Raw genomic sequence first — 140,452 nt, 5'->3', positions numbered from 1 at the left:
GGGAGGGGGAGCCCTCGGCTGGAGACCCTCCCCAAGTCAGAACGGACAGTCGTGGCCTAGATCACTGGTGCACAAACCTTTCGGCCCTGAGGGCGCACCAGGCGGTGCCGGGGGCCGCACACACCAACACCCAAGCCTGGGGTTTCTCTTGCCGGCGCTAGCAAGGGGATCCTTCCTGATCCCCGATCTCTCCTCAGAGATCGGAGAAAAGGGAAGGGCTTCTCTGGGTGGCGCTGGCACAGCAAACCCCAGGCAGTGCCGCCACAGCGGTGCACATGGGGGGGTCTTGTGGGCTGCCAGAAATGGCTGTCCGTGTTGCACCCGTGGGCTAGATGGACTAGTGGTCTGTCCTGGGATGGTTTCCTCTATTTCCCCTGAAGCATCAGAGTGGGGGAAGCAGTGGGGTCTTGCCCGTCCCCAGCCAACCGTTGACTCGGGCCCGGTTCTAAAGACTTGATATGATGTGAAGGTGGGTGTTTTTCTGAAACGCTCTCCCCTTGGTTTCGCCCACTGCAGAATGGCGCTTCAATTCGGATCACCCTCCCCTCCTTCCAGAAGAAGGGGGGAAAGGACTAAAGCGCAGTCGGCTCAGGTAGGAGATTCTCTCTGGAAGGTCCCTGTGGGTTTGGTCAGGAGGGGAGAGAGCAGGACGGTTCCCTAGCTTTCTCCTTATTAAAGGGGGGAAAGCCTCAGCTACTCCTCGTACAGGAATCGCACCAAAAGAAAGATAGCAATGCCCTCTTGAGATCCTCAGAGAGAGAAAAAAGGAATAAAAGTCTTCTATAAAAGCTAAAAGACTCGTGAAGGGATTTCACCTGACACTCTCACCAGCACAAGATCTCTACAAGGACAGATGATATTCTGCTTTTGTCGGGTTCCCCGCTCAATAAGGAATGAGGCTGGAGGGTGAGGCTGAGTTAAACACTCCTTTCTTCGTAGGAAGGCTGATCGCCAACAGGTGGGAACAACAACCTTCTTCTAACAAACACACATTCTTATACCTTAGATAGGAGACAGCCCAAAGGCCAGTCGTCCAATCGTTCTGTAGCCCAATGGCCAATCACAGCACAGCATACTATTAGCCTATGTCATTACTCAAGATTATTCCTCCTCATATGATGACTCCGAAATGAGTACAGACTTTGCAACGCTTACAGAAACCGTTGATTAGCAAGCAGCAACTTCTAACTGCAGGAACAGCAAATTCTAACAGTAAGGGGAAAACAGGAAACATCTGGCACATTGCTCAGACTTTCTGAGCAACCCTACTAAGCTCCTTTCTCCGTTGGCTCTTGGGACCTGGAGACTTTGACCCTTGATTTAGGCCAAAGTGAACCAGGCCAAAATGCCTTTTCTCGGATGATCAAATCCTGTTAATGTCTTGGGATAATCAAAAAATCCTCTCACTTTCAAGAGCCCTGACACCGAGCACACAACAGGCCCTGACTGGCCCAATGACATTCTCCCACCATGCGCCCTCTACGCGACAATCACCGCCGGAGACAACCATCAAACCACACGTAGCTGGAGCATGGATCGCTTGTTGTGACAGGATCGTATTTCATTGGCTAAAATACAGACAACTGCGACACGTCATTTTGAAACCAATGATGCCCCGGGCTGCTGCGTGAACAGAATGCTGGACCAGATGGACCTTGGTGTGATCCAGCAGGGCTCTTCTGTTCTCAGCTCTGGAATATGATGTCAGCCGAGAAACTCCCCAGTCAAGTAGAAATGCTTCGAGGGGAGCAGGAATGGACTCCTCCCGTGGCGCATGGTGCTGCTTTATTGATTACGTCCGAAAGGAGGATAGTGGAAGGGAACCACCAGCCGTGCGTGGAACAGTATAAATTGAGGTCAGAAATGAAATGTGCCACATCTAATGAATTCTCTCTCCTCCACTCATTGTTCGCTTTTGTTGTAAAGGTTTTAATGTAAAAAATTAATGATACAGATACTTTGACATTAGGCTGAGGGTGGGTGACTGGCCCAAGGCAACCCAGGGAGCCTCGTGGGCTGAGCAAGACTTTGAACTGGGGTCTCCCGCCTCCAAGCCCACCTCTCCAGCGTAATCTTTTTCCAGAGTTTTGTCCCCTGAGACACAATTCTCCCCCCCTCCCCCTTCTTTTCTCATGTACTTTTTATTGGGAAGATTCTTCTCCTGTTTCATACAGAGAAAGAGAAGTGGAAAAAGACAAGCCAAGAAGAAGAAGCTGAGTGAACAAGGCCAGGAAAAGCGTCAGGTAAAGTGATGTGGAATAATTTGGCTGACAGCACAAAGCTATGCATGTCTGCTCAGAAGCAAGTCCCACTGCGTTCAGGGGAACCTCCTGTCGGGTAATTGGGTACAGAATTACAGCCTAAAAGTCCCAGGTGCACCATATAAAAATGCTCACGTGCAAAAGCCAGATACATATAGAGAAAAGGAAGCATTCTTTCAGCAGTAAAATCGGGGCCGGCCCTATAACGACGCGAGAGGAAGCCCCCGCGTGAACCTGCGCGGAGTGGGAAGAGCGGCAATTTGTTTTGCTCCCCCCAAAGCTCCCGCCCAGCCAGCCACGCTCCTCCGCCCCCCTCCCGCCATGCCGTGCCGCTGCCGCCTTTTCCTCCCGCACCCACCCGCCACGCTGCTCTGCTCGCGTCTTCCTCCCCAGCCACAGGGGCGAGCAGGGAGGGGAGGATAGGAGCCCCGCCTGCTCACTCGTGCCTCCTTCCCCAGCTGTGGGGGCAGCACAGGGCCTCCTCCTTGTCCTCCGGAGTAGGGCAGCTGCCAGAGGGGCGGAACAGCCGCCTCGGGCCGGGGCGGGTAAAATCGAAGGAGATGGCTTCTGTTCTCTCCTTCGCCTGGCAAAGGGACCTGCCTGCTGTGCTTAATGCTGGAGATGGATCCAGGTCGATGCTGGACTTCTTTATTTTCACCCAAATTGCAAGCAGAGGGCTGCAACTCGAGCCTAACCCGGTTCATACTGCAAGCATCTGCCTGTTTAGTCAGAAGTAGGTTCCACTGAGTTCAGCGGGACCTACTCCGTAGTAAGCGACTTTGGGCTGGCAGCCTGTGTCTGGAATCTTCTACGTTCCGCCTTCAGGCTGTGACTAATGCAGTTTGTGGCTTCAATATCAAGCTAGCTTTTCTCCCTGCCCCCTCGGGCCCCATCGTTTGCTGAACATGCAGCGTGACGAAGCATTCAGCAGAACTCAAAAGCTTGCTCATGACATTCGGCCATTTTGATGTGTCCTGACTGCGGTCCCGAGTCAACCAATTACCTAGGGAGGCAGTGGGCTCTCCCGCACTGGAGGCATTGAAGAGGAGGCTGGACAGCCATCCGTTGGAGATGCTCTGACTTGGATTCCTGCATTGAGCAGGGGATTGGACTCGATGGTTTTTTAGGCCTCTTCCAACGCTTGTTCAGTCGTTAAGTCATGTCCGACTCTTCGTGACCCCATGGACCATAGCATGCCAGGCCTTCCTGTCCTCCGCTCTCTCCCGGAGCGTGCTCAAGTCCATATTCATTGCATCGGTGATATCTAGCCATCTCATCCTCTGCCGTCCCCTTCTCCTTTTGCCTTCACTCTTTCCCAGCATCAGGGTCTTTTCCAGAGAGTTTTCTCTTCGCATTAGGTGGCCAAAATATATCAGCTTCAGCTTCAGTATCTGTCCTTCCAATGAGCACTCAGGGTTGATTTCCTTTAGGATGGACTGATTTGACCTCCTTGCAGTCCAGGGGACTCGTAAGAGTGTTCTCCAGCACCACAGTTCGAAAGCATCAATTCTTCGGCGCTCAGCCTTTCTTATAGTCCAGCTCTCACAGCCATACATTACTACTGGGAAAACCATAGCTTTGATTAGACGGACCTTTGTCGGCAAGGTGATGTCTCTCCTTCTTACAATGCTGTCTAGGTTTGCCATAGCTTTCCTCCCAAGGAGCAAGCGTCTTTTAATTTCATGGCTACAGTCACCGTCTGCGGTGATCTTGGAGCCCAAGAAAGTAAAATCTGTCACTGCTTCCATTTCTTCCCCTTCTATATGCCAGGAAGTGATGGGGCCAGATGCCATGATCTTCGTTTTTTTAATGTTGTGTTTCAAACCAGCTTTTTCACTCTCACCCTCAACAAGAGGCTCTTTAGATCCTCTTCGCTTTCTGCCATTAGGGTGGTATCGTCTGCATATCGGAGGTTGTTGATAATTCTCCCGGCAATCTTAATTCCGACCTGTGATTCATGCAACCCGGCGTTTCTCATGATGTACTCTGCATATAAGTTAAATAAGCAGGGCGACAATATGCAGTCTTTTCGTACTCCTTTCCCAATTTTGAACCAATCGGTTGTTCCATGTCCGGTTCTTACTGTTGCTTCTTGACCCTCGTACAGGTTTCTCAGGAGACAGTAAGGTGGTCTGGTACTCCCATCTCTTTAAGAATTTGCCAGAGTTTGTTGTGATCCACACAATCAAAGTCTTTAGCGTAGTCAATGAAGCAGAAATAGATGTTTTTCTGGAATTCTCTTGCTTTCTCCATGATCCAGCGAACGTTGGCGATTTGATCTCTAGTTCCTCTGCCTCTTCGAAACCCAGCTTGGACTTCCGGTAGTTCTCAGTTCGCATACTGCTGAAGCCTAGCTTGTAGGAATTTGGGCATCACCTTGCTGGCATGTGAAATGAGCGCAATTGTATGGTAGTTTGAACACTCTTTGGCGTTGCCCTTCTTTGGAATTGGAATGTAAACTGACCTTCTCCAGTCTTGTGGCCACTGTTGAGTGTTCCAAATGTGTTGGCATATTGAGTGCAGCACTTTAACAGCATCATCTTTTAGGATTTTAAATAGCTCAGCTGGAATACTGTCATCTCCGCTAGCTTTGTGGTTAGTAATGCTTCCTAAGGCCCACTTGACTTCACTCTCGAGGAAGTCCAGCTCAAGTTCAGTGACCGCACTATCATGGCTATCAGGGACAGATCTTTCAGATCTTTCCTGTATAGTTATTCTGTGTGTTCTTTCCACCTCTTCTTAATCTCATGTGCTTCTGTTAGGTCCCTGCCTTCTTTGTCCTTTATCATGCCCGTCTGCACAAAACTTTCCCTTGAGATCTCAGATTTTCTTGAAGAGATCTCTAGTCTTTCCCATTCTGTTATTTTCCTCGATTTCTTTGCATTGTTCATTTAAGAAGGCCTTCTTGTCTCTCCCTGCTATTCTCTGGAACTCTGCATTCAGTTGGATATATCTTCCCCTTTCTCCCTTGCTTTTCGCTTCCCTTTCCTCAGCTACTTGTAAAGCCTCATCAGACAGGCGCCTCGCCCGCCTCCGCTGCCCCCCTGTCTCCGGAGACGGTCTCCCTGCTCAGGCGCCAGAGCGCAGCATGGGCCCCGAGACGTGATCTGCCCACCGGCCCTCTCCCAGCCCCACCGCCCACCCCCTCAAGCAGGCTCCGACTCCAATCGGGTGGATCTTATTCATTCATTCATTCATTCATTACATTTATATCCTGCCTTTTTTCCTCCAAGGAACTCAAGGCGGCGTACATAATCCTCCTCATCCTCCTTTCCATTTTATCCTCCCAACAACAACCCTGTGAGGTGGGTTGGGCTGAGAGTCTGCAACTGGCCCAAAGTCACCCAGTGAGCTTCCATGGCCGAGTGGGGACTAGAACCCGGCTCTCCCGACTCTCAGTCCAGCACTCTAGCCACTACACCACGCTGGCTGTCTTGGGTATCTCTTCAGGGGCACCCGCTCTGTAGGATGGTCTCTGGTCTGACATGCATCACGCCTCAACGCTGGTATGTTTTAGGCATTTATTGAAAATGTATCTGTTCATTTGGGCTTTTGTACCAGCCTCATGACATTACTGTGAATGTGTGTGTGGATTTGGGGGTGTGTGTGTTTGTTTCGTTGTTGTCCTTGTCTAAACCATTTCAGGATTTGTTTGAAATGAGAAGCGGGCAATAAATATTGTCAATAAATGAATAATATCGGCCTTTGCTTCAGTTCATCCGGCCCACTTTTTCTGTTTTTTAACGTGTTTAAAAATCATGTTAAGGTTTTCTTGCTTTAAATGGACGTGCAGCGCCTTGATGGCTTTTTCGCAGATGAGACCGTATCTTCCTGTCCGGTTCATAGCAAATCAATTCACAGACCCTGACTGCAGCCAGCCTCCCCCCTCCTCGCAAAGCCTCCCCCCTTCGCAGACCCCGACTCACCCACAGGCATCGATCTCCCTGCGGCTGAGCTCCCCGAGCAGGCATGCGCAGGAGCGCCCGGTGGAAGTAGCCTGCCTTTTCCATTTCGTTTCATTTCAAAGTAAAATAAAAAGCCACCTTCCAACACAAAACTCCACTCCAAGAGACCGTTTCGTCAGAGCCCCAGCTTTCAGGACCCAGAGTTCACTTCACGACATGCGCGGGGTGTTATTAGCAGCCGGCAGGGCACAGAGACACACGCAGCCTTCTCAGCGGTGGCCCCCGCCTTCTGGAACGCTCCTGTGGCTTGAGGGGTGGAAACGGCGGCAAACTTCAGACGCCTCTTTACTCAGGCTTTCCCTGGCGTGGAATTGCACTGCTCTGTTTTAGTGTTTCTGGAATGTTTTTGATGCATTTATTCTTTTCTACCGTGTTTCTCTTGGCTTAACACAGTAACAAGGAACAGGTGCAGCAGATACAAACAGCTGAAAGGAAGGGGTTGGTCCAGCCGCAGGAATAAAAGTACCTTAACAAGATGGAAGAAGGCCAGGCAAAGAGAGCCAGTCAGATTTCCTGGCCCCAGCAGGGCGCTCCGCAATCAGGGCGCCGCCACAGAGAAGGCCCTGTTGTCCTGCATCCTGATGAGAAGGTGGAGCAGGAGGCGCAGACGCTGCCACGGCTTCCCTGCTCTCTGCCTGCCAAGCCAGCACGTGGGAGCCATGAGGAGGGGGGAGGAGGAGGATCCATGGGGGGGGCATGGAGGGTGTCCTGCCTGAGGGGCCTCAGAAACCTGCCACTGGCTGTTGCTTGGCCTTGCAGGGCAATGAAGAGCCATTCGCTTTACCACAGTAAACAGCAAGGAACAGGTGCAGGGGATACAAACAGCTTAAAAGACATCCAACTGCAGGAACAAACATACCGTAGTAGGTGGCAGAAGGCCCAGAGAAAGGGAGCCAAACGGACCCCCTGGCCCTGTCAGGGCGCCCCACAATCTGGGTGCCACCATAGAGGAGGTCCTCCCTCGACCACCATCGGGACACAGAGAAGAGCCTCCCCAGTGCAGCAGGCAGGCTGATCCAGGAGGAGGCGATCTTGAAGTATCCTGATCCCAAGCCGTTCAGGGCATTGGTAACAAGTGGGACCGGCCAGGAACTGTACCCGAGGGTGTTGCTCTGTGGTCGTTGGTTTTTTCCTAAGGGTTTTCTACTTTTGCAGGACTTGAAGTTCCCCTCGGCTTGGTGATACCCCCTTTTGTGCATGGACGGTGCCGCTTTGGCTACAGCAGAAACGGGACTCTGAGAATTGGGATTGCTATTACTATATACCAGTGAGAACTGAGGTGATCCTGCTCAGGGTTCCAGTCTGTGCCCATTCCCAGGATATTTTTTAATACACGTATGTGGATATATATGAAGTGCATACAACGTTCTAGCAATTATACACAGGCTTCATCAAAAGTGGACCAAATATCGACAGAACTACCCATTTGAAGGTGTCTATATGCCATCAGTTCAAATACTGAAAGCGTTGTAAGGTCCTCAGTCCGCTGCATTATAGCAGGAGAGTGTTTATCGTCCCAGTGTTTAATACTGGCCTTTCAGCTGTCCAAAGAGTGCAGAGATTCCATTTCCACTGACCAGTTGTTAATGTCCAAGAGGCAGGTAAATAATTTAGAAGACTGTGTAGATGTAGATACTAAAGACAGTTCCAATACAAAATTGATCTGCGCGGTAACTTCCCCCCCACAAAAGAAGGAACTACCGGACATTGCCGAAACAGACCTTTAAAAGAAGCATTAGCTGCACTACACTACCAGCAATTAGCTGAATTAGACAATCACTTAGTAAAGAAATGTTGCGGTGTCCAATAGATACGAAACAAACATTTTTGCTGAATAAGACGCATCCTGATCCCCCTAGACATGACAGCTAGACATGACATGCTCCCCGCCACCAGTTAAGCCTGCCAGGCGGCCCACCAACCCAGGAGGGTCCCCCCAGATGGCACTCTCCGGAGGGCTACTGCATATCTGGAGGTCGGACACATAAAAGCTGTTCGCAAGAGGCTTTTGGGTCTGTGGGCAGAATCACAAAGCCATTCCTCTGCATTTCAGTGGCCGTACTCCCTCGCTCATTTCAAGATGTCTCTGCAGACTTATTCCATTCATATATATTTGGAAACATGCGTTTACGGCAATGAAAGCGTATCGTTCCCAATGACCGTGGTACAGGCCATTCTGTTTGGGGGAAGAAAGCCCATTCACAATGAATCTGGCTTCTGCTTTCCTCCCATGTCAGTGGAGACCTTCATCCCTTTCTCCCCGCTTGGGATGGGCACAAGTGGGGCAGAGGTGGGGGGGCTCCTCCTTCAGCCCACCTCCATTTGTGGATTTCTTTCTAAGCCCACCACCTGTAAGCACCCACCCAGTGGGCAAGGCTGAACTAACAAGACATTCACCAAAAAAGGAAATTCAGTATTTCACCAAAACAGGTCAAAAGTTTTATTGGGTACAATGCGCAATACAAGGACAGCAAAAAAAAATTTAAAAAGTAAGGATAAGAATAATTGAACAAAAGTCTAGCAATTGCTGCCCAGCTCTTTCATATTACATTCCAGCAACGCCCTGAACTCTCTCCAGCCCATCTACTTAAAAGCAAATCATCCTGAGTCGTTGCAAGACCCACAGCATTTGTAGCACAATCGCAGTTCACAGGGACCAGAGCGCAACGAGTCCAGCGGTCCTTTGTCCTGCACCAGCAGAGAGAGAAAAGGAGAGACAGAAAGAAAAGGCGCATTGGCGCGTATGGCAGCGTTATGCTGTCATGACATTCATTAGGGCAGGATGGAAAAGTCCGTGCCACATTCTCCCACGCTTGAAGTCTGAAGTTCTTTCTGTCCTGAATATGAAGGAATTTGCGAACTCGGGTGAATTCCTATCAAAACTGAACTGAAACTAAAGTCTCTGCACTGGCCCAGTGAAATACGTCCAGCTATTCCAAGCATGGAGGGGACCATGTTGTGCCTGCCATGTAGCTGTTGAAAGATGAGCAGCCTGTCAGAAAAAAGAGGTGGGGACCCTAGTTCAGCACTAACATTGGGATAGACTCAGGGATTCAAACCCAGAGCTAAGTGCACCAAACCAAGCTAAGCGCACCATACGATTCTCCAGCACCCCTTTCTCTTTCACCAGAAAAGAGAGAAAAGAAAAAGACTATGTGCTCTATATGGAAGCTTAAGGCTGGGGAGACATTTCCCACATTCCCAGCAATTATGGGTGGGTCTTTTTTGTCCCGTGTGACAAAAGAGCTGGTATTTCTGCTTAATGCATTTCTATTCTTTCTCGCCTCTATGGGCTCTCTCCTGGTGTCCAGTAAGCAGTGATTTCTGAGAAAAACATTTCGCACATGTCAAGCACTTAAAGGGTCGTTCTCCTGTGTGGACCCTCTGATGGATTACAAGGGTTTCCTTCCGAGCAAAAGATTTGCCACACTCCAAGCATTTGTGGGGTTTCTCTCCAGTGTGGACTCTCTGGTGGGCAATGAGGCTTGAGCTTTGAGAAAAACATTTGCCACACTCCAAACATTTATGTGGTTTCTCTCCTGTGTGGATTCTCTGGTGTGTTTGAAGCTGTGAACTCTGCGAAAAACATTTGCCACACTCCAAACATTTATGGGGTTTCTCCCCCGTGTGGACTCTCTGGTGCAACACAAGGCCATCTTTCCGGGAAAAATGTTTCCCACACTCCAAACATTCATGAGGTCTCACTTTTTTGTGGATTCTTCTGTGGCTCCCAAGATCTGATTGATGAGCAAACAATTTCCCACACTCCAAGCATTTATATTGTTTCTCTCCTGTGTGGACCCTCTGATGTTTATCAAGGTTTGATTTCGCTGCAAAACATTTCCCACACTCCACGCATTTGTACGTCCTCGCTCCTGTATGGACACTCCGGTGCGTCACAAGGGCTGTCTCATGACGAAAGCATTCCTCACACTCCCAACATTGATATACTTTCTCTTTTATGTGAACTCTCTGATGTGTTCGAAGGTTTCCCATCTGTGAAAAACATTTCCCACACTCCAAACATTTATGTGGTTTCTCTCCTGTGTGAATAGTTTGGTGTCTAAGAAGGTGGGATTTCTCCTGAAAACATCTGCCACACTCCAAACATTTATGGGGTTTATCTCCTCTGTGGAATCTCTGGTGCGTAACAAGGCTTGAGCTGTGAGAAAAACATTTGCCACACTCCAAACATGTATGGGGCTTCTCCCCTGTGTGGACTCTCTGGTGCGACACAAGACTGTCTTTCCGGGAAAAACGTTTCCCACACTCCAAGCATTCATGAGGTCTCTCTCCTGTATGGATTCGTTGGTGTCCCTTATAACTTGACAGATGAGCAAATGATCTTCCACAGTCCAAACATTTATATGGTTTTTCTCTTGTGTGGATTTTCTTATGTGTAATAAGGTGTGATGAGACAGTAAACGATTTCCCACAATCTGTACATTCATATGGCCTCACTCCTGTATGTATTCTCTGGTGTATAGTAAGGTCTGATTTGCTGGCAAAAGATTTCCCACAATCCAAACACTTGTATGGCTTTTCTCCTGTGTGGACTCTATGGTGACGCCGAAGGTGCTGCTTCTGGGAAAAGCATTTCTCACAATCCATGCATTGGTAGGGTTTCTCTCCTGTGTGGATTCTCTGATGGATTGCAAGATATGATTGTCCTACAAATGATTTCCCACACTCCAGACATTTATAGGGTCTCTCACCACTGTGCAACGTCTGATGCAACACAAGTTGTGAACGTTCACCAAAATATTTCCCGCATTCCGAGCATTCATAGGGTTTCTCCCCTGTATGGATTCTCTGATGTCGCACAAGCCTTGTTTTTGCAGGGAAACATTTCCCACACTCCAAGCACTTGTGGGGCTTTTCTCCCACATGGGTCCTCTGATGGTACATCAGTCCTGAACGCTGACGGAAACATTTTCCACACTCCAAGCATTTGTAGGCTTTTACTCCCATGTGAACTTTCCCATGGCTCCAAAGCTGTGCATTTTGAGCAAAGCATCTCCCACACTCCCAGCATTTATATGGTTTCTCTCCTGTGTGAAGTCTCTGATGGATTACGAGGCCAGATTTTTGAGCAAATGATTTGTCACACTCCAAACATTGATAAGGCCTTTCTCCAGTATGGGTTTGTTGATGCTGCATCAGTTGTGGTCGTCGGGAAAAGCATTTTCCACACTCACTGCATTTGTAGGGTCTCTCTTCTGTGTGGACTCTCTGGTGTACACGAAGGTGTGAATTCCGGGCAAAGGTTTTCCCACATTCATCATATTTGTAGGGTTTCTCTCCTGTATGGATTCTCCGACGGATTGCAAGGTGTGATCCAGAAGCAAAACCTTTCTCGGACACAAGACATTTATAGGGGGCCTTTCCCCTGTGGCCCCTGCAATGGATCACGAAGACGGAATGCTGAGCAAACATTTTCCCACAGTCTGAACATTTATAGGGACTCTCCCCCTTATGAGTTCGCTGATGGCTGACAAGGTGAGACCTTTGAGAAAAACATCCCTTGCACTTCAAGCATTTGTAGGGTCTGTCTCCTGTGTGGACTCTCTGGTGTTCGCACAGCTCTGATCTCTGAGGAAAACTTTTCCTGCACTCCAAGCATTTGAAGGGTTTCTCTCCTGTGTGGATTCTCTGATGAATTACAAGTTGTGATCCCTTACCAAAACGTTTTCCACACTCCCAACATCTGTAGGGTCTAAGTGTTGAGTGGACTCTTAGGTGTTTCACAAAATCTGATACTAGAGGAAAACATTTCCCACACTCCAAGCATGTGTATGATTTATGTCCTGCATGGAGCTTCCGGTGGATCAAAAGGACAGATCGATGAGCAAACGATTTCCCGCACTCTGAGCAATCATGGCGTCTTTGTCGCCCACGTGTTTGGCTGCTGCTGCCAAGTTCTGAACTTTGACCACAACTTTCCCCACACTCTGAGCTTTCCTGGGGCTCCTCTCTTGCGTGGATTCTCTGGTGCGCAGCAAGAGACAATTTGAGGGCAAAACATCGGCCGCACTCTGGGCAGAAGTGTGTTTTCCAGAAATGACCTGTTGGGAGGAAAAAACGGGTGAGGGGGAAACAAGATTTGCTCCTGAATCTGGCAGAGGAGGAACCTCGGAAAATACACGGAATGACGGCTTGATTAGAAGCTACACAAGATAAGGAGCTGTTGCTGTGCCGATCTCTTTCCCCCTCCACCCCGTGAAACATGTCGGCTCCAGCTTTGGGGGTCTCTTGGGCAAGAGGCCCTAAGGGGGTCTCTTCCTCCTCCCTACAGTCACACTCTTCCTCCCCCTCTGACCCCCCCCCCCGCTGCTCAGAGAGAAAGGGCAGGTGAGAAAGCACCTGGTGTTCCTTCTGCTCACACCATCCCTAGCTTCCTCACGCTCCGCCTGTGGACCAGGAGCACAGAGTACCAAAGAATCGTTGGAAGAGGAGTCAGAAGTTGTCGCCACATCTCGTGACGGGCAATTCCGCGCCTGGCGTGAAAGAATGCTTCCCTTCTTCTGTCTGCCAATCCGGTTGCCAGAGTCACCCCGTCCTAACACTGGCTGTAGATGGCTTAGGGCCCAGGGAGCTGAAGGGCCGTCTTTCCCAATGTGCGTCTGCCACGGACTGGGACCTGGGGGAGCAGGATCTCCTCTGCATACTGGTGGCAACGTACCCCAGGACTAGAGACCCAGGGATGTGAACGGGATGTTAAACGTCACGGGGGACAGAGTCCAGCCTTGACGGACACTGCAGCACTGGCTGAGCGTCACACAGGACTCCCCCGACATCGTCTGAAACGGGTGTCGAAGCCAGCAAGCAAGGGAGCCACTGAAAGACGGCGCCGCTCGAGCCCCTCCCCAGCAGGCGGTCCAGAAGGACTCCACGGTCGACAGTACGGAATGGCGCTGAGAGGTCCAGCACAAACAACAGGGACATATCCTCCCTGTGTGTTTAACTGATTGATTAATACTTTTACATCCCGCCTTTTTCCTCCAAGGAACACAGGGGGGCTGACTCGGTCCTCCTCCTCTCCATTTTACCCGCACAACAGCCCTATGAGGTAGGCTGGGCCGAGAGTCAGTGACTGGCCCAAAGTCCCCCAGTGAGCTTCATGGTCAAGTGGGGACTAGAACCCGCATCTCCCGAGTCCCAGTCCAGCGCTCCAACCACTACACCACACTGCTTCTCCGGGCGTACATCACCTATCAGGCAAACAAATCTCTGTCATTCCCAAACCGGGGCCTGAAGCTGGCCTGAAAAGGGTCTAGATCACCTTCTCCAGCCGGTTGCCCTCCAGGCCTGTCGGAGGTATAGTGCAGCACCACTGAGGAAGGCCGGTCTAGACCACCTCCTTCATGCAGAAACCCCCCTGGAGCTGAGATGCCATCAGACGCTCAAGTGCCTCTCCCAAAAATGGGGAATGGGGGACTGGTCAGAAACTACCCAACACGGTGCCACCCAAACAGGCTTTCCTCATTCAAGGTTTCACAACAGCCCTCTTCAGGCTGGGTGACGTTCTGCCTTCCTCCAAGGACACGTTTCCCACGCTCTGTAGCCCCCCAACCAGCCTCCCACGAACTGCATTCGTCAGCCAGGAAGGGCAAGGATGAAGCCTACGTGTGGACGGCCTTATTACCAAGGATCTTGTCCACATTCCCGGGCTGTACAGACTGAAACGGATCCATTCCAAAGGGACAAGCAGGAGCGCCAAAGTTACATCGTTCGGATCTGCTAGCCGTGTGGCATCTAAGTCTGAACAGATGCGAGCGACATCTAGCAAAGCCACACAGCGGACAACTGGGTCCCCTTCCTCAGCTCTCCCCGCTCCCTGATGTAGCGGAGCTTTCAATGGTTGGAGTGGCTCTGTGCAGTGGCAGAAAAGTACAAGCTCTTTGCTAAGAAAGGAAATAGTGATGTGAGAAATGGGCCTGATGATCGAAAGGGCTGAATCGTCGTCAGGGAAGAACTTAATGTTCCTGGACCTGTTAGAGACGCCACCCCCTCTTCAATCATCCTAGAGATGATCAGAAGGAACCAAAGATCCAGGGGGCAGGATGGCTGAGCCGGGGGGAGGGAAGGCTTAGCAGGGTAGGAACCTAAGAGGAGCCCTACTGGATCAGCCCAAAACACCATCTTATCCGCCATCCTCTTTCCAAAAGGGCAGAAGGAAGGTTCCGGGAGATAAGGTGGTTGAGTTAGCAGGGGAAGCGCCCTTCGGGATGAAATGACTGGGAATGTTGCTTTGCCGATTCTCAGCAGGAGGTGAGAGAAGCCCGATGGATTCTTTGCTACACCTCGAGCTCTTTACCTGAGCTGCTGTCGGACTCGGTGAACTCTGTTCCCTCCGAGCCCTGCAGACTGGGCAGACTTGGCTCTTCCTCTCGCTCTAGCCGGGAGACAAGGTCAGGCTTGGGCACTGCTGATCCCACGTGGGAAAGAGGAGAGAACAAGGAAGCGTCAGGAGGAATTCAGTCTGAAGGCCCAAACCATCCCTGGCAGACACTCCTCCAAAGCCCTCTCAGACCGTTTTGGAGGAGAAGGGAGATCTGTAACTAATGTTCCTGGGGCGGCGAGAGCAGACGGAGCGGGGGAATGGCCCTGACTTTACAGGTCCTCCTCCCCCTTGGCCCCATACCAGAGGGATCCCGGAAGCAGGCCGGAGGGCAGGGGCAGCACAAGACCTCCTGCCAGCCCTGGCAGGAGGACATATGCTGCCCCCTCCCATCCCAGCTGCCTCGCTCCCCGCCTGAGATTTCCTGCCTTTTGTTTTTATCTGCTGCCTTTCTAACAGGAGGCTGCAGTGCCAAGTCATTCCCATCAGACATCCCCCACACTCTCCCAGCTCATCGCCCCAGTGAGGAAGGAAGCTCCTTACCCAGCAACGAGGCCACAATCCCATAATTCTCCAGCGTGACCTCCTTGTACAGGGCTCTTTGGTCTGCATCCAGCAGGGCCCACTCCTCCTCGGAGAAACGCACAGCCACCTCCTCGAAGGCCACCGGCCCCTGGAAGGACACAAGAGCCCTCTCTCAGTCTCCGCTACCCAGAAACCCTCTCCACAGTTCGTTCACACAGCCTAACGGGGGGGGGAGGGAGTGAGCTGCGAAAGATGGACTTGCAAGAACACAAGAAGAGCCCTGCTGGGCCAGGTAAGGGCCCGTCTGTTCCATTTTCCTGATTCCCACAGCGGCCGGCCAGAGGCCTCCGGGAAGCCCAGAAGGAGGACACGGGCGCCACAGACCTTTCCCACTGTTGCTCCCCGATAATTGTGCCCAGGCAACACTCATCTGTCAGGGTGGAAACTGAGCCCATAGAGCCATAGAGCAGTTCTGATCCTGAGGAGGAACAGCAATCCGTGGGAGAGGAGCGCGCTCATCCCTCACAGGCACAGCAGCTGGCAGAGATTCCTCCTGCCAGCATACCTGGGATAGATAGTGACCCTGGCAGTGAGAGAGCGCTGGAGGGGGGCTTGCTGGACACTCGACGCAGAGAGCGTCGAGCAATGGAGGGCACGGAAAGCAGGCGTAGCGCTCGTTTGGCGCGCAAGCAACGGTCGCGTCCCAAGGACCCAGGGGAAAGAGGGAGGATCTCTCCCTAGCCCTACATTCAGGGTCTTCCCGTGATTCTCCTTCAAACGGGGACCAACTTCCTAACCTGGAGCATAGGCCACTCTGCTATCTTTCCCCAGTGCTGTTCCTTGCTTAGTCGCTGGTGATTAGCATCTGAAACGGTCATTAAGTTGTAAAAGGAATAAAGCCTTGAAAAGAATCCTTTTTGTCTGCGTCTTGAGTTGGCTATTGGAGGGGAGCATAAGAGGCAGCTAGGGTGCTCCTGACATCATCCAGGTTCTCGAAACACAGATATTAAAAAAATCTAATATTTATTTAGCACCGAACCACATACTTATTAGATTTGTATACTGCCCAGCTGGGAAATGCCCAACTGGCATATTAAGCTAGCCTTACAGGACTCATAGAATTATAGAATAGTAGGGTTGGAAGGGGCCTACAAGACCATCGAGTCCAATTCCCTGCTCAATGCAGGAATCCAATTCAGAGCATCCCCAGCGGATGGCTGTCCAGGCTCCTCTTCAATGCCTCCAGTGCGGGAGAGCCCACTGCCTCCCTAGGTAATTGGTTGACTCGGGACCACAGTCAGGACCCACCAAAATGGCAGAATGTCATGAGCAAGCTTTTGAGTTCTGCAGAATGCTTCGTCACGCTACATGTTAATCAAACGATGGGGCCCGGGGGGGCAGGAAGCTGGCTTGATATTGAAGCCACAAACTGTGCATTTAGTCACAGCCTGAAGGTGGAACGTAGAATATTCCAGACACAGGCTGCCAGCCCAAAGTCACATACTACGGAGTAGGTCCCATTGAACTCAGAACCTACTTCTGACTAAACAGGCAGACGCTTGCAGTATGAACCAGGTTAGGCTCGAGTTGCAGCCCTCCGCTTGCAACTAGGGCTGCTGGGACGAAGACGCAAATCGTGTCCGATTCCGCACCGTTGAAAATAAAGAAGTCCAGCATCGACCAGGATCCGTGTCCAGCATTAAGCAAAGCAGGCAGGTCCCTTTGCCAGGCAAAGGAGAGAACAGAAGCCATCTCCTTCGATTTTACCCGGCCCCGGCCCGAGGCAGCTGTTCTGCCCCTCTGCCAGCTGCCCTACTCCAAAGGACAAGGAGGAGGCCCTGTGCTGCCCCCGCAGCTGGGGAAGGAGGCGCGAGCGAGCAGCCGGCAGCCAGGGCTCCTACTCCTCCCTTCCCTGCTCACCCCTGTGGCTGGGGAGGAAGACGCGAGCAGAGCAGCGTGGCAGGTGGGTGCAGGAGGAAGAGGCGGCAGTGGCACGGCGGGAGGGTGGGAGGCAGAGGAGTGTGACTGGCTGGGCGGGGACGCTGGGGGGAGCAAAACAAATCGCCGCTCTTCCCAGTCTATGCAGGTTCACGCGGTAGCTTCCTCTCACTTCGTTATAGGGCCGGCCCTGATTTTACTGCTGAAAGAATGCTTTCTTTTCTCTATATGTATCTGGCTTTTGCACGTGAGCATTTTATATGGTGCACCTGGGACTTTTAGGCTGTAATTCTGTACCCAATTACCCGACAGGAGGTTCCACTGAACGCAGTGGGATTTGCTTCTGAGCAGACATGCATAGCTTTGTGCTGTCAGCCAAATTATTCCACATCACTTTACCTGACGCTTTTCCTGGCCTTGTTCACTCGGCTTCTTCTTCTTGGCATGTCTTTTTCCACTTCTCTTTCTCTGTATGAAACAGGAGAAGAATCTTCTCAATAAAAAGTACATGAGGAAAGGAGGGGGGGGGAATTTTGTCTCAGGGGCCAAAACTCTGGAAAAAGATTACGCTGGAGAGCCTGGCTTGGAGGCGGGAGACCCCAGTTTAAATTCTTGCTCAGCCCACGAGGCTCCCTGGGTTGCCTTGGGCCAGTCACCCACCCTCAGCCTAATGTCAAAGTATCTGTATCATTAATTTTTTACATTAAAACCTTTACAACAAAAGCGAACAATGAGTGGAGGAGAGAGAATTCATTAGAGATGGCACATTTCATTTTTGACCTCAATTTATACTGTTCCACACACGGCCAGTGGTTCCCTTCCACTATCCTCCTTTCGGACGTAATCAATGAAGCAGCACCATGCGCCATGGGAGGAGTCCATTCCTGCTCCCCTTGAAGCATTTTATTTATTTATTTATTCATTTCATTTCTATACCGCCCAATAGCCGAAGCTCTCTGGGCGGTTCACAAAAATTAAATCCAAGCAACACACAATAAAACAATTATTTTACTTCACTTCCTTTGGCAGGGGCTCACGGAGAAGGGCCGCTGATGATGATCTTAAGGTCCGGGCAGGCACATATGGGAGGAGGCGATCCTTCAGGTAACCTGGCCCCAAGCCGTTAAGGGCTTTGAATGTTAACACCAGCACTTTGAATCGGGCCCGGAAATGGACTGGCAGCCAGTGCAGCTGGAAAAGTACTGGCGTAATATGAGCTCGCAGGCCAGTCCCTGTTAACAATCTTGCTGCCCTATTTTGGACCAGCTGAAGTTTCCGGACCGTTTTCAAAGGCAGCCCCACGTATAACGCATTGCAGTAATCCAGACAAGAAGTTATCAGAGCATGGATAACTGTAGCTAGGCTATCTCTGTCCAGATAAGGGAGTAGTTGGTATACCAGCCTAAGCTGATAAAAAGTGCTCCGTGCCACTGAGTTCACCTGTGCCTCAAGTGACAGTTCGGGATCCAAGAGCACCCCCAAACTACGAACCTGATCCTTTAGGGGGAGTGCAACTCTCTCCAGAACAGGTTGAATATCACCTAGCCGGGCAGACGAACCACCCACTAGCAGTACCTCCGTCTTGTCTGGATTGAGTTTCAGTTTATTGGCCCTCATCCAGTCCATTACTGTGCCCAGGCACTGATTCAGAACAGCCACTGCCTCACCTGGTTTTAATGAGAAAGAGAGGTAGAGCTGGGTGTCATCTGCATATTGATGGCACCTCAGCCCACACCTCCGGATAACCTCCCCCAGCGGTTTCATGTAGATGTTAAACAGCATGGGGGATAAAATAGAGCCCTGTGGAACCCCATGGCACAAATGCCATGGCACAGAGCAGTAATCCCCCAGCACCACCTTCTGGAATCGGCCATCCAAGTAGGAGCGGAACCACTGTAGTGCAGTGCCTCCTACTCCCAACCCAGACAACCTATCCAGAAGGATACCATGGTCGATGGTATCGAAAGCCGCCGAGAGGTCCAGGAGAATCAACAGGGTCGCACTCCCCCTGTCCCTCTCCCGGCAGAGGTCATCCCACAGGGCGACCAAGGCAGTTTCCGTTCCAAAACCAGGCCTGAAGCCCGATTGAAATGGATCTAGATAATCCGTTTCATTCAAGAGTGCCTGGAGCTGTCCTACAACCACCCGCTCAAGCACCTTGCCCAGGAAGGGGATGTGGGCCACTGGCCTATAATTGTTAACATCCTCTGGGTCCAGGTTAGGCTTTTTCAGGAGTGGTCTAATTACTGCCTCTTTTAAAGCGGCAGGCACCACTCCCTCTCTCAAGGAGGAATTTACAACCTCCTGGACCCAGCCGGACATCCCTTCCTTGTTTGATTTAATAAGCCATGAAGGGCAAGGGTCAAGCACACAAGTGGTCGATTGGACTTGGCCACGATCGGACTTGGTCACGTAGCATTTCTACGTGACTGGGGAGTTTCTCAGCTGACATCATATTCCAGAGCTGAGAACAGTGTGGTGTAGTGGCTAGAGCGTTGGACTGGGAGCTGGGAGATCCGGGTTCTAGTCCCCACTCGGCCATGGAAGCTCACTGGGTGACTTTGGGCCAGTCACAGACTCTCAGCCCAACCTACCTCACAGGGTTGTTGTTGTGAGGATAAAATGGAGAGGAGGAGTATCATGTAAGCCGCCTTGAGTGCCTTGCAAGAGGAAAAAAGGCGGGATATAAATGCAATAATAAATAAATAAATAAATAACAGAAGAGCCCTGCTGGATCATACCAAGGCCCATCTGGTCCAGCATTCTGTTCACGCAGCGGCCTGGGGCATCACTGGTTTCAAAATGACGTGTCGCAGTTGTCTGTATTTTAGCCAATGAAATACGATCCTGTCACAACAAGCGATCCATGCTCCAGCTACGTGTGGTTTGAAGGTTGTCTCCGGCGGTGATTGTCGCGTAGAGGGCGCATGGTGGGAGAATGTCATTAGGCCAGTCAGGGGCGGTTGTGTGCTCGGTGTCAGGGCTCTTGAAAGTGAGAGGTTTTTTGATTATCCCAAGACATTAACAGGATTTGATCATCCGAGGAAAGGCATTTTGGCCTGGTTCACTTTGGCCTAAATCAAGGGTCAAAGTCTCCAGGTCCCAAGAGCCTACGGAGAAAGGAGCTTAGTAGGGTTGCTCAGAAAGTCTGAGCAATGTGCCAGATGTTTCCTGTTTTTCCCTTACTGTTAGAAGTTGCTGTTCCTGCAGTTAGAAGTTGCTGCTTGCTAATCAACCGTTTCTGTAAGCGTTGCAAAGTCTGTACTCATTTCGGAGTCATCATATGAGGAGGAATAATCTTGAGTAATGACATAGGCTAATAGTATGCTGTGCTGTGATTGGCCATTGGGCTACAGAACGATTGGACGACTGGCCTTTGGGCTGTCTCCTATCTAAGGTATAAGAATGTGTGTTTGTTAGAAGAAGGTTGTTGTTCCCACCTGTTGGCGATCAGCCTTCGTGCACGAAGAAAGGAGTGTTTAACTCAGCCTCACCCTCCAGCCTCATTCCTTATTGAGCGGGGAACCCGACAAAAGCAGAATATCATCCGTCCTTGTAGAGATCTTGTGCTGATGAGAGTGTCGGGTGAAATCCCTTCACAAGTCTATTAGCTTTTATAATAGACGTTCATTGCTTTTTTCCATTTACAAGGATCTCCAAAGAGCATTGTTATCTTTCTTTTGGTGCAATTATTGTAGGAGCACCAGTTGAGGCTTTTTGTTGTTTTATAAGGAGAAAGCTAGGGAACCGTCCTGCTCTCTCCCCTCCTGACCAAACCCACAGGGACCTTCCAGAGAGAATCTCCTACCTGAGCCGACTGCACTTTAGTCCTTTCCCCCCTTCTTCCGGAAGGAGGGGAGGGTGATCCGAATTGAAGCACCATTCTGCGGTGGGCGAAACCAAGGGGAGAGCGTTTCAGAAAAACACCCACCTTCACATCATATCAAGTCTTTAGAACCGGGCCCGAGTCAACGGTTGGCTGGGGACGGGCAAGACCCCACTGCTTCCCCCACTCTGATGCTTCAGGGGAAATAGAGGAAACCATCCCAGGACAGACCAGTAGTCCATCTAGCCCAGGGGTGCAACACAGCCAGCCATTTCTGGCAGCCCACAAGACCCCCCCCCCCCCGTGTACACTGCTGTGGCGGCACTGCCTGGGGTTTGCCGTGCCAGCGCTACCCAGAGAAGCCCTTCCCTTTTCTCCGATTTCTGAGGAGAGATCGGGGATCAGGAAGGATCCCCTTGCTAGCGCCGGCAAGAGAAACCCCAGGCTTGGGTGTTGGTGTGTGCAGCCCCCGGCACCGCCTGTTGTGCCCTCAGGGCCAAATGGTTTGTGCACCAATGATCTAGGCCATGACTGTCCGTTCTGACTTGGGGAGGGTCTCCAGCCGAGGGCCCCCCCTCCCATCACCTGATCCTTTGGCCTGGAGATGTGCAGAAAACTGAAGAGCCACTCGCAGATCCCAGTGGGCACAAAAGAAAATGACGGGAGGACAGCAGTGCAACGATCCCCTCCCTGGGGCCCTAGAAGACGCCGGGGAAGTTCCCTCTGCCCTTTTGGCTGCAGAGATGGGAGAATCGCCCTCACCCGCACAGCCACCCCACTCCCCCGTTGTGTGTGGAGCACGTTCCCTTTAGAGCCAAGCCACAAGGGACTCCCCAGCTCAAACAGTCATGGCGAGGCACAACGTCACACCAAGGTGCATTTCAAAAATACAACCCAGTGCCGGCAGAGAGAGGCGCAGTCGCTCAGCAGCGGTTGCTCAGCGGCGGTGGTGGCAGGATGGGAGCTGGGAGGGCGCTCTCGTCTTGGTTCCCATCCAGCCACCCCCCCCACCCGCACAGCCGCGTCTCTCCCTGCGAGGCCGCGCAGCAGCCCCTCCTTCCTTGCAAGGAGAGCGTGAGGGCTGAGAGCAGCCAAGCACCATGAGACCATATGTGGGTCTTCGTGCAGTATTTATTTATTCATTTCATCTCTATACCGCCCATTAGCCGAAGCTCTCTGGGCGGTACAAAAAATTGGAACCAATGCTGATGCTATACTAACAGCTGTGTGAAGTATTATTAGCTGCATTAACTGAGCCAACTAAGGCGCCGTTACATCTGCTTGTTTTAGCACGACAACAGACCCTGTTGCTACGAGGGGTGGGCGACAGATGCTTTAAGCAACTATGTGTTGCCTGATATAGGCAGTCCGGTATGAGATATGTTAACCAATTAAAAATACGTTCTTTGTCTACAGAATCTATATCTGCGTTGCCTCGGGCGTTGCCTGGGGCCAGCCTTGCTTTGAGCAACAGCTCCTTTGCTGACCTGTTTTGCAAAACAATAAAACGGAGTTGGATCGAGCCTGCAGTGTGACTCTCCTCTTTGGGGCAAACTGAACTAGCCTCCAGGGGGCGACACTAGCCATTTGTGCAACATTACTCAGTAACAATGAGGAAATGCTGGGATCAAGGACACAGGAAATTACATCTCTCCCCCAAACCTACCTTTATGCTGAAGTCTTACACTCGGCTCCCTGATCCCGGACTCTTCTGCAACTCAAGTCTGTAATAACCAAGCCTAGGGATGGGTTCGTGAAAAAACCACCCATATATATATATTTTTTTAACTCTGCCACCTCCACTTCCCTCCCTGTCTTCTGAAGATGATCTCAGCTTCTCCCGCTCTTCTTCCCACCAAATGTGCAAGGTCACAGAATGCGGAAGCTGCTATGTGCTTCCACTTCACAGCTGCCACGGTTACACTGTGGCCGACAAGGGCCCAAACCTAACTGGTGGTAGGAAATGGGGGCCCAGTAGATATGCTCTGCCCACCAGTTTCTCTCCCCCCACCCCCCACCCGAGTCAGGCCACTATCCACCCTCCTCTGCAAACGCAAAGCAGAAAGCAAACAGCACCAGCACAGTTGGTTTTATTGCAGAGTCACCTGCCCTCTGCGCTAAGTTGCCCACCTTTTGCTCACTTCCCAGCGACAGCAAAGAACATCTTTTCTAGCACTCCAGGTGAGCACTGCCCTACAGAGAGACCCAAATCCACCCAGCCACTCCACACACAGGCACGGCAAACAGGGGAGGCCCTGAAATTTCAGTTGCAGAGTTTTGATCTGCACGTGCCGGTCACCAGGTTCGATCTGGGGCAATCTGGGGGAAAGCTCAATAAATATTTCCCAATGGCACAAGAAAAGCCTCACCTGGAAGCACCGCTAATCTACAACAGGCTGGAGGCTTGAAATAAAAAGGTTTCGCTTTCTGCATGAATCTACCCGACTCTGAAGCGGGGGAGATAAATAATCAAAACAGATGCTGACGCCGATTGTCTTGGCCTTTGTGCATTTTACAAGAGCCATTCACAGATCCCAGAGGGCACAAAAGAAAATGATGGGAGGACAGCAGTGCAACGATGCCCTCCCTGAGGCCCTAGAAGACGCCGGGGAAGTTCCCTCTGCCCTTTTGGCTGCAGAGACGGGAGAATCACCCTCACCCACACAGCCTCCCCAGTCCCCCGTTGTGTGTGGCGCACGTTCCCTTTAGAGCCAAGCCACAAGGGACTCCCCAGCTCAAACAGTCATGGCGAGGCACAACGTCACACCGAGGTGCATTTCAAAAATATACAACCCGGTGCCGGCAGAGAGAGGCGCGGTCGCTCAGCAGCGGTTGCTCAGCAGCGGTGGTGGCAGGATGGGAGCCGACAGGGCGCTCTCGTCTTGGTTCCCGTCCTGCCACCCCCCCACCTGCATCTCTCCCTGCAAGGCCGTGCAGCAGCCCCCCGTGCGCGCCTTCCTTGCAAGGAGAGCGCAAGGGTTGAGAACAACCGCGCACAGTGAGACCACACGTGGCCCTTCGTGTAGTATTTATTTATTTCATTTCTATACCTCCAATAGCCCAAGCTCTCAGGGCGGTTCACTGCAAACAGGGGAGGCCCTGAAATTTCAGTTGCAGAGTTTTGATCTGCACGTGCCGGTCACCAGCAACAGGTTCGATCTGGGGGAAAGCTCAATAAATATTTCCCGATGGCACAAGAAAAGCCTCACCTGGAAGCACCGCTAATCTACAACAGGCCGGAGGCTTGAAATAAAAAGGTTTCGCTTTCTGCATGAATCTACCCGACTCTGAAGCGGGGGAGATAAATAATCGAAACAGACTGAGCAGGGGGTTGGGCGCGATGGCCTCGTAGGTCCCTCCCAACCCTTCTATTCTAGATGCTGACGCCGACTGTCTCGGCCTTTGTGCATTTCACAACTCCGGTCCGCGGCAGGGAGCAAAGCGGGTCCGCACCCAGCTCCGAGGCTGCGCTCCTGTCCCGGGGGCTCTCTGGTGGGGCTTTCCGCCCTCACACGCCGCCCCCCTTTTCAGACGTGGAGCATACTGGGGCGCTGACACGCAGCTTGTAGGGGCGCTGCCATGGTCACCCGCGGCTGCCCCGCCCCCTCTGGGCGCAACCTAGCGCGCGGGTGGACGGGGGAAAGCCTGCGGCCCCCGCGCTCCCCGCGGGAGCGGAGCTGCAGGGCTCCGTTCGGCCTAACCAGGCACCGCGTCGCGCCCCCCCGCAGACCCCCGGCTCACCCGTCGCGCACCGGCCTCCGCGCCGCGCGCTCCGGCTCTCGCGACTGGGAGGAGCGCCCGGCCCCGGCCCCGCCCCCGCCGCAGCCCCTCCTTCGCCGGGCTCCCGGGCTTCCTGGAGCAGGAGAGACGGTGCCGGCTCCCAACTGCAGGGGCGCCGCGCGCAGCGGGCCAGGACCTGCGGGGAGGAGCGGGGCCGGCGGCGCCGCAGGGCTCCGGGCAGCGCGTCCGAGCCAGGCCGGGGGAGCCACGCCGGGGGCCCCGCATCCCGAGCAGGGCCGCACGCCTGCGTTCCCGGAGGAGCGACGCGGCGGCCGCGAGGCCCGCGGAGAGCGGCCGGAAGTGGGACCCGGAGCGAGGGTCGGGCACGGCCTTCCTCTTCCCTGCGCGGCGGCTCCTGGAGTCGAAGCCCCATTGCCCAGCAGCCAGCCCCGCGGCTCCCCGCGGGCGTGCTCCTCTCGGCCCCGCTGCTCCCCGCTGCTCCCCGCGGGCGTGCTCCTCTCGGCCCCGCTGCTCCCCGCGGGCGTGCTCCTCTCGGCCCCGCTGCTCCCCGCGGGCGTGCTCCTCTCGGCCCCGCTGCTCCCCGCTGCTCCCCGCGGGCGTGCTCCTCTCGGCCCCGCTGCTCCCCGCTGCTCCCCGCGGGCGTGCTCCTCTCGGCCCCGCTGCTCCCCGCTGCTCCCCGCGGGCGTGCTCCTCTCGGCCCCGCTGCTCCCCGCGGGCGTGCTCCTCTCAGCCCCGCTGCTCCCCGCTGCTCCCCGCGGGCGTGCTCCTCTCGGCCCCGCTGCTCCCCGCTGCTCCCCGCGGGCGTGCTCCTCTCGGCCCCGCTGCTCCCCGCGGGCGTGCTCCTCTCGGCCCCGCTGCTCCCCGCGGGCGTGCTCCTCTCGGCCCCGCTGCTCCCCGCGGGCGTGCTCCTCTCGGCCCCGCTGCTCCCCGCTGCTCCCCGCGGGCGTGCTCCTCTCGGCCCCGCTGCTCCCCGCGGGCGTGCTCCTCTCAGCCCCGCTGCTCCCCGCTGCTCCCCGCGGGCGTGCTCCTCTCGGCCCCGCTGCTCCCCGCTGCTCCCCGCGGGCGTGCTCCTCTCGGCCCCGCTGCTCCCCGCTGCTCCCCGCGGGCGTGCTCCTCTCGGCCCCGCTGCTCCCCGCTGCTCCCCGCGGGCGTGCTCCTCTCGGCCCCGCTGCTCCCCGCTGCTCCCCGCGGGCGTGCTCCTCTCGGCCCCGCTGCTCCCCGCTGCTCCCCGCGGGCGTGCTCCTCTCGGCCCCGCTGCTCCCCGCTGCTCCCCGCGGGCGTGCTCCTCTCGGCCCCGCTGCTCCCCGCTGCTCCCCGCGGGCGTGCTCCTCTCGGCCCCGCTGCTCCCCGCTGCTCCCCGCGGGCGTGCTCCTCTCGGCCCCGCTGCTCCCCGCTGCTCCCCGCGGGCGTGCTCCTCTCGGCCCCGCTGCTCCCCGCGGGCGTGCTCCTCTCGGCCCCGCTGCTCCCCGCGGGCGTGCTCCTCTCGGCCCCGCTGCTCCCCGCGGGCGTGCTCCTCTCGGCCCCGCTGCTCCCCGCGGGCGTGCTCCTCTCGGCCCCGCTGCTCCCCGCGGGCGTGCTCCTCTCGGCCCCGCTGCTCCCCGCTGCTCCCCGCGGGCGTGCTCCTCTCGGCCCCGCTGCTCCCCGCTGCTCCCCGCGGGCGTGCTCCTCTCGGCCCCGCTGCTCCCCGCTGCTCCCCGCGGGCGTGCTCCTCTCGGCCCCGCTGCTCCCCGCTGCTCCCCGCGGGCGTGCTCCTCTCGGCCCCGCTGCTCCCCGCTGCTCCCCGCGGGCGTGCTCCTCTCGGCCCCGCTGCTCCCCGCTGCTCCCCGCGGGCGTGCTCCTCTCGGCCCCGCTGCTCCCCGCTGCTCCCCGCGGGCGTGCTCCTCTCGGCCCCGCTGCTCCCCGCTGCTCCCCGCGGGCGTGCTCCTCTCGGCCCCGCTGCTCCCCGCGGGCGTGCTCCTCTCGGCCCCGCTGCTCCCCGCTGCTCCCCGCGGGCGTGCTCCTCTCGGCCCCGCTGCTCCCCGCGGGCGTGCTCCTCTCGGCCCCGCTGCTCCCCGCTGCTCCCCGCGGGCGTGCTCCTCTCGGCCCCGCTGCTCCCCGCTGCTCCCCGCGGGCGTGCTCCTCTCGGCCCCGCTGCTCCCCGCTGCTCCCCGCGGGCTTGCTCCTCTCGGCCCCGCTGCTCCCCGCGGGCGTGCTCCTCTCGGCCCCGCTGCTCCCCGCTGCTCCCCGCGGGCGTGCTCCTCTCGGCCCCGCTGCTCCCCGCTGCTCCCCGCGGGCGTGCTCCTCTCGGCCCCGCTGCTCCCCGCGGGCGTGCTCCTCTCGGCCCCGCTGCTCCCCGCTGCTCCCCGCGGGCGTGCTCCTCTCGGCCCCGCTGCTCCCCGCGGGCGTGCTCCTCTCGGCCCCGCTGCTCCCCGCTGCTCCCCGCGGGCGTGCTCCTCTCGGCCCCGCTGCTCCCCGCTGCTCCCCGCGGGCGTGCTCCTCTCGGCCCCGCTGCTCCCCGCGGGCGTGCTCCTCTCGGCCCCGCTGCTCCCCGCTGCTCCCCGCGGGCGTGCTCCTCTCGGCCCCGCTGCTCCCCGCTGCTCCCCGCGGGCGTGCTCCTCTCGGCCCCGCTGCTCCCCGCGGGCGTGCTCCTCTCAGCCCCGCTGCTCCCCGCTGCTCCCCGCGGGCGTGCTCCTCTCGGCCCCGCTGCTCCCCGCTGCTCCCCGCGGGCGTGCTCCTCTCGGCCCCGCTGCTCCCCGCGGGCGTGCTCCTCTCGGCCCCGCTGCTCCCCGCTGCTCCCCGCGGGCGTGCTCCTCTCGGCCCCGCTGCTCCCCGCGGGCGTGCTCCTCTCGGCCCCGCTGCTCCCCGCTGCTCCCCGCGGGCGTGCTCCTCTCGGCCCCGCTGCTCCCCGCGGGCGTGCTCCTCTCGGCCCCGCTGCTCCCCGCTGCTCCCCGCGGGCGTGCTCCTCTCGGCCCCGCTGCTCCCCGCTGCTCCCCGCGGGCGTGCTCCTCTCGGCCCCGCTGCTCCCCGCTGCTCCCCGCGGGCGTGCTCCTCTCGGCCCCGCTGCTCCCCGCTGCTCCCCGCGGGCGTGCTCCTCTCGGCCCCGCTGCTCCCCGCTGCTCCCCGCGGGCGTGCTCCTCTCGGCCCCGCTGCTCCCCGCTGCTCCCCGCGGGCGTGCTCCTCTCGGCCCCGCTCCTCCCCGCGGGCGTGCTCCTCTCGGCCCCGCTGCTCCCCGCGGGCGTGCTCCTCTCGGCCCCGCTGCTCCCCGCGGGCGTGCTTCTCTCGGCCCCGCTGCTCCCCGCTGCTCCCCGCGGGCGTGCTCCTCTCGGCCCCGCTGCTCCCCGCTGCTCCCCGCGGGCGTGCTCCTCTCGGCCCCGCTGCTCCCCGCTGCTCCCCGCGGGCGTGCTCCTCTCGGCCCCGCTGCTCCCCGCTGCTCCCCGCGGGCGTGCTCCTCTCGGCCCCGCTGCTCCCCGCTGCTCCCCGCGGGCGTGCTCCTCTCGGCCCCGCTGCTCCCCGCTGCTCCCCGCGGGCGTGCTCCTCTCGGCCCCGCTGCTCCCGCGGGCGTGCTCCTCTCAGCGCCGCGCCGCGAGCGTGACGGTCTGGCTGCCGCGTTATGTGGCCTCCTTCCTTTTCAGGGCCTGAATCTTCAGCGGCATCTCAAAGTAAAATAGGTCGCATTTCAAAACAAAACTCCCAGGCGCTGCTTCAGCGCGCCAGCCCTCAGGACCCAGAGTCCACTTCACGGGATGCAGCGGGTGTTATTAGCAGCTGACAGGGCACAGAGACGCACGCAGCCTGCTCTGCAGCGGCCCCGCCTTCTGGAACGCTCCTGTGGCCGGAGAGGCGGACACCGGCAACCTGCAGATGCCTCTGGAAGATGCACCTCTTAGGCTTTCCCTGACCTGTAACTGCCCGGCTCGGTTTTACTGTTTCTGCAGTGTGCTGAATGTATTTATTATGTCGCAGTTTGTATATGGGCGTTTATACTGTGTTTTATGCATTCTTTATATAAATCATATTAAGCAGTATATAAGTAGTTTAACCCCTTCATGGATCACTGCCTTGTTGTGGCGAAGGGGCTTGCGTAACTCAGTGAAGCCATAAGCTATGCCGTGCAGGGCCACCCAAGACGGACAGGTCATGGCAGAGAGTTCTGACAAAATGTGGTCCACTGGAGAAGGAAATGGCAACCCACTCCAGTATTCTTGCCAAGAAAACCCCATGGAACGTATCACAAGGCTAAAAGAGATGACGCCGAAAGATGAGCCCCTCAGGTCGGAAGGTGTCCAATATGCTACTGGGGAAGAGCAGAGGGTATTTCCAAGTAGCGCCAGAAAGAGTGAAGCGGCTGGGCCAAAGCCGAAAGGACACTCAGCTGTGGATGTGTCTGGCGGTGAAAAGAAAATCCGATGCTGTAAAGAACAATATTGTTTAGGAACCTGGAATGTAAGATCAATGAATCAAGGTAAGCTGGAGGTGGTCAAACATGAGATGGCAAGATTGAACATCGACATCTTGGGAATCAGCGAACTAAAATGGACAGGCATCGGCGAATTTAATTCAGGTGACCATCATATCTACTATTGTGGGCAAGAATCCCTTAGAAGAAATGGAGTAGCACTCATAGTCAACAAAAGGGTGGGAAAAGCAGTACTGGGGTACAATCTTAAAAATGATAGAATGATCTCAGTACGAATCCAAGGCAAACCATTCAACATCACAGTAATTCAAGTCTATGCCCCAACCACTGAGGCCGAAGAAGCTGAGGTTGATTGGTTCTATGAAGACCTACAACACCTTCTAGAACTAACACCAAAAAAAGATGTCCTCTTCATCATAGGGGATTGGAATGCTAAAGTAGGAAGTCAAGAAATCACCGGGATAACAGGCAGGCATGGCCTTGGTGTACAAAATGAAGCAGGACAAAAGCTAATAGAGTTTTGCCAAGAGAACATGCTGATCATAGCAAACACTCTTTTCCAACAGCACAAGAGGCGACTCTACACATGGACCTCACCAGATGGTCAGTATCGAAATCAGATTGATTATGTCCTTTGCAGCCAAAGATGGAGAAGCTCCATACAGTCAGTAAAAACAAGACCTGGAGCAGACTGTGGCTCAGGTCATGAGCTGCTTCTTGCAAAATTTCGGCTTAAATTGAAGAACGTCGGGAAAACCACTAAACCGTTCAGGTATGACCTCAATCATATCCCTGATGAATATACAGTGGAGGTGAGGAATAGATTTCAGGGATTAGACCTGATAGACAGAGTGCCTGAGGAACTATGGACGGAGGTCCGTAACATTGTTCAGGAGGCAGCAACGAAATCCGTCCCAAAGAAAAAGAAATGCAAGAAAGCCAAGTGGCTGTCTGATGAGGCTTTACAAGTAGCTGAGGAAAGAAGGGAAGTGAAAAGCAAGGGAGAAAGGGGAAGATATACCCAACTGAATGCAGAGTTCCAGAGAATAGCAAGGAGAGACAAGAAGGCCTTCTTAAATGAACAATGCAAAGAAATTGAGGAAAACAACAGAATGGGAAAGACTAGAGATCTCTTCAAGAAAATTGGAGATCTCAAGGGAACGTTTTGTGCAAAGATGGGCATGATAAAGGACAAAGAAGGCAGGGACCTAACAGAAGCAGATGAGATTAAGAAGAGGTGGCAAGAATACACAGAAGAACTATACAGGAAAGATCTGAATGTCCCTGATAGCCATGATAGTGCGGTCACTGAACTTGAGCCGGACATCCTAGAGAGTGAAGTCAAGTGGGCCTTAGGAAGCATTAGTAACAACAAAGCTAGCGGAGATGACAGTATTCCAGCTGAGCTATTTAAAATCCTAAAAGATGATGCTGTTAAAGTGCTGCATTCAATATGCCAACAAATCTGGAACACTCAACAGTGGCCACAAGACTGGAAAAGGTCAGTTTACATTCCAATTCCAAAGAAGGGCAACGCCAAAGAGTGTTCAAACTACCGCACAATTGCGCTCATTTCACATGCCAGCAAGGTGATGCTCAAAATCCTACAAGCTAGGCTTCAGCAGTATGCGAACCGAGAACTACCAGAAGTACAAGCTGGGTTTAGAAGAGGCAGAGGAACTAGAGATCAAATCGCCAACATTCGCTGCATCATGGAGAAAGCAAGAGAATTCCAGAAAAACGTCTATTTCTGCTTCATTGACTACGCTAAAGCCTTTGATTGTGTGGATCACAACAAACTGTGGCAAATTCTTAAAGAGATGGGAGTACCAGACCACCTTACCTGTCTCCTGAGAAACCTGTACGAGGATCAAGAAGCAACAGTAAGAACCAGAGATGGAACAACCGATTGGTTCAAAATTGGGAAAGGAGTACGACAAGGCTGCATATTGTCACCCTGCTTATTTAACTTATATGCAGAGTACATCATGAGAAATGCCGGGTTGGATGAATCACAGGTCGGAATTAAGATTGCCGGGAGAATTATCAACAACCTCCGATATGCAGACGATACCACCCTAATGGCAGAAAGCGAAGAGGATCTCAGGAGCCTCTTGTTGAGGGTGAAAGAGGAGAGTGCAAAAGCTGGTTTGAAACTCAACATTAAAAAAACGAAGATCATGTCATCTGGCCCTATCACCTCCTGGCATATAGAAGGGGAAGAAATGGAAGCAGTGACAGATTTTACTTTCTTGGGCTCCAAGATCACCGCAGACGGTGACTGTAGCCATGAAATTAAAAGACGCTTGCTCCTTGGGAGGAAAGCTATGGCAAACCTAGACAGCATAGTAAGAAGCAGAGACATCACCTTGCTGACAAAGGTCCGTCTAATCAAAGCTATGGTTTTCCCAGTAGTAATGTATGGCTGTGAGAGCTGGACTATAAGGAAGGCTGAGCGCCGAAGAATTGATGCTTTCGAACTGTGGTGCTGGAGAAGACTCTTACGAGTCCCCTGGACTGCAAGGAGGTCAAATCAGTCCATCCTAAAGGAAATCAACCCTGAGTGCTCATTGGAAGGACAGATAATGAAGCTGAAGCTCCAATATTTTGGCCACCTAATGCGAAGAGAAAACTCCCTGGAAAAGACCTTGATGCTGGGAAAGACTGAAGGCAAAAGGAGAAGGGGACGGCAGAGGATGAGATGGCTAGATAGCATCACGGATGCAATGAATATGAACTTGAGCACGCTCCGGGAGAGAGCGCAGGACAGGAAGGCCTGGCGTGCTATGGTCCATGGGGTCACGAAGAGTCGGACACGACTGAACGACTGAACAACAACAACAACAAGTAGTTTAAATAGTACATAATTATAATGCAGATGATAAGAGAAAAAGAAACAAGATGTAAACAGCGATTCTAAAAGGCCATGAAACAGAAGCACTGGGGTCCGTGCAACTGTTTTCTGCTGAGTGTATAAAGGATAAGAATACATCCGCCCTGTTCCCAACAATAAACCGTTAGTGATTATATGACCTTTCTAGCCACATCATGCCAATATAAGGCCTGCAGTGGGAGAATGCAGAAAATGTCTCACAGCACCTTAAAGCAGCCTCCCTCAACCTGCCCCCACACTGCTACAATTCCCACCATCCCAGCATTGCGCGTTCGTTTCGCTCCTGTGTGGACCCTCTGATGTTTATCATGGTTTGATTTCTCTGCAAAACATTTCCCACACTCCATGCATTTGTACATCCTTGATCCTATATGAACACTCCAGTGTGTCACAAGGGCTGTCTCATGACTAAAACATTCCTCACACTCCCAGCATTGATATACTTTCTCTTTTAGGTGACCTCTCTGATGTGTTCAAAGGCTTTCCATCAGTGAAAAACATTTGCCACACTCGAAACATTTATATGGTTTCTCTCCTGTGTGGACTCTCTGGTGTTTATGAAGTGAGGATTTTTCAGTAAAACATTTGCCACACTCCAAACATTTATGTCATTTTTCTCCTGTGTGGACTCTCTGGTGTTTATGAAAGTTTCCAATCTGTGAAAACATTTCCCACACTCCAAACATTTATGTGGTTTCTCTCCTGTGTGGACTCTCTGGTGTTTACGAAGTGAGGATGTTTCAGTAAAACATTTGCCACACTTGAAACATTGATGTGGTTTTTCTCCTGTGTGGATTCTGTGGTGTTTCAAAAGAGTGTCTTTCCTGGAAAAGCATTTCCCACAGTCCAAACATTCATGAGATTTGGCACACTCCAAGGATTTGTGTTGTCACCCTCTTGTGTGAATAGTTTGGTGTCTAAGAAGGCAGGATTTCTCCTGAAAACCTTTGCCACACTCCAAACATTTATGGGGCTTCTCTCCTGTGTGGACTCTCTGGTGGGTAACAAAGCTTGAGACAGATTCATTGTGAATGGGGCTTTCTTCCCACAAACAGAATGGCCTGTACCACGGTCATTGGGAACGATACACTTTCATTGCCGTAAACGCATGTTTCCAAATATATATGAATGGAATAAGTCTGCAGAGACATCTTGAAATGAGCGAGGGAGTATGGCCACTGAAATGCAGAGGAATGGCTTTGTGATTCTGCCCACAGACCCAAAAGCCTCTTGCGAACAGCTTTTATGTGTCTGACCTCCAGGTATGCGGTAGCCCTCCAGAGAGTGCCATCTGGGGGGACCCTCCTGGGTCGGTGGGCCGCCTGGCAGGCTTAGCTGGTGGCGGGGAGCAACAGCACTGGTACTCTGGTATGCCCTGGGTGGCTGGGCCTGGAAACCACCATTTAAGCCGCTCACAAGGCCCCTGATGGAGCACAGGTGCACCGGTGCACTGTGGGTAATTAACAGGGTCGCCCGCAGGCTGAGAGAAAGCCTCTTTCAAAGGGGAGCCCGGGCAAGGCATCCGTAGCGGCCCTGGCGGGCAGTCCGGGGCCCTGGCAGCTGCTGGAGGGTGCTGAGTGCTGACCCCAGGCCTGCAACCACCCTTGAAATGCCTCGGAGCGGGTTGCAGTTCTGCTCTGGGACTAGGAAGCTTCCGGAGGCTGCAGAGGCCTTTGCTACACCCAGCTTGGATTACTGCAACATGCTGTCCGTGGGGCTGCCTTTGAAGGGTCCCTGGAAACCTCGGCTGACCAGAATGCAGCACCGTCCTTGGGAGCGCAGAAGGCCTCGTTTGCAACAGCCGCATTGGCTTCCAGGTGGCTTTTGGGCACAATTCAAAGTGCTGGTTATCATCCCCCCCCCCCCGCCTTTATTTCCAATCTTCAGAGATGAGTGCCGTTGCGTACGTAGCCGAAACAGCACCATCCAGAGACCAGAGGGAGGTACTGGCAGGCTCAGGGCAATCCCACCCTTCGCAGGAGGTTCACAACATATTTGGGGAAAAGCCCCCCGGCCCAATCTTGACAAGGACTGGGTGTGCTCAGTGAGCAGGGAACGCTGACTGAATGTGTGAGGGGAGGGGGAGAGTCAGGCGAAGGGGCGAGGGAATGCCATGGAGTATCCTGGAGGAGGGCATGGCTGTCTGACTGGAACCCTGACCAGGAGCTCTCCACACTCTAGTGAATTGTATATTGTACGTCAGGGGTTCCCAACCTTCTTTGGATCTGTGGGCACATTTTGGAATTTGAGAAACTGCTGTGGGCACCACCACAAAATGCCTAAACAGTGGATTTGGCATTTACCTGTCATGTCTAGGGATATCAGGATGCGTCTTATTCAACAAAAAAAATTGTTTCGTGTCTATTGGACACCGCAACATTTCTTTACTAAGTGATTGTCTAATTCAGCTAATTGCTGGTGGTGCAATGCAGCTAATGCTTCTTTTAGAGGTCTGTTTTGGCAATGTCCAATAGTTCCTTCTTTTGTGGGGGGAAGTTACTGCGCAGATCAATTTTGTATTGGAACTGTCTTTAGTATCTACATCTACGCACTCTTCTAAATTATTTACCTGCCTTTTGGACATTAACAACTGGTCAGCGGAAATGGAATCTCTGCACTCTTTGGACAGCTGAAAGGCCAATATTAAAACACTGGAACGATAAACACTCACCTCCTATAATGCAGCAGACTGAGGACCTTACAACGCTTTCAGTATTTGAACTGATGGCATATAGACACCTTCAAATGGGTCGTTCTGTCGATATTTGGTCCACTTTTGATGAAGCCGTGTATAATTGCTAGAACGTTGTATGCACTTCATATATATCCACGTACGTGTATTAAATATCCTGGGAATGGGCACAGACTGGAACCCTGAACAGGATCACCTCAGTTCTCACTGGTATATAGTAATAGCAATCCCAATTCTCAGAGTCCCATTTCTACTGTAACCAAAGCAGCACTGTCCATGTACAAAAGGGGGTATCAGCAAGCTGAGGGGAACTCCAAGTCCTGCAAAAGTAGAAAAACCCTTAGGAAAAAACCAATGACCACAGAGCAACACCCTCGAATATGTTTCCTTGCCAGTCCCACTTGTTACCAAAGCCCTGAACGGCTTGGGATCAGGATACTTCAAGATCGCCTCCTCCTGGATCAGCCTGCCTGCTGCACTGGGGAGGCTCTTCTCTGTGTCCAGATGGTGGCCGAGGGAGGACCGGTCAGGATGCAGGACAAGAGGGCCTTCTCTGTGGCGGCACCCTGATTGCGGAGCACCCTGCTGGGGCCAGGAAATCTGATTGGCTCTCTTTGCCTGGGCTTTCTTCCATCTTGTTAAGGTACGTTTATGCCTGCAGCTGGACCAGCCCCTTCCTTTCAGCCGTTTGTATCTGCTGCACCTGTTCCTTGTTACTGTGTTAAGCCAAGAGAAACACAATAGAAAAGAATAAATGCATCAAAAACATTCCAGAAACACTAAAACAGAGCAGTGCAATTCCACGTCAGGGAAAGCCTGAGTAAAGAGGCGTCTGAAGTTTGCCGCCGTTTCCACCCCTCAGGCCACTGGAGCGTTTAAGAAGGCGGGCAGGGGCCACCGCTGAGAAGGCTGCGTGTCTCTCTGTGCCCTGCCGGCTGCTAATAACACCCCACGCCTGTCGTGAAGTGAACTCTGGGTCCTGAAAGCTGGTGCTCTGACGAAAGGACTTGGTCTCTTGGAGTGGAGTTTTGTGTTGGAAGGTGGCTTTTTCTTTTACTTTGAAATTAAACGAAATGGAAAAGGCAGGCTACTTCCACTGGGCGCTCCTGCGCAGGCCTGCTCAGGGAGCTCAGCCGCAGAGAGAACAGCGAGACGCGCTGCCAGGAAATGGGGCTTCGAAACGAAACGCGCCGGGGCGAGGCCTCGCAGAGATAGAGGGAGGCAGTGCGCACAACCCTCACTTCGGGTTCCCAATGCAGGTCGCCCTATGCAAGCCCTTGTGGCATGGCGGGGGGGTGTCCTGCGATAATAGAGGCGCACGGCCCAACTCTGGCATTTGGGTTCTCCCCGCAGCCTTTGTTTGGCTTGCACGTGCTCCATCCCAGAGCTCTGTGGTGCCCCGGTCCTGTTGCTTTGCCCACGGGGCCCTTTGCCCCTCCTGCTGCGTGTGCCCCCACCGCCCTTCAGTTGGGAGCCGGAACTGTCTGTCCAGCATCAGGAAGCCCTGGAGCCCCTGGTGAAAGAGGGATTTGGGGAGGGAGCATGCAAGGGTGGATGTTGCAGCAGCTTCTCCCAGTTGCAGGAGCCAGAGCCGTGGGGCTGGGGAGATCGATGCCTACGGGTGAGTCGAGGGTCTGCGAAGGGGGGGAGGTTTTGCGAGGAGGGGAGAGGCTGGCTGCAGTCAGGGTTTGTGAATTGATTTGCTATGAACCGGACAGTGTTAGAAAAAGAGATGCCATAAGTGGCTGGCGAGCCAGTTACGTAGGCATAATCAGTAATAAACATATTGACACACTCATGACTAATGAGTCAGCTAACGGCTCAGTCAGTTGACATGTCTTGTGGCTAACGGAAAGGTTGTAGAGGGGAGGGAGGGTATAAAAGACTTGGGCCCGCTTATCTCTGGGTCCAGACTGCTCTGCACCCGTTTTGCAAAACAACTAATAAAATCGTGTTGGATCCACTGCTGCCTGCCTGGCATCCTTTCTTTCAACCAGAAGCAAGAACTTTTGTCTAACAATTTGGTGCCGTGACTCAGATCCTGCTTCGGGATGTGTCCCCTTCGCGCTGAGCCAAGGGGCTGTGGAGGAGTGGCCACAGGAGGTTGTTTTACACTGCCTTCTCCTCTCGTCGTCGTCGGCGAAGGTGCTTGGGGACCAACGCCAGAGGGAGAGGGAGACATGATCACTCCTTTTAGGCACCGGTAGTGGATCAATAAGCAGCTGGACGCAGTTGCGGGTGGGACAGAAGAGGCCTTTGCGGTAAGTGAAACAGCTTACATTAGGGGATAAACGCGGGACGGTGGTGTGTTTGTGATTGTGTGAGACGCCTACGGGCGAAGCGAGTGAGGAGCCCCGATCTGCATTTCCCTACCCTGGAGACGGGCTGGGCCAGAGGAGGGTGAAGCACGAGACTTGTTGATTGAAATTGCCACCGTCATGGGCAGGTCCCAATCCAGGCCTGACGAAGAGTCCCCTACGCCCTTAGGATGTTGTTTGCGCAATTGGTCACGTTTTAAGCAAGATTATGGAACTAAGATGACGAAGAATCGACTTGTCCTTCTTTGTGCCCGGGAATGGCCAGTATTAGAACCCAAATGGCCACCCAAGGGGTCTTTTGACCCAACCCTGCTATCTGCTGTGCATATAATAGTAACACAGAGGGGAAGTTGGGACCAGTTCCCCTATATCGATTCATGGGCGACCTGCGTACCCCTTGGCGGCAAGCCCGCTCCGTGGGTTGTCAAATGCATGTCTCTGGCCCTTCCCGTGGTGGTCAATAAGAAACTAACAAAGAGAGGGCCGCCTAGGGTCGTGGCCACGGCACCGGAAGACCCACTGCTTCCTCCACCCTATGGGACGGCCGTCGCCAGACAACTGCGCCCATTACATGCACCACCATCTCCTGAGGAGCCCACCTGGCGGCCAAATGCCCCCGAGGAGGACACCTCTCGCGAAGTGGTGCCAGAGGACCCCATCCCTCTAGTTGAGTTCCAGGACACTTTGCAAGATCATCTGGATTCCCTTGAAATAAAGTTGGAAATACTAGAGGACACATGGGGACCCTCGTCACAGGAAAGGGCCCCCGAAAAGGACGGGGAGACAAAAGGGGGCCTAGCTACAATTTGCAAAATGATCCCCAGCCACCGGTGAAATTAGCCTTCCCCATCAGAGAGGTCCCTGACCCTTCCGCCCAACATCCTCAAGGGACAATGTTTGTCTATGTCCCATTCACGACGTCTGACTTGTACAATTGGAAACAATTTAACCCTCCTTTTGAGGAGGATCCCGGCCCACTCCTATCCCTGATGGAGAATGTGAGGCTCACACACAACCCCACATGGGATGATACACAGATGCTGTTAAACACCTGTTTCCTTAGTCAAAAACCAACCATCCTTGCGGGGGCACGGACCAGGTTTAGAGAGGAACACCCCCAGGCAACTGAGGATGAGACGGCAGCAGCTCTGGCCACAGGACGGCCCAATTGGGGGATGGCCACGGCAGCACAGAGACAGCTACATGCTGAGTATTTCCGGTTCGTTTTAGCGGGCATGAAGCAAGCCGCGCGGAGGGCCCCCAATTTGCAAAAAGTCCTGACCAGACAAAAACGAACCTCCTGCCATGTTCCTCCAAAGGCTAAGGGAAGCCTTCGCCAAGTATACTGACATTGACTTGAATGACCCAAATAATTTAAGGATTCTCACGACTCAGTTCGTGGGAAATAGTTGCTAAGACATCAGAAAGAAGTTGCAGAAGGTTGAGGGAGGATTGGCAGCTGACCTAGGTGTTTTAGTAGAAGTAGCGCAGAAAGTTTATGAAAGACGAGAAGAAGAAAAAGAGAAAGACGAGAGGCAAGCAAAGCTCCTCGCTGCGGTTCTCAGACCCAACAAAGGAGGAGCTAAGAAGGGAGGAAAAGGAGGGAGGAAGGGGTCCTCCCTGGGAAGAGACCAGTGTGCCTTCTGTAAGAAAATTGGGCACTGGAAGTGTGACTGTGAAGCCTTGAAGCAAAAGGAGAGAGAGGAGGGTGCAGGGGGGGGGCAGAAAGGATTTTGCATGAACAAGAAAGAGACTAGGACAGACCGGGGCCCGGCCCCCTCTTAGCTGTCTCTGAGGCAAGACGGGACCCCATGGTCAAAATTAAAGTTGGGGGCCGCTCTTACAATGCCCTTGTGGATACAGGGGCCGCCCTGTCCATCCCCCCCTTAGCCAACCACCAGTGGGAAGTGGGGGATCCACCACAATGGGGGTCGAGGGAAGGGCAACCCGAGTGCTCACCAAGGTTGGGAAAATACACCTGGAACACGCATTTGTCTGTACCCCCTCCTGTCCGGTAGCATTGTTAGGAAGGGACTTATTGACTAAGCTCCAAATTGAGATTGCTTTCACTTCTGACGGAAGGATGGAAGTATGGCTCCCCAAACAACAGAGCAGTAACTATCAAATGGCCCTTTTAAAGGTCACAGAGGAGCCCGCCTCAGAGGCAGACGAAAAGTGGTGCTTAATAGAAAACAGAGTCAATCCCCTAGTTTGGGCCGGGGTCGGAGGGACCTCTCGTGCCAAGTCGGCAGCACCGTACAAAATTCCTCACAAGAAGGGAGCCAAACCAGTTCATGTGAAGCAGTATCGCCTCTCCCGCCAAGGGAAGCTGGGCCTACAGCCAGTAATAGCGAAGCTCCGAGAGGAGGGCCGACTCACCGAGACAATGCCCCCCTACAACACACCCATTCTCACTGTGTCCAAAGGGGAAGGAAAGGGGTTTCGCCTGGTGCAAGACCTCCGGCTCATTAACCAGCAGATCGAGGCCCCCCACCCTGTAGTCCCTAATCCACACACCCTCCTTGTAAGAATTCCAGAAGACCACTCATGGTTCACTGTTATAGACCTAAAAGACGCCTTCTTCAGCATCCCACTCCACCCCGATTCAAGGCCCTTGTTCGCCTTCGAGTGGGAGAGCCCAGAGGGTGAATCAAAGGTTCAATTAACATGGACAGTAATCCCTCAGGGGCTCAATCTTTCACCAGTCATTTTTGGTCAGCAACCCCAAAAGGACCTGGAGCCTTGGGTCCATCAACACCCTGAGGTGCATCTCCTCCAGTACTGTGACAACCTCCTGATTTCAGCCAAGACCAAAAGCATGTGCCTAAATGGAAGTCTCCTTAACCATTTAGCGGGGGGGGGGGGGGCTATAAAGTGTCAAGGGAAAAGGTGCAGCTGGCTCAACCGACTGTAAAATTCCTGGGCTATCACCTAACCAAGGGGACCCGGAGCCTGGGGCGGGAAAGAGTCGAAGTCATCCGTGACACCCCTGTCCCTGCGTCCCCCCGCGAATTAAGGGCCTATCTGGGGTTGACTGGATTCTGCCGGCTATGGATAGCAAACTATGGGGAGACGGCACGGCCGCTATATGAGGCGCTGCAAAAAGATAAATTAGATAAATGGAAATGGACTAAAGAAATTAATAAGTCTTTCCTCAGTCTCAAAGCTGCCCTTGTGTCACCACCTGCCCTAGCCATACCAAATTCCAGTCGACCATTTAGATTCTATGTGCATGAGAATAAAGGCGTAGCCTCGGGAGTACTTTGCCAGTGAAAGGGCCCCTCCTGGAGGCCGGTGGGATATTATTCCAAGGTACTTGATGTCGTGGCAAGAGGCTGGCCAAGTTGCTTAAGGGCGGTAGTGGCTACAGCTTTAATCTTCACTGAGGCCGAAAATATGACAATGGGAGGACCCACCAAAGTCTGGGTGTTGCATGGGGTGCCACAGACTTTAGGGTCGGGAGGAGGAAGCAAATTTCTCAACCCGGCCCGGCATTCCCGGTATGAGATAGGCCTGTTGACAAATGAGAATCTCACTTTTAAGGCCTGCTCTAGCTTTAATATCGCCACACTGCTGCCAACACTACAGGGCACAAGCGGACCAGGGCTCCCTGATCATGATTGCCTCGAGGTGCTAGACCTAGATACCAAAGGCCGACCAGATCTCGAGGATGAACCAATAGAGGGAGCCAAAGATCTGTTTGTAGACGGGTCTAGTTACATGTTAAATAGAAAGTGTTACACAGGAGCAGCCATTGTCACCCAAGACGAGAGTGTGCATGAAGAATGACTGCCTCCTCATTTCTCCGCCCAATCCGCTGAGTTGGTGGCCTTAACAAGAGCACTGCAGGCAGGCAAAGGAAAGAGAGTAAATATTTACACCGATAGCAAGAACGCCTTCGCCGTTGTGCATGCTCACGGGCAACTATGGAAAGAGAGGGGATTCCTCACGGCAAATGGGTCTCCGGGGGCCAATGGAGGCCTAATAATGGATCTTCTAGATGCTCTCCAACTGCCCTTGCAAGTAGCTGTTGTCCATGTCCGAGCCCATGGAAAGGAGAAAGAAGAAAAGTGGAGGCAGGGAAACCAAAGGGCAGATGAGGCCGCAAAGAGGGCAGCCAAGGAAGGAATCCAAGGGACATTTCTCGTCTTACCCAGAAGAGAGGAACCCCCCACATACTCCCCTTCCGAATTACAAATGGCACAAGAACACAAAGTAAGTCCCCGCGGCGACGGATGGATCCAGATGACAGATGGGAGACTGCTCCTACGGCAGACCCTGCAGGGAGCTATCTTAGAACAAGTGCATCACTCTCTTGGACATCCTGGGGCATCAGCTATGATTGACTATTGCAAGAGGCTGTTCGTCTTTCCTGGTCTAACTGTACGCGCCCATCGATTAGCAGCAACATGTGAGGTTTGCCAGATGATTAATTCCCCCAGGGCACCCCCTCCACCAAGGGGAGGGCGACCGTGGGCGTATTATCCCTTCCAGAGGGTGCAGATTGATTTTGCTGAAATGCCACCATGTAGGGGTTACAGATACTTGCTTGTAATAGTGTGTCAAATGACGGGGTGGGTAGAAGCATTCCCATGCAGAAACTGTCAAGCAAAAACTGTAGTTGCTAAGTTGTTACAGGAGGTGGTGCCCCGGTTCTCCCTGCCTGAGGTTGTAGAGTCTGACCAGGGCTCACATTTCACCTCAGCTGTTACGCAGGGACTGGCATGAGCCCCGGGGGTAGAATGGCACTTTCATTGCCCCTGGAGACCCCAGGCGGGTGGACAGGTTGAAAGAACTAATCGGAGTCTCAAGGAGACCCTAACCAAGCTCCAGCAAGGGGTAAAGCTTACTTGGGTTGAGGCTTTGCCAATAGCTTTAACAAAGCTTCGAAGGATGCCAAGAAAAGGCATAAAGTTGTCCCCCTTTGAGCTAATGTTTGGGTTCCCACCCAGGGTACACTGCGGAAGGAGGGAGGAGGTCAAGTGGGAAATGGGGGATCAGATGTTGAGGGGCCAATTGACTTCTCTACAGTCCGTTCTTTCACAGCTACGAGCTTACTCCGTCCCGTTTCAGAGGTTGCCGCTAGATGCACCCATCCATCTCTTCCAGCCGGGAGACGAAGTGTTGTTGAAAAAGTGGAATAAAGAAGCTCTAAAAGAAGGGTGGGAAGGGACCAACCAGCCATTCATGCGTGAAACTTGTAGGTTCTAGCAAATGGACACATTGCAGCCGGTTGAAGCCATTTAGACGGCCCTGCCTCCTCCTGTCACCTGGAAAGAACAGGAGGACATGGGCAACAGCCCTCTGCTCCCTGGCACCCCCCTGGAAGCTGCCAGGGACACAGGCGAAGAAACCATCCAGGAGCCACAATCACCTCTTGTTTATAAATCCCAGCACCTAGGAAAGGCCAAGATCCGACTCAACCGGGCTTGAGAAAAGGGCCACTTTTGCTAAAATGAAGTGGCTGTGGGTCCTAATGTTGCTTTCTAACATATCAACAAAGGCAGCGAGGCGATCCTGTTGTCAAGAGAATGGCCAGACAGTTTTCAGAACCTCTTTGAGGGCAGAATACTATAAGTCCATGAAATCCACCACCTGCAAAAAAAGAAAGGTTTATGAGGTACAACTGATTAAACCTTATACCTACTACATTGGCAAGCAGAAAGGCCACCTACTATCAGGTGCCACGGTCTGCCTTATCGGGGGGGGGGGGAGCAATGGGAGCTAGGTGAAAAAAGCTTCCTCAATGGGGGTTAGATGAATGGAGTCCACCACGGGTCCACTAGACCATCAAACAAGTAATACAACAAGTACCTACGTCTATGCACTCTTCTAAATTATTTACCTGCCTCTTGGACTTTTGTCTAACACCAGGCAGAAAAAGGTCCTGTAAGTCCGCTCTCGCAGGGGAATGCTGGGAGTTGCAGGACTCCCATTGAGCCCCAAAGGGGGGGGCAATCACAGGTTGCCAATGGAAGTCGCCCCACCAAGTCTGCATGTGGTCGCCCCACTGTGCTCCAAGCCTGAGAAGGGAAGGAGACGATGCGTGAAGGCGGGGCGTGCCAGGAGGAGCCGCACGCGGGTGCCTCGCCGACCCTCCTCGGAAGAGCCGGGGGCGGGGCGGGGGTGTCGCGTAAAGGGGGTTGGGGGGGTTAGCGGCCCGTGGCCTTGATCCCAGCACTTCCTCGCCGCTAGGGAATAACAAACGCGCCACTCTCGCTCTTGGGCCGACGGTGACGATGAGGAGCCGTCCAGACTCCCGCCCCCCCATCGCGACGTGTGCTGAACTGGAGCTGCAAACACGCGGACCGCTTGGACTCTCCCCCCCGCGCCTCCCGGTCTGGGATCGCGCCAGGCGGCTTCCTTGCCCTCATCCCCCCGCTGTTCACTTGCACTCCTGCCCTGGGACTCCGAGCTGGGTGTGAGCGGGATTCAGGCTCCGGAAAAGGTGGCAGCAGCATTGGTTTTCAAGGCCCAGATGCGCGTGGAAGAGCTGCGCAAGGAGCCGGTTGCTGGAAGGCGGGCATGCGGGCTGCCCGTCGGGGCTTCTGGATGTGCAGTGCGGGCAAAGAGCCCTGGACTGGGTGGACCCTTGCTGTGCTCCAGCGGGCTCCTGCCCTTCGTCCCTGGCCACGCATGGGCTGGTCCCTCTGCCCAAGGCACGCCGTGGTTGGCATTATGGCTGGCAAACGATCTCCCACCTTTCGCGGGTCAGCTCAGCCGGAAGTCCCGAGCCCAAGTGGGTTTTGCCTCTGGCATCACAGGTGCTGTGAGGAAAGCTTTTAAGGTGAGCCGTCGGAGCCCCTCCTGCCTCCCCACGAGTCTTGCAGCAGGAGGTACGAGCACAGAGGGCTGTGGAGACCGGTGCTCATCCACACTGGAGTGGTAAGAGGGTTCCCCGCATTTAGGGACCTTCTCCATGTCACGTGTCACCTGGAGTGTACAGCGGCAGGCTAAAAGCCTGGGGGAGGAGACATGGGCACGGGGTGGTCAGAAGACTCTGGTGGGCAGGAGTGGACCATGGCAGCTGGGCATGAGGAGCCCCCGGCTTCCCAGCACTTTCCAGTGTCTGGCTACCAGCACGCCGGACATGGCAGGAGGACGCATCTGCTGTGGCCCCCCCTGCACTCCCCGCCACCAGCCACAGCGCAGGCGGCCGCAGAAGCCTCAGGTCTGGGAGCAGGGAGGTTGGGCACACGTGGCGGCCAAAGAAGGCGGCCTCCGACGGGCAGGCGAAGACCCTTCAGAAGCCTGTCTGCAACTAGCGTGCTTTCCAGTGTCATCATACTGACTGAAACCTGCCTGGCCGCTCTTCCCGTCTGCTCTCCATGCAAAGCACCATGCAACGGCCATCCATTGCTTCTCAGCCAGCAACAGAGGGTGCGCGTCCCTCAAACGTGGCAGCAGTCGCCTGTGTACAGACAGGAGGGTGTCATTGCACACTGGCTGGCACCCATCTGCTTGCCAGCAGCAGGTGACATAGTGCCAAGGCCCATCTAGTCCAGCATCCTGTTGACACAGTGGCCAACCAGCTGTCGACCAGGAACCCACAAGCAGGACAGGAGCCCCACAGCACCCTCCCACCCATGTTCCCCAGCAACCGGTGCCTCTGGTACTGGAGGCAGCACATAGCCATCAAGACTAGTAGCCACTGACAGCCTTTTCCTCCAGGAATTTGTCCAGCCCCCTTTTAACGCCATCGAAATTGGTGGCCATCACAACATCTTGCTGTACTGAATGCCATCGTTTAGCTCTGCGCTGTGTAAAGAAGTCCTTCCTTTGATCTGTCCTGAAACTCCCACCAACCAGCTTCATGGGGTGACCCCCTTTGGGTTCCAGTATTTTGAGAGCGGGAGAAAAATGTCTCCCCATCCACATTCTCCACGCCAGGCGTAACGTTGTACACCTCTATCATGTCTCCCCTTGCCCTCCTTTTTTCAGCTTACTTGGAAATACCACTGCCAGTGTGGTCAATAATGTGCCGCCAATGAAGACAGGCCTGCCCAGAGTTTCTGAGCAGGCCTGACTGTTCTTCTCGCAGGCTTTGTGCCAGCTAAATTTGCAGCACGGAAAGTTCTACATAAAGGCCCATGTGTGGTGTCACTGTGCTCAACTGTTCTCAATCCTCGCGCTCTCCTTGCAAGGAAGGAGCGCACGAGGGCTGCTGCGCTGCCTCGCAGGGAGAGACGCAGCTGTGTGGGTGGGGGGTGGCAGGACAGGAAACAAGATGAGAGCGCCCTCTAGGCTCCCATCCCGCCACCGCTGCCGAGCAACCGCTGCCGAGCAACCGCGCCTCTCTCTGCCGGCACCGGGTTGTATATTTTTGAAATGCACCTTGGTGTGACGTTGTGCCTCGCCATGACTGTTTGAGCTGGGGAGTCCCTCGTGGCTTGGCTCTAAAGGGAACGTGCGCCACACACAATGGGGGAGTGGGGCGGCTGTGCGGGTGAGGGCGATTCTCCTGTCTCTGCAGCCAAAAGGGCAGAGGGAAACTTCCCCGGCATCTTCTAGGGCCTCAGGGAGGGCATTGTTGCGCTGCTATCCTCCCATCATTTTATTTTGTGCCCTTTGGGATCTGTGAATGGCTCTTCAGCTTTCTCCACATCTCCGGGCCAAAGGATCAGGTGACGGGAGGGGGGGCCCTCGGCTGGAGAACCTCCCCAAGTCAGAACGGACAGTCGTGGCCTAGATCACTGGTGCACAAACCTTTTGGCCCTGAGGGTGCACCAAGCGGTGCTGGGGGCCGCACACACCAACACCCAAGCCTGGGGTTTCTCTTGCTGGCGCTAGCAAGGGGATCCTTCCTGATCCCCGATCTCTCCTCAGAGATCGGAGAAAAGGGAAGGGCTTCTCTGGGTGGCGCTGGCACAGCAAACCCCAGGCAGTGCCACCACAGCGGTGCACACGGGTGAGTCTTTTAGGCCGCCAGAAATGGCTGCCCGTGTTGCACCCCTGGCCTAGATGGACTACTGGTCTGTCCTGGGATGGTTTCCTCTATTTCCCCTGAAGCATCAGAGTGGGGGAAGCAGTGGCGTCTTGCCCGTCCCCAGCCAACCGTTGACTCGGGCCCGGTTCTAAAGACTTGATATGATGTGAAGGTGGGTGTTTTTCTGAAACGCTCTCCCCTTGGTTTCGCCCACCGCAGAATGGTGCTTCAATTCGGATCACCCTCCCCTCCTTCCGGAAGAAGGGGGGAAAGGACTAAAGCGCAGTCGGCTCAGGTAGGAGATTCTCTCTGGAAGGTCCCTGTGGGTTTGGTCAGGAGGGGAGAGAGCAGGACGGTTCCCTAGCTTTCTCCTTATTAAAGGGGGGAAAGCCTCAGCTACTCCTCGTACAGGAATCTCACCAAAAGAAAGATAGCAATGCCCTCTTGAGATCCTCAGAGAGAGAAAATGCTATATAGCTCACGGAAACTGAAAGGCGAGAGGAGCAGCTATCTTGGTGGCTTAAATTTTCGATCTGATTGTACAAGATGTGCTAAGGAAACCCAATGGACCATATGTCGAGAAAGAAGTTTCTTAAACTCTAGATGAATCTAAGCAGGGGGAAATGATTCTGTGGCCAGGGATGATATTAGGTATATAGTTCATTGGCATTTGGACAGGAAGAGGCCACAGGTAATTAAATCAAACAGTGAAGATAATGACTGGGTTCGCATGACTTGACAACCCATCGTGGAAAACTCACCGTGGTGGGTTGTCATGTCCTCTGCACCCAGACCGCTTTCTGCAGGGTGGCTTATTTGGGGGCAATGAGCCACCCTGACAACCCATGGCTTGTTCTAGGGGTTGTTCAACACGTGGTGGGTTGTGGCAATCGGGTCCAGAGCTGCCCAGCAGGAGGGGCAAAATGCCATGTTCACAGTCAATCTGGTCTGCGTCGCGGTGTCCTGTGGCTGAAAAGATAAAATAAAGCATAAATAAATTTTAAAATGAATAAATGAAATAGAAATGTAAACCCCGGGGAACACAAGGGGGGCAGAGTCAGAGCAGGGAGGGGGGCGGGCAGGGAGATAAGATGGGTTCTGCTGCGAAGGACACTGGGATCCCAGCTGGAGGACCAGAGAGGACGGCGGGGGAGAACAAACCATGGTGAGCCCAATTGTCTGCCGGGCGCACTGTGGGTTGTCCTGGAAACAATCTCGCTGCGTAGCTTATTCGCAGGGCGGGGTGTCGTGTCGTGTGAACGCAGCCGATGAATTTGCCCTGCTACTAGAAGGATACAATCCAACAGGCTCATGAAGAATTTTGCGGCCCAGAAGAAGGGATTTCAGCCGACACTCTCATCAGCACAAGATGTCTGCAAGAATAGATGATATTCTGCTTTCAAGAGCCCCGACACAGGGCACAACAGGCCCTGACTGGCCCAATGACATTCTCCCGCCATGCGCCCTCTACGCGACAATCGCTGCCGGAGACAACCGTCAAACCACACGTAGCTGGAGCGTAGATTGCTTGTTATGACAGAATCATATTAAAATACAGACAACTGCGACATGTCATTTTGAAACCAGTGATGCCCCGGGCCGCTGTGTGAACAGAATGCTGGACCAGATGGACCTTGGTGTGATCCAGCAGGGCTCTTCTGTTCTCAGCTCTGGAATATGATGTCAGCTGAGAAACGTCTCAGTCAAACTGCAGTGCTTGGAGGATGGCAGAAATCGGATTCCTCCTCTGGCACATGGTGCTGCTTCACTGATTACGTCCGAAAGGAGGATAGTGGAAGAGAACCACTGGCCACGCGTGGAACACTGTACACGAAGGCCCAAAATGAAATGTGCCACATCTAATGAATTCTCGCTCCTCCGCTCACTGTTAGTTCTTGTACCGTTTTTAATGAATTCATTTTTTTGTTTAGAGTAGGCAAGGGTGGGTGACTGGCCCAAGGCAACCCAGGGAGCGTCATGGGCTGAGCAAAGATTTAAACCGGGGTCTTCCGCCCCCAAGCCCACCACTCCGGCGCAGTCTGTTCCAGAGTTGTGACACCTGAGGCAGTTCTGACACCTCTCTCTCTCCGCCTCTATTTTTTCCGTGCATACTTTTAATCGAGAATATTATTTTCCTGTTTCGCACAGAGAAAGAGAAGTGGAAAAACACATGCCAAGAATACGAAGCTGAGTGAACGAGGCCAGGAAAAGCATCAGGTAAAGCGATGTGTAATAATTTGGCTGACAACTTACTCGTATGCACGTCTACTCAGAAGTAAGTCCCACTGAGTTCAAGGGAACCTACTCTGAGGTAATTGGGTATAGAATTACAACCTAAAAGTCCCATATAAAAATAATCAGAAGTAAAAGCCAAATATTCAGAGAGAAAAGAAAGGATTCTTTACGCAGTGCATCGGGTGCCTCCTGACTAGGTGAGGCTGTGTGTGAAGTTAGGTCCGGATCCTGCAAACTTAGGGTGTTTCCAGTTGGCATCTCCCCCGTAGACGCTACTGAAGCAGCCCACGTAGGCTCTTTCCTTAACACGGAAGTGCCAGCCGCAGGAGCACAGCGGCAGGGATCTCAGTGCTCTTGCAGCCCAGCTCTGCAGGCGACCAAAAGAACCCAGGGTGCCCGCCAGACGACACGACGACCCACGGTGGGTGAAATGACCCGTACTGCAGACTGTGGGTCGTTTGGGGCAAATAAGCCATCATGGATTTAAAAATTCCCGACAGACGACATGACAACCCAGGATAGGTTAAATAAACATGTTGTCCAAACCCAGTCCATGCATCACATTGTAGGTGAATGGGTTCCGCTGGCATGAGTGTTGGTGGGTTTGAGCAAGGCCCTGAGCTATGCAGTGCTGGGGGGGTTGAGAGATCAGGCCAGAAGGCCAGGAATTTGGCCACCCATTATAGCGAGTGGTGAGTTTTGGATAGGGACAAAATGTAATGTCTGTATGACACCGCTTGCGATTCAAAATGCAAATACTCTGTGCTCTCTTGGTACACCAGTCACTCGACTCAGGAGGAGAAGGGCTCTTGGGCGCAGCCTCATGACTCCACCGCCTCGGAGGCGCCTGTCCTGATCGGGGCTGGTCAGCCTGTGCCAGGCCGTTCTGGTCACACAGGCATCCGCCTTGCAGAGCTGGGAGGCAGAGTCCTGAGACCGTCAGGGGAGCCCTGCTGGACCAGACCAAGGCTCCATGCAGGCCAGCATTCCGTTCACCCAGGGGCCAACCGGCTGCCCACGGGAAACCCACAAGCAGGATACGAGTGCAACAGCACCCTCCCACCCATGTTCCCCGCAACTGGTGTACACAGGCCTACTGCCCCTGACAGTGGAGGGAGCACAGAGCCAGTCAATACTGCCTTTCACTGCTGTGCACCCTGCTCTTGGCCCAGTCTCTCGGGGATGGGAGTCTGCTTTCAGAGCAGTGAAATGGGGATTCTTCTGGGATCCCACAAAGCCTGTCAGCTGTAGCACCGGGAATCCCCTGGGATCCTTACGCCTTTGTTTGGGATGATGGCATGTATGGGCGCGTTGGAGGGGATCCACCCTGGTTGGTGCCTTGACTGGCCCAGCGGGTCATCTTGTGTTTTTGGGAGAGCGTCTTTCACAGCTCACTTTCCCCCCTGTTAGGCTGTGTGAATGACCTACGCCGTGAAGGGTTTCTGGGTAGCGAAGACTGAGCGAGGGGCTCTTGTGTCCTTCCAGGGGCTGGTGAGCTTCGAGGAGGTGGCTGTGCGATTCACCGAGGAGGACTGGGCCCTGCTGGATGCAGACCAAAGAGCCTTGTACAGGGAGGTCACACTGAATTTTTCCACCCACTTGGTGAAGGATGCAAGATTGGTCAGGAAATATTCGTCTCTCATTTCCTCCCCGTTGCCAGCAGTGTACGTCTGAGGTCTCCGGAGTGGCTGGCCTGATGCCTCACTCGGAGGGGTCCTTAGAGCAGGCTGTTGGCCTGGCTGCTGCCCTGGAGGGTGGCCATTGCAGCCCACCCCGTGCCTTGCTCTGAGGACCCCTCGGAGTGAGGCGGCAAGTGGGACGGCTCCTTGGAGGGCTCTGCTGAAAGCCTGCCAGGTCCAGATGGCCAATTCTGAGGGTGTCCTTCCACAAAGCCAGGCACTGTGGGTGAGGTGGCCCTGAAGACCGCCTGTGCCGGGGAGAATTACGGGATCGTGGCCTTGCTGGGTAAAGAGCCTCCTTCCTCATTGGCGCCTCATTGAACCTGGAGGGTTTGGAGAATATTAAGGCCCTGGATAAGTCATTCCCTTTCCCCAGCCTACTTTCCGGAGGTTTATTAAACAAGCCTGATTTATATTCCGAAACTTTGAATTTTTCTGCCCCCTTTTGTGAAGGATGCAAGATGGGTCAGGAAATATCCGTCTCTCATTTCCTCCTTGTTGCCAGCAGTGTATGCTGCCCTCTTTGGCAGGGCCAGCTCTCCCATGAGCAGGGCGAACCCCTCCCCTCAGGTTCAGGAGGGGCGGCACATTGCGCACCCACCCACCTGCTACCAGGAGGGCCATCCGTCCCGCTGTGCCGCCGTCCGAGGTCTCCGGAGTGGCTGGCCTGATGCCTCACTCGGAGGGGTCCTTAGAGCAGGCTGTTGGCCTGGCTGCTGCCCTGGAGGGTGGCCATTGCAGCCCACCCCATGCCTTGCTCTGAGGACCCCTCAGAGTGAGGCGGCAAGTGGGACGGCTCTTTGGAGGGCTCTGCCTGAAAGCCTGCCAGGTCCAGATGGCTCATTCTGAGGGTGTCCTTCCACAAAGCCAGGCACTGTGGGTGAGGTGGCCCTGGAGACCGCCTGTGCCGGGGAGGCCCCTGGGATGGAGAGGGGGCAGCGTGTGTCCTTTTTCCAGGAGCAGCAAGGATGTCTTCACCCATCCTCTGACACGGAGCCAAGGGGCAGGAGGACTTGTCAAGTCAGGGCCATTTTCCCTCTTCCTCTGCTCACACCGCCCCAGGAACATTCATTACAGATCTCCCTTCTCCTCCAAAAAGGTCTGAGAGGGCTTCGGAGGAGTGTCTGTCAGGGATGGTTTCGGCCTTCAGACTGAATTCCTCCTGACGTTTCCTTGTTCTCTCCTCTTTCCCACGTGGGATCAGCAGTGCCCAAGCCTGACCTTGTCTCCAGGCTGGAGCGAGAGGAAGAGCCGTGTCTGCCTAGTCTGCAGGGCTCAGAGGGAACAGAGGTCACCGAGTCCGACAGCAGCTCAGGCAAAGAGCTCGAGGTGTAGCAAAGAATCGATCAGGCTTCTCTCAACTCCTGCTGAGAAATGGCAAAGCAACGTTCTTGGTCATTTCATCCGGAAGGGCGCTTCTCCCACTAACTCAACCACCCTATCTCCCGGAACCTTCTTTCCGCCCTTTTGGAAAGAGGATGGTGGATAAGACGGGTTTTTGGTCTGATCCGGTAGGGCTCCTCTTATGTGCCTACCCTGCTAAGCCTCCCCTCCCCCCAGGTCAGCCATCCTGCCACCTGGAAGGCTCCTTCTTTGCTTTGGACCATCTGAGTGATAACTGAAGAGGGGATGACATTTCTAATAGCTCAGGGAATAGAAACGTCTTCCCTGATGATGAAACTCCCCTTTCTGAATTCAGCTCTCTTTCTCATATTACTATTTGCTTTATTGGTAAAGAAATTGTACTTTTCTGCCACCATTGCCACTGCATGGAGCTACTCCGAGTTGTGAAAGCTCCATGACAGGAAGGACCAGCGAGAGTTGAGGAAGCAGACTCAATTGTCCGCTGTGTCATTTTGGCTGGATGTTTTGTGGACAGAGTTGCTCGCATCTGTTCAGACTTAGGTGCCACAATAGCGCATCCGAATGATGTGCCTTTGGTGCTCCTGCTTGTCCTTTTGTAATGGATCCATTTCCTTATGTACAGCCTGGGAACGTGGACAAGGTTCTTGGTACCGTGAGGCTGACCACATGCAGGCTTCGTCCTTGCCGTCCTGGCTGACGAAAGCAGTTTGTGGGGGCTGGTTGGGGGTCTACAGAGAGTGGGAAATGTGTCCTTAGAGGGAGGCTGAATGCCTCCCAGACTCAAGGAGGCTGTTGTGAAACCTTGATTGAGAAACCCTGTCTGGATCCCACCACGTTGGATAATTTATGACCAGTCTCCCATTTGCCATTTTTGAGTGTCTGGTGGCATCTCAGTTCCAGGGGTGGTTTTTGGATGAAATGGATCCTCTAGACCAGCTTTCCCCAACCTGGTCCCTCCAGCAGTGGGAGACTGCATCTCCCACACACCCTGAGGGCAACCGGTTGGAGAAGGGTGATCTGGACCATTCCAGTCCAGCTTCAGGCCTGGGTCACACCAGTAGGAAACGTACAAGGAAACTGACACGGGGAGACCCACACAGCTTTGCTTGCCTGGTGGGTGATGTACACTTGGAGAGGCAGTGCAGTGCAGTGGTTAGAGCGTTGCACTGGGACTCGGGAGATCCGGGTTCTAGTCCCTACTCGACTATGAAACACTCTGGGTGACTTGGGGCCAGTCACTGACTCTCAGCCTAACCTACCTCACAGGGCTGTTGTTGTGAGGATAAAAATGGAGGAGGAGGAGGACCATGCAAGCCACCTTGGGTTCCGTGGAGGAAAGGCACTCTTTTGAAACACCAGGCAGTCCACACAGGAGAGAAACCACATAAATGTTTGGAGTGTGGCAAATGTTTTTCACAGATGGGAAACCTTCAAAACCACCAGAGAGTCCACACAGGAGAAAAGCCATACAAGTGTTTGGATTGTGGGAAATCTTTTGCCAGCAAATCAGAGCTTACTGTACACCAGAGTATACATACAGGAGTGAGGCCATATGAATGTGCGGATTGTGGGAAATCGTTTACTGTCTCATCACACCTTATTAGTCATAAGAAAATCCACACAAGAGAGAAACCATATAAATGTTTGGACTGTGGAAGATCGTTTGCTCATCAATCAAGCCTTAAGGGACACCAAAGAATCCATACAGAAGAGAGACCTCATGAATGCTTGGAGCGTGGGAAATGTTTTTCCCGGAAAGACAGTCTGGTGTTGCACCAGAGAGTCCACACAGGAGAGAAACCCCATATGTTTGGAGAGTGGCAAACGTTTTCAGGAGAAATCCCGCCGCCTTAGACACCCAACTATTCACATGGGAGAGAGACAACAGAAATGCTTGCAGTGTGGCAAATCTATTGCTCGGAAGGAAACTCTTCTAACCCATCAGAGGGTCCACACAGGAGAAAGACCCTTTAAAAGCTTGACGTGTGCACATTTTTTTTCTCCAAAATCATACCTTACTAGACACCAGAGGAGAGCCCATAGAGGCGAGAAAGAATAGAAATGTGTTAAGCAGAAATACCGGCTGTTTTGTCACACAGGACAAAAAAGACCCACCATAATTGCTTGGAATGTGGGAAATGTCTCCCCAGCCTTACGCTTCCATATACAGCAGATAGTCGTTTTCTTTTCTCTCTTTGCTGATGGAGGAGAAAGGGGCACTGGAAAATCCTTTGAACTGCTATACTGCTATGATTGCCTGGGATGGCTGAGCATTTCGTTTCAGGTCAGTATTCATCAGAATTTTCCACAATTCACAAGTTTCTTCATATTTGGATGGAAAGAAGTTGAGACTTAAAAAAGTCAAATGTTGGAGAAACGGAGAGTGTGACAGATTCCTCCATCCATGCCCAGGCTTGGCACGCTTAGCTCTTAGAAGTCTGGGCTTGATGTTAGTGCTGAACTAGGGTCCCCACCTCTTTTTTCTGACAGGCTGCTCATCTTTAAACAGCTACATGGCAGGCACAACATGGTCCCCTCCATGCTTGGAATAGCTGGACGTATTTCATTGGGCCAGTGCAGAGACTTTAATTTCAGTTTTGATAGGAATTCACCCTAGTTTGCAAATTCCTTCATATTCAGGACAGAAAGAACCTCAGAATTCATGGGTGGAAGAATGTGGCACAGACGTTTCCATCCAGCCCTAATGAATGTCATGACAGCATAATGCTGCCATACGTGCCAACGCGCCTTTTCTTTCTGTCTCTCCTTTTCTCTCTCTGCTGGTGTAGGAGAAAGGACCGCTGGAGTCGTTGCACTCTGGTTCCTGTGAACTGCGATCGTGCGTGAATGCTGTGGGTCTTGCAACGACTCAGGATGATTTGCTTTTAAGCAGATGGGCTGGAGGGAGTTCAGGGCGTTGCTGGAATGTAATATGAAAGGGGGCTGGGCAGCAATTGCTAGACTTTTGTTCAGTTCTTCTTATCCTCGTTCGCTTTATTATTTTTTCTGCTGTCCTTGTATTGGGCATTGTCCCCAATAAACCTTTTGATTTATTTTGGTGAAATATTGAATTTCCTTTTTTGGTGAATTTCCTGTTAGTTCAGCCTTGCCCACTGGGTGGGTGCTTACAGGTGGTGGGCTTAGAAAGAAATCCACGAATGGAGTGGGCTGAAGGAGGAGGCCCCCCCCCCCCGTAAGTCCCCAGACTGTAAGCAAGCTAACAGTAGTTGAGAAAGGCTTAGAGATCGATAATGCTCTCTGCTTTGGCTCATTAGTAAGTGCAATTTCCTTGCAAGTGGGCTCCTTGGCTGGTGAGATGAGTCAAAGGTCGATACAGCCGCCTCAGCACCTTCCGTGCTCTGGTACCCTGTATCTTATCAGAGTCTTGGATGTGCCCGGGAAGTGGAGCTCTGTTTGTCGTAAAGCTACAGGTGTCTGTGCTGGGAACTAGGCCCTGTTAGGCTGTACTGGGAAAGCTGCAGATGAACTCTAAGTAATGCTTGCACCTGTCATATTACCTCACTGCTATGCCTGAATAACATACAGTCAGGGCCAGAAATACTGGAACAAGGATAACTGTTTTGGCAGTTGGCCTCCGTACACCACCACATTGAAGTTGAAAGGGAACACACCCAGTTGGGAGCGAAGTCAGGCCTTTCAGCTGTAATGCAAGGGGCTTGACAAAAGTGGGGCACTAATCATTCAGGAAGGGCAGCCAGTGGCATACACACACCCCTGTCATTGGTGGCTCATAAGTAATGGAACGAATGGCTGACAAGCAGCTGCATGGCCAGGTGGTTCTGAGTGTTACATATGCATTTGGTAGCTGTTCACTGGAACCCCCAACATGAGGTCCAAAGAGGTGTCCATGCGAGTGAAGGAGGCCATCATTAGCCTGAGGAAACAAGAGAAACCCATCAGAGAGGGAGCAAAAACAGTGGGAGTGGCCAACGCAACAGTTTGGAACATCCTGAAAAAGAAGGAATTAACTGGCAAGCTCAGCAACAGCAAAAGGCCTGGCAGACCACGGAAGACAACTCAAGTGGATGACTGCAGAATTCTGCTCATGGTGAAGAGTAACCCTTTCACAACATCTAGCCAGGGCAAGAACGCTCTTGTGGAGGTAGGCATGTCATTGTCGACATCTACAGTCAAGAGACGGCTTTATGAATGTAAATATAGAGACTCCATAACAAGGTGCAAACAAGCAAACAAGGTAACACTCAAGAACAGACAGGCCAGATTAGCCTTTGCCAGCAAACACCTAAAAAGCCTGCCCAGTTCTGCAATAAGATTATTTGGTCTGATGAAACCAAGATTAACTTGTACCAGAATGATGGGAAAAGTATGGCGAAGGAAAGGAACAGCTCATGATCCAAAGCGTACATCATCTGTCCAACATGGTGGAAGCAGTGTTATGGCATGGGCATGTATGGCTGCCAATGGAGCCGGGTCACTGGTGTCTATTGATGACCTGACTGCTGAGAAAAGCAGCCGGACGAATTCTGAAGTGTATAGGGCGATACTTTCTGCTCAGATTCAGCCAAATGCTGCCAAACTGATAGGACGCCGCTTCATATTGCAGATGGATAATGCCCCAAAACATACAGCAAAAGCTACTCAAGAGTTTCTACAGGCAAAGAAGTGGGATGTTCTTCAATGGCCAAGTCAGTCGCCTGATCTCAACCCAACAGAGCATGCTTCTCACTTCCTGAAGACAAGACTGAAGGCAGAAAGACCCACAAACAAGCAGCAGCCGAAGGCAGCTGCAGTAAAGGCCTGGCCAAGCATCTCGAAGGAGGAGACTCCGCATTTGGTCATGTCCATGGGTTCCAGGCTTCAGGCAGTCATTGACTGCAAAGGATTTTCATCCAGGTATTAAAGGCGACACTTAAGTTTGAAATGATGTTGGTTTGTTCCATTACTTATGAGCCACCAATGACAGGGGTGTGTGTATGCCACTGGCTGTCCTTCCTGGATGGTTGGTGCCCCACTTTTGTCAAAGCCCTTGAATTACAGCTGAAAGTCCTGACTTCGCTCCCATCTGGGTGTGTTTCCTTTCAACTTCAATGTGGTGGTGTACAGAGGCCAACTGCCAAAACTGTTACCCTTGTTCCAATATTTCTGGCCCTGACTGTATATGATATAAAAGTCTTCTAGGAGCAGAGCTCTTTGTTCAGAGAAGCCGTCTGATCCAGCCACTGTGTACGCCTGTGTGCTGTAAGTACTCAATAAAGTCTCCTTGTAAGTAAACCTGGATCTGGCTTACCACTTTCGCAGCACCTCCAAACCTTAGCAGCCCATGGCTGGGGCAAACACCCCCCTGCCCCACCTCTGCCCATCCCAAGGAGGGAGAAAGGGACGAAGGTCTCCACTTACATGGAAGGAGAGCAGAAGCCAGATTCAACGTGAATGTGTCTTTCTTCCCCCAAACAGAATGGCCTGTACCGTGGTCATTGGGAACGATGCGCTTTCATTGCCGTAAACGCATATTTCCAAATATATATGAATGGAATAAGTCTGCAGAGACATCTTGAAATGAGCGAGGGGGTACGGCCACTGAAATGCGACGGGATAGCTTTGTATTCTGAGCCTGGACACAGAAGCCTCTTGCGAATGGCTTTTAGCTGTGCGCGCTCCAGGTGTGTGGAAGCCCTCCACGGAGTGCCATCTCGGGGGGCCTGCCTGGGTCGGGGGGCCCTCCTGGCAGGCTTAGCTGGTGGCGGGGAGCGACAGCACCAGTGCTCTGGTAAGCTCTTGGTGGCTGGGCCTGGAAGCCACCATTTAAGCTTCTCACAAGGCTGCGATGGAGCACTGCGCTGGGGCCTTGTGGGTAATTAACAGGGCTGCCTGCAGGCTGAGAGGAACATCTTTCAAGAGGAGCCCAGGCAAGGCCTCTGTAGTGGGCATCCCTGGTGGGCAGTCTGGGGTCTGGCAACTGCCGGGGGGTGCTGCGCCCCAGCCAGCCCTGGCTCTCCTACAGTACTGGTTGAGGGATTAAGGTTAGGGGACAACTGCTGTGGGGGAGGTGGGTCTTTGCCAGGGGGATGTGCCCTGGAGCCCTTTGCGGGGGCAGGAGGGATTTTGCTTGATGGCCATGCTGTCCCTTGGGAGCTGTTCCTGCACGAGACGGGGCAGAACGACTGAACCCTGCAGGGTGCAATTGCTGAGAAATGCGTGAGGGAGAGGCTTGTCCCAAATTCCTGATGGTGGGGGCGGCTCCTCCCCTGACAGGCGAGGCAGGAACTGAGATTTCAGAAATGATGCCATTGCCATAGCCTAAAAGTAGGTGAAGGGAATAGCAGTGCTTTGGTGAAACGTGTCAACTCCTGCGAACAATTATTATAAAGATAAACAGTTGGAATTACAGCTTATCAGGAAGTTCAGTTCTATCACCTCTTGCCTGAACAAAGATCATGGTTTCCTATCCCCCTAGAGGTGTTACTGAATGCAAACATCCCAGTATTGGTTAGCTATCACCAAAACAGCTTTGTGAAACATCACTCTACTTATATTACGTACATTTCAGCTTTTGCACAACTGTCACAGGCTCTGTTTTTTGCATTTCATTCCCCCTGACCTCAGTCCTTACATTTTCATCCCCCTACCTTCTCTGTACCCCCATGTGTGTACAGGTACTTGCCAACCAAAGATCACACGTCGTGCATTTGGTCCATGAAAGCTGACACAATCATACACTTGTTAGTCTTTATGGTAGCTTCCCCCAACCTGGCATTCCCCAGATGTCTTGGGATACTACAACTCCCATCATCCCGAGCAATGCTGACTGGGATGGTGGGAATTGTAGCAGTGTGGGGGCAGGTTGAGGGAGGCTGCTTTAAGGTGCCGTGAGACATTTTCTGCATTCTCCCACTGCAGGCCTTATATTAGCATTATGTGGCTAGAAAGGTCATATAATCACTAATGGTTTATTGGGAACAGGGTGGCTGTATTCTTATCCTTTATACACTCAGCAGAAAACAGTTGGACGGACCCCACTGCTTCTGTTTCATGGCCTTTTAGAATCGCTGTTTACATCTTGTTTCTCTTTCTCTTACCACCTGCATTATAATTATGTACTATTTAAACTACTTATATACTGCTTAATATGATTTATATAAAGAATGCATAAAACACAGTATAAACGCCCATATACAAACTGCGACATAATAAATACATTCAGCACACTGCAGAAACAGTAAAACCGAGCCGGGCAGTTACAGGTCAGGGAAAGCCTAAGAGGTGCATCTTCCAGAGGCATCTGCAGGTTGCCGGTGTCCGCCTCTCCGGCCACAGGAGCGTTCCAGAAGGCGGGGCCGCTGCAGAGCAGGCTGCGTGCGTCTCTGTGCCCTGTCAGCTGCTAATAACACCCGCTGCATCCCGTGAAGTGGACTCTGGGTCCTGAGGGCTGGCGCGCTGAAGCAGCGCCTGGGAGTTTTGTTCTGAAATGCGACCTATTTTACTTTGAGATGCCGCTGAAGATTCAGGCCCTGAAAAGGAAGGAGGCCACATAACGCGGCAGCCAGGCCGTCACGCTCGCGGCGCGGCGCTGAGAGGAGCACGCCCGCGGGAGCAGCGGGGCCGAGAGGAGCACGCCCGCGGGGAGCAGCGGGGAGCAGCGGGGCCGAGAGGAGCACGCCCGCGGGGAGCAGCGGGGAGCAGCGGGGCCGAGAGGAGCACGCCCGCGGGGAGCAGCGGGGAGCAGCGGGGCCGAGAGGAGCACGCCCGCGGGGAGCAGCGGGGAGCAGCGGGGCCGAGAGGAGCACGCCCGCGGGGAGCAGCGGGGAGCAGCGGGGCCGAGAGGAGCACGCCCGCGGGGAGCAGCGGGGAGCAGCGGGGCCGAGAGGAGCACGCCCGCGGGGAGCAGCGGGGAGCAGCGGGGCCGAGAGGAGCACGCCCGCGGGGAGCAGCGGGGAGCAGCGGGGCCGAGAGGAGCACGCCCGCGGGGAGCAGCGGGGAGCAGCGGGGCCGAGAGGAGCACGCCCGCGGGGAGCAGCGGGGAGCAGCGGGGCCGAGAGGAGCACGCCCGCGGGGAGCAGCGGGGCCGAGAGGAGCACGCCCGCGGGGAGCAGCGGGGAGCAGCGGGGCCGAGAGGAGCACGCCCGCGGGGAGCAGCGGGGCCGAGAGGAGCACGCCCGCGGGGAGCAGCGGGGCCGAGAGGAGCACGCCCGCGGGGAGCAGCGGGGAGCAGCGGGGCCGAGAGGAGCACGCCCGCGGGGAGCAGCGGGGCCGAGAGGAGCACGCCCGCGGGGAGCAGCGGGGCCGAGAGGAGCACGCCCGCGGGGAGCAGCGGGGAGCAGCGGGGCCGAGAGGAGCACGCCCGCGGGGAGCAGCGGGGAGCAGCGGGGCCGAGAGGAGCACGCCCGCGGGGAGCAGCGGGGAGCAGCGGGGCTGAGAGGAGCACGCCCGCGGGGAGCAGCGGGGCCGAGAGGAGCACGCCCGCGGGGAGCAGCGGGGAGCAGCGGGGCCGAGAGGAGCACGCCCGCGGGGAGCAGCGGGGAGCAGCGGGGCCGAGAGGAGCACGCCCGCGGGGAGCAGCGGGGCCGAGAGGAGCACGCCCGCGGGGAGCAGCGGGGCCGAGAGGAGCACGCCCGCGGGGAGCAGCGGGGCCGAGAGGAGCACGCCCGCGGGGAGCAGCGGGGAGCAGCGGGGCCGAGAGGAGCACGCCCGCGGGGAGCAGCGGGGCCGAGAGGAGCACGCCCGCGGGGAGCAGCGGGGAGCAGCGGGGCCGAGAGGAGCACGCCCGCGGGGAGCAGCGGGGCCGAGAGGAGCACGCCCGCGGGGAGCAGCGGGGCCGAGAGGAGCACGCCCGCGGGGAGCAGCGGGGCCGAGAGGAGCACGCCCGCGGGGAGCAGCGGGGAGCAGCGGGGCCGAGAGGAGCACGCCCGCGGGGAGCAGCGGGGCCGAGAGGAGCACGCCCGCGGGGAGCAGCGGGGCCGAGAGGAGCACGCCCGCGGGGAGCAGCGGGGAGCAGCGGGGCCGAGAGGAGCACGCCCGCGGGGAGCCGCGGGGCTGGCTGCTGGGCAATGGGGCTTCGACTCCAGGAGCCGCCGCGCAGGGAAGAGGAAGGCCGTGCCCGACCCTCGCTCCGGGTCCCACTTCCGGCCGCTCTCCGCGGGCCTCGCGGCCGCCGCGTCGCTCCTCCGGGAACGCAGGCGTGCGGCCCTGCTCGGGATGCGGGGCCCTCGGCGTGGCTCCCCCGGCCTGGCTCGGACGCGCTGCCCGGAGCCCTGCGGCGCCGCCGGCCCCGCTCCTCCCCGCAGGTCCTGGCCCGCTGCGCGCGGCGCCCCTGCAGTTGGGAGCCGGCACCGTCTCTCCTGCTCCAGGAAGCCCGGGAGCCCGGCGAAGGAGGGGCTGCGGCGGGGGCGGGGCCGGGGGCGGGGCCGGGCGCTCCTCCCAGTCGCGAGAGCCGGAGCGCGCGGCGCGGAGGCCGGTGCGCGACGGGTGAGCCGGGGGTCTGCGGGGGGGCGCGACGCGGTGCCTGGTTAGGCCGAACGGAGCCCTGCAGCTCCGCTCCCGCGGGGAGCGCGGGGGCCGCAGGCTTTCCCCCGTCCACCCGCGCGCTAGGTTGCGCCCAGAGGGGGCGGGGCAGCCGCGGGTGACCATGGCAGCGCCCCTACAAGCTGCGTGTCAGCGCCCCAGTATGCTCCACGTCTGAAAAGGGGGGCGGCGTGTGAGGGCGGAAAGCCCCACCAGAGAGCCCCCGGGACAGGAGCGCAGCCTCGGAGCTGGGTGCGGACCCGCTTTGCTCCCTGCCGCGGACCGGAGTTGTGAAATGCACAAAGGCCGAGACAGTCGGCGTCAGCATCTAGAATAGAAGGGTTGGGAGGGACCTACGAGGCCATCGCGCCCAACCCCCTGCTCAGTCTGTTTCGATTATTTATCTCCCCCGCTTCAGAGTCGGGTAGATTCATGCAGAAAGCGAAACCTTTTTATTTCAAGCCTCCAGCCTGTTGTAGATTAGCGGTGCTTCCAGGTGAGGCTTTTCTTGTGCATCAGGAAATATTTATTGAGCTTTCCCCCAGATCGAACCTGTTGCTGGTGACCGGCACGTGCAGATCAAAACTCTGCAACTGAAATTTCAGGGCCTCCGCTGTTTGCAGTGAACCGCCCTGAGAGCTTGGGCTATTGGAGGTATAGAAATGAAATAAATAAATACTACACGAAGGGCCACGTGTGGTCTCACTGTGCGCGGTTGTTCTCAACCCTTGCGCTCTCCTTGCAAGGAAGGCGCACACGGGGGGCTGCTGCACGGCCTTGCAGGGAGAGACACGGCGGGTGTGGGGGTGGCAGGACGGGAACCAAGACGAGAGCGCCCTCTCGGCTCCCATCCTGCCACCACCGCCGCTGAGCAACCCCTGCTGAGCGACCGCGCCTCCTTCTGCCGGCACCGGGTTGTATATTTTTGAAATGCACCTCGGTGTGACGTTGTGCCTCGCCATGACTGTTTGAGCTGGGGAGTCCCTTGTGGCTTGGCTCTAAAGGGAAAGTGCGCCACACACAACGGGGGAGTGGGGCGGCTGTGCGGGTGAGGGCGATTCTCCCGTCTCTGCAGCCAAAAGGGCAGAGGGAAACTTCCCCGGCGTCTTCTAGGGCCCCAGGGAAGTCGTCGTTGCACTGCTGTCCTCCCATCATTTTCTTTTGTGCCCTCTGGGTCCTGTGAATGGCTCTTTCTCCAGGTTTCTGCACATCTCCAGGCCAAAGGATCAGGTGACGGGAGGGGGGGCCCTCGGCTGGAGACCCTCCCCAAGTCAGACCGGACAGTCGTGGCCTAGATCACTGGTGCACAAACCTTTCGGCCCTGAGGGCGCACCAGGCGGTGCCGGGGGCCGCACACGCCAACACCCAAGCCTGGGGTTTCTCTTGCCGGCGCTAGCAAGGGGATCCTTCCTGATCCCCGATCTCTCCTCAGAGATCGGAGAAAAGGGAAGGGCTTCTCTGCGTAGCGCTGGCACGGCAAACCCCAGGCAGTGCCGCCACAGCGGTGCACACGGGGGGGAGGTCTCGTGGGCTGCCAGAAATGGTTGCCCGTGTTGCACCCCTGGGATAGATGGACTACTGGTCTGTCCTGGGATGGTTTCCTCTATTTCCCCTGAAGCATCAGAGTGGGGGAAGCAGTGGCGTCTTGCCCGTCCCCAGCCAACCGTTGACTCGGGCCTGGTTCTAAAGACTTGATATGATGTGAAGGTGGGTGTTTTTCTGAAACGCTCTCCCCTTGATTTCGCCCACCGCAGAATGGCGCTTCAATTCAGATCACCCTCCCCTCCTTCCAGAAGAAGGGGGGAAAGGACTAAAGCGCAGTCGGCTCAGGTAGGAGATTCTCTCTGGAAGGTCCCTGTGGGTTTGGTCAGGAGGGGAGAGAGCAGGACGGTTCCCTAGCTTTCTCCTTATTAAAGGGGGGAAAGCCTCAACTGGTCCTCGTACAGGAATCGCACCAAAAGAAAGATAGCAACACCCTCTTGAGATCCTCAGAGATAGAAAAAAGCTATTATAAAAGCTAATAGACTCGTGAAGGGTTCCCCGCTCAATAAGGAATGAGGCTGGAGGTTGAGGTTGAGTTAAGCACTCCTGTCTTCATGCACGAAGGCTGATCGCCAACAGGTGGGAACAACAACCCAGTCTTCTAACAAACACACATTCTTATACCTTAGATAGGAGACAGCCCAAAGGCCAGTCGTCCAATCGTTCTGTAGCCCAATGGCCAATCACAGCACAGCATACTATTAGCCTATGTCATTACTCAAGATTATTCCTCCTCATATGATGACTCCGAAATGAGTACAGACTTTGCAACGCTTACAGAAACCGTTGATTAGCAAGCAGCAACTACTAACTGCAGGAACAGCAATTTCTAACAGTAAGGGAAAAACAGGAAACATCTGGCACATTGCTCAGACTTTCTGAGCAGCCCTTCTAAGCTCCTTTCTCCGTTGGCTCTTGGGACCTGGAGACTTTGACCCTTGATTTAGGCCAAAGTGAACCAGGCCAAAATGCCTTTCCTCGGATGATCAAATCCTGTTAATGTCTTGGGATAATCAAAAAACCCTCTCACTTTCAAGAGCCCTGACACCGAGCACACAACAGCCTCTGACTGGCCCAATGACATTCTCCCACCATGCGCCCTCTACGCGACAATCACCGCCGGAGACAACCGTCAAACCACACGTAGCTGGAGCATGGATCGCTTGTTGTGACAGGATCATATTTCACTGGCTAAAATACAGACAACTGCGACACGTCATTTTGAAACCAGTGATGCCCCGGGCCGCTGCGTGAACAGAATGCTGGACCAGATGGGCCTTGGTATGATCCAGCAGGGCTCTTCTGTTCTCAGCTCTGGAATATGTCAGCCGAGAAACTCCCCAGTCAAGTAGAAATGCTTCGAGGGGAGCAGGAATGGACTCCTCCCATGGCGCATGGTGCTGCTTTATTGATTACGTCGGAAAGAAGGATAGTGGAAGGGAACCACCAGCCATGTGTGGAACAGTATAAATTGAGGTCAGAAATGAAATGTGCCACATCTAATGAATTCTCTCTCCTCCACTCATTGTTCGCTTTTGTTGTAAAGGTTTTAATGTAAAAAATTAATGATACAGATACTTTGACATTAGGCTGAGGGTGAGTGACTGGCCCAAGGCAACCCAGGGAGCCTCGTGGGCTGAGCAAGACTTTGAACTGGGGTCTCCCGCCTCCAAGCCCACCTCTCCAGCGTAATCTTTTTCCAGAGTTCTGTCCCCTGAGACACAATTCTCCCCCCCTCCCCCTCCTTTCCTCATGTACTTTTTATTGGGAAGATTCTTCTCCTGTTTCATACAGAGAAAGAGAAGTGGGAAAAGACACGCCAAGAAGAAGAAGCCGAGTGAACAAGGCCAGGAAAAGCGTCAGGTAAAGTGATGTGGAATAATTTGGCTGACAGCACAATGCTATGCAAGTCCCACTGCGTTCAGTGGAACCTCCTGTCGGGTAATTGGGTACAGAATTACAGCCTAAAAGTCCCAGGTGCACCATATAAAAATGCTCACGTGCAAAAGCCAGATATATAGAGAGAAAAGGAAGCATTCTTTCAGCAGTAAAATCGGGGCCGGCCCTATAACAACGCGAGGAAGCCTCCGCATGAACCTGCGCGGAGTGGGAAGACGGGCGATATGTTTTGCTCCCCCCAAAGCTCCCGCCCAGCCAGCCACGCTCCTCCGCCCCCCTTCCTGCCACGCCGTGCCGCTGCCGCCTCTTCCTCCCACACCCACCCACCACGCTGCTCTGCTCGCGTCTTCCTCCCCAGCCACAGGGGTGAGCAGGGAGGGGAGGACAGGAGCCCCGCCTGCTCACTCGTGCCTCCTTCCTTGTCCTCCGGAGTGGGGCAGCTGCCAGAGGGGCGGAACAGCCACCTCGGGCCGGGTAAAATCGAAGGAGATGGCTTCTGTTCTCTCGTTCGCCTGGCAAAGGGACCTGCCTGCTTTGCTTCATGCTGGACACGGATCCAGGTCGATGCCGGACTTCTTTATTTTCACCCTAGTTGCAAGCAGAGGGCTGCAACACAAGCCTAACCCGGTTCATACTGCAAGCGTCTGCCTGTTTAGTCAGAAGTAGGTTCCACTGAGTTCAACAGGACCTACTCCGTAGTAAGCGACTTCGGGCTGGCAGCCTGTGTCTGGAATCTTCTACGTTCCACCTTCAGGCTGTGACTCAATGCACAGTTTGTGGCTTCAATATCAAGCCAGCTTTTCTCCCCACCCCTCGGGCCCCATCATTTGCTTAACATGCAGCGTGACAAAGCGTTCTGCAGAACTCAAAAGCTTGCTCATGACATTCGGCCATTTTGATGTGTCCTGACTGCGGTCCCGAGTCAACCAATTACCTAGGGAGGCAGTGGGCTCTCCCGCACTGGAGGCATTGAAGAGGAGGATGGACAGCCATCCGTCGGGGATGCTCTGACTTGGATTCCTGCATTGAGTAGGGGATTGGACTCGATGGTTTTGTAGGCCCCTTCCAACCCTATTATTCTATAATTCTATGAGTCCTGTAAGGCTAGCTTCATATGCCAGTTGGGCATTTCCTAGCTGGGCAGTATACAAATCTAATAAGTATGTGCTTTGGTGCTAATTAAATATTAGAATTTTTTAATGTCCGTGTTTCAAGAGCATGGATGAGTGTCACCTGGGCACAGTCGTCGTGGAGCAACAGTGGGAAAGGTCTGTGGCGCCCGTGTCCTGCTCCTGGGCTTCCTGGAGGCCTCTGCCGGTCACTGTGGGAATCAGGAAACTGGACCAAACGGGCCCTTGACTGGCTGGACAAAAGATTTTTTTAATATCCGTGTTTCAAGAGCATGGATGATGTCAGGAGCGCCCTAGCTGCCTCTTACACTCCCCTCCAATAGCCAACTCAAGACGCAGACAAAAAGGATTCTTTTCAAGGCTTTATTCCTTTTACAACTTAATGACTCTTTCAGATGCTAATCCCCAGCGACTAAGCAAGGAACAGCACTGGGGAAAGATAGCAGAGTGGCCTATGCTCCAGGTTAGGTAGTTGGTCCCCGTTTGAAGGAGAATCACGGGAAGACCCTGAACTTATGGGCTAGGGAGAGATCCTCCCTCTTTCCCTTGGGTCCTCGGGACGCGACCGTTGCTTGCACGCCAAATGAGTGCTACGCCTCCTTTCCGTGCCCTCCATCGCTCGTCGCTCCCTGAGTCTGCGTCAAGCGTCCAGCAAGCCCCCCTCCAGTGCTCTCTCGCTGCCAGGGTCGCTATCTATCCCAGAAATGCTGGCAGGAGGAATCTCTGCCAGCTGCTGTGTCTGTGAGGGATGAGCGTGCTCCTCTCCCACGGATCGCTGTTCCTCCTCAGTATCAGAACTGCTCTGGGGCTCTATGGGCTCAGTTTCCACCCTGACAGATGAGTGTCGCCTGGGCACAGTCGTCGGGGAGCAACAGTGGGAAAGGTCTGTGGCGCCCGTGTCCTGCTCCTGGGCTTCCCGGAGGCCTCTGGCCGGCCGCTGTGGGAATCAGGAAACTGGACCAAGTGGGCCCTTGACTGGCCCAGCGGGGCTCCTCTTGCATTCTTGCAAGTCCATGACTCCCCCCCCCCCCCCGGTTAGGCTGTGTGAACGAACTGTGGAGAGGGTTTCTGCGTAGCGGAGACTGAGAGAGCGCTCTTATGTCCTTGCAGGGGCTGGTGGCCTTTGAGGAGGTGGCTGTGCGTTTCACTGAGGGGGAGTGGGCCCTGCTGGATTTAGACCAAAGAGCCCTGTACAAGGAGGTCACGCTGGAGAATTACAGGATCGTGGCCTCGTTGCTGGGTAAGGAGCTTCCTTCCTCACTGGGGCGATGAGCCGGGAGAGTGTGGAGGATGTCTGACGGGAATGACTTGGCACTGCGGCTTCCTGTTAGAAAGGCAGCAGATAAAAACAAAAGGCAGGAGGTCTCAGGCGGGGAGGTGCCCTGGAGGGTCAAGGCGCCTCCCTCCAGGAGTGAGGCAGCTGGGGTGGGAGGGGGCAGTGTGTGTCCTCCTGCCAGGACTGGCAGGAGGTCTTGTGCTGCCCCTGCCCTCCGGCCTGCTTCCGGGATCTCTCTGGTATGGGGCCAAGGGGGAGGAGGACCTGTCAAGTCAGGGCCATTCTCCCGCTCCGTCTGCTCACACCGCCCCAGGAGCATTAGTTAAAGTTCTCCCTTCTCCTCCAAAACGGTCTGAGAGGGCTTCGGAGGAGTGTCTGCCAGGGATGGTTTGGGCCTTCAGACTGAATTCCTCCTGATGTTTCCTTGTTCTCTCCTCTTTCCCACGTGGGATCAGCAGTGCCCAAGCCTGACCTTGTCTCCCGGCTAGAGCGAGAGGAAGAGCCGTGCCTGCCTAGTCTGCAGGGCTCAGAGGGAACAGAGGTCACTGAGTCTAACAGCAGCTCAGGTAAAGAGCTCGAGGTGTAGCAAAGAATCCATCGGGCTTCTCTCACCTCCCACTGAGAAACTGCAAAGCAACGTTCCCGGTCATTTCATCCCGAAGGGAGCTTCTCCTGCTAACTCAACCACCCTATCTCCCGGAACCTTCCTTCTGCCCTTTTGGAAAGAGGACGGTGGATAAGATGGGGTTTTGGTCTGATCCAGTAGGGCTCCTCTTCGGTTCCTACCCTGCTAAGCCTTCCCTCCCCCCGGCTCAGCCATCCTGCCTCCTAGACCTTTGGTTCCTTCTGATCATCTCTAGGATGATTGAAGAGGGGGTGGCGTCTCTAACAGGTCCGGGAACATTAGGTTCTTCCCTGACGACGATTCAGCCCTTTCGATCGTCAGGCCCATTTCTCAGAAATGGGGCCGACATGTTTCATGGGGTGGAGGGGGAAAGAGTTCGGGCACAGCAACAGGTACTCATCTTGAGTAGTTCCTAATCAAGCCGTCATTCCGTGTATTTTCCGAGGTTCCTCCTCTGCCAGATTCAGGAGCAAATCTTGTTTCCCCCTCACCCGTTTTTTCCTCCCAACAGGTCATTTCTGGAAAACACACTTCTGCCCAGAGTGCGGCCGATGTTTTGCCCTCAAATTGTCTCTTGCTGCGCACCAGAGAATCCACGCAAGAGAGGAGCCCCAGGAAAGCTCAGAGTGTGGGGAAAGTTGTGGTCAAAGTTCAGAGTGTGGGAGCAACAGCCAAACACGTGGGCGACAAAGACGCCATGATTGCTCAGAGTGTGGGAAATCGTTCGCTCATCGATCTGTCCTTTTGATCCACTGGAAGCTCCACGCAGGAGATAAATCATACACATGCTTGGAGTGTGGGAAATGTTTTCCTCTAGTTTCAGATTTTGTGAAACACCTAAGAGTCCACACAACACTTAGACCCTACAGATGTTGGGAGTGTGGAAAACGTTTTGGTAAGGGATCACAACTTGTAATTCATCAGAGAATCCACACGGGAGAGAAACCCTTCAAATGCTTGGAGTGCAGGAAATGTTTTCCTCAGAGATCAGAGCTTTGCGAACACCAGAGAGTCCACACAGGAGAGAGACCCTACAAATGCTTGAAGTGCAAGGGATGTTTTTCTCAAAGGTCTCACCTTGTCAGCCATCAGCAAACTTATAAGGGGGAGAGTCCCTATAAATGTTCAGACTGTGAGAAAATGTTTGCTCAGCATTCCGTCTTCATGATCCATTGTAGGGGCCACAAGGGAAAGACCCCCTATAAATATCTTGTGTCTGGGAAACGTTTTGCTTCTGGATCACACCTTGCAATCCGTCGGAGAATCCATACAGGAGAGAAACCCTACAAATATGATGAATGTGGGAAAACCTTTTCCCAGAATTCACACCTTCGTGTACACCAGAGAGTCCACACAGAAGAGAGACCCTACAAATGCGGTGAGTGTGGAAAATGCTTTTCCCGACGACCACAACTGATGCAGCATCAACAAACCCATACTGGAGAAAGGCCTTATCAATGTTTGGAATGTGACAAATCATTTGCTCAAAAATCTGGCCTCGTAATCCATCAGAGGCTTCACACAGGAGAGAAACCATATAAATGCTGGGAGTGTGGGAAATGCTTTGCTCAAAATGCACAGCTTTGGAGCCATGGGAAAGTTCACATGGGAGTAAAAGCCTACAAATGCTTGGAGTGTGGAAAATGTTTCCGTCAGCGTTCAGGACTGATGTGCCATCAGAGGACTCATGTGGGAGAAAAGCCCCACAAGTGCTTGGAGTGTGGGAAATGTTTTCCCTGGAAAAAAAGCCTTGAGCGACATCAGAGAATCCACACGGGAGAAAAGCCCTATGAATGCTTGGAATGTGGGAAATGTTTTGGTGAACGTTCACACCTTGTGTTGCATCAGACGTTGCACAGTGGGGAGAGACCCTATAAATGTCTGGAATGTGGGAAATCATTTGTAGGACAATCATACCTTGCAATCCATCAGAGAATCCACACAGGAGAGAAACCCTACCAATGCATGGATTGTGAGAAATGCTTTTCCCAGAAGCAGAACCTTCGGCGTCACCATAGAGTCCACACAGGAGAAAAGCCATACAAGTGTTCGGATTGTGGGAAATCTTTTGCCAGCAAATCAGACCTTACTAAACACCAGAGAATACATACAGGAGTGAGGCCGTATGAATGTGCAGATTGTGGGAAATCGTTTACTGTCTCATCATACCTTATTACACATAAGAAAATCCACACAAGAGAGAAACCATATAAATGTTTGGACTGTGGAAAATCATTTGCTCATCTGTCAAGTTATAAGGGACACCAAAGAATCCATACAGGAGAGAGACCTCATGAATGCTTGGAGTGTGGGAAACGTTTTCCCCGGAAAGACAGTCTTGTGTTGCACCAGAGAGTCCACACAGGGGAGAAGCCCCATACATGTTTGGAGTGTGGCAAATGTTTTTCTCGCAGCTCAAGCCTTGTTACCCACCAGAAAATCCACAGAGAAGATAAACCCCATAAATGTTTGGACTGTGGGAAATGCTTTTCCAGGAAAGACACTCTTTTGAAACACCAGAGAAACTACACAGGAGAGAAACCGCATAAATATTTGGACTGTTGGAAAAGTTTTTCCCAGAGTTCACAGCTCCAAACACACCAGAGAGTCCACACGGGAGAGAAACGACATAAATGTTTCGAGTGTGGCAAATGTTTTCAGGAGAAATCCCACCTTCTTAGACACCAAACTATTCACACAGGAGAGAAACCACATAAATGTTTGGAGTGTGGGAAACGTTTTTCATGGATGGGAAAGCTTCAAACACATCAGAGAGTTCACATAAAAGAGAAAGTATATCAATGCTGGGAGTGTGAGGAATGCTTTAGTCATGAGACAGCCCTAGTGACGCACCGGAGTGTCCATACAGGAGCGAGGACGTACAAATGCGTGGAGTGTGGGAAATGTTTTGCAGAGAAAACAAACCTTGATAAACATCAGAGGGTCCACACAGGAGAGAAACAATATAAATGCTTGGAGTGTGGGAAATTGTTTGCTCATCAATCAGATCTTGGGAGCCACAGAAGAATCCACAAAAAAGTGAGACCTCATGAATGTTTGGAGTGTGGGAAACGTTTTTCCCGGAAAGATGGCCTTGTGTTGCACCAGAGAGTCCACACAGGGGAAAAACCCCATAAATGTTTGGGGTGTGGCAAATGTTTTTCGCAGAATTCACAGCTTAAAAGGCACCAGAGAGTCCACACAGGAGAGAAACCCCATAAATGTTTGGAGTGTGGCAAATGTTTTTCTCAAAGCTCAAGCCTCATTGCCCACCAGAGAGTCCACACTGGAGAGAAACCCCACAAATGCTTGGAATGTGGCAAATCTTTTGCTCGGAAGGAAACTTTTGTAATCCATCAGAGGGTCCACACAGGAGAAAGACCCTTTAAGTGCTTGGCATGTGTGAAATGTTTTTCTCAGAAATCACTCCTTAATAGACACCAGAAGAGAGCCCATAGAGGCGAGAAAGAATAGAAATGTGTTAAGCAGAAATACCGGCGGTTTTGTCACACAGGACAAAAAAGACCTACTGGTAATTGCCGGGAATGTGGGAAATGTCTCCCCAGCCTTACACTTCCATATACAGCAGATAGTCTTTTTCTTTTCTCTCTTTGCTGATGAAGGAGGAAGGGGCACTGGAAAATCCTTTGAACTGCTATACTGCTATGATTGCCTGGGATGGCTGAGCATTTCGTTTCAGGTCAGTATTCATCAGAATTTTCCACAATTCATACGTTCCTTCATATGTGGAACGAAAAGAAGTTGTGATCTTAAAAAAAACATCCGAATGTGGGAGAAACGGAGAGTGTGACGTATTCCTCCATCCATGCCAGGCTTGGCACGCTTAGCTCTGGGTTTGAATCCCTGAGTCTATCCCAATGTTAGTGCTGAACTAGGGTCCCCACCTCTTTTTTCTGACAGGCTGCTCATCTTTCAACAGCTACATGGCAGGCACAAGTGGCCCCCTCCATGCTTGGAATAGCTGGACGTATTTCATTGGGCCAGTGCAGAGACTTTAATTTCAGTTCAGTTTTGATAGGAATTCACCCTAGTTTGCAAATTCCTTCATATTCAGGACAGAAAGAACTTCAGAATTCAAGCGTGGGAGAACGTGGCATGGACGTTTCCATCCAGCCGTAATGAATGTCATGAGAGCATAACACTGCCATACATGCCAACGCGTCTTTTCTTTCTCTCCTTTTCTCTCTCTGCTGGTGCAGGACAAAGGACCGCTGGACTCATTGTGCTCTGGTCCCAGTGAACTGCGATTGTGCTACAAATGCTGTGGGTCTTGCAACGACTCAGGATGATTTGCTTTTAAGTAGATGGGCTGGAGGGAGTTCAGGGCATTGCTGGAATGTAATATGAAAGAGAGCTGGGCAGCAATTGCTAGACTTTTGTTCAGTTGTTCTTATTCTTGTTTGGTTTACTATTATTTTTTCTGCTGTCCTTGTATCGCGCATTGTACCCAATAAAACCTTTGACCTCTTTTGGTGAAATACTGAATTTCCTATTTTGATGAATTTCCTGTTAGTTCAGCCTTGCCCACTGGGTGGGTGCTTACAGGTGGTGGGCTTAGAAAGAAATCCACGAATGGAGGTGGGCTGAAGGAGGAGGGGCCCCCCACCTGTGCCCATCCCAAGCGGGGAGAAAGGGACAAAGGTCTCCGCTGACGTGGAAGGAAAGCAGAAGCCAGATTCATTGTGAATGAGCTTTCTTCCCCCAAACAGAACGGCCTGTACCACGGTCATTGGGAACAATACGCTTTCATTGCCGTAAACGCATGTTTCCAAATATATATGAATGGAATAAGTCTGCAGAGACATCTTGAAATGAGCGAGGGCGTACGGCCACTGAAATGCAGCGGAATGGCTTTGTGATTCTGCCCACAGACCCAAAAGCCTCTTGCGAACAGCTTTTATGTGTCTGACCTCCAGGTATGCGGTAGCCCTCCGGAGAGTGCCATCTGGGGGGACCCTCCTGGGTCGGTGGGCTGCCTGGCAGGCTTAGCTGGTGGCGGGGAGCAACAGCACGGATACCCTGGTGTGCTCTGGGTAGCTGGGCCTGGAAACTACCATTTAAGCCGCTTACAAGGCCCCTGATGGAGCACAGGTGCACCGGTACATTGTGGGTAATTAACAGGGTCGCCCGCAGGCTGAGAGAAAGCCTCTTTCAAAGGGGAGCCTGGGCAAGGCATCCATAGGGGCCCTGGCGGGCAGTCCTGGGCCCTGGCAGCTGCCGGAGGGTGCCAAGCGCTGACGCCAGGCCTGGAACCTCCCTTGAAATGCCTTGGAGCAGGCTGCAGTTCTGCTCCGGGACTAGGAAGCCTCCAAAGGCCGCAGAGGCCTTTGCTACACCCAGCTTGGATTACTGCAACACGCTCTCCGTGGGGCTGCCTTTGAAGGGTCCCTGGAAACCTCGGCTGTCCAGAATGCAGCACCGTCCTTGGGAGCGCAGAATGCCTCGTTTGCAACAGCCGCATTGGCTTCCAGGTGGCTTTTGGGCACAATTCAAAGTGCTGGTTATCATCCCCCCCCGCCTTTATTTCCAATCTTCAGAGATGAGTGCCGTTGCGTACGTAGCCGAAACAGCACCATCCAGAGACCAGAGGGAGGTACTGGCAGGCTCAGGGCAATCCCACCCTTCGCAGGAGGTTCACAACATATTTGGGGAAAAGCCCCCCGGCCCAATCTTGACAAGGACTGGGTGTGCTCAGTGAGCAGGGAACGCTGACTGAATGTGTGAGGGGAGGGGGAGAGTCAGGCGAAGGGGCGAGGGAATGCCATGGAGTATCCTGGAGGAGGGCATGGCTGTCTGACTGGAACCCTGACCAGGAGCTCTCCACACTCGAGCGAATTGTATATTGTACGTCAGGGGTTCCCAACCTTCTTTGGATCTGTGGGCACATTTTGGAATTAGAGAAACTGCTGTGGGCACCACCACAAAATGCCTAATCAGTGGATTAGGCATTTAGCTGTCATGTCTAGGGAGATCAGGATGCGTCTTATTCTTAAAAGCCTCAGCTGGTCCTAATACAGGAATCACACCAAAAGAAAGATAGCAATGCCCTCTTGAGATCCTCAGAGAGAGAAAATGCTATATAGCTCAGGGAAACGGAAAGGCGAGAGGAGCAGCTATGTTGGTAGCTTAAATTTTCGATCTGATTGTACAAGATGTGCTAAGGAAACCCAATGGACCATGTGTCGAAAAAGAAGTTTCCTGAACTCTAGATGAATTTAAGCAGGGGGAAATGATTCTGTGGCCAGGGATGATATTAGGTATATAGTTCATTGGCATTTGGACTGGAAGGGGCTGCAGGTAATTAAATCAAATGTGAAGATAACGACTGAGTTCGTATGGCTTGACAACCCATCGTGGAAAACTCGCCGCGATGGGTTTTCGTGTCCTCCGCACCTGGACTGCTTTCCGCAGGGTGGCTTATTTTGGGGCAACAAGCCAGCATGAAAACCCATGGCTTGTTCTAGGGGTTGTTCAACACGTGGTGGGTTGCGGCAATCGGGTCCAGAGCTGCCCAGCAGGAGGGGCAAAATGCCATGTTCCCAGTCAATCCCGTCGGAATCGCGGTGTGCTGTGGCTGAAAAGATAAAACAAATAAAGCATAAATAATTTTTAAAATGAATAAATTAAATAAAAATGTAAACCCCGGGGAACAAAAAGGGGGCAGAGTCAGAGCAGGGAGCGGGGCGGGCAGGGAGATAAGATGGGTTCTGCTGCGAAGGACATTGGGATCCCAGCTGGAGGACTAGAGAGGACGGAGGGGGAGAACAAACCACGGTGAGCCCAATCATCTGCCGGGCGCACTGTGGGTTGTCTGGAAACTACCCTCGCTGCGTAGCATATTCACAGGGCGGGGTGTTGTGTCGTGTGAACACAGCCGATGAATTTGCCCTGCTACTAGAAGGATACAATCCAACAGGCTCATGAAGAATTTTGCGGCCCAGAAGAAGGGATTTCAGCCGACACTCTCATCAGCACAAGATGTCTGCAGGAATAGATGATATTCTGCTTTCAAGAGCCCCGACACAGGGCACAACAGGCCCTGACTGGCCCAATGACATTCTCCCGCCATGCGCCCTCTACGCGACAATCGCTGCCGGAGACAACCGTCAAACCACACGTAGCTGGAGCGTAGATTGCTTGTTATGACAGGATCATATTAAAATACAGACAACTGCGACACGTCATTTTGAAACCAGTGATGCCCCGGGCCGCTGTGTGAACAGAATGCTGGACCAGATGGACCTTGGTGTGATCCAGCAGGGCTCTTCTGTTCTCAGCTCTGGAATATGATGTCAGCCGAGAAACGTCTCAGTCAAACTGCAGTGCTTGGAGGATGGCAGAAATCGGATTCCTCCTCTGGCACATGGTGCTGCTTCACTGATTACGTCCGAAAGGAGGATAGTGGAAGAGAACCACTGGCCACGCGTGGAACACTGTACACGAAGGCCCAAAATGAAATGTGCCACATCTAATGAATTCTCGCTCCTCTGCTCACTGTTAGTTCTTGTACCGTTTTTAATGAATTCATTTTTTTGTTTAGAGTAGGCAAGGGTGGGTGACTGGCCCAAGGCAACCCAGGGAGCGTCATGGGCTGAGCAAAGATTTAAACCGGGGTCTTCCGCCCCCAAGCCCACCACTCCGGCGCAGTCTGTTCCAGAGTTGTGACACCTGAGGCAGTTCTGACACCTCTCTCTCTCCGCCTCTATTTTTTCCGTGCATACTTTTAATCGAGAATATTATTTTCCTGTTTCGCACAGAGAAAGAGAAGTGGAAAAACACATGCCAAGAATACGAAGCTGAGTGAACAAGGCCAGGAAAAGCATCAGGTAAAGCGATGTGTAATAATTTGGCTGACAACTTACTCGTATGCACGTCTACTCAGAAGTAAGTCCCACTGAGTTCAAGGGAACCTACTCTGAGGTAATTGGGTATAGAATTACAGCCTAAAAGTCCCATATAAAAATAATCAGAAGTAAAAGCCAAATATTCAGAGAGAAAAGAAAGGATTCTTTACGCAGTGCATCGGGTGCCTCCTGACTAGGTGAGGCTGTGTGTGAAGTTAGGTCCGGATCCTGCAAACTTAGGGTGTTTCCAGTTGGCATCTCCCCCGTAGATGCTACTGAAGCAGCCCACGTAGGCTCTTTCCTTAACACGGAAGTGCCCGCAGGAGCACAGCGGCAGCGATCTCAGTGCTCTTGCAGCCCAGCTCTGCAGGCGACCAAAAGAACCCAGGGTGCCCGCCAGACGACATGACGACCCACGGTGGGTGAAATGACCCGTACTGCAGACTGTGGGTCGTTTGGGGCAAATAAGCCATCATGGATTTAAAAATTCCCGACAGACGACACGACAACCCAGGATAGGTTAAATAAACATGTCCAAACCCAGTCTGTGCATCACATTTTAGGTGAATGGGTTCCGCTGGCGTGGGTGTTGGTGGGTTTGAGCAAGGCCCTGAGCTATGCAGTGCTGGGGGGTTTGAGAGATCAGGCCAGAAGGCCAGGAATTTGGCCACCCATTATAGCGAGCGGTGAGTTTTGGATAAGGACAAAATGTAATGCAAGAGGACATAAGCTGGCCCTGGCAGGAGGACACACACTGCCCCCTCCCATCCCAGCTGCCTCGCTCCTGGACGGAGCAGCACCATGCGCCACAGGAGGAGTCCATTCCTGCTCCCCTCGAAGCATTTCTACTTGACTGGGGAGTTTCTCAGCTGACATCATATTCCAGAGCTGAGAACAGAAGAGCCCTGCTGGATCACACCAAGGTCCATCTGGTCCAGCATTCTGTTCATGCAGCGGCCCGGGGCATCATCGGTTTCAAAATGACGTGTCGCAGTTGTCTGTATTTTAGCCAATGAAATAGGATCCTGTCACAACAAGTGATACATGCTCCAGCTACGTGTGGTTTGACGGTTGTCTCCGGCAGTGTTGTCGCGTAGAAGGCGCATGGTGGGAGAATGTCATTGGGCCAGTCAGGGGCTGTTGTGTGCTCGGTGTCAGGGCTCTTGAAAGTGAGAGGATTTTTGATTATCCCAAGACATTAACAGGATTTGATCATCTGAGGAAACACATTTTGGCCTGGTTCACTTCAGCCTAAATCAAGGGTCAAAGTCTCCAGGTCCCAAGAGCCAACGGAGAAAAGAGCTTAGTAGGGTTGCTCAGAAAGTCTGAGCAATGTGCCAGATGTTTCCTGTTTTTCCCTTACTGTTAGAATTTGCTGTTCCTGCAGTTAGAAGTTGCTGCTTGCTAATCAACGGTTTCTGTAAGCGTTGCAAAGTCTGTACTCATTTCGGAGTCATCATATGAGGAGGAATAATCTTGAGTAATGACATAGGCTAATAGTATGCTGTGTTGTGATTGGCCATTAGGCTACAGAACGATTGGACGACTAGCCTTTGGGCTGTCTCCTATCTAAGGTATAAGAATGTGTGTTTGTTAGAAGAAGGTTGTTGTTCCCACCTGTTGGCGATCAGCCTTCGTGCACGAAAACAGGAGTGCTTAACTCAGCCTCACCCTCCAGCCTCATTCCTTATTGAGCGGGGAACCCGACCAAAGCAGAGTATCATCCATCCTTGCAGACATCTTGTGCTGATGAGAATGTCGGGGGAAATCCCTTCACGAATCTATTAGCTTTTATAATAGACTTTCATTGCTTTTTTCCATTTATTGTTGTTCAGTCGTTCAGTCGTGTCCGACTCTTCGTGACCCCATGGACCATAGCACGCCAGGCCTTCCTGTCCCACGCTCTCTCCAGGAGTGTGCTCAAGTTCATATTCATTGCATCGGTGATGCTATCTAGCCATCTCATCCTCTGTCGTCCCCTTCTCCTTTTGCCTTCAGTCTTTCCCAGCATCAGGGTCTTTTCCAGAGAGTTTTCTCTTCACATTAGGTGGCCAAAATATTTGAGCTTCAGCTTCAGTATCTGTCCTTCCAATGAGCACTCAGGGTTGATTTCCTTTAGGATGGACTGATTTGACCTCCTTGCAGTCCAGGGGACTCGTAAGAGTCTTCTCCAGCACCGCAGTTCGAAAGCGTCAATTCTTCGGCGCTCAGCCTTCCTTATAGTCCAGCTCTCACAGCCATACGTTACTACTGGGAAAACCATAGCTTTGATTAGACGGATCTTTGTCGGCAAGGCGATGTCTCTGCTTCTTACTATGCTGTCTAGGTTTGCCATAGCTTTCCTCCCAAGGAGCAAGCGTCTTTTAATTTCATGGCTACAGTCACTGTCTGCGGTGATCTTGGAGCCCAAGAAAGTAAAATCTGTCACTGCTTCCATTTCTTCCCCTTCTATATGCCAGGAAGTGATGGGGCCAGATGCCATGATCTTAGTTTTTTTAATGTTGAGTTTCAAACCAGCTTTTGCACTCTCCTCTTTCACCCTCAACAAGAGGCTCTTTAGATCCTATTCGCTTTCTGCCATTAGGGTGGTATCGTCTGCATATCTGAGGCTGTTGATAATTCTCCCAGCAATCTTAATTCCGACCTGTGATTCATGCAACCCGGCGTTTCTCATTATGTACTCTGCATATAAGTTAAATAAGCAGGGTGACAATATGCAGCCTTGTCGTACTCCTTTCCCAATTTTGAACCACTTGGTTGTTCCTTGTCTGGTTCTTACTGTTGCTTCTTGACCCTCGTACAGGTTTCTCAAGAGACAGGTAAGGTGGTCTGGTACTCCCATCTCTTTAAGAATTTGCCACATTTTTATTGTGACCTTGCTGGCATGTGAAATGAGCGCAATTGTGCGATAGTTTGAACACTCTTTGGCGTTGCCCTTCTTTGGAATTGGAATGTAAACTGACCTTTTCCAGTCTTGCGGCCATTGTTGAGTGTTCCAAATTTGTTGGCATATTGAATGCAGCACTTTAACAGCATCATCTTTTAGGATTTTAAATAGCTCAGCTGGAATACTGGATCTCCAAAGAGCATCGTTATCTTTCTTTTGGTGCAATTATTGTACGAGCACCACTTGAGGCTTTTTGTTGTTTTATAAGGGAACCCTATAAACCTATGGGAACCATCCTGCTCTTTCCCCTCCTGACCAAACCCACAGGGACCTTCCAGAGAGAATCTCTTACCTGAGCCGACTGCGCTTTAGTCCTTTCCCCCCTTCTTCCGGAAGGAGGGGAGGGTGATCCGAATTGAAGCACCATTCTGCAGTGGGCGAAATCAAGGGGAGAGCGTTTCAGAAAAACACCCACCTTCACATCATATCAAGTCTTTAGAACCGGGACAGAGTCAATAGTTCGCTAGGGACGGGCAAGATTTCATTGCTTCCCCCACTCTGATGCTTCAGGGGAAATAGAGGAAACCATCCCAGGACAGTCCAGTAGTCCATCTAGCCCAGGGGTGCAAAAAGGGCAGCCATTTCTGGCTGCCCACAAGACCCCCCCCATGTGCCCCGCTGTGGCGGCATTGCCTGGGGTTTGCTGTGCCAGCGCTACCCAGAGAAGCCCTTCCCTTTTCTCCGATTTCTGAAGAGAGATCGGGGATCAGGAAGGATCCCTTTGCTACCGCCGGCAAGAGAAACCCCAGGCTTGGGTGTTGGTGTGTGTGGCCCCCGGCTCTGCCTGGTGCGCCCTCAGGGCCGAAAGGTTCGTGCACCAATGATCTAGGCCATGACTGTCCATTCTGACTTGGGGAGGGTCTCCAGCCAAGGGCCCCCCCTCCCTTCACCTGATCCTTTGGCCTGGAGATGTGCAGAAAACTGAAGAGCCACTCGCAGATCCCAAAGGGCACAAAAGAAAATGACGGGAGGACAGCAGTGCAACAATGCCCTCCCTGGGGCCCTAGAAGATGCCAGGGAAGTTTCCCTCTGCCCTTTTGGCTGTCGCCCTCACCCACACAGCCGCCCCACTCCCCCGTTGTGCGTGGCGCACATTCCCTTTAGAGCCAAGCCACGAGGGACTCCCCAGCTCAAACAGTCATGGCGAGGCACAACGTCACACCCAGGTGCATTTCAAAAATATACAACCCGGTGCCGGCAGAGAGAGACGCGGTCGCTCAGCAGCGGTTGCTCAGCGGCAGTGCTGGCAGGATGGGAGCTGAGAGGGTGCTCTCGTCTTGATTCCCGTCCTGCCACCCCCCCACCTGCACAGCCACGTCTCTCCCTGCGAGGCAGCGCAGCAGCCCCTCCTTCCTTGCAAGGAGAGCGTGAGGGCTGAGAGCAGCCAAGCACCATGAGACCATATGTGGGTCTTCATGCAGTATTTATTTATTCATTTCATCTCTATACCGCCCAGTAGCCGAAGCTCTTTGGGCGGTACAAAAAATTAGAACCAATGCTGATGCTATACCAACAGCTGTGTGAAGTATTATTAGCTGACACTGCATTAACTGAGCCAACTAAGGCGCTGTTACATCCGCTTGTTTTAGCACGACCACAGACCCTGTTGCTACGAGGGGTGGGCGACAGATGCTTTAAGCAACTATGTGTTGCCTGATATAGGCAGTCCGGTATGAGATATGTTAACCAATTAAAAATACGTTCTTTGTCTACAGAACCTATATATGCGTTGCCTGGGGCCAGCCTTGCTTTGAGCAACAGCTCCTTTGCTGACCTGTTTTGCAAAACAATAAAACTGAGTTGGTTAACATATGGTTAACAAGAAGAAGGCACTGGGGTCGCTGGAGGAGTATTTGTGTTGTCGAAAGTCTTGGGGATTGTGGGTTTGAGTCCCACTATAATCACCAAGGGAGGCTTGGCACGAGAAGGGCTAGCCTCGGCACATAGGTCCGAGGAGGGACATAGAACATGATGGGCTTGGGTAGCTCCCGAATCGAAAACTCTCCAACCCCATTGTTGCTCGAAAAGGGGAAAAAGAACCCCCTGACGGAGAGGTGGGAAGGACCCTACGAGGTGCTGCTAATAACCCATACTGCCCTCAAGGTGGTCGATGTCGACAAGTGGATCCACTGCTCCGGAGTGAAGAGGTACAACTCGGCGGAGAACATCAACTCCCAGAGAGCGGTTACTCCGGACGCTGACGCTCCCTCGGAGCAAGAAGCCATCCACTGGCATAGCAAGCCTACCACAGGGCTAAAGTTAAAACTGTACAAAACACACACCAAAAGTTAAAGATAATGCCTTCTGTAATAACTACCCTGGTGTGGCTAATGATAATAGTGCTAGGGATTCCCGCTACTCCAGTCCTCGAGTTAATAATGAATCATACTAGTCAAAATGTAATGATCTCATTAGTCCAAGGAATAGCCACTTATTTCTGTTTAACTGATTGCTGGGTTTCTGTCCGAGCCGATGAGCGGGGAGGAGGGGCAGGGTTGTGGATTCCATATCCCCTAAATGTAACCGAGCTAATACACACCGACTATCGAATCCCCGGAAACAGCACCACTTGGGAGGAGGATGGAATTAAGTCAAAGGGGGAGTACCGGGAAGTGTACCCGAAAGTAGGAGAGTGGTGCTTTATGCAAAATGAATGTAGCTCGCATCAAGAGTTCGTGGGGACGAGCACTTGTAAAAATTACGTAGTAAGGAAAGGGGTCTGGCACAACAATCACCCTTCAAAAAAGATCTTTTGTGCAGGATATGCAGACTTTATCACTCTCAAGCCTAAGACTGCAAGGTATTTAGGCAAGCACCAATGTGAACTATGGTCAATCCCCCATGATAACTCACTGCCCCTATACCATTGTATCTGACACCTGACAAAAGACATAAACACGAGAGCTTGTTTTATAAATGGGACCTTTAGCCCATGCGGGGACTCAACCTTGTGCTTTGAATGTTATACTCAATATCTTGACCCCCCAGAATTTGGGGGCTTGGCTTGCTCTAACAGGGCACTATTGGGCATGCGGGAGCAGAGCCTATACTAAGCTCCCTGCTAACTGCGCTGGAATATGCTATCCGGCTACCCTTAGGCCACCCTTTATCCTCCTGCCCAAAAGTACTCCTCTCCTCCACTGGGTATACTTGCAAGAGAAAAGGACCCTCTTGGCAACCCAATGGTGGGGAAATGAAGAATGGCCAGCAGAGAGAATAATTAGATATTATGGGCCTGCAATGTGGGAACCAACTGTAGTAGGAAGAGAACCCACATATTTAACTAACCACATTATTCACTTACAAGCTATAGTAGAAGTAGGGACAAACCAATCATCGTCTGCCCTCAAGTTGGGAGCAGCCGAGTTAAAGCGGCTTCTGCAAAATGTCCTCCAAAATAGGGCCGCCCTGGCCTACCTGTTAGCCACCAAGGGTGGCCTTTGCCAAAAATTTAATTGGACTGATTGTTGCATGGAAATTGATGACAACAGCCAAGCCATTATTGATCTGGCAGATAACATGGTCCGAGTCGCCCATGTCCCAGTGCAAACCTGGAGAGGGTGGGACGTGAGCGACTGGTTTACCTCTTGGCTTCCCAACTTTGGCTGGCTGAAAAGAGGATTCAGGATACTTTGTGTCATAGAATCATAGAATAGTAGGGTCGGAAGGGGCCTACAAGGCCATCGAGTCCACCCCCCTGCTCAATGCAGGAATCCAAGTCAGACCATCCCTGACAGATGGCTGTCCAGCCTCGCCTTGAACGCCTCCAGTGTGGGAGAGCCCACCACCTCCCTAGGTCATTGGTTCCACTGTCGTATTGCTCTAACAGTCAGGAAGTGTTTCCTGATGTTCATCCGGAATCTGGCTTCCTGTAACTTGAGCCCATTATTCCGTGTCCTGCACTCTGGGATGATCGAGAAGAGATCCTGGCCTTCCTCTCTGGGACAACCTTTCAAGTACTTGAAGAGCGCTATCATATCTCCCCTCAGTCTTCTCTTCTCAAGGCTAAACATGCCCAGTTCTTCAGTCTCTCTTCATAGGGCTTTGTTTCCAGTCCCCTGATCATCTTTGTTGCCCTCCTCTGAACCTTCTCCAGTTTGTCTGCATCGTTCTTAAAGTGTGGTGCCCAGAACTGGACACAGTACTCCAGATGAGGCCTAACCAGTGCTGAGTAGAGGGGAACTACTACTTCCCGGGATTTGGAAGCGATGCTTCTATGAATGCAGCCCAAAAGAGCATTTGCCTTTTTTGCAGCCACATCACATGTTGGCTCATATTCAGCTTGTGATCGACAACAATTCCAAGATCCTTCTCGCTTGTAGTGTGGTTGAGCCACGTATCCCCCATCTTGTAACTGTGCATTTGGTTTCTTTTTCCTAGGTGCAGAACTTGGCATTTATCCCTATTAAATGTCATTCTGTTGTTTTCTGCCCAGTGCTCCAGTCTATCAAGATCACTTTGAATTTTGTTTCGGTCTTCCAATGTATTAGCTATCCCACCCAATTTTGTATCATCTGCAAATTTGATCAGCATTCCCTGCACCTCCTCCTCCAAGTCATTCATAAAATTGTTGAAGAGCACTGGGCCCAGGACTGAGCCCTGCGGTACCCCGCTCGTTACCTCTCCCCAGTTTGAGAAGGTCCCATTGATAAGCACTCTTTGAGTCCAATTCTGTAGCCAACTGTGGATCCACCGGATCGTTGTTTCATCTAGCCCACTTTGAGCTAGTTTGCTCATCAGGATATCATGGGGCATTTTGTTGAAAGCTTTGCTGAAGTCGAGGTATATGATGTCCACAGCATTCCCACCGTCCACAAGGGAGGTTACTTGATCCAAAAATGAGATCAGATTCGTTGGTCCGGATTTGTTCTTGAAAAATCCATGTTGGCTTTGAGTAACCATTGCATTGTTTTCAAGGTGCTTACAGATGGATTGCTTTATAATCTCCTCCAGAATTTTCCCAGGGATTGATGTCAGACTGACTCGTCTGTAGTTCCCAGGTTCCTCCTTTTTACCCTTTTTGAAGATAGGAACAACATTAGCCCTCCTCCAGTCACCTGGCACTTCCCCTGTCCTCCATGATTTCTCAAAGAGAATAGACAGCGGTTCTGAGTTCTTCTGCCAGTTCCTTTATTACTCTAGGATGCAGTTCATCTGGCCCTGGAGATCTGAACTCATTCAAAGTAATGAGGTGTTCCTTGACCATATGCCTATCGATCTCAAGCTGCAATCCTGCCCCTTCAGCCTGTACTTCGCCTTTGCCAGGGGGGGGTCATAGACCCTCTTTCAGGAGAAGACTGAATTGAGCACTTCTGCCTTTTCTTTGTCATCTGTTATCATTTTGCCATCCTTGTTTAATAGCTGAACCACCATTTCTTTCCTCTGCCTTTTACTATGCATGTAGCTGAAGAAAGCCCTTTTGTCCCTTTTGGCATCCCTCGCTAACCTCAGCTCGTTCTCAGCTTTAGCCTTCCTGACGACATCCCTGCAATTCTGTGCTACCTCCCTGTACTCTTCCTTTGTTGTTTGGCCTTCTTCCACTTCCTATATGTGTCCTTTTTTGTTTTCAGGTCATCGCAAAGCTTTTTGTGAAGCCACATTGGCTTCTTCTGTTGTCTTCCACCTTTTCTTCTTGTTGGAATTGTTTGTAATTGTGCCTTGAGAATTTCCTTTTTTACAAGCTCCCACCCATCTTGGACTCCTTTTCTCGTTAGAGTCGCTTGCCATGGGACCTTACTGATCATTGTTCTGAGTTTATTAAAATCAGCTTTCCTAAAATCCAAGGTACGCGTTTGACTACACTCAGCTTTTGCTTCTCTTAGAACCAAGAACTCAAGTACATCATGGTCGCTTTCCCCCAGAGTTCCTGTAACTGCTACTTGATCCACTAAGTCATCTCTGTTGGTTAGGATCAAGTCAAGGATAGCCAACCCTTTAGTTCCTTCCCCTACTTTCTGTAGGAGGAAGTTATCCGCCACACAAGTCAGGAATTTCCTGAAGGGGCCATGTTTTGCAGAATTTGTCTCCCAACAAATATCGGGGAAATTGAAGTCCCCCATTACTACTGCATCCTGCTTCCTTGAAACACTGGCTATTTGCTTTTCAAAGTTTCATCCTCATCTTCTCCTTGATTGGGTGGCCGGTAGTGTCATTATCCTCATTTTCTGCCTGCTGTCATGCCTGTTGCCATGTGTCATGGCTTTGTCAGGCAGGTGGCACAGTCAGCAGTCAACCGAGAGATGCTGGTCCACTACCAAAATTTAGCTCTAATTGAGCAAGAATGAGTAAGAAAGCATCTTGAGGGGGGAGACTGATGCATTGGCTGACACTGTGCTAACAGTTGTGCAAGGTATTATTAGCTGATGCTATACTAACAGCTGTGTGAAGTATTATTAGCTGACACTGCATTAACTGAGCCAACTAAGGCGCCATTATATCCGCTTGTTTTAGCACGACCACAGACCCTGTTGCTATGAGGGGTGGGCGACAGATGCTTTAAGCAACTATGTGTTGCCTGATATAGGCAGTCCGGTATCAGATATGTTAACCAATTAAAAATACGTTCTTTGTCTACAGAACCTATATATGCGTTGCCTTGGGCAGCCTTGCTTTGAGCAACAGCTCCTTTGCTGACCTGTTTTGCAAAACAATAAAACGGAGTTGGATCGAGCCTGCAGTGTGACTCTCCTCTTTGGGGCAAACTGAACTAGCCTCCAGGGGGCGACACTAGCCATTTGTGCAACATTACTCAGTAAAAATGAGGAAATGCTGGGATCAAGGACACAGGAAATTAAATCTCTCCCCCAAACCTGCCTTTATGCTGAAGTCTTACACTCGGCTCCCTGATCCTGGACTCTTCTGCAACTCAAGTCTGTAATAACCAAGCCTAGGGATGGGTTCGTGAAAAAACCACCCATATATATATATTTTTAACTCTGCCACCTCCACTTCCCTCCCTGTCTTCTGAAGATGATCTCAGCTTCTCCCGCTCTTCCTGCCACCAAATGTGCAAGGTCACAGAATGCGGAAGCTGCTATGTGCTTCCACTTCACAGTTGCCACGGTTACACTGTGGCTGACAAGGGCCCAAACCTAACTGGTGGTAGGAAATGGGGGCCCAGTAGATATGCTCTGCCCACCAGTTTCTCTCCCCCCACCCCCCACCCGAGTCAGGCCACTATCCACCCTCCTCTGCAAACTCAAAGCAGAAAGCAAACAGCACCAGCACAGTTGGTTTTATTGCAGAGTCACCTGCCCTCTGCGCTAAGTTGCCCACCTTTTGCTCACTTCCCAGCGACAGCAAAGAACATCTTTTCTAGCACTCCAGGTGAGCACTGCCCTACAGAGGGACCCAAATCCACCCAGCCACTCCACACACAGGCACGGCAAACAGGGGAGGCCCTGAAATTTCAGTTGCAGAGTTTTGATCTGCACGTGCCGGTCACCAGGTTCGATCTGGGGCAATCTGGGGGAAAGCTCAATAAATATTTCCCGATGGCACAAGAAAAGCCTCACCTGGAAGCACCGCTAATCTACAACAGGCTGGAGGCTTGAAATAAAAAGGTTTCGCTTTCTGCATGAATCTACCTGACTCTGAAGCGGGGGAGATAAATAATCAAAACAGACTGAGCAGGGGGTTGGGCGCGATGGCCTCGTAGGTCCCTTCCAACCCTTCTATTCTAGGAAGCTGACGCTGACTGTCTCGGCCTTTGTGCATTTCACAACTCCGGTCCGCGGCAGAGAGCAAAGCGGGTCCGCACCCAGCTCTGAGGCTGCACTCCTGTCCTGGGGGCTCTCTGGTGGGGGCTTTCCGCCCTCACACGTCGCCCCCCTTTTCAGACGTGGAGCATACTGGGGCGCTGACACGCAGCTTGTAGGGGCCGCTGCCATGGTCACCCGCGGCTGCCCCGCCCCCTCTGGGCGCAACCTAGCGCGCGGGTGGACAGGGGAAAGCCTGCGGCCCCCCGCGCTCCCCGCGAGGATGAGATGACTAGATAGCATCACCGATGCAATGAATATGAACTTGAGCACGCTCCAGGAGAGACTGCAGGACGGGAAGGCCTGGCGTGCTATGGTCCATGGGGTCACGAAGAGTCGGACACGACTGAACGACTGCAACAACAAACCAATACTGGGCTGTTTGCGTTCAGTGACACCTCTAGGGGGATAGGAAACCATGATCTCTGTTCAGGCAAGAGGTGACAGAACTGAACTTTCTGATAAGCTGTAATTCCAACTGTTTATAATAATTGTTCGCAGGAGTTGACACGTTTTACCAAAGCACCTCTATTCCCTTTACCGACTTTTTGTTGTTCAGTCGTTCAGTCGTGTCCGACTCTTTGTGACCCCATGTACCATAGCATGCCAGGTCTTCCTGTCCTGCGTTCTCTCCTGGAGCGTGCTCAACTTCATATTCATTGCATCGGTGATGCTATCTAGCCATCTCATCCTCTGTCGTCCCCTTCTCCTTTTGCCTTCAGTCTTTCCCAGCATCAAGGTCTTTTCCAGAGAGTTTTCTCTTCGCATTAGGTGGCCAAAGTATTTCAGCTTCAGTATCTGTCCTTCCAATGAGCACTCAGGGTTGATTTCCTTTAGGATGGACTGATTTGACCTCCTTGCAGTCCAGGGGACTCGTAAGAGTCTTCTCCAGCACCACAGTTCGAAAGCATCCATTCTTCGGCGCTCAGCCTTCGTTACAGTCCAGCTCTCACAGCCATACGTTACTACTGGGAAAACCATAGGTTTGATTAGACGGACCTTTGTCGGCAAGGTGATGTCTCTGCTTCTTACTATGCTGTCTAGGTTTGCCATGGCTTTCCTCCCAAGGAACAAGCATCTTTTAATTTCATGGCTACAGTCACCGTCTGCCGTGATCTTGGAGCCCAAGAAAATAAAATCTGTCACTTCTTCCATTTTTTCCCCTTCCATATGCCAGGAAGTGATGGGGCCAGATGCTATGATCTTCGTTTTTGTAATGTTGAGTTTCAAACCAGCTTTTGCACTCTCCTCTTTCACCCTCAACAAGAGGCTCTTTAGATCCTCTTCGCTTTCTGCCATTAGGGTGGTATCATCTGCATATCTGAGGTTGTTGATAATTCTCCCGGCAATCTTAATTCCGACCTGTGATTCATCCAACCTGGCGTTTCTCATGATGTACTCTGCGTATAAGTTAAATAAGCAGGGCAACAATAAGCAGCCTTGTCATACTCCTTTCCCAATTTGAAACCAATCGGTTGTTCCATGTCAGTTGTTTTCTTGGCAAGAATACTGGAGTGGGTTGCCATTTCCTTTTCCAGTGGACCACATTTTGTCACAACTCTCCGCCATGACCTGTCCGTCTTGGGTGGCCCTGCATGGCATAGCTTATGGCTTCACTGAGTTACGCAAGCCCCTTCACCACAACAAGGCAGTGATCCATGAAGGGGTTACCGACTTTTAGGCTATGGCAATGGCATCATCCCCTTCATGGATCACTGCCTTGTTGTGGTGAAGGGACTTGTGTAACTCAGAGACTTACCTGGGGCGGATGTTCCGGGCAGCGGCGGCTTTGGCGGCTGGTCTTCCGACCAGCTGCCGCCGCCACCATTTGCAGTCTTGTCGTTTTTTTGTTTTGTTTTTTTACAGAGACGTGATAGGCTATGTAAAGACTTATGTAGCCTATCACATCCCGGTTAAAAAAAAAAACAAACGCGTACGCAAATGGCGACAGCTACAGCTGCCGCCATTTGCGTTCCTTATTTTTCGCCGTCTTAGTCTATGTAAATATTTACGTAGACTATTATGGCGAAAATAAAGGGGAATGCAAATAGCGTAGTGGGCGCCATTTGCGTCCCTTTTTGATTCGCCGTTTTAGCCTACGTAAATATTTGCTATTTGCGTTCCCCTTTATTTTTGCCGTAATAGTCTACGTAAATATTTACATAGACTAAGACAGCGAAAAATAAGGAACACAAATGGCGGCAGCCATAGCCGCCGCCATTTGCATACGCCGTTTTTTGTTTTGTTTTTACCCAGCAGCCGCCGCGGCTGGAAATCCAGCTGCGGATGGCCCTGGCTTGGCTGGCTGCTCCGCGGAGCCGCCGCGGAGCAGAGCCGGCTGTCGAGGATTCCAGGAGGGGAGGACCGGATCACCTCCCCCCCGTCGAGGATTCCGGGGGGAGGGATGGAACGCCTCCCCCCACACCATGAACAGAATCTGCAAAAAGGCAAATCACTTTTGTACATCCCTATTCAGGAGTGAAGCAGCTGCAAGGGGGTCTCCCAGGGCAGGGCGTGCCTCCACGATCCCCGATGATCTGTCACACCCAGCAACATTGCTTCATTCCCTGTGGCAATTGCCCCCCCCCCCCCGTGTCTGGCTGTTGACCTGGGCTGGGAGGAGAGTTTTCTTGGCCAGGTTAGGAGAGGCTCAAAGCCAGCACAGACCTGGTGGAGGGGGAGGAGGAAGACGGGGGGCGAGGAAGAAGACTGCAACCACCCCCGTAAACAGCTGACAGCAACGGAGCCCCCCACATACACACAGAAAGCATGCTGCTTTGCAGAGTAAATTGTGAAATAGCCTCGTGCGATGAGGTTCTCATACATAGAGCATAGCGGGGCAATTATATGTATCGCTGGTCGGTGCTACTTCCATTGACAGCCTATGATTCCCCCCCCCCCCCCGCTTTTGGGTGCAATCTTATGCATGTTTAGACTCCCCAGCAGGACCTGGGAGTTGTAGGACTTGTTTTCTGTCTAAACATGCATAGGATTGCACCCATAATGTATTACTTTTTTAACGTGTTTTTTAAAATCGTCTTAAGCTTTTCTTTTTTTGAATGGTCGTGCACCGCCTTGGTGGCTTTTTAGCAAATAAGACGGTATCTTCCTGTTCAAATAAATATATGACTCATCTGCCATGCATCGATCTCTCCAGACACGCTGCTTCTTTTTAGGCTGGACTTGTGGTTTTAATTTTTGTGAACACGGCTTCAGCTATTGGGCAGTATAGAAATGTAATAAACACATACAGGAGGACAACCCTCCTCCCAAAATCGTTCTTTATCACCAAGAGCTCCAAGCCTTCATGATGCTCAACAGACAATTCCGGTTCCCAATTGGAGGGAAGTGCGGTCGCGTGCAAAGGACCCTGTGGGCAAAGAAACAGGACCGGGGCCACCACGGAGCTTTGTAGCAGAGCACATAAAAGCAAAACAAAGGTAGCCATGCTGGTCTATGGGGCCGGGGAGGTGGGGAGAGAACCCAAAATCCAGAGTTGGGCTGTATGCCTTTAGTATAGGAGGACCCATCCAAATGCCGCAAGGGTTCGCATAGGGCATCCTGAATTGGGAACCCGAAGAGAGGGCTGTTCGCGCTGCCTCCTATCTTTGCGAGGCCTCACTGCGGCGCGCGTTTCGTTTCAAAGTTCCATTTCCTGGCACCGACTTTCATTGCTCTTACTGTGGCTAAGCCCCCTGAGCAGGCTTGTGTAAGACTGCACGGTGGAAGTAGTTGTCTTGTTGCAGTAATGTCATCATCTTTATTCTTGTTAATAGTAATTACATTTCTATACTGCCCCATACCCAAAGCTTACTGGGCAGTTTACAAAGATTAAAAACATTAAAAATACGGTATACAGAGGTTAAAAGCCATTTACATTAAAAAGAAAAGAAAAGAACAGACAACATACACAAATACTATATAATATATATATACACGTAAAAACAATATGAAGCAATCAACCATAACCATAAGACAAACGTGGCGTTCTTCCTTTTCACTCCTTCTATTTTCTTTCAAAATAGAATAAGGGCACAATCCTATGCATGTTTAGATAGAAAAGACGCCTACAACTCCCAGCATTCCCCCAGCCAGCATGGTTGGCTGGGGAATGCTGGGAGTTGTAGGCTTTTTCTCTGTCTAAACATGCATACGATTGCGCCCTTAGTCACACTTCAAAACAAAACTCCAATACAGTTTCATTAGAGCGCCAGCTTTCAGGAACCAGAGTCCACTTCACAAGATGCATGAGGTGTTATTTGCACCTGACAATACATGAATACAAACACACACGCACAGACATAGAGGCCTTGCTCATCCTCCCACACCAACAGTGTGTCATCAAGTAATGGCTCATAAGAGGGCCCCTCACCTTCTGGAATACACATGTGGTCTGAGAGGCGGAAACTGTGGCAAACTTCAGGCTCCTCTCCAAGATGCACCTGTTTACAAGATGCACCTGTCCTCTCGAAGACGCACCTGTTAATTGTGGTGCTCCATTTTACTGTTTCTGTAATGTTTTTAAGGTATTTATTATTTTGTATTGTTTTTATATTGGCTTTTACATTGTATTTTCTGTATTCCTTCTGTAATATGCTTAGAGTTCTAATGATATACAAGTAGTTTAAATAAGCCCCTTCATGGATCACTGCCTTGTTGTGGCGAAGGGGCTTGCGTAACTCAGTGAAGCCATAAGCTATGCCGTGCAGGGCCACCCAAGATGGACAGGTCATGGCAGAGAGTTCTGACAAAATGTGGTCCACTGGAGAAGGAAATGGCAACCCACTCCAGTATTCTTGCCAAGAAAACCCCATGGAACGTCTCATAAGGCTAAAAGATATGATGCCGGAAGATGAGCCCCTCAGGTCGGAAGGTATCCAATATACTACTGGGGAAGAGCAGAGGGTATTTCCAAGTAGCGCCGGAAAGAGTGAAGCAGCTGGGCCAAAGCTGAAAGGACACTCAGCTGTGGATGTGTCTGGTGGTGAAAAGAAAATCCGATGCTGTAAAGAACAATATTGTTTAGGAACCTGGAATGTCAGATCAATGAATCAAGGTAAGATGGAGGTGGTCAAACATGAGATGGCAAGATTGAACATCGACATCTTGGGAATCAGCAAACTAAAATGGACAAGCATGGGCAAATTTAATTCAGGTGACCATCATATCTACTACTGTGGGCAAGAATCCCTGAGAAGAAATGGAGTAGCACTCATAGTCAATAAAAGGGTGGGAAAAGCAGTACTGGGGTACAATCTCAAAAACAATAGAATGATCTCAGTATGAATCCAAGGCAAACCATTCAACATCACAGTAATTCAACTCTATGCCCCAACCACTGAGGCCGAAGAAGCTGAGGTTGATCGGTTCTATGAAGACCTACAACACCTTCTAGAACTAACACCAAAAAAAGATGTCCTCTTCATCATAGGGGATTGGAATGCTAAAGTAGGAAGTCAAGAAATCACTGGGATAACAGGCAAGCATGGCCTTGGTGTACAAAATGAAGCATGACAAAGGCTAATAGAGTTTTGCCAAGAGAACACGCTGATCATAGCAAACACGCTTTTCCAACAGCACAAGATGCGACTCTACACATGGACATCACCAGATGGTCAATATCGAAATCAGATTGATTATGTCCTTTGCAGCCAAAGATGGAGAAGCTCTATACAGTCAGTAAAAACAAGACCTGGAGCTGACTGTGGCTCAGTTCATGAGCTTCTTATTGCAAAATTTCGGCTTAAATTGAAGAACGTAGGGAAAACCACTAAACCATTCAGGTATGACCTAAATCATATCCCTTATGAATATACAGTGGAGGTGAGGAATAGATTTCAGGGATTAGACCTGATAAAGTGCCTGAGGAACTATGGGCGGAGGTCTGTAACATTGTTCAGGAGGCAGCAACTCAATCCATCCCAAAGAAAAACAAAAGCAAGAAAGCAAAGTGGCTGTCTGATGAGGCTTTACAAGTAGCTGAGGAAAGAAGGGAAGCGAAAAGCAAGGGAGAAAGGGGAAGATATATCCAACTGAATGCAGAGTTCCAGAGAATAGCCAGGAGAGACAAAAAGGCCTTCTTAAATGAACAATGCAAAGAAATCAAGGAAAACAATAGAATGGGCAAGCCTAGAGATCTCTTCAAGAAAATCGGAGATATCAAGGGAACATTTTGTGCAAAGACGGGCATGATAAAGGACAAAGAAGGCAGGGACCTAACAGAAGCAGATGAGATTAAGAAGAGGTGGAAAGAATACACAGAAGAGCTATACAGGAAAGATCTGAATGTCCCTGATAGCCATGATAGTGCGGCCACTGAACTTGAGCCGGACGTCCTAGAGAGTGAAGTCAAGTGGGCCTTAGGAAGCATTAGTAACAACAAAGCTAGCAGAGATGACGGTATTCCAGCTGAGCTATTTAAAATCCTAAAAGATGATGCTGTTAAAGTGCTGCATTCAATATGCCAACAACTTTTTCGCCATAAAAGCCCACGTAAATATTTACGTAGGATAAAACGGCGGGGGGGGGGGGGAAGAACGCAAATAGCGGCCACTATGCTATTTACAGTTCCTTTTTTTTCTGCCGTAATTGCCTATGTAAATATTTACGTAGGCTAGAATGGTGAAAAATAGGGAATGCAAATGGCGGCCGCCATAGCTGCCGCCATTTGCGTACACCGTTTTTTTTGTGTTTGTTTTGGGCATGCCATGATAGGCTACGTAAATACTTACGTAGCCTATCACGGCAGCCTGGAAGGATGCAAATCCTGCCATTTGCATACGCTGGTTTGTTTGTGTTTTTTTTAGGGGTTAGCCGTGATAGGCTACGTAAATTCTTACGTAGCCTATCACAGCTCAAAGGACGGCAGTGGCAGCCACAGCAGCCCGGTCACGGCCAGCCAGGAGACCAGCTGCCGCTGCCACCACCAGCAGAACCGCCGCTGCCGAATCCGCCGCATCCGCCCCAGGTAAGTTCCATCCTGGGGGATTCCGCGGGGGGGGGCAGGAGGCCATTCCACCACGGATTCGGGGGATTCTGATTCTAAAGCATCCGGCCTCACTGGAATCTGTGGCGGAATTCTCTGCCATCCCTAGTTATATGACACCGGTTCCTCTCACAGTAAGACCCCCAGCTGATGAACAGAACATAATGATATCCCTAGCAGAAACAATTGCCCAGAAGCTAAATGTTTCAAACTGCTGCGTTTGTATTAAGGCTGATATTGCAGGGGGGGGGGGGGGCTGAGCAGTGGCTGCCCAGGCCTCTAAACCTAATGGAGCTAATGGATACCAATTATTGCATCCATAATTATACTTCTACTACCTGGAAGAAGGACGAGGTAAACCCAAGGGAATATTGGGAAGTAGTTCCTCGAATGGGAGAATGGTGTTTCATGCAGGACAGGTCCAACACACACACACACACACACTTTGTTGGAAATAGTAGTTGCAAAAATTATGTTGTAAAGGGAAGTGCATGGCATAATAACCACACCTCAAGGACAACCTTTTGTGTCAAATATGCAGATTTTATCACCCTCAAACCAGAGATAGCAAATATGTTAGGTGGCCACAAGTGCGTGTTGTGGTCAATCCCCCCCAGGAGCTCACAATCGTTCTATTGTGTCCGAAATCAGACAAAAGACCAGAACACTAGAGCTTGCTATATGAATGGAACTCTCAGCCCACGTGGGGATTAGACTTTATATCTAGGATATTATACCCAGTACTTAGATCCCTTAGAATTTGAGATAGTAGATAAGGCTTGGCCCGCCTTAGCTGGCCACCAGTGGGTGTGTGGCTCTCGAGCCTACACGCAGCTCCCTGCAAAATGGACAGGAGTTTGTTACCCTGCATCCCTGAGACCACCCTTTGTCCTTTATCCCAAGCAGGAGACACCTGCCCCTTGAATGTATAATAGAGAGAAACGTAGCTTGTCCACAAAAGACCTGTTATCTACCCAGAGATGGGGAGAGGAGGAATGGCCAGCCGAGCGCATAATCCGGTATTATGGCCCAGCTACCTGGGAGCCCAATGTCGTGGGTTGGGAGCCCACTTATCTTACCAATTGCATAATTCGATTGCAGGCAATAGTAGAAATAATGGCAAACGACACCTCCAACGCCTTGAAGCTGGGAGCAGGTCATTTGAAGCAACTTCGCCAAAAGGTTTTACAAAATAGAGCATCTTTGGATTACATCTTGGCAGCAGGAGGAGGGTTTTATCAAAAATTCAACTGGACAGATTGCTGCATGGAAATCGATGATAACAGCCAGGCAATTGTCGACCTGGCGGATCACATGGTAAAGATAGCCCATGTTCCGGTGCAAAAATGGTCAGGATGGGATGTGAGTAGCTGGTTCACTTCCTGGCTCCCTAACTTCCGCTGGCTGAAAGGTGGTTTTATGATTTTATGCCTTGTAATCTCGATTCTCTGTCTGCTTCCATGCTTACTCCCTTGCATTATGACCTTGATAAGAAATATAACAGAGGGGGTGGTGCACCGCGAGATGTGCACCCAATATCAGTTGTTGGAGCAGGTTAAGGATACTGAGGAAATTGAGTAAGAAAGCATCTTGAGGGGGGAATTGAGGCATTAGCTGAGCTGAGAATTAATACATCAAATGAGCTGGTTAACAAGAACTGCTTATCCTAGCACATTCTTAGACCCTGTTGCTAAGGGGAAGGGGCAAAGTTTCGACTGAGTTACTTATTGCCTTATATGTACATAAGAGAAGCAATACACCATGAAGTGCATGGTCACTTCAGAGAAAGGGGCTTTGTCTGTGTAGCCTATATATGCATTGCCTTGGGCGTTGCCCAGGGCCAGCTTTGTTTTCGGTATTGCCGCTTGCTGGACTGTTTGCAAACAATGAAACTGTGTTGGACCCAGCCTGAGCGTGACTCGTTTTCTTGGGGAAATTGACTGCCTCCAAGGGAAGTCGAACTGCCCTTTGTGCGACAATAGGAGAAACCAAGAAAAAGTTGTTCATTTTTGGTGGCAACCAACACGCCCTTTTATTTTGAGGTACTATTTTAATCAAAGAGGCCCAACAGGACACATTTGTGTCTCAACCCACCCACCCCTCCAAGACACAGGCCAGAACAAGCCACGCCAAATCTATATAGGTGAAGTGGTATGCTTGAATATTTGGACACTTTTAAATCAAGATCGGTTAATCCAATCCTAACCTAAAGTTCAGGGCAGATGCAGCTTACGCCAAGGGAAGTTTCTGACCCAGAATTCCATGCAGTGTCTCTGTGTGTGTTTTGAAATGGGAGGGATGCCTCTGCCTACCATCACAGGAAAACCAGCTGGTTAATAAGTCCTACATCAATCCTGGCAAGTGAAACCTGCAAGTTTGGTCCTGCTGTCCGTCTAAGAGCATAATTTAGAGACCAATCCTATGTTCCCTGGGCGAGTGTCCCAGGGAACATAGGACTATTCGGATTCCCCTTCCGAGGTCAGGGATAGCACTCCCCTCCCTCCCCTCGCAGCCTGCATGGAAAGAACCGTGCCAGCCACCCTCCAAGGGTGGAAAAGTGACCTCGGAGAGGGGGAAAGGGGGCAGTTCTGGGGGGAGGGCAGGGGAGGAGACAGGAGAGGCCAGGAGACAGGAGAGGCCTCCTTCAGCTTCCTTCCCTTCCCTGGAGAGCTCCCCTTCTACTCCAGCTTCCTTCCCTTTCCTGGCAAGGCCTCCTCCAGCCCTCTTCATTAGAAGGGCTGAAAAGAATCAGACTTGAGAATTGAGAATGCTTTTAGAACAGACACATGAGACCTGCAACAAACTGTTGGAGTGTGGGAAGCTCCTGGTCAGGGTTCCAGTCAGCCAGCCATGCCCGCTTCTGTGCTCGAATAGAAATATTATTTCCATCAGCTGCACATGCAGCCATGTGCCATACTGCGTTCCCCGCTCCCACCCACCTTGCAGCCCCCTCCCAATTCACTCTAACCACCACGCTGTACTTTACAAAGTGGGAAAAGTAGCTCACCAACAAAGATTATGGGGAAAACAACACGTCTTTTATTTTCTCACAAATGTTTATGGAAAGAAGGGGGTTTGAGTAGCGTACAGTTTAAGGAAAAAGAGATGGACAAGAGGGCGCTCAGCCAGCCAACACCCCACTCCTTCCCATGCAATAAACAGGAGCCTTTTCTCTGTCTAAACATGCATAAGATTGCGCCCTTAGAGAGATTTTTGGAGAAAGAGGAAGAAATAGTGTCAAAGTGGGTATATTTGCTTGTTTTAAAATAAGGGAGACACAAAAGATCCCACTTCCTCACTGGGCACAGATCTTGTATGTTTATTTATTTATGGAATGTATTGCCTGTTTTTCATTATAAAATAATCCCAAAGTGGGGTACATGCAATAAAACTATACAGTGTCGATCCCCAAAACAAACAGGGGAGTACTGTAACACAAGTAAGTAACAGTTTAGACCAGGCCTGTAGAGTGGAGCCATGATACAGGGAAGTGGGTGGGTGTGGGTGGGAAAAGGGGTGCTTAACTCTTATTCCACTGGCTGTTTCTCCGCTCCAAATTGCCCCCCCCCCAGCATTCCAAAAAGCAGTGCATTTAGCCCCAAAGAGACCATCAAGAGCTGCAAGTCTCAAAAATGGGGGCCCTGTGATTCTTGCTCCCTGTACCATGGGACTACTGATTGGAGGACAGACCCACAGGTGTTTCCCACAGCAGGTATTTGCCACAGCAGTCCATGATCCTCCTGGCCTGGGAAGTCAGGTGATGCTGGAGGACCAATCAGGTGCTACAGAGAGATATAAAGGCCTGCTGACGTCCCTCAGTTGGGGCAGCTTGTTGCTGCTTCGTAAGGAAGTCACAGTCACCTTCTCCTTCCTTGGAATTGCCGAACTCCTGGCTTCCAGCCATCCCACCCACCTGTCTGTTTCTGGCCCCACAACCTGACAAAGATAGATACTTCAGCCTGACAAAGGTAAGGCACATGAGAGGAGTGGGTGGAAAAGGAAAAGAGATCCATTTGGCAAAGCCAGAATGAAGTGATGTGTTTTTAAACAAGCATTAAAATCCAAGTTGGGACAGGCTGGTCTTGCTGGGATGAAGATGGTGTGATTACCCAGCAGCCTTTGGCAGCCCAGCTGTTGATGAAGGCAAGAGTGTCCTTCCCCTCTGTTCTGCAGCCATGGGACAATGGACAACAGCATCAGATTTTTTTCAGGGAATGAGGGGAAAGCAAGCTCTGTCACTGTCAGTTCTAGAAGCGAGAGATGACCCCAGGCTTGTAGTCCCCTTACTGTAGTGTTCTGCCTGGGACAGAGGGCATGTGACTTCCCAGCATTCCCTGCTCTAATGGCTAGGACTGTCCCTCCTTTTATCTCTACAACCACAGAACAGCTAAAAAATATTTTGATATCTTAAGCTAAATATTTTAGGGTAAAATATTTAGTCTAGTGTAGGACTTAATTCCTTGGTTTCTAAGCAAAACACTAAGAAATAAAACGGTGTGTTGTCTGTTCGTATCCACCAATTGTAGTCTATGGTAGTTTGGACTGTCCCAGCCAAAATGGATTTGCCAACACTGAAAGAACATCTCTCTAGGGTGGAAAATATGAACCTTCCAATACCACAAGAGTAGGGAACAGGCCTCAGGACCAAACCTGGCCCTTCTGGGATCCCAATCTTGCCTTCTGGGGCACCCATGATGGTAACGCCCCTTTTCCCCCAACCATCAATTGTCTGGTGGTTTCCCATTCTAAAAGGTTGAAATGCCTCTCCCAAGGGTTAGTTACTGATAATCACTCAGAGCTTTAAGCTAAAATATATTGGTCTTTTGGTCCTGCCCCTTTTTTGCCTTTGGCACCACACACCACTAAAATGCAGCCCCTAAGAGCTTCTCTGAAACTGAATTTGGCCCTTGGGCTGAAAGAGGTCCCCCTCCGCCCCGCAATATGACAGTATATGTCACAAACAAGATTCTATGCCAAATGGACTCTCTGATGCATCAGAAGGTTTGATTTTTGAGCGAAACGTTTCCCACACTCCACGCAGTGATGTGGTTTCTCTCCCGTGTGGACCTTCTGGTGCCTCACCAGGTGTGATTTTTGGCCAAAACATTTCCCACACTCAGTGCAATGATAGGGCTTCTCTCCCGTGTGGATTCTCTGGTGATTCACAAGGTTCGATTTGTCAGCAAAACTTTTCCCACACTCCCCACAGCTGTAAGGTTTCTCACCCGAGTGGATTCTCTGGTGCCCACTGAGGTGTGCTTGTTGAAGGAAACATTTCCCACACTCCAAGCACGTATAGGGTTTCTCTCCCGTGTGGGTCCTCCAGTGTTTCACAAGCTCCGACTGCTGCGGAAAACCCTTCCCACACTCGACGCACATATAGGGTTTCTCCCCAATGTGGACCCTATGGTGTATGACGAGAGCTGAACACTGCGCAAAAGATTTCCCACACTCCAAACAATTATAGGGTTTTTCTCCTGTGTGGACCCTCCGATGGTTCACAAGGTCAGACAGTTGAGGAAAACATTTCCAACACTCGGTGCATTTGTAGGGCTTCTCCCCTGTGTGGATTCTCTGGTGTATCACAAAAGCGGACTGCTGAGCAAAACATTTGCCACACTCCAGACACTCATAGGGCTTCTCTCCAGTGTGGAGTCTCTGATGACTCACGAGGCACGATTTGTAAGCGAAGCATTTCTCACACTCCCGGCACTTGTAGGGTTTCTCTCCAGTGTGAGCTCTCTGATGCACAATGAGTTTGGATTTGTAAACGAAACATTTCCCGCATTCACGGCATTTGTACGGTTTCTCTTCCCCATGGACTCTCTGGTGGCTTGCGAGTTCAGGCTCTTCAGAAAAATGCTTCCCACACTCCAGGCAGTTATACGGTTTTTCTCCCATGTGGATTCTCTGGTGTCGGGTGAGAGATGATTTTCGAGTGAAAGACTGACCACACTTTTGGCACAAATGTTTCTTCCTGGAGTCACCTGCCAGGAGAAAGAGCAAACACTGAAAGGATTCACTCCGGTGTCTGGGGAGGAGCAGCCTCAAAAAACAGACTAAGAGAATAGGAGAGGCGAAAAACTAACAAATGGTTAAGAGCCCTCCAAACCTGAATCATCAAGGGAAACTGGGCTGCGTTGCTGTGTTCAAATTTCCCTCGGTTCATTCCATTATTCCCAACCTTTACTGTGATTCTTTCAGGACATTTTAGCAGGCTGAATGGAGAGCCTTTTGTGAAACGGTTCAACCCACAGGCAGACGTCAACATGGCTTTGTCTTCAGCTTTTAATTAAAAAAGCTTTTTGAATGACCAGCCATGGTTTTATTGGTATAACTTGATTTTAAATGTTTTTATTCTTTTGTGTGTTGATTATTTTTTCCCTTTACTGTCCATTACACGGGAATCCTTTTTAGATATACAGTGGTTTATAAATTTCATAAAATAAATACATAAAGGGAGACAAACAACCCGCCAGCCCCACGTACACTGTGTGTGTAATTTTCAGTCCCCTCCAGCTTTCTCAGTGAGCATATGTGTATGAGAGAGAAACATATAGGTGCCATTCACATGTAACAGTGATAAAGTGTGGGTTAGTTAATTAAGGGCCCAATCCTATGGGGATGGCTGTAAGCCTCTGAACTCGGAGGCTTACAGCCATTCAAAGCAGAGGAGGAGGCATGGTGGACGCGACTGGTGGGGGAGGCAGCTGGCCTGTGTAGCTGAGGTGTCGGGGAGTTGGTTGGGGAGGCCTGGGGATACGGCGTAACCTGTTCCTTCCCCTCCCTGCCCACTGACACCCCCCCTGTCCCTTTCCTCTGAGGTCGCCTTTGCTGTGAGGAGAGAGGAGCTCAGACTCCTGGGCCCGAGGTTGGAGCACTGTCTCTGACCTTGGTCCAGGAATCTGAATTATCCTATGGCCCCCCAGACTCTGTCAAGGGCCCACAGGATTGCTCTCTAACCCACAATTTGCCGCTGTATGCCTGGCTCGTGCTGCTCCTGCTTTGTACCATCAACCTCCAATCAGTGTGCTCAGAGCTCGATTCGTGAGGTGTGAACCCAGACACTACGACCTGGTTCACACATAACAACAACCCAAAGTACAGGTCAAGGGTGTCCTGGTCTGCAAGTAATGACCACCCAGGATTCAATGACAACCCATACTCAACTTGTACTCTTGGTTGTCATCATGTGCAAACCAGGTTAGTGGGTTGAGTATGGGTTGTCATTGAATTGTGGGTTGTCATTACATACGAACACTGCACTATGGTTTAACTATGGTTTGTTAACCATGAGCAACCCAGAGTTCATAAACAACACACCATGAATTCTCTTCCTCGGTTGTTCATGGTTAACAACCCTTATTTCTTTATTAGTAATACTTATATACTGCTTAATATAATACAATCCCTAAGTAGTCAACATATAATGCACATAACAACAACCCACGCTTCAATGATAACCTATACTCAGGGTTGTCATTATGTGCAAACCAAGTTATTGTAGGTTAACTGTGCATTATTTAACCCATGATTAACCCACAGCATCTGGGTTTGCATGTCACAAATCAACCTCCAAACAGGCTGATCAGAGGTTGACTAAGCAAAGCAGAAGCAACACACAAACCGGGTCATAGTTTCAAGCAATTGCTAATTATTATCTGGGGCAGGTAGGGTCCATTATCTTACCCCGACTCTCTTACCTGAGCGTTTATTGGCGATTACTGTTTCATCCAAGCCTCGAGAATCAGGCATCCACAGATCTTCCCCTAGTTCCAAACGGGAGATGAGGTCAGGTTTGGGGACCAGAGGTCCTTCTTGGGAAAGAGAAGAGAACAAGGAAGTCTCACAGCGATAGCTGGTTGAACCACTGATCTGTCACTGACACACACTCAAGGGTCCATAAATGTTGGCTGGGCTCAGTGAAACCACATCCAGCTTTCAATTCTGTCTGCCTCCCTGTGGCATTTTCAAACACAGGCTACTTCTGAATACTGAAGCTCTCCTTGCTGGTTGTCAGAATTAAATTTCAGAATTAATATTTGCTTGTTTAGCCAACGTTTTGGTCATCACAAGCCAAAATAAAATAAGATATATATAGTGTTTTAACCCCACGCAAAAGGGTTCTCATCAGAGCAGCTTACAAAGATCAGAAACAAGACTGTCCCTGCCTTTGGGATTGCAACACAGAAAGACACAACACAAAAGGAAAAGAGACTCAAAGGGGAGAGGAAAAAAACAACACAGACACTAGTTCCTAGTAACAAAAACATGAAATATACAGCCCATGGTTCTTTTGATCCTATATATAACAGTGATGAACTCAGTTCTTCAAGTGTGGATTTTCAGTAACCATGAGAGTGAGATATCAGCAAAGTTTTCAAGTACAAAAAACATTGATAAAAGATTTAGAAAAAAGTCCTATGAGGCAGAAATCCTGCCCCCAAACAGACCAATGAGGACTGAGAATGTTCAGTGCCCACAAAATGCTGACTGACTGTTGGGGCGGCGGGGGGGGCGACGCAAAACTGGGCTGCGGAATGGATTGTTGATGGTGTGGAGATAGGCTTGACTAGGCCTTGTAAGTAGTTTGGTTCAGGCAATACTCAAGGTGCCTGATGGGACTGAGAGAAGTTGTAGGTGTCTGACCATGAGAATTTGATCGTAAAGCTGTTGTTGTAGCAGGAAATTCCTGAATTCATGCTAGCTCATGCTTGACAATGAAGATGGAGCTGTGCTGATAAGACTGTTCCTGAACAGACTAGCCTTTGGGCATGTGTAGTGTATTTCTTTGTTCTTCATCTATCAGTACGTATAAATATATCTTGTTTCTTGCATTTGGAGAGACTCAGTTCCAACTGAGTCTCCCGCAGCTGTGTGTTGTGTTTTAATCAATACCTGACTGTTTGACCAAACCATGGGCAAAGGGCTGGATGCGCCTGATCTCGGCTGATCTCGTAAGCTAAGCAGGGTCAGCCCTGGTTAGTACTTGGATGGGAGACCGCCTGGGAATCAGGCTTCCTGCACTGAGCAGGGGGTTGGACTCGTGGTCTTGTAGGCCCCTTCCAACCCTATGAGTTTATGTCTATGTCTATGCCTTGGATTCATTTCCTTAACATCATCGTCATATCCTGCCCTTTTTCCTCCAAGGAATACAAAGTGGTTTAGAAGATCCTCCTCTCCATTTTATCATCATAACAACGCTGTGAAGTAGGTTAGGATGAGAGTGAGTGCCTGGCTCAAAGTCACCCATTGAGCTTCATGGCCTAAAGGGGATTTGAACCCGGGTCTCCACAGTCCTAGTCCAACACTCTAACCACTACACCACACTGGCTCTCAGAATGGAGTATTCTGGAAGAGGGAATGGCTGGCTGGAACCCTGAACAGGAGCACACTACACTGCTACATTTTGTTGTAGTTTCCACTTGTTATTATACATGCAGAGATTAAATCTCTGTGGTGGCCCCCACTCTGTGGAACTCCCTCCCTAGGGAACTCTGCCATGCCCCCTCTTTAATGAGGTTCCGCCACGCGTTGCAAACTTGGTTGTTTAGGCAGGCATTTGGGGTGGGTTAGTGAAATTTTAGAAAATGACGTTTTAATGTGTAATTTTATTGTTTTTAAACTGTTTCTATTATTGTACATTGCCCAGAGTGGCTGGGTGACTGGCCAGATGGGCGATTAAGAAATTTAATAAACAAACAAACAAATAAATCAAAATAAATCAAAAATCCAGAACAAGAAACATTAAGATCCAATTCCAATAGGTAAACCATCACTACATAACCCTAAAGAAAGAGCGCACACAGGTCACATTTAGGAGGAATCCTATACTAGTAGGGTTGGGAGGGGCCTACAAGGTCATCGAGTCCAACCCCTTGCTCAATGCAGGAATCCAAGTCAGAGCATCCCTGACAGATGGCTGCCCGGCCTCGTCTTGAATGCCTGCAGTGTGGGAGAGCCCACCGCCTCCCTGGGTCATGGGTTCCGTTACATACCCAGCGAGGCCACATTCCCATAATTCTCCAGCATGACCACTCTGTACAAGGCCCTTTGGTCTGGATCCAGTAGAGCAGCCTGCCCTTCTGTGAAATACACGGCTACGTCTTCGAAGGCCACCGGCTCCTGCGAAAACGAAGAGGAAAATCCCCTTTCTCTCACTGGCTCAGCCACAGACTGTGAACGGAACTCTACATGCCAGTTTGCTCGTTCATGCTACACGGGCAACTGAATCAGGGGGCTCCAGCCCTGACTGTATTTACCAGGGCCCAGATCTTTTACCCAGAACCCCTGAGTATCGATCGGTGCCAGTGGAAGGTTTTCCCCTCAACTCAATTGACACGCAAGGAGTTTTCAATGGGGATCGCAGCTGGGGAGGGAAGGGTTAAACCTCCTTGCCCCACATGCTGCAACACACACACATACACCCTACACACCCCACACACACTGGCATGGCAGTCAAGGTTAGGAAAAACCATCCATTGATACCAATGGAAACTTTTTTTTTCTAATTCTAATTGTATGGGCGTTCATGAAAAAACTTACCAGCCACTATTTTTTGTGCTTAGGGGAGACAAATAGAGAGCCACAAATCACAAATGGAGATTCACAAATCTAGATGCCCCCCTCAGTCGGGGGTGGCGAACCTGAGGACCCCGGACTTCAACCTAGTTTCAAACCCCGCCCGCTTGGGAAACTCTGCCTGCATTGGGCCTGCCTTCTTTTGCCTCGGGCCCTGCCCACTTTAACGCTGGCCCTGCCCACTTTTGCCTCGGGCCCCGCCCACTGCTGGAATGCAGATCCTGGCAGTTCCCAACCGAGGTCATGCAGACCTAGACAGGAAACAGGCTCCCTACCCTTGAACTGAGGGACAGCGGCAGCGGTAAGTAAGGACGAAGTGGTGTGCTGGTCTGGCCCGCCCTGCAGGGCAGGCAGGAGCTTTTCTTCACACAGATCACCAGCAGCTTCCAGAGAACCTCCTACCTGAACTGGCTCCACTGTAGCACTCCCCCTCCTCTTGGAAGGAGGGGACGATCCAGACTTTACTGAGGATGGCATTCCGCTCCAGGTGGGGACTAAAAGAAGGGCAAAGCAGAAGAGGACGCTTTAGAGACAGGGCAACAAAATTGTGTTGTGTCTTAAGAGCCAAGAGTATTGTTGTAGATCGCCCAGAGTGGCTGGGTGACCGGCCAGATGGGCGATTAAGAAATTTAATTAATAAATAAATAAAATAAATTTATAGGAACTCCTGGAGTTAAAGGCTGGATGATGAAATGTCATATCTATTCTATCTGCTGTTATTTTATATTGTTCTATATTTTATAGTGTTCTGTGATTATTTTGGTGTTTTAATAATTTGTAATTGGTGTTGGGTATTATAAGCTGCTCTGTGAGGGTAAACACCCTATTTATTTATCTGATACATTTCTATTCTGCCGAATAGCCAAAGCTCTCTGGGCGGTTAACAAAACTTAAAACCTAAAGGCGGTGGGGTATGTATTAATGATGATGATGAATCCAGATTTAAGCTGGATTGACTGCACTAGCAAAAGTGACTTCCCCAAGCCCTCCTTCCATTGCTGCTCCTCCAGTCCTCTGAAAATGCTACACAGAGGCCTGGTTCACCTGTAAGAACAACCCAGAGTACGGGTTGAGTGGTGGGTTGTCACTGAATGGTGGTTTGTTGTTATGTATGAACACTGCACTATGGTTTAACTATGATTTTTTAACCATGAACAACCTGAACTTCACAACCTACCAACAAACCATGGGTTCTCTTCCTGGGTTGTTTGTGGTTAACAAGCCATAGTTAAACTACATAGTTAAACAACCCACGATTCCACGACAACCCACACTTCCACGACAACCCACGAGTCAACGTCAACCCATACTTAACCCATACTCTGGGTTGCTGTTACATGTGAACCAGGCCAGAAACTCAGGAGACCCACTGAATGAGGTGAGCTGTGGTGTGTGGAGGAAAGAGGGGCTTCCCCAAAATCAGGCAGAAAGCAGACTCTGGATCCAACCCCAAAATAAGATATTTTAAGTGAAAACAATAAAGAGTTGTGGGACCTTGAAGACTAACACATTTATTCTGGTGTAAGTGATCATGGCCTGCTGACTTCATCTGATGCATGAAGTGTTAACCTCAAATCTGCTGATCTATATACACATACGGATATGTGTGTGTGTGCATGTGTTGGGGGGAGAGAGATGTAAACTCTGTTGTCACTGGGAATTGAAATGTGGTTCATCTCAGCATCTTCCCCTTCTTTGAAAAAGGAAACCGGAGGAGGGGGAATGCAAAATACAGCCCCCCTCAATTGCTCTCGCCCCTCCAGCTCCATCATGCAATACATTTTTGTATTGTTTTTAAAGAGATTGCAGCACCTTAAAAACGAACAGATTTAGGGCACAATCCTATGCATGATTAGACAGAAAAAAGCCTATAGCTGGGCGTTGTAGGCCTTTTTTCCTGTCTAAACATGCATAGGATTGTGCCCTTATTGTCTATAAACTGCCAAAAGACAACCACACCTTTTGTTGCTGTTGCTGGAATAGGTGAAGACGTCCCCACTCGTGACATTTAAGGCACAGCCAGCCAGATTGGAGAAGAGGTAGCCCCCCCTCCTCTAAAGGCTAGGGCAAAGTTGCCAACTGACCAGGGGAGGGGAAAAAGCCTAGCTTTTGCTCTTGTGCCTTTAACTGCGGCTCGATCTTCAGAAACCAGCCAGGGAAACCACAACAGGGAAAATAATAATAATCATAATCATAATAATAATAATAATAATAATAATACCACCTTCTAACAGGTCAACGGTCTGCTGCTAAAGGCGTGGGAGCAGTGGCTGGTAAAAGAAGTTGTCAACCGCAGACCCTCCCCAAAATACACACACAGCCAACCCTCCCTTGGGCTTAGCGTAGAGAGCTGCAGCTTGAGTTCACACCGGTGACCCATCGCTACCAGCACCCAACCCAGCAAACAGGGCCCCTTTTGCACGTGCAGGGGGCCAATCCTTACCCAAGACCTGCCTTTGTGTCCCAACCCTCTGGACAGCAAGGAATCAGCCGGACAGCCGGAAAAGCCACGAGCTGCTGGGATTTGTAGTGCTGGCTGCTCCTCGCTCCCGTTCTTCCTCTTTGACTGCAGGGGTTTCTGGGAATTGTAGTGCTTAGTCTGCCTTCATCACTCCTCTCCCCCCGCCCCCCATGACTTTCTGGACAGGAATCCTGAGGCCTGGATCTTCAGAGGTTGTGTGCATGGCCGAGGCTATGCAGCAAAGCAGCCTTCGTGTGTGCATTGTAAAGATTTGTATATTTTGTTTGTCAGACAAGACATCATTTGCACATCAGTGGTGCAGCTAGGGCTGGGTTATAGGATCCTAGAAGAGTAGGGTTGGAAGGGGCCCATAAGACCATCGAGTCCAACCCCCTGCCCAGTGCAGGAATCCCAAGTCAGAGCATCCCTGACAGATGGCTGTCCATCCTCGTCCTGAATGCCTCCAGTGTGGGAGAGCCCACCACCTCCCTGGGTCATTGGTTCCATTGTTGTACTGCTCTAACGGTCAGGAAGTTTTTCCTGATGTTCAGCCGGGATCTGGCTTCCTGCAACTTGAGCCCATTATTCCAGGTCTGTAGCCAGAGGTGGGCTTGTTGTTCAGTCGTTCAGTCGTGTCCGACTCTTCGTGACCCCATGGACCATAGCACGCCAGGCCTTCCTGTCCTGCGCTCTCTCCCGGAGCGTGCTCAAGTTCATATTCATTGCATCCGTGATGCTATCTAGCCATCTCATCCTCTGCCGTCCCCTTCTCCTTTTGCCTTCAGTCTTTCCCAGCATCAGAGGTGGGCTAGGCCCCTCTAAATTTTCACGCTCCCCCCCTTTTTTTTACAAACAATTAAAAAGCAGTTTACAATTTTGTCTTTAGAAGGCCAGCAAACCAGATGAACTGCCACCCCTTACTTTTTGGGTGTCCCTCACCCCAGAACATTTAGGTTGGCTATGGGCCCGGCTAGGGCTGGATCTTGCACCCCAACGACCACTTAGAAAATGGCATGAGATGAGGACGGCAGAAGCAAACAGCCATTTTCTTCCTGCAGTCATGTGGCGCTATGACTTAAGTGACTTTAAAAGGCAAGACTGCACATGCCCACAGTATTTTTATTTATTTTTCAACCAGGGTTGGCAAACTGTTTTCTTCTTCCTACAGGAATGTAGAAGCAGTTTTAAAGAACAGAATGGCAGTTGGAGGAGAGGGGGAGAGAAATGTCAGTTGTGTGCCATGGCAATCTTAACCCCCTCCACCCCCCCCCCCCACAAGACCATTAAGTCCAGGATAAGGAAGGCCAAAGACATTTTGCTGCCTGAGGCACAGCAGCAAATGGTGCCACTGCACACCCCGAACCCCAAATCATGCATGCTACCCAAAGTCAGCCGAGTTATTTTGGCATATGAGGTGAGACCCCCCCAAAGCACCTCTCCCCATCCCCGGCAGTTAAAGTACAATAATAACAAATTATTAATAACAGCTAACAAATTAATAACAAATACAATAACACTTTGCTGCCCTTTCATAGCACCCAAAATCGGCTGCTCCTTAATGGCAGGGCATTTTAGACCCTGGTCCAGGGTCTAAAATTACCTAGTTGCACCACCAACATCACCAGTGAGGCTCCCTCAGTACTTTTTTATTAGCAGTGACGCTGACATTATCTGGCACCCGCTTCAGACTTCCCTGTTCCCTCTGAGCTCAGCTGGAATCCTCACAGTAGCTGGAGGGAAATGAATATATTGTTTCCTGTTACGATGTAAAGTATTTTGGGGTGACCTGGTCTTGAATGGACAATGATGCACTTTTCTACATGAGGCTTTTAACTTGCCACTTTACCGAGACTTCTGCTTCCAGATTCTTTGTGGGATTAAGATCATCTCTTTCTCTGCCTTTCTACACAACCACTAGGTGGCGCTGTGGTATAGCAGAATTGCACAACTACTCCAAGGTTTTATGCTGCCATTCACAGATATACCAGACTTTCCTCATTAGAAACACACACACACCACTAAAATGGTTACACAGCACGGGAGAAGTCCCGGAAGATAACGATGTCGTGTAAAGCACCCGCAAACTACTGTGAGTAAAGAATCACCAGCGCACAACAAATGCCTTGTGTGGAAAGGGTCTAAGACCCATGAGCTTTAAGAGCTTAAAAGAGCTTTAAGAGCTTTAAGACTCATGGGCTTTAAGAGCTTTTTAGAGCCTTAAGAGCTTTAAGACACATGGACTTTAAGAGTTTAGAGCTTAAAGGCCCTAAGACCCATGACCCAAATATTTATTTATTTACAATATTTATATACCGCTCCTCATCAGAAGATTTCGGAGCGGTGAACAACATGATAAGAATAAAACAATGGTTAAAAGAGTTTAAAAAGTTAAAACATTTTTAAAAAGACAAATCCCAACGAAATGGGATGCCTGCTCCTTGCAGATGAAATGCCTGCTCCTTGCAAATGCCTGCTCCTTGCAGATGAAAACTTCTAGAACTGGTTTGTTGATATGGATCAACCCAGCTGCCATTTTTATATATTAATTTTTTATTGTAAATTCCAACAGAACAAAGAAAAACAAAACTATGAAAGAAAGAAAGAAAGAAAGAAAGAGAAAGAAAGAAAGAAAGAAAGATTATCACAGTTAGTAAAATTTCCCACACACATGTATAGGGTTTTCCTCCTGCACGGATTCTCTGGTGTCCAACAAGATTTGCTTTATGAACAAATCTGCACTCCAAGCATGCATGAGGTTTTCTTTCTGTACGGGTTCTCTGATGACTTACAAGTTTTGAATGTTGACCAAAAGAGTTGCCAGATTCTGAACATTTGTAGGGCCTCACTCCTTTGTGGAGACTCTTCCTTTGTAGAAAAAAAGATTTCCCAACCACCAAGCATTTATGAGGTTTCTTCCTTGTGTGGACTTTCTGGTGTCTACAAAGTTTTTATTTATTGTAAAAATATATACCACACTTCAAGCAGTTACGAGGTTTCTCTCCTGTATGGACCCACTAGTGGTCTGTAAGTTGTTGTTTCTGGGCAAAACCTTTGCTGCATATCAAGCATATATATGGTTTTTCTCTTGTGGGAATTCTCTGTGTATATGAAGGTGTGATTTATACAAAAAACATTTCCCACAATCTAAACGTGTACAAATTTCTTTCCTGTGTGGGTCTTCTTTCCTTTGGATACTTTCTGACATTTGTCACAAGGCCATTCTAGAACAAAACATTGACTTCTCTCCAGGCAGGAGTATTTTTTCCTGGTGTCACCTGCTGGGAAAGAAAAATAGCAAACAGGTTTCACTCCTGAGTCCAGTAAGAAGGAACCTCAGAAAGCAGATTAGGAGAGAACAGGGAATCAGAAGAATGGTGGGCTGTGTTGCCATGTCCACGTTTCTCTCAAATTACAAGAAAGGGAACTTTGGCAGAACATTAGGAAGAACTTCCTGGAGATGCAAGCTGTCTGAGAGTGGAAACAGATAGACTGCCTTGGGAGGCGATGGGCGACATTAGATATTTTTGAGCAGAGCCTAGATGGCCACCTATATGGGATGGAATAGTTACCGATTTCCTGCATCAGCATGGGTTGGTGGACCAGATGATATTTGAGGTCCCCTTCTAACTCTATAAGGGCACAATCCTATGTGACCTACAGTTTCTTGCATGCCCCAGCCAGCCATGCTGGCTGGGGCATGCTGGGAATTTTAGGATTTTTTTGTGTAAACATGTATAGGATTGCACCCTGAGTCGATGAGTCCCAAACCTTACTTTTATTCTTTCAGGGGTGACCTGGAATTGTATGAAGGGGGCATTTTTTGTAAACCAGTTGGCTTCCTGCTAAATGTCCCTTTGGTGACCTCCGATGCCCGATCTTATGCACAATATGGAATCTACTGCTGCTATTCTGCATCCCTTTCACAACTCTCACTGCATTTCCTTGCAATCTCTAGTTTAAGACATTGCGCAGCATGATGTCATCATGCTGTACCAATGACGGGAGGCAGGGGTGCAGCAACACGCACCTCACAATGGCATAACCTTGCCTGTGTTGTGCTGAATGAGATCCATCCAAATAGCTAAGAGTCCTAAGGGCCTAGATAGAACTCCATGTTCAGAGGCAATCATCCCCTCCATTTCTGGTGTTCCGAGGTGAGTGCCGATGCTTTATGTAGCTGAAAGGGCACCATCCACACACAAAAGGTAGGAATCAGCAGGCCTCGGGGAACTGATTTGCAGAAGTACCCCCAAATCCCCTCCCCAAAGAGGAGAAAAACAAACCCTAAACAGCTCAGAGTGTACTGAGCTGGAATTCTGACTACTGGATGGATTAGTGGGGGGATGAACGGACTGGCTGGAATCCTGAACTCACCTCTGAAATGTTTGTCGCAGGTCCCACTTGTAGGCCTCAAACAGCAGTTGCTGCGAAGCAGGTTTTGGAGGGCCCTTGGGCAAGACACCATCCATGTGCTGCTCCCGCAGTGAGTCCACGTTCTCCCCTCTATTGTCAGCACCTGCTGTTCCTCCTCCTCCCAGCTGTGGTTGGAGAAGACTGTGCTAGAGTGTCAGCTATGACGCTTCCTGGGTGACTGTCTCTTTCAGTCTAACCTTCCTCACACGGTTGTTGTGAAAATAACAGAGGGGGGAGAACCACACACATCTCCCTGCCCCGCCCCGAGCTCCGTGGAGGAAAGGTGGTAAATGGAATGCCAAATGAGAGCCAGTGTGGTGTAGTGGTCACAGTGTTGGACTGGGACGCGGGAGATCCGGGCTCTAGTCCCCCCTCGGCCATGGAAGCTCACTGGGTGACTTGGGGCCACTCACAGACTCTCAGCCCAACCCACCTCACAGGGTTGTTGTTGTGAGGATAAAATGGAGAGGAGGAGGATAATGTACGCCGCCTTGGGTTCCTTGGAGGAAAAAAGGCGGGGCAGAAATGTAATTTTAAAAATGTAACAGCATCTGGGATTATTTTAGAAAAAGCATGAGTGAGGGGAGACACAATAGAGGTGTACAAATTATGTACGGATGGGGAGACATTTTCTCCCTCTGTCATAATGCTAGAGCCCAAAGGGGCCACCCCATGAAGCTAATTGGTGGGAGATTCAGGGCAGATCAAAGGACGGACTTCTTCACACAGCACGGAGTTAAACTCTGGAATTCCACAAGATATAGTAGAGATGGCCACCAATTTGGGGACTGGGCAAATTCATGGAGGGTTAGGCTATCAATGGCTACTAGTCCCGCTGCCTATATGCCCCCTCCAGTATTGGAGGCACTGTGCCTGTGTACGCCAGTTGCTGGGGAACGTGGGCGGGAGGGCGCTGTGGCACTCCTCTCCTGCTTGTGTGCTTCCTGTGGGCAGCTGGTCGGCCACTGTGCGAACAGAATGCTGGACTGGACGGACCCTTGGTCTGATCCAACATGGCTCTTTTTGTGTTCTTATGTTCTTAACGTAAATCAGTGAGGTTATTTTCATCTAGCTTGCCCTGACCCCTTACCCAATTGGTGTTAGCGGCTTCAATTTCAGCTGATCCTAGGGGATCTGGCACCCATGGGTCCTCCCAGCGCTCCAGCCAGGAGATGAGATCAGGCTTGTGGGCCGGAGATTCTTCTTAGGATAAGAGGAGAAGACAAGGAAATGGTCAGAAGAAATTCAGTCCCTGACAGACACCCATCCGAGGCCCTCTCGAAAAACCTGAAGGAGAATTCACCAGCTTTACCCACCCCTGTCTGTTGAGGAAGGAAGATCCTGATCCAAAGACACCACATTCCCATAATTCTCCAGCATGACTTTCCTGTACATAAAACTTTGCTCCGGATGCAGCAGGGCCCATTCGGACCTGGTGAAATAGACAGCCACATCTTCAAAGGTCACTGGACCCTGCAAGAACAACATCTCTTTATTTGTACCTCCTTTACCCCCCAGCCCTTACTGCCAAAGCCTCAAAGCAGGCCGTGATAATGTTGGGAAAAGAATAACATACCAAAGAGCAGAAATAAAAGAGCAAAGGAAGTAGCAGATGAAATAGTTAGGACTAGCTGCTAATATTCTGATATTTTTCATATTTTTGCCCCTGCCTTTTGCGTTTGGCCCCGCTCACCACTGGAATGTGCCCCCCTCTTCCCCCATGGGTTTCTCTGAAATTGAATTCAGCTCTCAGACTAAAAGAGTCAGTGGAGGCCGGTGGCTCTGGTGTCAGTGGGGCAGTGAATCTGCTCCAGGTTTCATTCAGAACCAGTCAGAACTCTAAAGGAACATTCCAAGCTCTAAAGGAGCTATCCAAGGTGCTTGGATAGCTCCTTTAGAGCTTGGAATGTTCCTTTAGAGTTCTGACTGGTTCTGAATGAAACCTGGAGCAGATTCACTGCCCCACTGACACCAGAGTGACCAGCCTCCATCTGAAAGAGGTACCCCACTCCACAGTAGGGCAATGACTGTGGGAACGGGGCCTGGATCAGATCCCCATGTGGCCATGACACTCATACTAGCCACTCGGGCTGGTAACTTTCCCTCAGTCTTACATACCTCACAGGGTTGTTATGAGGATATAGGGGGAAGGAAAAACTGTGTTTGCTGCCCTCACCTTCTTGGAAGAAAGGCAGGATAAAAATGTAATTAAAACCCACCAAAAATACAGTCGAGAGGGTTTGAGACATTACAAGCCACAAGGGTAACTGTAACAACACACTGTGGTCTGGAGTGCTCTTGTCTAGTGCTCCAGTCAGTGAACCTTGCCTCTTCCACATTATCCCTCCTCATACCCAGTGCCAGCTCAAGGTTTTGGAGGCTCTTGGACAAGACATCCTCAGAGGGTGTAAGGTCCAGCTCCAGGAAGAGGGCCTCTGAGGGTGACTTTCTGAGATGCAAAAGCCAATGAGCTATTATACTGATGGATATTTTCTTGGAAATTCTTTGCAACATCAGTGGATCCCATGTAAAGTCATTCCAGTTGCAAGGGAAACAGCTTCGACTTGCGTGGTCCATCTAGTATTACTTTCCCTTTTTGGCAGGACTCCAAGAATCCATCTCCAACTTTTTTACTGGTGAAGTGGAGGGCACCACAGTACTGACATACCTGTTTCATCTCGCCCACAGAATATACAGGAGTGTCATCTTCGATTGGGTAGTTCCTGCCAGCAAACAACAATCGTAATCGCGTTAGTGTCCGGTGACGTCTGGTCCGCTCCCGCTGCTGCTTGCGTTCAGTTCGGTAACTGATGGGTCCTCGGGATCCTCTGGGCCTTCCTCTTCCTCTGGTGCTCATGTTTTTTCACAGGTGAAAACTGGGGGGGAAATTGAGCAAATTGAGCAAAATTGGTGTGGTACACAAAACCAGCTCTGAACGTGTGTTTTTTTCCCCTCCAAAAGTGAAAACAAAACAAAAATGAGCCAAATCAGTCTGGTACACAAATGAACCAGCTGGAGCAATGGGAGGAAACAAAACAAAAATTAGCTTAATCAGTCTGATACACAAAACCAGCACTGAATTCTGTTTTTTCAGTGGTACTTGATGACAAATCAGGCACTGTTTGATATGTTCTTTTTAAAAAGATCATTTAGCATTTCTTTAAGTTTCACATGATGTCAGATCAGGAACTGTTTGTTGCAGAGCAAATAAACCGGCACTGAAGCATAGAGCAATAGGAGACTGTTTGTTGTGGAGCAAATAAACATACTGTATTGCTATTAAAGCTCAAGCTTTGAACTTTTTCAAAGTTTCTAAATTTTCTGCATGTCTATACTGCTCAAGCTTCAGGTTTGTTTTTTTAAAAAGAGCAAAATCAGTCTGGCAGATCTCTAGTCATAAGCATTACACTAATATATTCTTATATAGATTATTTATTTTATTTCTTGCATTTCTAAAATGCCCAATAGCCAAAGCTCTCTGGGAGGTTCACAGCCATTAAAACCATGAAATACAAGACAATAAAATACAGGATAAAAAATTAAGTTTAAAACTACAGTATAAAAATGAAAATTATAACCAAATAGAACCTAGCCACAGTACAAAGATTACAGTATACAGTACAAAAAATACAATACCAGATTAAAACAGAAACTGAAAAACTAAAATGCCTGGGAAAATAAAAAGGTCTTCACCTGGCACCAAAGTGACATACATGCACGCGCACGCATATATATGTCAGTGGTAAAACCTACTGTGGTTAATGAGTTATGGTTGAACTGAACACAGAAAAGCTGGGAAATCATTTTTCCAACCAAAACACCAGCCCCCTTCCAAACCACAACATGCCTTGGGCAAAGGGACCAAAAAAAGTAAAAAAAAAAAAAAGTTCAAAGCTTGAGCTTTAATAGCAATACAGTATGTTTTGCACATGTGTGGCAAGTGACAAAGGGCAGGGGCTCATCGGGATGTACACAGGACTGTTGGACCACAGGGCTCTGGAACCTATCAGTCAACAGCCTGCGTATTCAGACCTGTGAAATATTATGCATGCCAAGTCAGAGCTGCCCCCTCATTTCATGTGGATTAAGCATCTCTGGGTGTCTGCTTCTGCCGCCTTCTCTGCACTTGAAGATCAAGCTGCCTATAGCCCTATAGCAGTGAAGGGGTTATCAGCCTGAGTACTGGCTGGCAGAGAGGAAGTTGGGATAGAGAGAAAGCCAGCCACCAGCAGTACAAGGGTTAACAGTTTGACACACACACACACACACACACACACACCCCCCGCCCACTGGGCACTACCACCACTGCAAGGGTCAATAAGCCCTACAGCCTATACCTCTTGTCCCTGTCCCTGTCTCTTCCCCCAGTTCTCCCAATCATGTGCCATCAGCAGAAGCTGCGAGCAGCATGCGGGATTGCAGGGGCAGTACTCCTTGTAGTAGCTAAGAGGCTTCAGCAACCGGTTGATACATCATAGCTGAAAATTCATCCCCAGCTAATTACAAGCCACTGCAAATGTATCCTCAGCCACTGATTGCCTATTAACATCAAGGAGCCGATACCATTTGTAGCTAGTGACTGGAGGTGCCTGAAATAAACTCCTGCACTCCTGTAGGCAGGTAGAAATGGGGTGGAGGCTGGGGGGGCGTGTAAGTGTGCGCTGTTCGCCCTTGCCATGCTGCTGCAGCCCAAAGGGGGACAAACTGAACTTTTTGTTGCGCTGGGTGCTGGTTTTCCCCTCTCGTCTACCCGGAATGCCATCCCAACTTCTCTGCCAGCCAGCACTCAAGCTATTATCCCCGTCACTGCTGACAGTGGCACAGGGTATGTGTGTGTGGGGTGGAACAAGTGGGAAGTGGGGTATGGGGTGGAGGCTGCAGGTGCCACGCTGTTAACCCCTACACTGCTGGCTTTTCCTCAGCTGTTTTCACTCAGGCATGAGGGAGCAACTCTGACTTGGCACGCATAATATCTCACAGGGCCGAGCACCCAGGCTGTTGACTGATAGGACTAAACAAAACAGGAGATTTCTCCCAGCCCCTTAGAAATAAAGCAACAAAGCAACTGGTCTGGGTATACCGGTGATAGTAAATACAACTGGAACAAAATTTAATAAAGACTTTTTATCTATATACTTAACAACATACACATAAAGACAATAAGGAAGAATACACTGTTATTGTGCTGTAAAAAAGATATACATCAAATGAATTAAAGAGAATACAGTGTTGTTGTGTTATAAAAACCTAACCATCCCAAAAATGACCAATGCCAAATAAACCAAAGGCTTTTCAACGTACAGCTCAGCAATCCAGTGCTAAGTATTGTTGTTGTTCAGTCGTTAAGTCGGGTCCGACTCTTCGTGACCCCATGGACCATAGCACGCCAGGCCTTCCTGTCTTCTGCTCTCTCCCAGAGTGTGCTCAAATTCATATTCATTGCAATGGTGATGCTATCCAGCCATCTCATCCTCTGCCGTCCCCTTCTCCTTTTGCCTTCGATCTTTCCCAGCACAGGGTCTTTTCCAGTGACTTTTCTCTTCGCATTAGGTGGCCAAAATATTTGAGCTTCAGCTTCAGTATCTATCCTTCCAATGAGCAGTCAGGGTTGATTGCCTTTACGATGGACTGATTTGACCTTCTTGCAGTCCAGGGGACTCGTAAGAGTCTTCTCCAGCACCACAGTTCGAAAGCATCCATTCTTCGGCGCTCAGCCTTCCTTATAGTCCAGCTCTCGCAGCCATACGTTGCTACTGGGAAAACCATAGCTTTGATTATACGAATCTTTGTCAGCAAGGTGATGTCTCTGCTTCTTACTATGCTGTCTAGGTTTGCCATAGCTTTCCTCCCAAGGAGCAAGCGTCTTTTAATTTCATGGCTACAGTCACCGTCTGCGGTGATCTTGGAGCCCAAGAAAGTAAAATCTGTCACTGCCTCCATTTCTTCCCCTTCCATATGCCAGGAAGTGATGGGGCCAGATGCCATGATCTTAGTTTTTTTAATGTTAAGTTTCAAACCAGCTTTTGCACTCTCCACTTTCACCCTCAACAGGAGGCTCTTTAGATCCTCTTCACTTTCTGCCATTAGGATGGTATCGTCTGCGTCTCTGAGGTTGTTGATAATTCTCCCGGCAATCTTAATTCCGACCTGTGAGTCATCCAACCCGGCCTTTCTCATGATGTACTCTGCATATAAGTTAAATAAGCAGGGCAACAATATACAGCCTTGTCGTACTCCTTTCCCAATTTTGAACCAATCGGTTGTTCCATGTCTGATTCTTACTGATGTTTCTTGACCCTCGTACAGGTTTCTCAGGAGACAAGTAAGGTGGTCTGGTACTCCCATTTCTTTCAGAATTTGCCACAGTTTGTTGTGATCCACACAATCAAAGGCTTTAGCGTAGTCAATGAAGCAGAAATAGACGTTTTTCTGGAATTCTCTTGCTTTCTCCATGATCCAGTGAATGTTGGCGATTTGATCTCTAGCTCCTGTGCCTCTTCGAAACCCAGCTTGTACTTCTTGGTTCACATACTGCTGAAGCTTAGCTTGTAGGATTTTGAGCATAACCTTGCTGGCATGTGAAATGAGCACAATTGTGCAGTAGTTTGAACACTCTTTGGCATTGCCCTTCTTTGGAATTGGAATGTAAACTGACCTTTTCCAGTCCTGTGGCCACTGTTGAGTGTTCCAAATTTGTTGGCATATTGAATGCAGCGCTTTAACAGCATCATCTTTTAGGATTTTAAATAGCTCAGCTGGAATACTGTCATCTCCGCTAGCTTTATTGTTAGTAATGCTTCCTAAGGCCCACTTGACTTCACTCTCTAGGACGTCCGGCTCAAGTTCAGTGACCGCGCTATCATGGCTATCAGGGACATTCAGATCTTTCCTGTATAGCTCTTCTGTGTATTCTTTCCACCTCTTCTTAAACTCATCTGCTTCTGTTAGGTCCCTGCCTTCTTTGTCCTTTATCATGCCCGTCTTTGCACAAAATGTTCCCTTGATATCTCCGATTTTCTTGAAAAGATCTCTAGTCTTTCCCATTCCGTTGTTTTCCTTGATTTCTTTGCATTGTTCATTTAAGAAGGCCTTCTTGTCTCTCCTTGCTATTATCTGGAAATCTGCATTCAGTTGGATATATCTTCCCCTTTCTCCCTTGCTTTTCGCTTCCCTTCTTTCCTCAGCTACTTGTAAAGCCTCATCAGACAGCCACTTGGCTTTCTTGCATTTCTTTTTCTTTGGGATGGATTGAGTTGCTGCCTCCTGAACAATGTTACGGACCTCCGTCCATAGTTCCTCAGGCACTCTATCAGGTCTAATGCCTTAAATCTATTCCTCACCTCCACTGTATATTCATAAGGGATATGATTTAGGTCATACCTGAATGGTTTAGTGGTTTTCCCTACTAAATTCAATCTTGCCATCTCCCTACTGTTCAATCTTGCCATCTCACGTTTGACCACCTCCAGCTTACCTTGATTCATTGATCTTACATTCCAGGTTCATAAACAATATTGCTCATCTTCCGGCATCATCTCTTTTAGCCTTGTGAGACGTCCCATGGGGTTTTCTTGGCAAGAATACTGGAGTGGGTTGCCATTTCCTTCTCCAGTGCACCACATTTTGTCAGAACTCTCCGCCATGACCTGTCCGTCTTGGGTGGCCCTGCACGGCATAGCTTATGGCTTCACTGAGTTACACAAGCCCCTTCGCCACAACAAGGCAGTGATCCATGAAGGGGCGTTCTAAGTATACGGTCTAGTAAATAAGAGGTATGCCCTAAAATAAACACACACATATATAGAAACACACTGTACATCAGACATACAGCACAATTATCGGTATAGGCCACTGCAGTATTTAGACTTGAGAATACACAAACAGTATTGTGTTATAAAATCCTTTAACTATTATTAAAAACTGCTACTTAAAACTATATAAAACTATAAAAAATATATTCGGGCACATTGTGGTTTGAAAGGGGACCGTCGTTATGGTTGGAAAAACGATCTCCCATCTTTTGTGTGTTCATTTCAACCAGAAGTCCCGAGCCACTGTGGGTTTTGCCTCCGATATCACACATTTTGTGAGGAAAGCTTTTAAGGCGCGCCCTCGGAGCCCCTCCTGCCTCCCCACAAGTATTGCAGCAGGATGTAAGAGCACAGAGGGCTGTGGAGACTCTGGTGCTCATCCACACTGGAGCGGTAAGAGGGATTTCCCCACATTTGGGGCACTTCTCCATTTTACGTGTCACGTGGAGTGTACAGTGGCTACGAACACTGGCAGGCTAGAAGCCTGGGGGCAGGAGAGTTGGGCACAAGCAGTGGTCAGAAGAAGTCTGTGGTGGGCAGGAGTGGACCGTGGCAGCTGGGCATGAGGAGTCCCCAGCTTCCCAGCCCTTTCCAGTGTCTGGCTACCAGCATGCTGGACGTGGCAGGAGGACGCATCTGCTGTGACTCCCACTGGACTCCCAGGCACCAGCCACAGCGCAGGCAGCCGGAGAAGCTTCAGGTCTGAGAGCAGGGAGGTTGGGCAAACGTGGCGGCCAAAGAAGACCGTCTCTTACGGGCAACCAAAGACCTTTCAGAAGCCTGGTCTGTGACTAGCGTGTTTTACAGTGTTATCATACTGATTAAAACCTGCCTGGCTGCTCTTCCCATGCCCTCTCCATGCAAAGCACCATACAACCGCCGTCTATTACTTCTCAGCCAGACACAGAGGGTGTGCGTCTTTTAAATGTGTCGGCAGTCACTTGAGTACAGATAGGTGGGTGTCATTGCACACTGGCCGGCACCCATCTGCTTCCTAGCAGCAGGTGACATAGTGGCCAGACGGGGCTGTTTGCCCAAGATGAAGTACTGCTGCCAGTGTGGTAAATAATGTGCCTCCAGTGCGCGGCTTGCTGCTTTTGAAGTTGCTTACGGGGATGTATTCTTTCTGGCCTGGAGTACCGATGCGACACAGCAACACAACGAAACAGGGGACACATCAGCTGGCGGCAATGTAGAGGGGACAGCCCCACCACCCTGTGTGTGCCTGTCCCCAAATGTTGCCGCCTAATACAAGTGACTGGCTGCACTTGCAGGTGCTGGGGGAAAACAGGTGAACAGGCACCACGGTTTGGGCTGGTGGACATTTGGGCGACAGGCAGATGTCTGCCCTCAGGCTGCGTTGCATTGGATGAGTGGATCCACAGTGCAGCCGTGGCTTTTCTGAGCTCCCACCAAGGCCAGGGAGAACCGGGGAGCCTGCTGCTGCTCAGGCCGAGAAAACTGTTGTTGGCCAAAGCGCTTGTCCGCCTAAAGTTGGTCGATGACAGTCCTGCTGATGCTTTGTTTGCCAAAGCAGCAGTCATTGCCCCACGGCTCTGCAGTAGAGGCGACGGAGAAGGAATGAGGAAAGGTAGGGACACGTCCACATTGCCTGAAGGACGGAATTGCTGCAGCACTCAACTGCAGCTCTATTGGAGAAGACAGGCCCGCCGACAGTTCCAGAGGGGGCCTGACTGTGTCTTTCCACAGGCTTTGTGCCAGCTACATTTGCAGTACGGAAAGTTCTACACAAAGGCCCACGTGTGGTCTCACTGTGCTTGGCTGCTCGCAAGGAAGGAGGGCATGAGGGGCTGCTGCGCTGCCTCACGGAGACTGGCAGCGGCACGGCAGGATGCGAACCAAGATGGGAGCGCCCTCTTGACTTCCATCCTGCCGCTGCCGAGCAACCCTGCCTCCCTCTGCCGGTGCCATGGCACTCCCCTCTCAGCTCCCATCCTGGTACTGTTGCACTGCTGTCCTCCTGCCATTTTATTTTGCGTCCGTTGGGATCTGCAAACGGCTCTTTCTCCACATCTCTGGGCTGGATGGAGAGAGCGCCCTCGGCTGGAGACCCTCCCCAAGTCAGAACGGACAGTCGTGGCCTAGATCACTGGTGCACGAACCTTTCGGCCCTGAGGGCGCACCAGGCGGTGCCGGGGGCCACACACACCAACACCCCAGCCTGGGGTTTCTCTTGCCGGCGCTAGCAAGGGGATCCTTCCTTATCCCCCATCTCTCCTCAGAGATCGGAGAAAAGGGAAGGGCTTCTCTGGGTGGCGCTGGCACGGCAAACCCCAGGCAGTGCTGCCACAGCGGTGCACACGGGGGGGGGGGTGTCTCGTGGGCCGCCAGAAATGGTTGCCCGTGTTGCACCCCTGCGCTAGATGGACTACTGGTCTGTCCTGGGATGGTTTCCTCTATTTCCCCTGAAGCATCAGAGTGGGGGAAGCAATGAAATCTTGCCCATCCCCAGCGAACTATTGACTCTGTCCTGGTTCTAAAGACTTTACATAACGTTGATAAGGTGGATTTTTTTCTGAAATGCTCTCCCCTTGATTTCGCCCACCGCAGAATGGCATAGTAACCCTATGGGGCTGTTTGCCCAAGATGAAATACTACTACCAGTGTGGTAGATAATGTGCCTCCAATGCACAGCCTGTTGCTCTTAAAGTTGCTTTCAGGGATGCGTCCTTTCCAGCGTGGAGCATTGAGGCGACATGACAACACAACAAAATAAGGAGACACATCAGCTGGCAGCAATGTAGAGAGGTCAGCCCCACCACCCTGTGTGCGCCTATCCCCAAAAGACGCCGCCTGATAGAAGTGTTGTTGTTGTTCAGTCATTCAGTCGTGTCCGACTCTTCATGACCCCATGGACCACAGCACGCCAGGCCTGCCTGTCCTGCGCTCTCTCCCGGAGCGTGCTGAAGTCCATATTCATTGCATCGGTGATGCTATCTAGCCATCTCATCCTCTGCCGTCTCCTGCTCCTTTTGCCTTCAATCTTTCCCAGCATCAGGGTCTTTTCCAGAGAGTTTTCTCTTCGCATTAGGTGGCCAAAATATTTGAGCTTCAGCTTCAGTATCTGTCCTTCCAATGAGCACTCAGGGTTGATTTCCTTTAGGATGGACTGATTTGACCTCCTTGCAATCCAGGGGTGTCGTAAGAGTCTTCTCCAGCACCACAGTTCGAAAGCATCAATTCTTTGGCGCTCAGCCTTCCTTATAGTTCTGACAAAATATAAAATATTTTTATATTAATAAAATATTAATAAAATAAAATATAAAACAGTAAGCTGGACTATAAGGAAGGCTGAGCGCCGAAGAATTGATGCTTTCGAACTGTGGTGCTGGAGAAGACTCTTACAAGTCCCCTGGACTGCAAGGAGGTCAAATCAGTCCATCCTAAAGGAAATCAACCCTGAGTGCTCATTGGAAGGACAGATAATGAAGCTGAAGCTCCAATATTTTGGCCACCTAATGCGAAGAGAAAACTCCCTGGAAAAGACCCTGATGCTGGGAAAGACTGAAGGCAAAAGGAGAAGGGGACGGCAGAGGATGAGATGGCTAGATATCATCACGGATGCAATGAATATGAACTTGAGCACGCTCCGGGAGACAGCGCAGGACAGGAAGGCCTGGCGTGCTATCGTCCATGGGGTCACGAAGAGTCGGACACGACTGAACGACTGAACAACAACAACTTCCTTATAGTCCAGCTCTCACAGCCATACGTTGCTACTGGGAAAAGCATAGCTTTGATTATACAGACCTTTGTCAGCAAGGTGATGTCTCTGCTTCTTACTATGCTGTCTAGGTTGGCCATAGCTTTCCTCCCAAGGAGCAAGCGTCTTTTAATTTCATGGCTACAGTCACCGTCTGCGGTGATCTCGGAGCCCAAGAAAGTAAAATCTGTCACTGCTTCCATTTCTTCCCCTTCTATATGCCAGGAAGTGATAGGGCCAGATGCCATGATCTTAGTTTTTTTAATGTTGAGTTTCAAACCAGCTTTTGCACTCTCCTCTGGTGCTGGGGGAAAATAGGTGAACCCAGTAAACAAGCCAACTGACGTTTAACCTACACAGTCCCACCAAAACTCCATCTTTGGAAGGGCTACACTGAGTATTACGGACTACGGTTACCCAGTACTGTTGGAACTTTAACCTCAGTGGTTTCTTAAAAAAAGAACAGTCCACTGAGGTTTCTCTTAAAGGGGGAGAATTATATAAATAGAGATACACCAGCCCAGCCCACCCCCCGCACATGGGTTCGCTCAGAAGAATACCGTAATCACAACAGATTACACAACAGATCACCCAGAGCTCCAATCCCCCACTCCAGACACCAGCTTCCAGACACCCAGAGCCGATACGAACCCCCACCGTCACACGCAGGACCCCACCCCCTGCACAACCCCCCACCCCTGAGCCTCCTCCACAGGCATCACCCTGTAGACCCAGGCATGACCCCCTCGTAGGCCCCACCCAGCCTGGAGCCCCCCCACCTACACCCCTCCTGCACCCCCCCCAGCCCAGCACAAGTCCCCTGACTTCCACACCTCCTGCGCTTTCTGTTTCAGCCTTTTAAAAAACACATCAACTTTGGTGAACAAAAAATGTGACTCAACCACCCTTCTGCTGGGGCAGGGCACAGCCCCGGTAATTTCCCCTCCCTGCCTTGAACCGTGATTGATTGACCTGGGCCAAGCGGCTCCGCCATGGGGCTCCAGGGGGCCCCTTTAAGTCCCCCCCCCCGGCTGCATGCCAAAGCTCAACACAAATGTTCCGAAGCCTCCAACTGACCTCCCTCAATATAAACAAATGGGGCTTGCGGGGGAAGCTCATGTCTCCCCCAATCCTTGACCGATCTTGCTGGCTTTCAACCTTGCTGCTGGTTGGCCCACTCTCTTCCAGCCTGGCAAATTTGGTGGCTTTCCAGCCATATTTCGCGAGAGAGGCAGTCAGTCACGCCTTTTCACTCTTTTTTCTCAACTTTTCGCACTCAAAAAATATTTCTACCATAGCCTATGCGCTAGAAGGACTCCTCACAGACCTATATGTCAAAGGGCAACGCTAACTTAAGGTATTAGTTTACGGTATTAGTACTAGTGTACAAAGTCCTAAACAACTTGGGACCAGGATACCTGAGAGAGTGCCTCCTTCCTTACCAACCTGTCCGGTCACTGAGGTCATCAGAGGTGGCTCTACATGGTGGTTCTACATGGACCTATGGCCCAATTGGAGTCCACCCGGAGAAGAGCCTTCAGCACGGTGGCCCCCTTCCTGTGGAACTCTCTGCCTTTAGAGGTCAGGCAGGCGCCAACATGGTGTTCCTTCCGGCACCTCCTGAAGACATTATTTCGAGAGGCCTTCCTTGCGTGACCAGCCGCGGTTTATTACATTCCACATTATTGGGATTTGTCTTTTCAAAAAATGTTTTCACTCTTTTAACTTGGTGTTTTATTCTTTTGCCTTGTTGTTCACCACTCCGAAATCTTCTGATGTGGAGCGGTATATAAATATTGTAATTAATTAATTAATTAATTAATAACTTCCATCCATGAGGCCCTACATGGGGGGAGCTAATCCTTTTTCCCGATAACATCCCATAATAAGCTTTGTTATGCACCAAACATAGCTAATCCGCTGGCAAATTACCACAGCTATCTATCTACATGCAAAATTTGGGGCAGATTGGACAAGGGGGAGCTTAGCTACGCCACAGAACATGACTTTTTGCCCCTGTGGGAAAAATGCACCAAATATCTATCTATCTATCTATATTAGATTTATTAGCCGCCCATCTGGCCGGCTACCCAGCCACTCTAGGCAGTGTACAATACTAATAACAAATTTACATAATCAACTGAACAAATCATAACAAAACAACACTGCTCTAAAAAACCCTAACCCACCCCAGATGCCCACCTGAACAGCTAAGTTTTTAAAGCCCGGCAGAAGCTCATCAAAGAAATAGTGTTGCCAGCCATAACTATGGGTGGTGCAGGGCCACCCACAATGTGCCCTTCCTGCACATTTCAGCACGCAGCCCCACATCAAACCTTTGGAAGTAAAATGAAACTGGAGGTCAGACTGAGCACTAAGCAGACGAGAGGAACAGGGAGTTTCCAAGTCTGCTTCGGCTGATAAGTGATTTCCTGCTACTGGGGAAACCATTCCCTCTATTTCTAGTGTCCAGGCTGTGGATGTTGCTTATGTAGCCCAAACGGCAAGGTCTGCAATATATATAAAAAATCTTTAGGGGAAAAAACCCTAAGGGGGAACCCAACTTCCCAATGAGGACTAAGGCCATCTCTCTGGGGAAGCTTTCCACCACTGGGGAGCCATCACTGAAAAGTCCCTCTCCTTAGTAGCTCCACGCCTCACCTCATTTGGCAGAGGCAGCCAGAGAATGGCCCCCACAAATGCAAATGAGGTGAGGCAGGTGGCTATTGAGGGAGGATTTCCTGATTTCATTATGGGCCATCCAACATTTTAATATGTATTTCATTTTAGTTTTGTATCAAAATCCTTTTCTGTGGTGGTGCCCAAATGAGGGAACTCTCCCTAAAAACGTTTGCCTGGCACCATTTTTGGAACTTTTTAGATGCTGGCCAGAGTCTGACATCGTGGTTCATACATATTGGTAAGCCATATGTGGTTTGTTGAAATCTAGCTGGTCGTTGTGTCCAAACGAAGGCCCACAAACAAATCCTGGCTTGTTAACCAGCTGCAAGCCACAAACAGAAGCCATGGCTTGTTGTTGGCTTAAGAAGTCTGGTTTGTTTAAACCATGGCTTGCCATGATGTCTGAACCTAAAACCATGGCTTATCCCTAGCCGTTTGCACCACTGTCTGCCCTGAATTGGAAGTGCCTGGTGAGAACAGCCTGCAAACAAAACCGCTGTGAAGGCTGGCAAAATAAGCAAGAGAAACAAACCAGAAAACAGGGAAAACAAGCCACAGGTTGTCAGCTCGTCTACAAGACTATTCATGGCTAAAGCAACAAACCATGGTTAATACAAACCATGGCTTAGGGTTACATGCAGCTGTTCTCTCATGCATTTAATGCAACTTGTCATTTTATTAAATAGCTGGCCTGCTGTGTTTTTTTTTCCCCCTCTCTCCCTCTCTCTGGTTTTACTGTTTGGATCTGAAGAGAAACCAGAGTATTTGATGCAAAGCTTTTTTGGGGGAGGGGGCAGTTGTTCAACATTTGGGGTGCCATATTAACATGTGATTTGGCTCTGAACCTTATGACCAGTCCTTCAGTATCACCTCTGAAAAGGAAACGGAAACGGTTTGCTTTGCATTTTCTTCGTATTTTTACTCCCTGGCTATGTTCCTCTGGATCAAAACCCACAAACAGCTTCCCAGAAACATCCTACCTCAACTGGTTGCACTGAAGCCCTTTTTCATCTCTTGGAAGGAGGATGGGATGATATGGGTTAAGGTGCCCATTTTGCACTCTGGTGGCAGGGGGCAAAATGGAGGGCAAAGCAGAGGAGGAACATTTCAGGAAAGAAAAAAAATCCTTTTTCAGTATCTCAAATTTCATTTCTCTCTGTTTCCGCTGTGAAAGGAGCCTGCGTATTTTGCCCAAGATGGAGACTTTTGATTGATTGATTGATTTTTTTCCAAGTAACAAATGTAACAAATCCAAATACACCACACATGAGTCAATCTACAGTCTTTCTGATCACTCAGGATCTCTATTTGGTACAAGCAAGATTATCTGATAAGGTTATCACTCATCATCCTAAGAGATCAGGCCATAGAGTTCCGTGTGTCTTAGGAGGTGGCTCTGTATTCTTCTCAATATTTGCAAATTCAATAAATGGATACCGTGTTCCATCAAAAGTGTCCATTTCTATTTCGCCCCCTTGTACCTGAGATGATTAGAGAGTTTCTCCATTAGTGGAAGCACCCAAATGGTCTGTCTCCATATGGTAAGAGAAAGTTCATTTGCTGATTTCCAGTTAGCAGTTATGACCAACCAGGAAAAAGTCAGGAGCTCTTTATGGCTTATTTGTGCATTAGAGTCCATCTAAAGAGATAGTCGTCCCAGTTTTGCAGGTAGTATTATATCTCGTTGTGTGACCTCACTGGCAAAGGCAAAGACCTGGACCCAAAACCTTTGCACCACTGGGCAATCCCATCACATATGCAGGAAGATGCCTCTGTGCCTTCACACCAAGACGGAGACACTTCTAAGTAAAGAGTTGGATTTTATATTTTCAAAAACGGAGGATCCACATTTTGCCTTTCTTCTTCCCAGCAGAGCTAGAGGCTGTTCCAGGTGAAACCTGAATCTATCACATCACCTGCTGGGGCCTTCTTTGAATCAAGTCTCCTTTCCACACCCCCTTTCCCACCCCCAAATCTGCTTTTTGTAACATCTTTCCTCATGAGGAGATCTGGAGGTCTTGAAAGCATGCACATTGGGGGGGGGGGCGGTCTTTTGGTTGGCCTAATGAAGGTATTACACTGATACGGATTTTGGAATTTTGCTTATGGCCAACAGGGATACCGTTGCTTTTGACATAATGCGCTTTCAGTCATGCATACTCACGCATGCTGTGCCTTCTCTCTGGGTCTCTCAGGGTGGGCTAGCAGACAACCCTCCCCTTCCAACCCTACTCCCTCTTGTCTCTACTCCAGCAATTTCCCATCTTCTGTTGCTGTGTCTCTCCCTTTACTCTGGAATCCCTCCCCCCCACATCACTCCTCCCTCGCCCCCAGTGCACCCCTTTGAACTCACAGCTGTCTCCTGTGCACCAGCCTGACCTTTCCTTGACTGAGAAATTCAGTCCAAAGCCAGCAAAAGAGAAGAGGAAAGGATGGGACGAGGAAGCAACTTTTCCTATAGTCTCCCCCATCCCCCAATACAAATCTCTACACCTCTCTAGGAATGACTGGGTTAGCCATAGAGTCAGGAAGGATTAAAAACCCACAACAGGCCATAGAGACAAATCAATCTTAAGAAAAACATCCCCTCAGTTTTTGGAAATGGAACTTCTCAGTTCTTTTGGAAGCAACGGAGAAATCTGGGATTTTAGTAGGGTTTTTTTTTTTTGTCTTCCTGTTATCTTATTCTCCTCTTTACTCAGTTTTTTAAATGCTTATTATTTTATTTATGTATTTATTTTATAACCTGCCCCTCTTCCAAAGAATAAAAATAAGAACAATATTTTTACTTATTTGTTACATTCATATCTCGCCTTTTCTTCAAGGAGCCAAAGATATGGCACACATGTTACTTCTCCTCCTCTTCTCCATTTTATCCTCACAACAACAACCCTGTGAGGTAGGTTAGGCAGAGAGTCAGTGACTGGCCCAAAGTCACCCAGTGAACTTCATGGCTGAGTGAGGACTTGAACCCAGGCCTCCCCAGTCCCAGTCCAGCACTCTAACCACTACACCACACTGACTATTATTATGACAATGATTTTAAATGCCTCACCAATGCCAATACAGTCCATGACCATGATGGCCATATTACAGGTTGATGCGTGTGGCAATTTGGCTGAGAGGATGGCTTTATCACACAGCCCTGCAATGCCGTCTGGTATGAATATTGCAGAAGGTGGGCGGGGGGAGAATCAGACCGAAAGAGTATACGACAACCCTGCAATGTAGTCTGCCTTGAATATTGCAGGTTAGAGGTTGAGCTGAGTCTGGTTTGGATTCTCAGTCAAAAGTCCCCCACATGAAACAGCCCTCTAAACTAGTTCAATTGTGCCCTCTGGTTCTTTCCCATCCCCATACCAACATTCAACTGCAAACAGAAGGCTTGTGCTCCACTGAGTTGCTTGGGCAGATGCTGCACTTATAAGACACAGTGTTTGGGGTTAGACTGAATGATCTCTTAAGGACCCCCCAAATCTCTGGCAGGTTCATAATGACAACCTACCAAAGGGCGCTGGCTGTAGCTTGTGCGCATGCTTGACGCTGGGCCAAAATGTATCCCACCAAGGTAAAGGTTATGCCTGACGCCATACATCCTGTTTACCTGACTGTATAAATGTGAGTGCTACTTGTTACTTGGGGCAACCAGTGCAACTTTGCTCATGTTGTGTCCACACATGTGTATTCTCCAATAAACACATGCTCCTATAAACCAGTTCGTGGGTCTTGTGGAGTTTTCTACATCATGGTTAACAACCCATAGTTAAAACATAATCCAGCATTCACATGTAACAACAACCCACGATTCAACAGCACACAATTTAACGACAACCCATACTCAACCCGTACTCTGAGTTGTCCTTACCTGAGAACCAGGCCCATGAGTCTGTTTGTGAAAAGAGATGGGGTCAAACTGGTTGGGCAAGATTAGCCAGGCAAATTCTCTACCATTATGGAGATTAGAGGGGTGGCTGTCCTCAGAGATGGGCAGAGATAGACTACTCTGGAGAGAGCGTATCTCTTCCCCCCTCCTTAAGGAATGTGCAAATTGAGTTTGGGGTGAGAACAACAGAGGCAAGCTGTGTGTGTGTGTGTGTGTGTGTGTTTGTGGGTGTGGGTGTAAATCAGTGTGTGGTGGATCTGGATATGAAAAGGAGATGGAGAGTGGATTTGCTCCATTTCACAGAATAGGCTAGTAAGTTTGGAAAGAGCCTGTAAGACCATCGAGTCCAGCCCCCTGCTCAATACAAGAGTCCAAGTCAAAGCATCCCTGACAGGTGGCCATCTAGTTTCATCTTGAATAAATCCAGTGTGGGAGAGCCCACCACCTCCCTAGGTCATGGGTTCCATTGTCGTATTGCTCTAACAGTCAGGATGTTTTTCCTGATGTTCAGCCAGGATCTGGCTTCCTGTAAGTTGAGCCCATTATGCCGTGTCCTACACTCTGGGATGATCGAGAAGAGATCCTGGCCTTCCTCTCTGTGACAACCTTTCAAGTACGTGAAGAGTACTTCACTATCCGATCTCCCCTCAGTCTTCTCTTCTCAAGGCTAAACATGCCCAGTTCTTTCAGTCTCTCCTCATAGGGCTTTGTTTCCAGGCTCCTGATCATCTTTGTTGCCCTCCTCTGAACCCTCTCCAGTTTGTCTGCATTCTTCTTAAAGTGTGGTACCCAGAACTGGACACAGTACTCCAGATGAGGCCTAACCAGTGCTGAGTAGAGGGGAACTAGTACTTCACGTGATTTGGAAGCTATACTTATATTAATGCAGCCCAAAATAGCATTTGCCTTTTTTGCAGCCACATCACATTGTTGGCTCATATTCAGCTTGTGATCTATAACAATTCCAAGATCCTTCTCACTTGTAGTATTGTTGAACCAAGTATCCCCAGTGTTGTAACTGTGCATTTGGTTTCTTATTCCTAGGTGCAGAACTTGGCATTTATCCCTGTTAAATTTCATTCTGTTGTTTTCTGCCCAGCGCTCCAGCCTATCAAGATCATTTTGAATTTTGTTTCTGTCTTCCAAAGTATTAGCTATCCCGCCCAATTTTGTGTCATCTACAAATTTGATCAGCATTCCCTGCACCTCCTCCTCCAAGTCATTAAGAAAAATGTTGAAGAGCACTGGGCCCAGGACTAAGCCCTGCAGTATCCCGCTTGATACCTCTCCCCAGTTTGAGAAGATCCCATTGATAAGCACTCTTTGAGTCCGATTCTGTAGCCAGCTGTGGATCCACCTGATAGTTGTTTCATCTAGCCCACTTTTAGCTAATTTGCTAATCAGGATATCATGGGGTACTTTGTCGAAAGCTTCACTGAAGTCAACGTATATTATGTCCACAGCATTCCCACAGTCCACAAGGGAGGTTACCTGATCAAAAAATGAGATCAGATTAGTCCAACGGGATTTGTTCTTGACAAATCCATGTTGGCTTCGAGTAATCACGGCATTGTTTTCAAGGTGCTTAGAGAAGGATTGCTTTATAATCTGCTCCAGAATTTTCCCAGGGATTGATGTCAGACTGACTGGTCTGTAGTTCCCAGGTTCCTCCTTTTTGCCCTTTTTGAAGATAGGGACATTAGCCCTCCTCCAGTCATCTGGCACTTCCCCCGTCCTCCATGATTTCTCAAAGAGAATAGACAGTGGTTCTGAGAGCAATTCTGCCAGTTCCTTTATTATTCTAGGGTGCAGTTCATCTGGCCCTGGAGATTTGAACTCATTCAAAGTAATTAGGTGTTCCTTGACCATATGCCTATCGATCTCAAGCTTCAATCCTGCCCCTTCAGCCTGGACTTCACTTTTGCCAAGGGGTCATAGACCCTCTTTTGGGAGAAGACTGAGCCAAAGTAGGAATTGAATACTTCTGCCTTTTCCTTGTCATATATCATTTTGCCATCCTTATTTAATAGTTGAACCACCATTTCTTTCCTCTGTCTTTTACGATGCATGTATCTGAAGAAAGCTCATTGGAAGGACAGATACTGAAGCTGAAGCTCAAATATTTTGGCTACCTAATGCGAAGAGAAAACTCACTGGAAAAGACCCTGATGCTTGAAAAGATTGAAGGCAAAAGGAGAAGGGGACGGCAGAGGATGAGATGGCTAGATAGCATCACCGATGCAATGAATATGAACCTCAGCACACTCCGGGAGAGAGCGGAGGACAGGAAGGCCTGGCGTGCTATGGTCCATGGGGTCACGAAGAGTTGGACATGACTTAATGACTGAACAACAACAATCTGAAGAAAGCCTTTTTGTTGCTTTTAGCATCCCTTGCCAACCTCAGCTCGTTCTCAGCTTTAGCTTTCCTGACGCCATCCCTGCAATTCTGTGCTACCTGCCTGTACTCTTCCTTTGTTGCTTGCCCTTCCTTCCACTTCCTATATATGTCCTTTTTTGTTTTCAGGTCACCTCTAAGCTTTTTGTGAAGCCACATTGGCTTCTTCTGTTGTCTTCCAGCTTTTTTCTTGTTGGAATTGTTTGCAATTGTGCCTTTAGAATTTCCTTTTTTAAAAACTCCCACCCATCTCGGACTCCTTTTCTCATTAGAAAGGCCATGGGACCTTACTTATCATTGTTCTGAGTTTATTAAAATAGGCTTTCCTAAAATCCAGGGTACACATTTGGCTACACTCTGCTTTTGTTTCCTTTAGAACCAAGAACTCAAGTATAACATGGTCTCTTTCCCCCAGAGTGACTGGGGAAAACTAGCTGAGCAGTAACTGCTCCTTTCTCCACTAAGTCATCTCTGTAGGTTAGGATCAAGTCAAGGACAGCCGACCCTCTAGTTCCTTCCCCTGCTTTCTGTAGGAGGAAGTTATCCGCCACATAAGTCAGGAATTTCCTGGAGGGCCCATGTTTTGCAGAATTTGTCTCCCAACACATATCGGGAAAATTGAAGTCCCCAATTACTACTACATCATGCTTCCTCGAAACATTGGCAATTTGCTTTTCAAAAGTTTCCTCATCTTCTCCTTGATTGGGTGGCCGGTAGTTGACTCCAACCACCAGGTTCCTTTTATTCTTTGCTCCATTTATTTTAACCCAGATGCTCTCGATGGGGCTACCAAGCTCCTCCTCCTGTATTTCTGTGCAGAGATATGTATTTTTAACATATGGTGTGACTCCACCTCTCTTGTTGTTTCTTCTGTTCTTTTTGAACAAGTTATATCCTTCAGTTGCTGTATTCCAGTCATGGGAGTCATCCCACCAAGTCTCAGTTACACCTATCAAGTCACAATTTCCCTCCCATGTTAAGAGTTCCAAGTTCGTTCTGTTTGTTTCCCATATTCCGGCCATTAGTATATAGGCATTGAAGACCATGTGCTTTATAGTCTGGCTTTCTTCCTACATTTTTTTGAAGACTGTTATTGGGCGCTATTACAGCTGTTCTCTCCGTTGTGATGCATAAGCCTTTATCCACTGTTACCCCCAATTTTACATCTCCCTTCCCCGTAGGATTCAGTTTAAAGCCCTCCTGATGAAGTTCTTCACGCTGTGACACATTCTTCCCAGCCTTTGTGAGGTGCAACCCGTCCCTTGCCAACAGCCCATCTTCCAGGAAGTACAGCCCGTGGTCCCAGAATCCAAATCTCTCGCCTCGGCACCACCTTCGTAGGTGAATAAATCCTATAGCATTATGGGTTCCCCTAGGCATCTGATGGGGGGCAGGGGGGTCTGTCAGAAAGTTAATGCACCGTAAGCTCAGCCCATATATATGTGTAAATAACCTTATTATCACAGAAATGTCATGGCCTCCTTCTAAGCAAACTGAACCCTAGGTGCTGGAACCCCAGAAACTTCTCACCGCTCAGATGCTGGGTGCACATGCGTGTCACAATATTTTCCAGACAAAACATGATGACTTGGAAAGAACAGACACCCCTTTCTGCACAATTACCTTTCCTTTGGAGCTACCCTAAAATTGCAGCAACACAAAAATTTCCAATTTCTCCATTGTTTTCTCTAGGCAGCTCTCACTTCCACCCCAGGGAGCAAGGGAGTGGATGGGGGAAGTGAAGGGCTGGCAACAACCATTATTAGAGAAGGAAGTATTTGACCCATATATTTATTATTATGTATTAATTACATGTCTATACCACCCAATAGTTGTAAGCTCTTTTGATCTAGCTTGACCTTGATATACTGTGACTGAATGGGGTTACCCCTTACTCCCCCTTGGAGTCATCCCATCTGACAAAGTGGGATGTGGTCTATGAAAGCTGGTGCCATAACAAATTTGTTAGCCTTTAAGGTGACCCCCGTTTTTCCCCTGCAAGAGGGAGCCCCCGAAAACAGCTTCCAGTGTGAACTGTGCTGTCTATCACGAGAGGGGAAGTGGGCCATTCCACCAATCCTGCTGAAAAGGTATTTCATTTTTTTCCTCTTCCCTCCCTGTTTTTCCTTGTGTGTTGTGTCTTTTTAGATTTTAAGCCTGCAGGAGCAAGGACTGTCTTGTTTTACTGACTGTGTATAAGCCATTCCGGGAGCCTGAGGAGCAGGACAAAAAAATACTTTAAATAAATAAGTAAATGATGTAAGCAGGGGATTTGCAGTGAGCACATTTTCAACCCAAGGAAATTAAATGCACAGGTGATTGCTTGAGGGGGATATTTTTTCATCCCTTCCTGTTAGACACTACTGGTGCATTTTGAGGTATGCTTAGGAACATGACAGAACTTACAGAATGGACATCTTCATTGCTGAATGAGGCACAGGGATTCATGAAGCAACAGCCGCTGTATGGTCAGAGTGTCTTCACACCCAGGTGTCGGAAAGGGTATATTGCAGGACTTTGGGCCTTCCTGATGTTTTGGCCTACAACTATCAGCCCTTGCCAGCAGAGCCAATGTGAGGGGTGACTGGAGTTGTAGGCCAAAACATCTGGAGGGCCAAAAGTTGCCCACCCCTGGTGTATAGAAACCAGTCCAGATTGGCATATATGGTGGCCATGCTTTATTATGGAGTCCTTTTGGAACAAAGTGTTTGTGAAGGTCTCTAAAATAATGAGTCAGAATGCAGCACTGGGACTCCAAAACTGCACTGTTTACTATATTTGAAGGACTGTTTAACAATCTAATTTTTAAGAATGTATGTTCATGATGCTGATGTCTAGACTGATAGTAGCTAAATACTGGAAATCCTCTGACCATAGACACTTGGTAATAGAAATGGTGATCTGTTGCCCTATCAGAAAAACCGGCGCACCGAATTTGCCTTGCTAAGGCACAAACCACGCGCAACATCCTTATTCACAGTTTAGCAAACTTTTATTTTCTTCCTTAATGGGAACAGCTCAGGGATGTTGCCATCTCATGGAACTTTCTGGAAGGACATCATTGACCGTCACTTTTATTGATCTTAAGAAACTGCTGATCGGTGGGACCTAAGTTTGCAAAGGAAAAAAGAATTTAAGAACAATATTTTCTTCATTAAAATGTTTGTTGTTAAAAGAAATCTTGTCCAACCCCACACTCAAAAAGAAGAAGATATGACCAACACACGTTTAAAAAAAACCACAACCCAATCTACCCACTCATAAAGGCTAGAAACTTGGTTCCTTTAAATCAGGGGTATTGAACCTCTTTCAGGCTGAGGACCAAATTCAACTGGGGACAAGCCCTTGGGGGCCATATTCCAGTGGTGGGCCGGGCTGAGGGAAAAGTAGGCTGGGCCAAAACACAAAAAAGACCAGCATATTTTAGCTTAGTGCACTGAATGGCCACCAACGTGGGTGGCTTTAAAAGGGGACTGGACAAATTCCTGGAGAAGGCTATCAATGGCTACTAGTCCTCATGGCTAAATGCAAAGTCCAGTATCAGAGGCAGTATGCCTATGTATGCCAGTTGCTGGGAAACATGGGCAGGAGGGTGCTGTTGCACTCATTTACTGCTTGTGGGCTTCCCACAGGCATATCTGGTTGGCCACTGTGGGAATAGAGGGCTGTGTGCTACGGTGTCATTCCGCAAACTCAAATAGCGCAAGCAACAGAGCCCCGCTGAATCTTTCCATTGCACAACCGGTTGCCCATTGCACTTACGCAAGCAGTCGCACAACGGAGGCATAAGAGCTACACAAGCATAATGCATAACTGCTTGAACAACCGTTCTTGCACAAGCGTAACTTTAGCTGAAGTCTCCTCTTGAGCATAGTTCAGAACCTAGTTTCCACTAGTGCAACATCATTTGCAGTAATGGAATGACATAGTTGGATACTGCCTGGAATGCTGGCCTACACAGGCCTTTGGTCTGATCCAGCAGGGCTCTTCTTCGGTTCTTGGCAGTCGTTAAGTTCTTATACCTCCCGGATATTTGTACGGAGACACATTCAAGAGCAGTTTTCTCCTGTCTCCAGTCTGACCCTGGGTTGCATCCTTTTCCACAGTAAGGGATATTATTATTATTATTATTATTATTATTATTATTATAATATTTACATTTCTATACCGCCCCATAGCCGAAGCTCTCTTTTTTAAGGCTTTCCCTTCACAACCTGCACCTCCTCCTTAAAGGGATAATCCCCAACTGTATTTTCTAGTGTTTACCAACCAGGACAGCGAGGGAGTCTCCTCTCGCATTTACCCTCACACGGTCATGTTGCTGCTCACCTGTGTGTGTCCTCTCGTGCCTTCGAAGCTGGGAACGCCTAATAAATCTTTTCCCGCACTGGGGGCACTCATACGGTTTCTCTCCTGTGTGAGTTCTCTGGTGTGTATAGAGGGACCCTTTCAGCTTGAAGGTTTTCCCACAATCTGAGCAGGAGAAGGGGTTCTCTGTGCTGTGGGTTGCCTTGTGGGCCTCCAGCGAGGCTTTCTGGTTAAAGCTTTTCCCACACTCTGGGCACGCGAACGGTTTCTCCCCAGTGTGGATCTTCTGGTGCCTCGCCAGGTTGCTTTTATTATGGAAGCTTTTCCCACACTCGGTACATAAAGACGGCTTCTCTCCCGTGTGGACTCTCTGGTGCGTATTGAGGGACGATTGCTGACTGAAGCTTTTCCCACACACCGCGCACTGATATGGCTTCTCCCCCGTGTGTGTTCTCTGGTGCATCATAAGATTACATTTCGAGTAGAAACGTTTGCCACAGTCTGAGCACGGATAGCATTTGTTTTTGGCAGGGATATTTGTGTCTGTAAGAAGGGACTCTTGCCCATTCATGCTTTTCTCAGGGGATTCTCGTGGCTTCTCTCCTCCATGCATTCTTAGGTGCGCAAGGCAGCCTCTTTTCCGTTTGAATCTTTTCCCACACTCGGGGCAGACATACGGCTTCTCTTTCCTGTGGGTTGCTTCGTGTTCAACAAGACACACTTTCTGAATGAAACTTTTCCCACATGTGGGGCAGGCATACGGTTTCTCTCCTGTGTGGATTTTCATGTGTCTCATCAGGTTGCCTTTATTAGAGAACTTCCCGCCACACACAGCACATGCATTTCTTCTCTCCCCTGTGTGGACTGCCTTGTGTTTACTGAGGGCCTGTTTGTTAACGAAGCTTTTCCCGCACTCAGAACACTGACAGGGTCTCTCTCCTGTGTGGATTCTCTGGTGAAAAATGAGGGACATTCGGTTCATGAAGCTTTTGCCGCATTCTGGGCACTGATAGGGCTTCTCTCCCGTGTGGGCTCTTTGGTGCAAAATCAATCTCTGCCTACAACGGAAGTTCTTCCCACACTCAGAGCACAGGTAGGGCCTCTCTCCTGTGTGGATTCTCGTGTGGACAATAAGGGACACTCGGCATACGAAGCTTTTCCCGCATTCCAGGCATTTATAGGGCGTCTCTCCTGTATGAGCTTTTTCATGCAAAATAAAGCTCCGTCGCCAATGGAAGCTTTTGCCGCAGATGGAGCACGGATAGGGCCTCTCTCCTGTGTGGATTCTCTTATGGACAATAAGGGACACGGGACTCAAGAAGCTTTTCCCGCATTCCAGGCATTTATAGGGCTTGTCTCCCGTGTGGGCTCTTTCGTGCAAAATAAAGCTCTGTCTCCAACGGAAGCTTTTGCCGCAGACAGAGCACTGGTAGGTCCTCTCCCCTGTACAGATCCTCTCGTGCGTGTTCCTTTTGTGCTTAGTCAAGCTGTTTCTGTACCTGAAGCTTTTCTCACACACGGGGCACGAGTACGTCTCTCCCGCGTGGATTTTCTGATGTACAGCAAGGGACGTTTTCCGCGGGTAGCTCTTCCCGCACTCAAGACATTGGTATGGTTTCTCTCCCGTGTGGGTCCTTTGATGTGTAGTGAGGTACGCTTTCTGACCAAAGGCTTTCCCGCAGTCGGAGCATCGGTAGGGCTTGCCTACTGCATGAGATCTCCTGCGTACAGTCAGGTTCAGACCCTGGAAACAATTCCCTTCGGCCTCTTCCAGCGATACTCCGTCGACATCTGCTTCCTCTGGTCTTTCCAGCTGACACCTATCATCTTTATTCACCTGTACTTGGTCACTACCTGCTGGGTTAAACAAAGAATTATAAGCAGGGCTGGATGTACTCAGGTGCTTAAAAAAAAAACCTGAAATCTGGTGCCGAAGTACTCCAAATACTGTGCCAAAACCTGTATCAAAAGGTTGGCCAGCCATTTGCTAGCAGTATGATGAATAATGGTTTTCAAGTGAACATTCCCATCAACAGAAGATACGGCTTGCCAGGTAAGTTGTCTTCATCAAATAGGCTGCTCACAGAACTCCCACAATGCACTGAGTTTAAAGAATATAAATAAATAAGGGATTTCTGTGTTGCACTACCACAGGAGGTTTTCAGGGCACTTTAAATAATTAAAATGGTAAAAAATGTGTCAGTGTAAATATACGGCCGTTTGGCTCCTCCTCTCCCTCAACTGTCATCTGCCAGCAGCCATTCCAACTGGCTGAAGCAGAGGGAGAGGTCTGAAAGTAGGGCTCACTCCATTCACCCAGCCGAGAGACCAGCTCCCATTTAGCTCCTCCTCTTCTTGAGCTGTTCCATTCTAGGTGGTCACTAGGAGAACTATGTCACTTTAACAACTGGCGGAGCAATCCTATGGTCCCTGGGTAAGCATCCCAGGGACCACAGAATGGCTTGGGAAAACTTTCCAAGGTTGGAGAGAGCGCTCCAACCTTGTAAAGAAGAGTCGGAAAAACGACCCCAGACCCCTTCCCCTCGCAGCTGGTGTGGAAAGGACCACACCGGCTGCTTCTCTGAGGTCGGAAAAGCGACCTCAGAAGAGGAGGAAAGGGAACATTCTGGTGGGAGGGGAGGAGCTCAGAGAGGTCAGGATACAAGGTATCCTGAGCATCCTCTGGCCTCCTTCCCTCCCCCTCTGAAGCACCCTCACTAGATGGGCTGAAAAACCCATCTAGCAAAAATAGAGATCGGAGAATGGGGAGGCAAAGATTGTGTCCGCTGCTCCTCCTGCCCTGCTTCAGCCATAGGCATAGGAATCTCGGAAGCCTGAGTCTGCGGGCTTCTGAGTGGTAAGTTTGCTTGTTTTCCTCTTCCCCCCATATCTCCCCCTCCCTCGCTTTTCTGTCATGCCTTTTACTTTGTTAACTTTCACGACTGTCTAGTTTTAGTACGGATACAGGCCTTGTAAACTTGAGGTGCTTTATAAATGATTAATAATCAACAGTGCCAGATCTAAACGTCCTTTAAAAGGGCCTAGTCATCCAGAGATGGAATGCCACGAATGAAACACCCTCTCCCTGGTCACCAACCATGTGGGGGCGCTCTGACAGTGGGGGCGCTCTAAGGATGACAGCACGTGGCATGTGCCCCTGTCCTCTTGTGTGGCCCCTGCCACTCCCACCACACCATCAAATTTGGCGGCGTGGCACGGGCTGCAGAAGAGGATGGGGGCTGCACGCAGCCTGTGGTCCATGCTTTGCTCACCGCTGCGTTAGAGTGTCAGCCATGAAGCTCACTGGTTGACCTTGGGCCAGGCACTTTCTCTCTCAGCCTAACCTACCTCACAGGGATGCTGTGAGGATAAAAAGGGAGGGAGAACCATACACACACACACGAGTTCTGTGGAGGAAAGGTGGTAAATGTATGGCCCAACATAACATAACATAACGTAACGTAATGTAACGTAACATAACATAAATCAGTGGGGTTACTGTCATCTAGCTGGCCCTTACCCCCTTACCGGAGTTGGTGTTAGCGGCTTTTGTTTCACTTGATCCTTGAGGATCTGGCACCCATGGGTCCTCCCAGCGCTCCAGCCGGGAGATGAGATCAGGCTTGGGGAGTGGAAATCCCTCTTGGGAAAAAGAAGAGGAGAAAATGGAGAGGAGGAATTCAGTCCCTGACAGACACTCATCTGAGGCCCTCACAGAAGCATATGGAGAAGGACGATCAACAATGACACTACTCAGTTGCCAACACAATCTCATGGGGAGAGGACACTCCTACTACACAACTTGTGCCTGCTTTGTTCACTGTATGGTCCTTCGTTCTGAATACAATTGGGGTTTTATTATTATTTATTAGTCATACTTGTGAAGGGACCTGGTTTCACACAAGCTGAAATAGCCCTTGGTCTGATACAGCAAAGCCTTCAAGGAAATGTGCACAGCTGTCAGAGTTGGACACGCTGTGCCCACCCCGCATGAGTGAAGACACACCCACTGGCACCCCTAGCCACAGCCACAGCCTTGGTGCGCCCCTTTAGCCCCACTTCACTACCCTAAGGAGGGCCTGCCCCACAGCAAGGGAGAGGGGGCAGTCATATAACTCTGCCCCTCGGCCTGCTAATCTGCCCTGGCTTCAAACTGTACGGACTGCAAAGCTATGCGCTGGTTAGGGAAGTCTGCCCCTAGTGGGTGAAGACGTCACTGCTGGTCTCAACCACATGGGCACATTTAAATTCATTAAAATAAATGGGTGCATTTTAAAAACACTGTAACCCCAAGGTGTGCACCCCTAGGGTCCCCTTAGTTCACATGCCAAGGCTCAGGTGTCTAGGTTTCACAGTGTTAGCGCTATGGTTCTGGTGGATGGACTGACAGACAAAAATCCATTAGTTGTCGTTGTTATTATTATAATATTAAAGGCTCTGCTCGAGCCAATCTCATAATCAGAAACATCATGCCTTGGTTAAAACAGCTCTGTTAAATATCAGACCCAGAGAGCGGTCCTGCTGAACAATTGCACGTGGGGGGTCCAAATGTGACCTGCAGCTTCACTCAAAGTGGGCAGGCACAACGTGTCAAACTCTGGCAGATGCATACGCCTGTGTCAGGGTTGGATCGGAGCCCAGGGAGCCCCAAAGCAGTTCAGATTCTGAGGAAGAGTTAGAAACCGCGGGAGAGGAACCTGCGCGCGTTTCAGAGGAGCTGCCAGGGGGAGAGCCCCTCCCAGTACACATTCCTGAGAATGATAGTGACCCTGGCAGGGAGATGGAGGTGCAACAGCAGTTTCTGGATGCTAGGCACCAGCGCAGCGTCACGTGAGAGATGGCGGGCACTGAGAGGCGGCGCTCAGCCCGCTTGGCATGACGGCAACAGCAGCGCCCCGATGCCCCACGAGAAAGGGGTGGACTCTCCTCCTAGCTCATAAGTACAGCAGTTTCCCACCTTCCCCTCCAAACAGAGATCAACTGATTCCTAAGGTCAGAACCCCCGAGTAGGCAGCTCTCTTAAGTCTCACTCATAGGATCAAGCAATTAGCATCTGAAAGCGTCATGAGGTTGAATGGAAATAAAGCCTTGGAAAAGAGCCCTATTGTCTGCGTGTTGATTCTGGCTACCTGAGGATCTCAGAAGGAAGCACGGGCGACCTCCTGACAGCCTGCTTGAAGACATGCCTAAATCAAACAAAGGGCTCTTCCATCCCCCGCAAAGCCAGGTCTGTTTGCTGGTTACTAATAACTACGAAGAACCAAGCTAATTTTCTTGTATTAATCCGTAATTAAATCCTACCACAGAGCAATCAGCAGTACACCACTCCCTCCAGTGTGTTCGTAGTGTGTATGTATACACACACACACACACACATAGAGATATATGGAACAAGTGAGATCTCAGATTTAGATCAGGGCCTGGGGGCCAAATCCAGCCCTTCAGAGATTCTAATCTGGCCCTACGGGGGGTCCCATAAGACCCGCCCCCTTCTCCTGGCCCCACCCCCTTTCCTCTAAGACTGGTCTTTGGGTGATTTCCCGGCTTTCATGCAGTTTCTTTTCCCATTCTAGAAGGTTGAATTG

General features: G+C 50.8%; 5 protein-coding genes and 1 long non-coding RNA gene across 23 annotated transcripts in view; 2 read left to right on the top strand and 4 right to left on the bottom strand.

The window, feature by feature from the left end:
- Positions 1–8,651: 8,651 nt before the first annotated feature.
- On the bottom strand, positions 8,652–25,009 carry LOC146356046 (uncharacterized). Its single transcript, XM_084830002.1, has 7 exons — positions 24,742–25,009; positions 24,598–24,709; positions 20,839–20,914; positions 17,430–17,498; positions 15,111–15,240; positions 14,544–14,654; positions 8,652–12,291 (listed from the first exon to the last, which is right to left on the bottom strand). The coding sequence occupies exons 1-7, from the start codon at positions 25,007–25,009 to the stop codon at positions 9,497–9,499; spliced, it is 3,561 nt and encodes a 1,186-aa protein (XP_084686128.1). The 3' UTR covers positions 8,652–9,496.
- A 22,045-nt stretch (positions 25,010–47,054) lies between these two features.
- On the top strand, positions 47,055–80,773 carry LOC146356044 (uncharacterized). Its single transcript, XR_014787298.1, has 5 exons — positions 47,055–48,039; positions 49,543–49,721; positions 50,944–51,247; positions 74,832–74,900; positions 79,969–80,773. It is a non-coding gene; the product is annotated as an uncharacterized LOC146356044 (long non-coding RNA).
- On the top strand, positions 60,128–73,705 carry LOC146356045 (uncharacterized). Its single transcript, XM_084836694.1, has 7 exons — positions 60,128–60,395; positions 60,428–60,545; positions 62,336–62,411; positions 63,918–63,986; positions 66,263–66,392; positions 66,884–66,994; positions 67,565–73,705. Exons 1-7 carry the CDS (start codon positions 60,128–60,130, stop codon positions 70,525–70,527), a joined length of 3,735 nt encoding a protein of 1,244 aa, XP_084692820.1. The 3' UTR covers positions 70,528–73,705.
- A 14,857-nt stretch (positions 80,774–95,630) lies between the features above and the next one.
- LOC146356043 (uncharacterized) lies at positions 95,631–105,758 on the bottom strand. Of its 4 annotated transcripts, none has more exons than XM_084831726.1 (5): positions 105,632–105,758; positions 103,591–103,682; positions 102,606–102,732; positions 100,311–100,424; positions 95,631–98,594 (listed from the first exon to the last, which is right to left on the bottom strand). In XM_084831726.1, exons 2-5 carry the CDS (start codon positions 103,663–103,665, stop codon positions 97,576–97,578), a joined length of 1,335 nt encoding a protein of 444 aa, XP_084687852.1. In that variant the 5' UTR covers positions 103,666–103,682; positions 105,632–105,758; the 3' UTR covers positions 95,631–97,575. The 4 variants fall into 4 exon arrangements, with proteins under 4 accessions (XP_084687852.1, XP_084687853.1, XP_084687851.1 ...); XM_084831727.1 differs by having other exon boundaries at positions 100,311–100,376; XM_084831725.1 differs by having other exon boundaries at positions 105,148–105,665.
- A 2,440-nt stretch (positions 105,759–108,198) lies between these two features.
- LOC146356042 (zinc finger protein 250-like) lies at positions 108,199–126,758 on the bottom strand. 9 transcript variants are annotated; one of them, XM_084831845.1, is made up of 6 exons: positions 123,800–123,927; positions 120,496–121,103; positions 112,731–112,938; positions 111,379–111,535; positions 111,153–111,265; positions 108,205–108,927 (listed from the first exon to the last, which is right to left on the bottom strand). In XM_084831845.1, exons 3-6 carry the CDS (start codon positions 112,917–112,919, stop codon positions 108,871–108,873), a joined length of 516 nt encoding a protein of 171 aa, XP_084687971.1. In that variant the 5' UTR covers positions 112,920–112,938; positions 120,496–121,103; positions 123,800–123,927; the 3' UTR covers positions 108,205–108,870. The 9 variants fall into 9 exon arrangements, with proteins under 9 accessions (XP_084687968.1, XP_084687971.1, XP_084687975.1 ...); XM_084831842.1 differs by lacking the exons at positions 120,496–121,103; positions 123,800–123,927 and adding an exon at positions 126,633–126,758 and having other exon boundaries at positions 108,199–108,927; XM_084831849.1 differs by lacking the exons at positions 120,496–121,103; positions 123,800–123,927 and adding an exon at positions 126,633–126,758 and having other exon boundaries at positions 108,205–108,924.
- Positions 126,759–133,534: 6,776 nt separating this feature from the next.
- LOC146356041 (uncharacterized) overlaps positions 133,535–140,452 on the bottom strand; it is a 12,593-nt gene continuing 5,675 nt past the window's right edge. For 3 of the 7 annotated variants that reach the window (XM_084831393.1, XM_084831390.1, XM_084831392.1), the window contains exons 4-6: positions 138,396–138,509; positions 134,889–136,724; positions 133,535–133,667 (exon numbers count right to left, since the gene is read on the bottom strand). In XM_084831393.1, coding sequence (XP_084687519.1) covers positions 133,618–133,667; positions 134,889–136,724; positions 138,396–138,509 — 2,000 coding nt within the window. In that variant the 3' untranslated portion in view covers positions 133,535–133,617. Of the gene's footprint in view, positions 136,725–138,395; positions 138,510–140,452 lie in introns of all 7 variants that reach the window. The other 4 variants (XM_084831391.1, XM_084831394.1, XM_084831388.1 and 1 more) reach the window with 3 other exon arrangements.

The sequence above is a fragment of the Heloderma suspectum genome, chromosome 2 (genome assembly GCF_057233095.1).
Source record: "Heloderma suspectum isolate Gila_16-S chromosome 2, 16-S_ref, whole genome shotgun sequence".
NCBI classification, from domain to species: domain Eukaryota; kingdom Metazoa; phylum Chordata; class Lepidosauria; order Squamata; family Helodermatidae; genus Heloderma; species Heloderma suspectum.
The sequence above is the reverse complement of the archived record's forward strand: the minus strand, read 5'-3'. Positions and strand labels throughout refer to the sequence as shown.

Excerpts from the sequence above, each read along its gene's own strand:
- LOC146356042 (XM_084831842.1), bottom strand. The coding sequence starts at position 112,919 with ATGAGCACCAGAGGAAGAGGAAGGCCCAGAGGATCCCGAGGACCCATC. Across the intron at positions 111,536-112,730 it reads CTGTGGGCGAGATGAAACAG|GGTCCAGTGACCTTTGAAGA; the intron begins GTATGTCAGTAC and ends TTGTTCTTGCAG. Across the intron at positions 111,266-111,378 it reads TCCTTCCTCAACAGACAGGG|AAGAATCTCCGGCCCACAAG; the intron begins GTGGGTAAAGCT and ends TCTTATCCTAAG.
- LOC146356046 (XM_084830002.1), bottom strand. The coding sequence starts at position 25,009 with ATGGGGCTTCGACTCCAGGAGCCGCCGCGCAGGGAAGAGGAAGGCCGT. Across the intron at positions 15,241-17,429 it reads AAGGCCAGGAAAAGCGTCAG|GGGCCGGTGGCCTTCGAGGA; the intron begins GTAAAGTGATGT and ends GTGTCCTTCCAG. Across the intron at positions 12,292-14,543 it reads CGAGTCCGACAGCAGCTCAG|GTCATTTCTGGAAAACACAC; the intron begins GTAAAGAGCTCG and ends TCCTCCCAACAG.
- LOC146356043 (XM_084831725.1), bottom strand. The coding sequence starts at position 105,196 with ATGTCACGAGTGGGGACGTCTTCACCTATTCCAGCAACAGCAACAAAA. Across the intron at positions 102,733-103,590 it reads CTACAGTGGAGCCAGTTCAG|GAGCCGGTGGCCTTCGAAGA; the intron begins GTAGGAGGTTCT and ends TCGTTTTCGCAG. Across the intron at positions 100,425-102,605 it reads TGGGAATGTGGCCTCGCTGG|AAGGACCTCTGGTCCCCAAA; the intron begins GTATGTAACGGA and ends CTCTTTCCCAAG.
- LOC146356045 (XM_084836694.1), top strand. The coding sequence starts at position 60,128 with ATGGGGCTTCGACTCCAGGAGCCGCCGCGCAGGGAAGAGGAAGGCCGT. Across the intron at positions 60,396-60,427 it reads CTGCGCGCGGCGCCCCTGCA|GAAGCCCGGGAGCCCGGCGA; the intron begins GTTGGGAGCCGG and ends CTCCTGCTCCAG. Across the intron at positions 66,995-67,564 it reads TGAGTCTAACAGCAGCTCAG|GTCATTTCTGGAAAACACAC; the intron begins GTAAAGAGCTCG and ends TCCTCCCAACAG.